Below are 122,415 nucleotides of genomic sequence, written 5' to 3'. Positions count from 1 at the left end.
ATTCTTAGATATTTTCATTTTATTTTAAAAATAAAATTCTTCTTCAAATCAAAAAGTTGAAGTTTTAGAAAATCTTATTATAACAAAAATTATAAAAATATAATCCAAAGAAATATTTAGATTAATGAAAATAATATTTCAAATATCTTTTATAAAATAAAAATGTATGGAAACTTGAATGAGAATATAGAAATAAGAAAATGAATTTGTATTTGCTGAATTAGTAATTGCTGAAAGCATTCGATTATGTATCATTGTGTTCGTAGTAATTTAATTTCAACTTAATATGTTTCAATAATATCTAATATTATCTAATATGATGGCTGTTGATATGAAATGTCTGCTTAAGATGCTTAATTGTTAGTTGATTCTATCCTTTCAGTATTCGTTCACTCATTTCGTCTCGTTGAAATATCATTAATTAGCTTTTATTTTTTGGAAAAACATAAAGAACATATTAATGATCATGTTCATTTCTTCCATATTTATTTGTAAATGTTGAAAAAAATAAGATTATGCTATCGTAAGATTTACGATATCAAAGCCTTCTTCCGTAAAAGCGTTATAATATAAATATTATATAAGCATTGTAATATAAATTTGAAAATAGAAAATTTATTAATTATTTTTACTAATTAATATACATGTAATAAATTATTAATTAATTATAATATAATATATATATAAAATATGTATATATATATATATATATATATATATATATATATTTATTGGCTTTGAAGGATAAATGATCAAATATAAAGAAACAAAATTATTTGAAGTAATAAATTGGTGTTGCTTTTAGTGATAATCTTGGTGATTTTGTTTTATATCTTTTTCGATTAATGAGTGAACGCTGTCATTTTAAGTTGTTTCTAATAAAAAATTTCTGGGCAATGGAATTAATATTCTAAATTTTTTTTATTGATGTTAATAGATTGTTTAATGTATTTATTATACTATTATTATTATATATTATTATATTATTTCTTTGTTGTTCCATGCAATATTAATATCAATATTATTGATCTTTATAAAATGGCCATAATTTGGCATGAATTTTATCTCAATAATTTCAATAGTTTTCGGTTTTTTAATTTTTTAATTAATAATTTAATTTTTTAATTTATTAACAATAATTTACAATCATGTGTCAGTTTTCTTGTGTTGTTTGAAAAAATACAATAGTAATGATTATTTTGTGATGATAATTTTAAAAATCACATTTGCGTGTCAAATGATTTGTGATAAATTACCGGAGAAACGATAAAGAACTCGACCTCCGCAATATTTTAATATAATCGCGAGAGTCTATCCTTGGAAATAGCGATCGTTTTCTTTTATCTTTTTTTATATTTTTATATTTTTTGTCAGGAATAATTAGAAAACATATGCAAAACATATATTATCAAAATTCATCGTCATTTAAATTTAGAATTTAGAAATCATCAAAGAAATCAGTATTTAAATTTCGAAATTCAGTTATTGTGTTAATAATTACGAGTTTTCACTGAATTCTTTTTTCGTTTTAAATTCTATGCACTTGTCCAAAATGAAAATAATATTGAAATATTTATATTAAGTACAATTTCATTTTTGGTACATAATAAATCAACAAATTTTTATACATTCAATGTAAATATTTTTATATAATCTAATATAAAATTGATTTTATAATATATTTTTAAAATATTATTATAATAAATAACAAAATAATAAACAACTAAAATAAAAAAAATTGTTGATTTATTATGTATCAAAAATAAAAAATCTGCAGATTTATTGTTTGAGTAATATAAACTGAAAGAAAAGGCATTTTTAATTGATATATAATCAAATGTTTTGCAAATTTAAATTATCAAATATAAATATAAATAATTGAATTAATGAATATATTTATTAGAGCATTCAATAAATAAAAAGAAAAATGCAATATTAAAGAAAATTAATAAAAACAAAGTATAGAGTATATTATCAAAATTATTATTAACAAAAAATAATTTTTAATATTTTAAACTACTTGAATCATTTTGATGAAATTAAATGTCATTTGATTATCTTAATCAATAACAGGAGTTGCAATGCTAAGTTTTTACGTAACTAAATTACGGATAAAAAATTTTTTTAACATAAAGAAAAATCTCACATATATATAATAATAATTATTATTATATCAGATATTACTACGATAACAAATATTAATATTGACGTTGAATAAACAATTGATGTTTACATTGCTTTTTTATTATATTTATAATATATATAATATATTATAATATGCAGGATATTCGTGATATTCGTGGGAAAATCATTGAAGAATCTATATGAAAAAAGAATAAGTGAGACGATAATTTGTAATTTCCGTTATTATAATTTTCGCATTGCACAAATTCGAAAAATTGCTTAAACATTTATTATAGCAGGATGCAATGATATGATTGTATTAATTCAATATATATATTTTGATCAGCTACGATATGTTTGTATGAATAATTGATAATTGGTATACATATTCAATATAATATCCAAATATCTAAATATTTTTATTAATATTTCGAAAATTAGTAATGAAAATTAGTAGAAATTATAATAATAAATATATCCGAAAAATTTTTTGATATTTGAATTTTATCTTTTTCTTTTGTCTTCAATTTTTCAAATTTTTGTTGCATTACTTCGTTACATGATTATGCAAATCATATATGTATAATCACAGAATAAAATACAGGTGAATCATCGATTCATTTATTTCATATTTAAGATTCTTAATTTGAAAAGATTTATTAGTTTATTTTCATGCTATTGCAAATATATTTTTTGCTACTTAACGTAATTGTTAACACAATAAATAGCGTAATAAAATTGTTTTTGTTCTTAGTTTTTGCTCTTTAATAAATTTCTACTTTAATGATACCGATCATTAACTAATTATGAAAATACGATCATATTATATATAATAATATATACGATTACGCAGCAATCATATTATCTTAGAAGAAAGAAAACTTCCTCTGAGTACACTCAACATTTACAATTCTTTACTCTAGTAGAAATATAAGTGGACAGACAATATTAACTATTATAAAGACGTTTTATTATTTTAGTTATTAATTTAGTTGCTCGCGAAACTAATGATGGACAAATTGTGGTTATTTTTGTTATTACAATTGTTATTTGTGTTATCTGCATCTCAAAAAACAAATTTAGATTCACCGATAAATTTAGAAACATATCGAATATTTCGTAATTGGATTCTCCGAAATTTCGGTAAATATTCAAATAATTCAATTATTTTATGTTCTAGTGTGTTTTATTTTTATTAAAAAAATAACATGTTAATTTAAATCGATTGAAAAAAGTGAAAGAAAACAAATGTTGTAAAAATAATAAATAATGTAAAGAATAGTGTAAAAATAATATTAGTATAAATAGTGTAAATAATGTAAAGAAGAAAGAAAAATGATAATTTCTCTTTGATATATTATTTTATAAATAATAAAAATTATAAATATAAATATAAATAATAAAAAATTATGTTGATATTTGGAACGTCTTGAGAATATAACATTTTATAAGAATGAGATGATTATTAAAATGGATAAATTTTATTAATAATAATATTTGATTATTTTAAATTATTATAGTATTTTATTTATATTTTTTAATTGAGTTTAGTTTTTAGTTTTCATTTCATTAAAAAACATTTCGATAATTCGGTATTTTGAAAATAATTTCTTTTTCTTTAAAAGCTAAAAATGAAAGAGTTCGGGCGCAGCATGAAGGAAAACTTCAACAAGAAATTTCGGAAGATATTCCATTTCCTTGCAACGTGACAAGTAGTTGAACAAATTTTCATTATTATTAATATTATTAATACTATAATATATATTATATAAAAATTTAATATTCTTTTAATATTAATAAATAGGAATATGCTGGAATTTATATATATAATTTATATATATTAATTAATAGGAATATAGGAATTTAATATTAATATTAAATTTAATATTAATTTTTTAAATATAATATTCTAAATATATAAAATCATATTCTTAAATACTATCTACTAATATAATAATACAATTAAAAATACTACATTCTCTATAAATATTATCATTATTATATTTTAATACTTTAAATTTAATCTCTGTAGATGGTAAATCTCCTATTGTCCCTGATTCAGTTCATCGTTTAAGACCAGGAGATATAGATGTTATTGCTGCGATGGGTGATTCCTTGACAGCTGGAATTGGAATTTTTGCGACTAACTTATTAGAATTATCTATTGAAAATAGAGGTGCATCGTTTACTATCGGTGGTGAAAAGTCTTGGCGAACGTATCTAACATTGCCAAATATTTTTAAAGTATGTTTGTTATTTATAGAAAATGATATAATAAAATATTATTTTAATAAAATATTTTTACCTGCAATTCGAAATTCAATCATTAAATAGATTGTAGTGTAGTATATATATGTAATTTTTGAAACTACATATATATACTCTTTAATTAATAATAAAACACATGAAAATATAAATTGAAATGATTAAATATTAAATTTTTATATTATTATTACATAAAATACAAAATATAAAACACATGAAAATATAAATTGAAATGATTAAATATTAAATTTTTATACATTTTGTATCATATCTCAAAATTTATTTTTAATGAATTTATATATTGAATTTAATGTAAAAACTTTATGTCAGGAAAAGATAAAAAATTATAGTTTTTTCATAGATAGATTTTTTTTTACATATAGGAATTCAATCCCAGATTAATAGGCTATGCACTTGGAGATGGTCAAACTTATGAGTCAACTTCGCAATTGAACGTCGGTGAAATTAACGCAATATCGAGAGATATGCCTTTCATGGCTAAATATTTAATCACTAGAATGAAACGTGATACAAGAATAGATATAAAGAAACATTGGAAGGTAATATTTTAAATGATAAAATATTATGAAAATCATTATCGCTAAAAATGAATTATAACATATATATATATATTTATAAAAACTTATGAATTTATTAAAACTATAATATTTAGTTTTTTATGATAATCAATATAATATAATAATAATATTCGTATTAGTAGATTATTATTTGCATGATTATGATGATTAATATTATTATTACTAATAAAATTATTAATACTATTAATTTTATTATTTATGAATACAGATATGGTTATTGAAATTTATTAATGAACGTTAACAAAATTGTATATGCATTTATTAACAAATTGTATATATACATTCTTAATTTAGATTATGATTTATGACAAAATATATTATACGAAACATTATACGAAAAACATTTCACTTAAAATGGTAGAAAGTCATTTAAATTCTAATATAATAATTTCAATTTAGTGCATTTTTTATTTATTAATTATATGATTAATTGAACTCCACTACATCAATTTAAACTATTTGAATAAATTTTTTAAATAAAATATCTATTATTATGTAACAAAAATATATGAATTATTAAAGTATTCATTAATATTTTGCAGTTCATTTCATTGTTCATAGGAGCCAATGACTTTTGTTCTCATATGTGTGTACCTTCTTCTCCGTGGTCTATTTTAGAAAAGCACAGAATTGATTTAATCAATACTTTTCGAATATTAAGAGATAATTTACCACGTACTTTGGTATCACTTATAATAGCGCCCAATTTAAAAGAATACGTTATTACAAGCAAAAAAAGAAATTTATTGAAGTGCTATATAGTCACTACTATCGGATGCTCGTGCTTATTTGGTTTACAATTCCAAGATCGGAGACAGGAATATTATGAAGTAATGAGCAGGTTTGTATAGTTTTAGTTTTAATTAATTAAATATAATTTAATTTAGAAATTGTATTTCTTTTTAATAGTTTTTAATTAAAAAATTTAATTTTTCATAAAAATTTATAACATAATAATATAATAAAATATTATGTTATCTTCATTTTTTCATGGAAATTTTAAAATTATTATATAAAATATATATAAAATTCTCTTTTCAAAATATATAAATTTCTTACACTTCTATTTTGTAGATGGCAAAAATTGCAAGAGGAAGTTGCTAATTATCCAGAATTTAATAGAAAAGACTTTACTATTATTGTTTCACCAGGCATTAGTAATATTAAAATTACGCTTCCCGAAGGCGAATCCAGTGATCTATCGTATTTTTCTGCTGATTGTTTTCATATAAGTCAGAAAACACATGCAATCTGTAAGTAAGAATATAGAGCTACATAAAATAATCTTTATTATTCGTATAAATATTATTATATTTATTTTTAGTATTATTTATTTAGTATTATTATAGTATTATTATATTTATTTTAGTTGCGAATGCTTTATGGAATAATTTATTACAACCAATTGGAAACAAAACTACTACTTTACTTCCAGTATTTGAAACATTTTTATGTCCTACTTCCAAAAGACCATATCTAGTGACACGTGAAAATTCTCAGATATAATAATAAAAATTAAAAATAAAGATAAATTGTGTAAATGTAAATTTTATATTAATATAAATTTATAGTATAATACAAAATATATTATGGCAGAGGAATATTTTATATTCTGCCAAATAAATAAAATTATATAATCTTGAATCATATATTCTATTCATTTTTGAAATTTTTATTCTTGAAATTTTATTTATGAATTAATTATTAATGTAATATATTGTTCGTTTCAATATGAATTAATATTTTTTTTTAAGAAACTTTAGTATTAAATATTGAAAATCCGGGCAATCGTATGTGATTTCTCTCCTCATTTTTGAGCTTTCTCAATATATATTCCTATAAATATGAAAAAAAAATGAGATAGAGATAGAAGTTTATATTATTATATATTTATATTCGCAATCACGCAAGACAAATTACGATAGAGTATATGAAATGATTAATAGTGGAATCAGTATATTGTTAGTAGAAGAAGAGAGAAGACAACAAAAGAAAAAAAAAATTGTTTAGATTTGAAAAATAAAGAAAATTTTATATAATTATATCAAATATTGTGATCGCACATTGAATTTTTATACTTTTTCAACTATTCAAATTCAAAAATTTTATCTAGCATTCATAATTATATAGCAAAATACAACACATTATGAAAAGTAAAATAAAAATAGTTTTTTAAATCGTCTTCTTTTAATAAACAATTCTTCTATTGATATTTCTACTTTTGATATTTTTATTTTTAATATTTTAAATTATGTTTTCTCCTATTAATATTTGTTAAAAATGTTCTAGAAAAAATATTATATACAAATGTCAAAAAATTTTTGTTTAAATTGAAAATTAAAAATAACGAATATGTTCAATAAGAATAAATTCAGTTATATTGAAGATATAATCATTTTTTATTTTATGTTAATAATCATAATTAATTTACTATTGATTTTTATATTGTATGCAATATTTTCCTTAGTATTTATTATATATTTATGAACTGCTTTTTAAATATCTCTGTTCAATTTTTATACATACTTCATAACAAAAATATAAATGATAAACTATTTAACAAAATCAAATCCATCTTATTTATCAAATAATTTCAAATGTATTATTATATAGTTTTCTTTTCTTTATACATATTAATTAACCAATGGTTTCATATTTGTTCAATCAATTGTCATTAATTTATTTTTTTTAATATCAATATTATCTATTAATGCAAGTATTTCTCAAGTTATAGTGATGATAAGAAATATAAAGAATTCATATAAAAAATCGGAATACCCGAAGAAAGGAAGAAATCATGTACAATCATTATTTTAATTTAATTAGAAGGAATAAAATATATATAGTAATGCGATATATTAAAATTGAATATGCAATTAAATAATGGAAAATTATGTTATATGCTATTATTTATATATAATTTTATCATATAATATTATTACATAATATAATATATTACATAAGGTATGTATCTTATATAGGATCCCAAAAATAGGAATATTTAACTGGAGATTTTTGAGCTAATTTCAAGATATATTTTTTTTTTACAAAAAGTTTCGTTATGCTTTTGTTAATAAATTATTAATAAAAAGTATTAATTAATCATATAGACTAATCAGTACAGTAGTATTAGCTATGTATCGTATTGGCCGATATCAGCTAATTCAACAAATGTAATGCAACATTTCTGATAGCGTTAGCACAAAGAATATTTACAGTAGAGCAACAGCACAAGTCCATAGATACTCTGCAAGAAAATGACCTGAATAATAATACAAGAAGAAAATCTTTCTCTTCTATAATGGTGTATGAGTAGGATATATACTTATGCAACTTCATCTCAAAACAGACGGTATTCCGCCGCCAATGTAGCCATTGTAAAAATCGTCAACGGTCAACGGCGAAGCTATGCATTCTACACACGAAGATAGCGGATTATCATCGGATCCAAACAACAACCAAGGAGAAGCAAATCAATCTTCGGTTCATCTGGAGGAAAGCGCAGACGTTATAGAGAATTTTATGGAATTGGGGTTCAATGTCAATGTGTTAATGAGGTATATTACAATGTTGAAGTCGCCAATGATTTCAAGACACGTTAAGAACAAAGCCACGACATATGAAGCGGTCAGATAGTTTGAATTTTATTTTCAATAATCTAGCAATGATTTACGAGCAAGTTCAATTTCTTAACGTTTTCCAGATCTTCAATCTAACGAAGATATAATAGCAACTTCCTATATAGGCCACTTCACATTTGCGCGCCTAATATAAGATTCATCTTTCGAAACCGCTTTTCAACGCGATTATTGTTCCGCTAATGTTCTCCTAGTTTACATTTTCACGAAAAATAATGATTGGAAAATCTAAGGCTTGCCATAGTCTTTTAGATCAGATCAATTAAAATAGAATTTAGATCAAATAGAATTTAGAAACGATACAATTCATATCAGATTACAGTAGAATTATTATATAATTAGTTGCAAAATAATTAAATAATTAACCACTATTCGTTCGCTCAAAGCTCATAATATAAAAGATTGTACATTTGTACGACAATAGATCCTTCGAGTAATATCCTCAATTCAGATATTCCCATTTGTGTAATATTCAAAGTCATTCAGTTTAGACTTTAATAGTAATATTGTAATTAAATAAATATATATATTCATGTATTAAAATGTATATATATTATATATATATATATATATTTTATAAACCTTCAATATTATAGTCATGATATTTACGAATAAAGTCTAAAATAAGTAAAAGAAGTATTAAAATGAAAGAATCATTTACAAAAGAATCCTTTTCATCGATTTCAAATGATGAAATATTATCAAAATATTGATTCTGAATAATTTTTTTTTATATATATTATCATCGCTTGACTTTAATTTTCGAGATATATAAAAAAAACGAGCAATAGAAATAGAAAGAAATCTATTGTGAAATTTTCATGAAAAGATTTTTGCTTCCCATTGATTTCGAATTTTCTAGAATCCGAGCGTACGATTTCTAAATAAGAAATTTATTTGACGAAATTTGCGAATGTAATAAGATCATTAATTATCATATGATCATAATGCATCATATTAGATACATATATGTTGTCGAAATATTTTACATAAATTGTATTATAAATTTAAAAGTACTTTTGTAGATGATTTTCCTTTTATATTTGATGGATATAAAAGCTTCAAGTATATTTTTGATTTAAATACATGTATATATATTTCAGTACATGTTATTTTAACTACACAAATATATGTATACTTTTGTAAATAATTACCTTTTATTTTGATACTTTTTTCAAAATCACTCATCTGATTTAAAATTTATTTATAAATATTACAATTGTAACATTGAACGATTATATATCCAAAAAATTTATATATATATATATATTTTTTATTTTTTGATATCTAAAGTTTATTCAATTACAACATCCAATCCAACAAATATAAATCTATAATCTTTGTTGCACGCGATTTATTTCAATCATTTTAATATTGTGAAGTCTATTACTAACATTTTTTTTGTCATTTTTTTCAACAACTAATGCAATTAACAAATGGATTTACTTGATTAATAATTTCATAATCTAACCGACTACATAGTCATGTTTCTCCAGCTCGTAACATATGTTATGTTAACCATTTTATTTTTAAAATATTTTATTATTATATTAATTATTATATAATAAAATTGTTAAAATAAATAATTAAAGATTTTTAAATGTAGAAATAGAATTATTTATAAAATATTTTGCAAAACATTTTTTATTGCCATCCTTCTTCAGATGATGGTGGTGGTGGTGGTCTGAAAATAAAATGTTTTGTTATTGTAAGGAGAATAAATTATTTTTTTTATATTATAATTTTTTTATATTATAAAAAATATTATAGAAAAATAATTCTAGAAATTCAAATAAATATAAATATTATATGAAACTTATTTATTAAACTACAAACTTAATATTAAGACAAAAAAAGAATTTATTTTGTCTCGTTTTATCTAACGTAAAATTCACTTGAGCATAACTTAATAAATAACTCCCAATTGATATAAATTTTTATGTTTGTTATGAGTTTTATAATAAATTCAAAGATATGCTATAAATATTTTTTTATATATTCTATATAATGGATATTTATTTACTTCTAATTTATTCATTTGTATTAATTCATTTGTAATTGTATAATTTTCTATTATTGTAGTAAATTGTATTATTTTATTTAAACAATTTAATTGATTATGGTAATTAAGAAAAATAAATTAATATTTTCTAAAAAAAAATTCTTAAATTATGAATATTATAAATACGAATATTTGAATCATTTTAAAGAAAGATCAATATATATTATATTTATATATAACAATATATTATAACAATATATTATATTGTTATATATATTTTTAAGATTTTTTAAAAATCTTTAATTATTTTTTTAATAAATGATTAAGTAAAGTAAATCTTTTATTTATTACGTTTATGTCTTTCTTAAATAATTAAATTTAAAAATAATATTTATATTAAAATAATTAGAAGATTTAAATATTTATTTTTATTTTATTTATAAACAATATTTTATTTATAAACAATTATTTTGGAATAAAATGTATGCTTACTCGGGTGTATTCCAATTTTCTTGTTGGTCAGGTTCAGTTGGCGGATCCTCTCTGAAAAAACACATAATAATTAATAATTATATAAAATTATAGTTTTATTCATTTATTTAAAAATAAAAAATTTCTAGAAAATTATATTATTCATATTATAATATATATATATAATAGTATTCATATTATAATATATTTGTATCAATAATTGTATCTTATTTAAATATATTTTTGCAAAATTGTTGCAATATTATTACATCGAAAACAATTCATTTGTTCGCAAGCATTTCTTCTCGCAAGATTTATTTATTTAACAACTTATTCGGAGAAATTCTTCATATGAAAATTCTTTATTATTATCTTCTTTTTCTATTATTATCAGTCGCCGATCTCCATTGAGTTTAAATAAAGAATGATGTTATCTGAGAAGATTACCGTTTTTGAAAAGAGTTTAATCAATACTTATAATTATATATTTTTGATATACTTCACTGGATGCAGTGAAACTTGATTTCAAGGATGATACACTCCAGATATGTTTCAATAATCAATATTATTCTAATTCGAGTTCAATTTTCCTCTAACTTAGAGGTGTTATGAGTCAAGCACTGACTACAATATTATTGGTTATTATCGTCTCACCGAGAATCTGTGATTCTTTCAATTGAACTAGGAAAAGATTTTTTAAGGATATGAGCTTCATTCATAAGAAAAACCTCATTGTGAGCAGGTTAAATAGATAGTTTTATTCTAATATCGTGATATGTCATCAGACAATTATCTGCTATGACATCGTGAGAGATAGCTCTAATATAATCCACTCATCATAAAGAAAGTATCATAAATCACAGTTACCAATTTTTTCACATATATACTTCAGTCGAAAAAATATTCGACACATGTATTCATGCACTTAACAATCCACTATAATATTACTGCGAGCACGAATGCTTATTTTAAAAATAAATATTATTTAATTTATTAATTAATTTCGTTGCATCTTGAAATATTATAATTCTTTTCTTTTTTTTGTAAATTGAAATCATAAATTTTATTTATATAATATCTTAAAAGTAGATATAATGATCTTAAAAGTAGTTAAAAAAATAAAAAATTATTCTTATAAGATGAGTTGATGAGATTTAAGTAGTGACTATTGGCTTGATTAATATTTTTAATTTTACATATTATAATATTAATATATTATTATTATATATTTTAATATATTATATATATTATTTTACGTGTATTATGTTCCGATTTTTTGTGTTCTTTTCTGATGATATCTGTGCTGGATCTTTTACAAAGTATATCTCTTCAATATTCATAATCATTCAGTTTCCTATTGTGTAATGCTATCCAGTTTTCTATTTTTTTTTCTTATTGAACGCATAGTCAGAATTGAATTGGAATATAATGTAGACTGGAATAGAAATTTATTTAAAAAATGTAGATTATTATTATATTTTTGAATGTGATTTTTATGATGAAACTTTTTTTTATACATTTACTATAGATATTGTACTATATTTAATTAACAAGAATCTGTCAAAATTTATATATTCTGAATAAGAGTCTAATAATTCAAAATATATTTTGAATTAACAATCTAAAGATCTACACCATATATAATACATTATAGACATATATTTATGTAGATTACACAACATATTAAGAAAATTAAAGATAAATCTTTTTCTATGATATTAAATATAAATAATAATTCTATTTGCGAGTAAATTGAAGTAATATTACTTTGATCAATTTTATTAATATACATATATAGAAAGATTTACAGAAAATAAAAACTTACAGAAAATAAATTACAAGTTAATTAGTTTAAATTAATCAAACAGTTATTAAATAATATAATTAAATATACTTACGATCTCGTGAGTACAAGATTAGCATCTTTTTCATTATTGGATAGTTTCTTATATACTAATGATAAAATATGTGCAGTTGGTGTACTTGCTATCATGATAACTACGCAAATAAATGTAGCAAACCAATATCCACTCTGAAAAATAAAAATAAAAAATAAAATTATATTTAAACAATATTTTTAAATATTTTTCTAAGATTTTATATTTATAATTTTATACGCACCAAATTACCTAAAAAATGATTACACAATAAAAGTTTAATTCCTTCTAAAACATCCCAAAGTGGCCGGCATTTGGCTATTCCATTACCCATTTCAGATAATACATGAAATCTCCATTGATCCAGATAATTAGCTAATCGATCTGTATAAGCTTTTGTTTTCTGTGCGTAAAATATATCAATTATCAGTACTATATTCATATGTTAATAATGTACAATCATGTTTTATATTTATTTTTCACATATTTTACACATGATACATAATTATTACTTATTATAAATTATGGATAGAAAAAATTTAATACAATAAAAAAAATAAAAAAAAATGACACGAAAAAAGATAGAAAAGTACTCAAAATAAGACCAAAATATAAAAACAATTGTTGATTTTAAAAAAATAATAAAAATTATTATTATATATTAATGATGAATTATAGCAAATGAAGCAAATTGCTGTCTTATATTTATTTATATACGGAAATGTGTTTATTTATAGATATCTTTGTTGATCTTTAATTAATTAACAATTGAATAACAAAGCCATAAACATATTTTTGTTATTTCTTTTCTTAGTTTAAAGATTGGTCTCTTAAATTTTTTGACATCTATAAACGTTCTAAATATGCTTTCTCGCACTATCTCTGACAAAAAATTTTTAATCAAACAATACATAAAATTCATTAAAAATTAAAAATTGATAATAAAACAAATGTAATGTGAATTATATAATAATGATAATATTAAACATCAAAATTCCGTTTAATCATTTCAGAGATAAAAAAAATTGATCTATGCGCAAACATGTGAAATTAATAATGAAGAATCATGTTACATATAATGACTCAATCAATTAGACCAACTTTTTAATATGAGTTAATAAATCCAATCGCGTATTCGAATATCGTCATTCATATTTATTGATTTGTCTATAAATTATTAATCTTGACGGACGTTGAAATAGAAGATTTTAAGTTATATTTATTTTTAACTTACTAACTTACTAACATTTATATAATAATGTGTTTTAGTATATTAATATTGTTTTAATGTTCAGTTTTTTATTATCATATTTACTATTATCATTAATTCTTAGAAATCTTGCAATTATCTTCAAGCATATCCAATTTAATATTAACGCTTGCGGCTTAAATCCGTGTTTATTGAATATAGGTATTCATTTATATTTATTTCTTCTCCTTTTTACTTATAAATTATAATATTTAATTATAAATTATAGAATAAAATTTAATAATATTATAATTATAATGAAAAATAAAACGTTTGATCATTTATTTTGCACATGTTGGCTATTAATATCTTACTCATATTTATTTTTTTGTGTCGCTCAATTAAATTTGCAGAATTCATTAATCTAATAATAAATATCTGTTTTCAGTCCTAATTGTAAACGCTGAACATTGTAATTATTATTTATTATATTCGAATAAATGGAATGTTGATGCGTTAATGTCTTTTAACTTAAAAACTAATAACAAAGCTAATATTGACATAGACTAATATTAAACATGTCCACATGATAACGTTAACACATATTTGAATATGATCCATTTATATTTTTATTTATATTTATCATGTTTGTTATAGTAAATGTTTTTGTTATAATAAAAGAAAATTTGACAATAAAAACAATTATAATTTTTAATATCAAATTTAATATCATTTGATATGAAATAAATGTAAAAAGTAATTTAAATCTTTTCTTTTTATATCTTTTCTTTTTAATTAAACTTTAATTAGATATTTAATAATAATATTTAACACACGTATTGGAAGCAGTTATTCGTGGATATGGAAATATCATAAAATATTAAGTAGAAAATAAAAAAATTAAATAGAAAAAAAAAGGTTTATTTCTTTACGAATTAACAATTTAATAATATTGAATATTTTTTCCGAAATTTCTACCAATTAAATACTTTTTTCCAACTACTATTTTTTTTCTGTTTTTCTGTTTATTCTGTTTTTCTTTATAACATAAATACCAATGTATAAATTATTTTTTTTATATTATATATGATATATATATATATGGCATTTATATCGCATTTAAATATAATATTTAAAATTATAAAACTTTTAATGAATTTCATATTAAGTTTGACCGAAAATTTTATTTTCCTAAGAGAGAAAAATATTTATAAAAAAAGTTATATGCTCTTTTTCATAATTCTTTTGAAATCTTTTTCGAATTCATATTAACTAAAATAAAAAGTCATTATATTCCATATTTAATAATTTTTTTCAAATTTAAAAATTTAAAATTTTTTTTGACAGTTGCTTCATAATATTCTTATCAATGAAAAAAAATTTTACATATAAATTGCTCATACAGGAATCTATAAAATATATCGGGTGTTCCAAAAATATCAAAATATTCATAAACTAGAGATTCCTGAGGTAATTTTAAGCAACATTTTCCTTTGCAAAAACTTTTGTTACGACTTTGTTAATGAGTTATTAATAAAAAAAATAGCTAATGGAGCGCGTAGTCGAGTTGCGACAGTAGCATTGACTACGTGCTGCTAACTGAGTACAAATAAGTCTAATATTATGTCGTAGGATATGTCATATGCCTAAGTCGATATATATATCCTATATATAAAAAATTTTATTGTATTAAAAATATCTACTACTAAATTTTTACTACTACTAATATATTACTAAAATTTTATTATTTTATTCTATTAAAATAATTTTTTTATTAGAAATAGAAAAAATTATTATAAATTGAAATTAAATAGAATTACATTCTGAATATAATTTTATATTTTTATGCACTAGTATATGAAAATTATACCTTTTTTTAAGTAAGTGCAATAAATTATTTCTGATAATCAGTCGATATAATTTTTTTATCTTTACAATAAAATGTTAATAAACTTTTGTTTTAAATCTATAATTCTTTATGATTCATTAAATTATATTTATTAAATTATTAAGTATATCTGCAAATATTTCTGTATTATAAAGCATTACAATATTTATAAATCAATTCTTTATATCAACCAGTATTTATATCAATCATTGTAACATTATATAAGTAATGTTAAAAAGAAAATAAAAAAATATTTAAATTGCAATAGCAGACTGTTCGATTCGTTACATAAATAATCCATAATATTTACAAATAAGTAGTAATTTGAACCAAATAATTTATATAAAATTTTTATTATAATAACTTCTGAATTAGTAAATTTAGACAAAAATTTAATATTTTTTTAATAGATTAAAAAATTGCAAGCCATTTGACTGTTAAAATTATAAAGTTTTTGAAAAAAATATAAATTATTTTATTTATATAATTAAATTTTTTAAATACATTATTATTAAATATATAAAGCTATAATTATATTTAAAAAAAGAAATTATATTTCCTTGAAAGTTTAGTGTTTAATTTTGATCTGTTTATTATTATAATTCTTATAATATTTTTCTTTATCTCTAATCAATTGAAAGATTTAACTTGTAGGAATGTATAATATATAATATTTTTTAAAAGTTTCAAAAAAAAATAAATTAGTCTGAAATAATTATTTATATTTAATACTATTTAATTTCTATTTTGCATATCAAAATAATATCTGAAATTTGTTAAAATAAAATTATGCAATTAAAATAAACTAATTTGAAATTTAATATCTAATCATTAGAAAAATCGACAATATTTTATAACATATTTTATAACATATTTTATAACGTTCAGATATTGATGTATTTCAATAATGAGAAAATATAAAAAGAAAATTGTATATATAGATTTATTTTAATATCAAATTATATTATTTATATCGAAAAATTAATTATTTTATTAATTAAAATTAAATTTTCTTAACCAATAAAATAAAAAAATCAAAATATACATACTAATTGAGCAATTTTATCTCCTTCATTATCAATATAATATTGAATGTTCTTCAAATGAGAAAGTGAATAATTAATATGTGTTTGTAGCGGCTGTATTTGCAATTCCAATGCAGCAAGGTTGTATAACAACTTATCTTGTAATTTCATCAAAGGTTTTAAACGCCTTGAATTTATATCTTGCATAATTATTACAATAGTTTCCAAGCTTCTTGCTGTTAATTTATCATTCATTCGTTGGGTTACCTTATCCAATTGTTCTGATAATATTTGTAAATCTTTATTTAAAATTTTTTCTTGGATCTAATAACAAATAATATTTCAAAAATTATAAAATGTTAATAAAATATTATTGTAAAAAATACAGAATATATTATATATTTTTAAATATTTTAGATTAAATTTAAACAAATCTAACAAGATTATTTTTAGTAAATCTAACAAATGAATTTGTGAGAATTGTGAGAATAAAAATTGAAACAATATATGCAATAAATAAAGTAGAGAAAAATATCATATAATTTGATTAATGATTAGAACTCACAGTTAATTATAACTATAATTATGTACTATATACTACATACTTACTATATTCACTAATTATTGAATATTTTTTATTGAATTTAGAAAAGAAATATAATAGTCAATTTAAGCTTATTTTAAAATTTCAAGCTTATTACTAATTTGATTACAGCAGCAAGATCGACAATTCATTTGTTAATATTGATCTTTTATAATAATGATTTTTTAATTTTTATTGATTTCAAAATGGAAAATAATTTAAAAGTACACAATCTTTTTTAATATTAACTCGAATAATGTTCAAGCATTTATATAATATATATAAGCATTTATGGATTTTTTTTGTAGTTTCTTTAACAATAGAATTAAAATTTAATATTAGAATTACAAGTCTACAAATTTTTTTTTGGTTTAAAATTCTTGAATTTTTATTATTAATTTTTTTATTTTGTTTATATTTATTAAAAAATTTTAATTTGCATTATCTAATTAATCAAAAATATTTATATATCATTTGTTTTTATAAATCTATTGCAAAAATAAATAAGTAAATAAAATGTACAAATATTTTTTTAATCTATTGTAATCTAGTTATTTATAAAAATATAATATATAAATTTTTACAGTAAACATAATTTTTTTCATAGTGGAATTGCTTTTTGTAATAAATCGAAACATTTTTACTTTTTACTATTTTTAAAAATATATGAAATGAATATTTTTACATAATCGAAATATGTTACATTTTATAAGATACATTTTCTATTAAAAACAATTTTTTAAATATTAAAAATGTTGATTAGAAATATTTAGAAATCTATCAAAAAAATACATTTACAACAAAAATACATTTTAAATTTAAGTAAATAAAAGTGAATAGCAACTGCATATAAACATTACTCATATTATATATATTCTGTTATTGTTATAATTAATAGTAAGAAGAAATTAATTATATATTCTACTAATTAAATTACTTAAATAATTATTTTTTTATACTCTTATTATATTATATAAAATTAAAAGACAATATTTAAAAAAAGTTTCTACGAAAGAAAACTAAATATAAAATAAATGAAAGATTTACAATACCATAACTCTATGTTCTGTTAAATTTAATCCACAAGCATATAATAAATCATGTAGTTGCCTTTCAAAATATCTTGGAAATATATTCAAAGTTCTCAATTCGACTTTAATTTTTAATATAATTCTAGAAAAGCTTGACCAAGTCCAATATGCAGCAAGTTGCTCTAATTTCATTGTATTTCCTAATCCAAATGCTGGATAAGCTGGTTCATTCATTCGACATTTCCTATAATCATATATTATATGTTTATTATTAATTAATTAATAATCAGAGATTATTTTATCTTGAAGTTTTTAATTATTTTGCAAATAAAATTGAAAGATTTAATAAAATATTATTATTTTATATTTTTTACTTTAATTTCAAGAAAGCTGAATAAATGCTATTTATTTGCTTTTTATTAATTTTTATATTGTAATGTTTATATTATATTAAATAATCAATTATCAAATCAACATTATCAATAGCTATTTATAATAAAAACTTTATAATAAAAATATATTATATAAATAATACTAATAATAATATTTATTTAAAAAAAATATAATTTATTTTATTAATGTTATAAATAAATAAATAAATAAATAATAAAATAATAAATAATAAAATAATATTTTTACATAATCGAAATATGTTACATTTCATAAGATACATTTTCTATTAAAAACAATTTTTTAAATATTAATAAATGCCATACTATAATAAATATATTTTTTCTATTTTTGAAAATTTCATCAAAATTATTCAATTTACAATTAGATATAAGAAGAAATAGTAAAAAGGATATTAAATAAATACGTACAATAGATGTTTATAATCACAATATTAAAAAAACAAAAGTAAATTAATATTAAAATTAAATTAGTATTATGTTTATATTAATAAATAATAATATTAGCAAATATCTGATTATTTATAAAAGAAAATAATATAATAAATAGAATAAGTAATATCTACAAAAAACTATCTATATAAATAATATAGATATAAATACATAAGGATATATATATATATATATAATACATGTGTAAATATACTACAAATAGTATTTATGCATAATATTAAAATTAATATTAAAATTAATTCAAATTTAATTGATATTCAATGAAGTTGAATAAATTTTAAGAATTCATTCTAAGAATTTTAATGAATCATCATTTATTCTTGCATCAGTAAGAATAATAATAAAGTATATAAAACTTTTAATATTTAAAACTATTAAGTATATATAAACCGATTATTGAAATAATAAACTTTATTAAGCTTGATTATATTTAAGAATTTTCATCAGAAATATTTGATCTAATTTTGCACAATTTAGATCCAAAATATCTGTTATATACCGTACGAGTTTTATGAAAATGGTTAGAAATTTGTAGATCTGATAAAATTCTAAACTGTAAAATGCTATAAATAATAAGGAAATCACTCATAAATAAGAGAAGAATTATTAAGATATAATTCACAAAATAATTCAGCAATGATCAAATCATTAAGAAGATTATAAAAATCGAAAAGAAAAAATCAAAAATGTTTCAAGACTTGATGCAAGAAATTATTATAATTAAGACTATAATATTTTTAAAAATAGTATCAAAAAGTATTAAAATAAATAATTCTTCAATTATAAGATATATATATTATAATATATTAAATATAATAATATATAACATATAACATGTAATAATAAATAAAAATTTTTAGCCTGATTAAAGCAATAAAATTCATAACAAAATTCAACAAATTATGTATAATATATAAGATTATTAATATATTTGTAAGTCAGTTTTATTAATATATTTGAAGAATCAATTCGAGGAATTAACATAAATATCAAAATAAAAAATTGTTATATATATAAAATATTGAGATTTGTTTAATTTATAAATATTTTAAAATTGTTTGTATGAAGCTAGATAAAAAAAAAACAAAAATAGCGATGCGACAGAATTTAATAATTTAATAAATAATTGATATTTCCGTCTATCAATTTTGTATTTGTTTTTGCTTCTAAAATTAATTCTTCGAAGATATAATGAATATATTAATATTTTATATAGAATAATAAATATTTGAAAAATATGTATATTATCTTTTATAGTGAATTCTTAATAGTTTTAAAGCAATGTAAAACAAATTAAATATTTTATTTTTTATTATACTGTGACAATATATTAATTATAAAATAAGTTTATTTGAAATATTTTTGTATTTTTTTTTTTACGATTTTCTTCTATCATTGACGCAGTTTCTTTTTTTCAAAGTTTCTTTATAAAAAACTATTCAAGATAAAAAAATTAAAATCATTACTGCATTAATTTGTATAAAAAAAATTACATTCTATCACATTTCAATATATGATTTAAACTATTTACAATTATTGATTAAAAACAAGTGATACAATTTTTGAATGATTACATAGAATATAATATAAATTAAATTATGTGCAGTTCTTCTCCATAATTAAGATCACGTAATTTTTAACTCTTTGCTCTCCAACGGTTATTCTCCGGCACCAGCACTGGAATTATTGCGACAACTTGAACGGCGACAATATTTATTTATGTTTGATTTTTTTAGAATATCGCTTCATAAATAGGTTCCTAAGCTTTTTACGTATAATCTTGAAGTATAATTTTATCTTATGAATAATTATTTTATGGTAATCTTATGAAACCACTGAACGCATCGAATGCGCGGGTCTGAATCTGGAGTTGCTGGTTCAACCGAGCAAAACAGGCCTGGAGTGCAAAGAGTTAATATTTTTCGTGCTTATTTAAATTTAAAAATCTGAAAAAATTTAATTGCAAATTTTATTAATTGTTAATGTATTTCATATATACATTAACTTGCTAGCTATTTAAATTTTTCATTTTTGGAATATAAATATTATATATTATAATCACAATAGGTAAACAATCGTCGGGGAGCGTATATGCACACTTTTTTTTTTATATGATGTATAAACTGTTTTGACACATATATATTAAAATAGATCAACACATCTAATAAGTTAATGTATAAAAAATTATATATAATTTTAATAAATGTATAAAAAATTATATATAAATAATGTATAAATAATTTATATATTATAATATATTTTATTATTTTGTAATCTTGTAATTCTTGTGATATGAAATTAATTGAAAATTTTAAGTTTATTTAAAATTTATATACACATCATCAGTCGTTATATTAGCTGATTAAAAAAAAATCTGAATATTTGTTAAATTTATACATCTAAAAATAAAGGATATGATAAAATAGCGCATAAGAAGCATACTGAAAAGAATATACTATAATCAAATACTATAATCAAAACAAAAGAAATTAAAACATTAAAAATGAAAGAATAATAAAAAATTAATAATTAATAAAAATTATTATTGAATGCCGCACTAAAAATATGAAATAGTTGAAAATTATATAATTGAATGATACTAATTTCTTTTTGTATGTTTTATTCATGTTTATTAAAATAATAAAAAAATTTTTTATTTGAAAATCTTACTTTGTCGAATAATCGAATTGTTTGATAAAATATCAAATGACATTTAAGTTTCTCTTTGTAAGATTTGAAAAATATAAATATATGTAAATAATTTGAAAAATAAAAATATAAAATACATTTCATTAATTTTCTTAAAATGATTTTTCATTAAAAAAAATTAGGTATCGAATTCATAATATTCCACATATCTTATAATTTAATTAAAAATTAAATTTTTAGATTATATAATTTTTCTTGGATATTAATTATATTATTTATCTTATAGGGACAATAAAATCTTACATATATATGATTATTATATATTTAAAAAGTGAACTTACTCAAATAAGTCCTTTAAAGGTACACTTAATCTCTTTCCTAAGAATATTCGAGTTTCCAAAATAGCTTGTAATGTATTATAATTCGGATCATGAAGTGGACGGCAGATTAACATTTCAGTATGACTTGATAATATCAAAGTCATAATAAAAACTATCCATAATATAATTGAGATAATACAAGCCATAAATACGCCACTGAAATATGAAAAAAATGCAATTAATCCATTTGAAAACTTTTGTCATATAGTCAATATTAAAAAGTTTGATAATAAATGTAATAATAAATCTTTTAAAAAATTAAATAATTAAACGATTTGTTTCTTTAAAAATTGAAAATCAAATAGAAACCATTAATAAATATTTTTATATATGTTTTATTGAAGTTTTGAAAAAATTATTTGTATATATTTGAATATAACTTTAATCAAATGATTCTATTATTAAGAAGAAAAATTTCAATTCTTTTTAAAACATCATCACAATATCTGAAAGAAATATATTATGTGTGTGTGTGTGTGTGTGTGTGTAATATATAATAGTATATAATAAATTATATAATATAAGTATATAATAATATAATAACATAATAATATATATTTAAGTATTTTGTCATTCTTACACAATGTTTGGTTTCATATAATTTCTAAATAAAATATTTGAAGTCTTTTTTTTGTTTTTTTATTTAAATATTTAAATATTAATTTTTTTTTATTTAAATATATTTTTTATAAAATTAATTATTTATTTTAGTTATTTCTATTGTAATATGATCTTCTAGATCTTGAATGTTTTAAATATACTTTATTTTTAAAAAAATTTGGAAGAAAAATATAATTGTTTAGGCTATGATTGTGATTGTAATATATTGATTCTATACATTATCTTAATCCAATGATTGAAATATTTTTAAATTTAATATTTTGATAAGTATTTTGATATTAAGTACATTTATAAAATAATTGATATAAATTATATTAATATGAACTTTGAATTATATGTTAGTTATAATTATCAATATGTATTTTCCCTTCGAGAATGTTGTATGATTAGAATTTGTTTAAATGCACGAAGACTATAGAGAAGAAAATATATGAAGTAAAATATCTATATATTATTAATAAAGTTGAAATACTTTATGAATTACTTATGATTGTGTTATAATTTTTTTTTTATACAAAGCCAAACAAAGTGATTTGTGCGAAAAAAATTATATTTCTCTTTAAAAAGAAAAATATATTGTTGCAAATATATAAACGTAAAAATGTATAAGAATAGTATAGAAATAATATATATAATATTATTTAATTTTGTCTTATGAAATTTTTTTCTTTATACGAAATTCATGTTTATAATGAATGAAATATTTATTGCAAAATATATTTATTTAATAAAAAAATATATATTTAAAGAAGAAAAGAATATATGTACATTGGATTAACACGATTATTAATTGATATTGCAAAAAATTTTTTTAGACTAATTATTTTATTACTAATAGATTGTGATTTCAATTAAATTCAAATAATTAATCGATTAATTAATATAATTATATCAAATATTATATCATGATAATCATATTATTTTTAATAATTTTAAAACAATATTTTCTATCTAGTTACATAGGATTTTGTATACATATAAGATATTAATATATTAATATACATATAAAGTATTATTAAATATATTCATGAAGAATTAATCCTAAATATCAAAATATAAAAATTGGTGATAATTATTTACAAGTATGATTTTCTCATTGATTTTATGATCCTTGAAATATGTTATCAATTCTGTCTAGTTATTTTTCAATAACAAAAAGGATTTTATGTATGAAAAATTCATAACAAATTTTTTTGTTATATTAAGATTGATATGTACTGATTTACAGTATTGTTAGAGATTTAAAAAATATTCAAGACAGAAATTCGTTGTGCTATACTATTTTCATTGTTAAGAGAATTTTAAAGAATTGCCTGTTAAAGAATTTTAGAAATTAGATATGAATATCATTGTTATCATTTCTGAATTATTTATATATCTAAATTAATTTATTACTAATTATTATTTTATTTCTTATTATTTTTAATAATAATAATAATTTGTAAAATACATTCATTGAACTTGTTATAATATAATATATATGTGCTCCGGAAAATATTCTAGACAAATATTTATATTTTTTTCTTAATAACATTTATAATTTTAATATTGAATGTAAACAAGCATTGAATCGAATTATATATATATATATATACATACCATAAAAGTGTAAATCGAATTTTAGTTTCATAAGCACCACAACGACAACACAGAGCTCCTAGCAATAATAACCAGATGAGTAAAATACATAGGACTGCACCTATAATATGTATATAAGAATTTGTTATCACGTTAATCTTTACATTCTTATATATAATACGATATATATTTATAATCTATCATATTTATTATCATATACTTTTTTAATAATTTCTTTTATTTTTTAATTATTAACAATTATTTCAAACTTTAATTTTAATTCAGATGATCCTAACAGTGATTCTAAATCCGAAAATATAGTTAAGATATGAAAGTTTGTCTTAAGTATATTAATATAAAAGAAAAGAAAACATAACTTTGCGGATTCCTAGTCTTTCATATGATAAGTTTTATGATTTTTATATTTCAAGATAAAATATTTTTAAATTAAAGATTTTCCAAATTATAAATAACTATTTTTTTTGTAAAAAGCATCAAGTTATTAATTTGTGTAATTAATTATTATTACACAAAATTATTATTAATGTCAATAAAAAATATTTCATAGATAAACGAAATAAAAACTATTTATGAAATACATATGTGCTTTTATTTTAATATTATTATATTATATTATTATTATTTTATTATTATTATATTATTATATTATTATTATATTATTATTATATTATTATTTTAATATAATAATAAGCAAATATTGATTTAAAAATAATATCTGCATTCAATATTACATGAATACTGAAAATTCGTATTTTATTTGCATCTACGAACTGATCTTTATTAATATTAATAATAATTTTGTGATGAGCTAAATTATTTTTTTAATATATTTTTTGAATTAATATCTTTAATTAATTATTCGGTTTACATTTAATGTTGCCAAGAAACTTACTCATAGAATATTCGTGATAAAAATCAATTATTTTAAAAAAATTAATTGTAAGATTTATATTACTTTTTGCTCTTTTTAGCGATTATTTTTTTAAGTTTTAATAAATTTTTATAGTCTTGGATTCTTTTTTTTTTATTGTTTTTATATATAATTTATACAACTATTATGTTAATGATAACAACTTTAATGCAATCAAAGATAATTATTTCATCGTTATTTTGCTTTTGAATTATTTATAATAAAAATTAAATTTTGATAGGTATTGAGCAAAGATGAATTTAATATAATCAAAACAATAACAAATAATAATTAGTAATTATAAGTTTTTTTAAAGTTTTTTAAGTTGATTGTTGTATGAGATTTTTATGAGAAATAAATAAATGACAATTGGAAATGATAATGATTAGATGTTACATTTACATATATATTTGTATACATTTGCAATGCATAATATAGTGATCTTTTATTAGAAGATTTCAAAATAAAAAAGAAGATATCTTATATTCAAGGAATTATATTGTATAATACTAAAAAAAAAACATATGAATCTTGATTTCTAAAATATAATTTCTTTTGTAATTATTAAGCGTTATTAGAAAAGTAGATTTTATATAACCAATAAAAGATATATAAAATATAAAAGGATATTATAATATAATTCTACATCTCTGAATCTGAATAGAGATATTTCAAAGATTGGCAATTATCTAGAAAATAAAACTTTTTCATCGATTTTGATAATTTTTAAATATGTTATAAAGAACAAATTTTTTCTATATACAATATAGATTGAGATATTTTAAATGCATCACAATTCATGAGCAAATATAGATTTTTGATTAATTTGTTTATTACATATCTTACTTGCCTCTTGCCATTATGGGCTTACATTAACAAAAGATAGCTACATGTTTACGCACATATTGCACAAATATATATGTATAAATAAAATTTTATATTTTAATTTTTCAAAAAAATCCAAAATTATATAAAAAAAATTATTTATATATAAAATATTTTTATATATAAAAAGTTATTGATTTCCATAAAATTTTTTTAAAAATGATCAAAATCTTATATCTAAAAAAGGAAATTCTTTTTTAAATAATTAATAAAATTAATAATTAAAAAAAAATTGCTATAAAATTGAATTTAATCTTAAAATTCAAAATCAAATTTTTTCAATTGCATCATATAGAATTTGTGAGAAATAAAAATTTTTAAAAATAATTTTAAAATTTCAAGAATTGCTATAATATTTTTATAATGCTTTCGTATTATAATGAAATATGGAAATAATCGATTCGTATTTCTAATAATGTCACACATAAATATTTCTGCAGTTATGAATCAGTTTATTGCTAATATTAATATTATCAATTGTGTGCGATAAACATTTAGATGACAAAAAGTTCATATGGCAAGAGGCAAGTAAGATATGTAATAAACAAATTAATCAAAAATCTATATTTGCTCATGAATTGTGATGCATTTAAAATATCTCAATCTATATTGTATATAGAAAAAATTTGTTCTTTATAACATATTTAAAAATTATCAAAATCGATGAAAAAGTTTTATTTTCTAGATAATTGCCAATCTTTGAAATATCTCTATTCAGATTCAGAGATGTAGAATTATATTATAATATCCTTTTATATTTTATATATCTTTTATTGGTTATATAAAATCTACTTTTCTAATAACGCTTAATAATTACAAAAGAAATTATATTTTAGAAATCAAGATTCATATGTTTTTTTTTTTAGTATTATACAATATAATTCCTTGAGTATAAGATATCTTCTTTTTTATTTTGAAATCTTCTAATAAAAAATCACTATATTATGCATTGCAAATGTATACAAATATATATGAATTTTTATGAATATATATATTTCAACGGATTTTTGCAACAATATTAAATAAAAACAATATTTTCTCTCAAAAAATTTCTTAAAGAAACAAATTCAATGAATTTGAATCTGAAAGAGGAATACAAATGATCTATGTCTAATCTGCATCATAATAATAATTTAATTATCTAATCTAATTTAATCTAATTTAATCTAATCTAATTTATTTAAATAAAAAAGATTAATAATATAAATAATTCTTAATGATGATTTCTATTCAAACATTGATAGATCATAAACATCAAGATTTTGTTAAATTTTCTAAATAATTGTATAAAAATTTTTATAAATCTAAATAGTGATATTCTTTCTTTTTTTTATTTTATTAATAATATATGTTTCAAAAGTGTACGCGTTTGCATTTTAATTTAATTTTCGTAATTCATCGGCAAAAATTCTCATCAAGTTGAATAATGATTTATTTGGATATTATCATTGTGATTTATTTTTACTTTTCGAACTCTGTACATTAAAAAATAATCATAAGTAAAAACAATAATGATTTTAATTTTTTTCATTGCAAAATTAATATGGATTAAGATAACATACTAATTTTTAATTGCTGAAATGTTAATTTAATTATTGGAAATTATGTTGATCTGATATTTCTTCTGAATATCATGTTGTTTTTTACACTAAATTTTCATATCTTTACAATATTTCTCTATAAGTGTAAACATTTGAATATTGAATGAAATAACTATTGAATAAAATAACTTACGAAACTTTAAAATTATTTTTCAATCTATGATTTTTTTAGATTTTTATTTCTCGTAAGTTTCATATAATAATAAAAACAAAAAAAAAAAATCGCCTTGATTATCAAGATCAAAAGTCAATTTTAATAAAATTTTTTTAATAAATCTCCACCAATTTAAAGATACAGAATATTCTATCTTTGATTTAATGGAAATATTTATTTTTTATACACTTTGTATATTAATATATATTTATGTTTTTATAACATTTATAAATTTATATATGTATATTTGCACAAATAAAATTTAATTTATTTTTTTCTTTTTTTGAATCTATAAAAATATATAAGATAATATTCACCTATACCTACGAACCATCTCACATGTTCAAAAATTATTATATATGGCGTCATATAGTCCATTAAACGTTTTGCAAATTCTAACTGCTTAACGAGCTCTGAATTGCTTGCTTCCATATTTCGTGCTTCATCGAAGATCCTGGCTCGCATTTTATTCACTTCACGTCGAATTTCTGAAAAGATTTTTTTTTTATCTTTATTATATTTTTTCTTATTTCTTTTTTTTTCGTATTTAATTTTTGTAATGTATTTTTGTAATTTTTTCAAAATTGTTAATATTTTAACAATATAAATATTATTATTTATTTTGTAAATTATATTGTAGAAGAATATTTGTATATTATTTAAAATTTTGTTCATAAACAATGTTTTAAGTTTTTCTTGAAATAAAAGTTTTTCTTGAAAATACTATACAAATATATTTTACATTCATTGTATATATATAAAAATCATAATAAAATACTTTTTTTAAATAATATTCTTTATATTATAGCAGGTTATAGTTGTTCATTTTTTTTCATATGTTTTTATATCGTACAATCATATTATTATTTATATTCTTTGTATCCTCCAAATTTTCTCACTTATTTTTTATAAATATAATTTTTATTTAATATTTTTCAATATACTATAATATTTTTACTTACGATTTCTGATTTCTAAACTATTTCGTGAAATATGTTGTGGAATATATAAATATTCTCCTCGAACTTGACGAATAGTTTTTGTCAGATTTTCTTGTTTAGTATTATGTAAACGTAATAAACGAGTATCTTTTATGAGCTGTAAAAATATAAATAATATTATTAAACTTTGATTATTCAATATATATTGTAAACATACATTTTGTAATTTTCATAATAAAAAAATGTATTTTATGAACGTTTCTTAAAATATTAAAATATTAAAATATTAAAATATAAATATTAAAATATTATGAATGAAGTTGAAAAAAAATTCGATGAAAAAAGTTTTTTAAATTTTTAAAATAAAATTCCTAAAACATGAGAAAGCATTTCTCATTATATAGATTTTATATTATATGAAATCATAAATAGAAAAAGTTACAATTAAATAAATAAATCTTTTTTATACATAATATAATTTTAAATTTATAATAATTAATTTTAAATAATATAATTTTATAGAAAATAATATATATTTTTTATTTTAAAATAAGAACATAAAATTTATCCATACTGTAAAATATTTGTTCACTTTGTTTCTATTTAAAAAAAAAATCAATAGAAATATATAGATAAATATATGTAGAGCTGTATAATAATCCTGTATAATAATGAGTAGTGATGAAAAGATGAAATTGATGTAATTTTAAAATTCGTTCACTGAACTATGACTAACATGCAATTCTGTCATTTTTTTTCACATTAAAGACGATATTAAAGACGAAATTAAGCTTCATATATATCAATATTTATAATTGAATGTCTTCAGTTTATTGCATATCAGTATTATTGCATAATTTTTTTTACTTTGCAGAAATGAATCATATTTTCTTAAATTTTTCTGTATTTTTCTAAAATGTATTCGCTGTGGGATTCTCAATGATATATTTCTGTTGCAGCAGAATTGAATTTTTATTGTATTTGATAAATCTAATGAATTTAAATTTGAGGAATAAAATGTTTACACAATATATGTTTACACAATAAGATCTCCATGTTATAAATTATATGTTCAATCTACTTATTTAAAAAAACAAGAATATATATTGTTGTGAAAATGTTCTGAATAAAATTTTAAAAGATAAATAAAACATATATTTATATATTATACACAATTGTAAAAATATATTATATATATGTATATATGTCCAAATTAAATTAGATATTCAAATCTTCAAAAATAATAAGTATTTTCATTTATATCATAAATATTAGAAGAATCTATTTTAAACATAAATCTTATAATTCTTTATTTTAATAATGTTTAATATTTAATGTTACAAAATTTAATCTTATATAATTAATAGTTACATACATAGTTTTAGATTGTTTTAGTTAAGATAAGATTGTTTTAGTTAAGCATAGTTAAGATTTGTTTCTCTTGAATAAGAACATATGAAAAATATAAATAAATGAAAATTATAAATATATGTATTGTTTAAAATAATATTATATTAAGATTAATTTGTAAAAATGTATTGAATTTACCTGATCAATACGTAAAGTTACTTGTAATCCAGAAGAATCGATAATAGTACAGAGAGATCGATCTTGACCAGTACAAGCTCTTAATGCACTTTCTAAATTTTGACGTAAATTATTAATTTCTATACTTAATTCTTTACCAAGATTACGAATATTTTCTCCATCACTTAACAAAGATTCGACATTGCTCGAAATCTTTTGGCTAACTGAAATAATATTATAATAAATGATAATGCATATAATTATACATATTGTAATTTATAATTTTAACTACAATCAAAATTTTTATATAATAAGACCATAAAAATATGAATTACAATAATTACATTAATATATATATAATTACATTTTCCCCCATTATAATAGATTTATTACTATTACATTATTTAAGATGAATTATATAATTCATATGTAAATATCGTCTTATTTATAAATTATATAAGCGACTAAATTTATCTTAAAATATCTACATGCAGATAAATTATAAAACACTAATAATACTACAACAATAATATTCCAATGTTATTTACATAGTAATGGATCTAATAATTCAATGTTACATTACAATGTTAAATGTTACAATTATATCAAAACTTATATATAATGTTATATGTGAAGAATCAAAGCATTGTTATGAAAAATAGCACTTTAATATTTTTTATTATATATATAATACTATCCATATATATAATTAAATTTTTGCATGTTCAAAATTCATATATTTTTTAGCAAAAAATGAATAATTTATTTATTTTATTTGCGTTTTTTTATTGCTTTCAAATTTTTCAAATTTTTTTTAGTTCTTTCGATATTGTAAAATATTTTTAAATATGATGTCTTTTATTAAATATTATTAAATATGATATAAACTTGTAGCTTCACATTCAATCTTTTTTATTTATTGAAAAAGCAATGTATTAATTTTTTATTGCTAAAATATGTTTTTTATGGATGATCACATTACGACAAATTAAGAAAAAATACAAAAATTGTTTTAATAACGGAAAAATTTGTTGTCCCTTAGATTTTTCATGAATATTTAAATTTAAAATTTAAAAAATATTTTTATAATATCTACAGATTTACACATCTCATTCATCTATTATATATCACATATTAAATTTACATTATTCATTTCACAAATCTAATTATATAGGATTGATAATTAATAATTGATAATTAATAATCGAGAAGAGAATGATTCTATAAAAAAAAAATAAATTGAAAATATATAATAAAATTTTTTCAGGATATAATCAAATATTACATATATACTCAGGATTTTCTTAAAAACAAAAATTTATACGAAAAAAATACTATATTTTTGACTTATTTTTTTATATAAAATGATTCACTTTTGTATTACAATTATCAAAAATGATTTTATATAATAATTAGTGTTTATAATGTGTATATGTTTAGATAATTCATTTTAGAATTTTAAGATTGCCGAGAACGTCCTTATAATAGCAATAAGGAGTCATCAATCAGTATAATTTTATTTTTAGCTGTTGAACATCGAATTCGATCGATGTTCTATCGTACTATAATCGAAGTACTCAATTTAAATAATAAATTGAAGCTAATAATTAAAAAATAAATATTTCTTCATTGCTGTTAATGGTTTTTAATTCTCAACTTCACAAGAGTACGAATCATTGTTTTTTCGAAAACGCGAAATGATTGACTATTGTCAAGAAAAGCTTATCAACGGCTTTTGGAAGTGTCGTAGCCATCTATTCTCTCATATATTCTTTTTTAACATTTTCTCTTGGGAAGAGGACAATACCTGAATCATCTTTGAATTTTTCGGAAAGATCATATTTTCTTCAGATTCGAAGCATCTAATATTATTACAAATTATTATTGAATAAAATCTTGGAAAATACTGAATTATACTATAATTATTATAGTATTATATTATACAGATTCTACTATAATACTAAGTTTTTTATGCTAAATATTAAAAAAAACTAAAAACTTTAAAACTTTGCCGAATATCGGCAAAAATGTAGCTAATATTTTTATTCGTGTATAAATAGATGTTCAAAATAAAATGTTCAAAAATAACTATCCCTCACGATCGTATTATAAATCTTACCGAAATCTTGACATATTCTATTATGATATGGAAACAAGATGCTTTGCTCGCGATGAAAAAAAACAATGAATTTTTAAAAAATTATAAAATATTTATTTTTAATAGTGAATAATTATCAAATATAGCAAATGAGAAATTATTATTTAAATTAATGATAATTCGAAAAATTTGATAATCTTTTGTCAATCGATTTTTATAAATATAGAATATAAAAAAATAAAAACATTGCACATATTATCTATATTTTTTCAAAATTTAATGTATTGTCATGCAATGCACGCTAGAACGAAGACATTCATTATTAAACAAATATTTTTTAAACTAATTAATCAATAATTAATCGCATTATTTTTGGGATTCATTCTAAATGATATATAGTGTTACGAACATTTATGGTATTTTTATTGTGGACATCATATTATCGACGGATTGGGATAACTGCACAATATAGACAATATCGCATCTATGAGTATTAGACTACCAGTGTTGCACGAATAGCCAGAAACTCTTTGCTATTAATATGATGATTGAAATGTAACTCATGATAATGATTGCTGCAACCGTTATTGAACCAATATCCATAATATCCATAATCCATGTTTTACTTCGAATAATTTTGATTTAAAATCACATAGTTGTGTGAAAAAAATGATGCCAAATCATTACTCATACATTCAATTAAAATTTTTTATTTAATAAAAAAAATTAAATTAATGGATTAGTTTAGAAATTATTAAATTTTGTTCTAAATATCTGTATACTCTCTATAAGTAGATTTACTTTAGCTATGCTTAAAATTTATGATCAAAAGATATCAATTTAAAATTTTTATATGCATTCTAGGCGCGCAATAAAATTATACAGCAAATTTATATATTATAGTATAACTGATTTATAATTACATTTTATAGATTCAATAAATAAGTTGAATCTAATGCAATAATGAACTCATAATTATTGTTAAGATTCTGATTTGTCGCTTTTTAATATGAAATTTGACAAGTTATATAAGATAAAATATTTTTCTTTCGTATATGATTCTTCACGTATTATATTACATTTATATTTTGATATAATGAATTTGGTGTATTTGAAATGATATGAATAAATTGCATTTTTTATTAAAAAATTCTATTAAACTAAAATAAATAATAAAATAATAAATAATATTAATAATAATAAAAATATTAATATAATAATAATAATAATAAATAAATGATGACGATCTTTAAAAAACCTCTGTCACATCATTAGTCTTTTCTTTTTAGTTTAAATTAATTAATTAATTATTTAATTAATTATAAATAACTAAATAACTTTATTTAAAAAATTAAATTGCTTATAATTTAAAAAATAAATTTTAACACTTTTACACGTATTTTATAACATTTATTAATGATTATTTTAATATAATGTTTAAAATCAATTCTCCAAAAATATTTTACAAATTTATACTGGATATATTTTCGCTTTTCAAAATTGTCCTATAAGTATAATTGATATAAAAAAGTATATAAGATTAAAAATTTACTATTACATAAATTACATTATTTTATAAACTATGAAAAATTTTTCATAAAAATTTCTGTAAACTAAAAATGCATAATTTTATCATTTTTTACGAAGTTATGCAAAAATTAAATATGATAATGCGTATTAATAATTTAATAACTTAAATATTAGTTGTAATAAGAAAATTAATTTCAATATTTAATGCTTAAAATAGATTATGAATAGTTTAATATTTTTTTTACCATTTAAAAGATCCATGAGCGTGTTTAATGCATCATTCAATCCTGTTTCACTGGATAATTCAGTCTGAACTGGTTTTCCTAATAATTCTTCTATGTCTAAAATATATAACATTTACATATTCACATTAGAGCTTTAACAAAACATATTTTATATTCTCCAAATCATAGATGCCAATTATGATTAAATTTTGATAGCAGGAAATGTAAATGTAATTAAATGTATGAAATAATATAAATTTCATAAATATAAATATACAAGACGTTCAGTTTTGATTTATAAATAAAAATTAATCATAAATAACAATATAAATATATGTAGACAATTAAATGATTGAAATGTAAATGGAATTAAATGATTTCAAGATAGCTATAATAAAATATTATAATGTAAATTATAATGTAAATAAAATATTTATATAATTTATATAATTAATAATTTATATTAATAATTTATATAATGTAAATAGTTTTTATACTAATTATAAAATGTTTGAAAATTTTTTTTGTAAAATTGTTGAATTTTTTATTTAAAAGTTTGAGTTTTTGTACAATATTTTAAACTGATTTTATCATTTGTTTTTTTTTTTTTCATTTTTAAAGTGACTGCAATTCTAGAATGTAGATCTATTTCTGTTTCCTCTTTTTCTGTGACAGAAAAAAAGAAGTACTAAATTAGATTAGGAAAAATGAGAGCAGATAATTATAAAATAGATTTTTTACTTTTTTTGTTTTTTTACTTTTATATTATTTAATTTTTTGAATAAAAAATTTTTACATTATATGCTTAAAAGCGAAGAATATATTTTTAATTACTTGACCCTTCATTTACGATGTTACAAAATATATCAAATTATGTACTAATTGTAAAATATTCTCTATCGTTGATAATAATATAATAAATAATATAGTATATTGATAATTATTTGAAATATAATTTTTATTGATCTCGATTTTAAAATTATTGGCGAGAATATCATTTTGAACAATTTTTTTTTCTTATTCTTATTTAATTGAATTCTTTTAGTTTTCAAGATATTAGTAAAAAAACTGTCATTATTATTATACTATGAATAATATGTCTATATTTATAAATTCATATCTATGATATAGAAATTGGAAAAAATTCGAAAAAAACAATCTTTGACAAGTTCATTACAATTTGAAATTGTAAAATATATGGACAAAAAATCATCTTGTTTGAATGAATCGCGATGGATATGAAACAATTTTGATAAATATTATTTTCAAGAAAGTTTAAAATATAATGCATGGCTTTTATTATTTTTTTATAATATCTATTTTTTATCTTTATTTATTCTTTATTTATAATCTATTATCTATTACATTACCTTTCTCCTTTAATATATGTAAAATCAGAAAAAAATCAAATAAAATGGGGAAAATAGTGATAAAATTTAATCAAAATCATATTATAATTAATTCTTATTTTTTATACATTTTTATAGTATATCGATAATTTAATTAACAATAATATTAAAATTAACATTTAAAAATGGATTAAATTTATAAGAAGAATTAATTAATTATAGATAGAAAAAAGTGAATATAAAAGTTTGATTAAATAATTTAAAATATATATATATATTATTATTTTAAATTATATATATTATTATTTTATGCTATAATTTTTTGCTATAATTATTAATTATTACTTCTATTAATTTATTATTATAAAATAATAATAATTTATAAATATAATAATAATAATATATTAAAAAATTTATTCTTTATTAAGTTGTCCATGTTAATGTTTTCAAATGCTCATTTTAAATTGCTAAAAAAATTCATTCTCTTTAGTTGGTAGATTATTAGGATCCCTTTACTTAATAAAAGATTAAAATTCAATAAGTTTCAGACGGATTCCAATTGGAATTTTTTGCCATCTATTCAATATAATTCAATATGTTAATCATTAGAAATTTCATAGTTTTTTGATAATATATGTTTATTAATATCATTATCATATTGAAAAATGAATTCGAATGAATTCATTTCTATTACAATCTTTTCAATAAATATATATTTCTCACATTGATTTACTTTATTTAATTAATTACCTTATTTAATTAATATTTTTAATTTCATTAATAATTCATGAAATGAATATAGAATGCAAAAAAGAATGGCGGATTTATTATCTAATTATCTAGATGCGATGACATCTACATCCGTGTAGCCGTTTTACGGAAAAGTGCATTACTGAAAAAATATAAAAAAACAAAAAACGATAACAACGACATTTTTTTTAGCAATTAACGCTTTCCAATTTTTCTGAAAAAAGGATTTTTCATTGTCTTATCACGCCATATACTTTGTACAAAGTCACACATAATAATAATAATGTTCAATTAACTATCGTTGATGGTTTAAATATTTATATATGTGTATCTTTATAATAAATTTTAATTTCTGTTAAACATATATATATGTTGACAATATATATTTAGAAATTAATGTAATAGTCAAAGTATGAAATAATTTCTGTAAAAACAATTAAAATAATTTGATTGCTTTAATCGATAAAATATAATCCATTGTAAAATTTTCCATATAAAATCACGGCATGACGCATCCCTAAGTAATGAATAAAATAAATCTTAAATACGTCAAAAAATATCAATGCGTGGAAGATTGGAGTGAAAAAATTCTCATAGATGAAATACTCTTAGGTTAACTTTCCGGTGAAATTGTCGAATTCGTCATGCATCGTAAATCTATAATTTTATTATCTTAGAAGTTTTCGGTATACGCATTTTCTAATTATCTACTCTTTTTTAATTTCTTACACTTTATATGGAAATTCTCTAGATTTAAAATTTAATTATAAATTAATTGATAGAAACTCTACTGAATCGCGAAATTGCATTATAGTTTACGAATTATAGTATCGTTGGTATCTGCACGAAGTAACAGAGTAAATCCATAATAAATATTGCACAAACATCATCCCACCTAGAATAAAAACGTATGAAAAAAAGAGATAGAGATATTATTGAATCATTTCATAAATTTGTGTTTTTAATTCCTAAAAGAGATAAGATCGTGATAATCAGTGAGACATCAAAGGACAAAAAATTTTTTATGCAATAGAAAAGGATAAAACGTATGTAATAACTACTGCAATCATTGTTTGATGAAATGATAGACAAGAGATGTCCATTAGTAGTAATGTCATGGAACAGGAATGGATGATGAATATTCTTCTTCCATTGTCTTCTTCCATTGGCAAACAATTTTGAGAATAATTTAATTAAGACTTAGAAGCAATATTTCCAGAATCTTGTATACAGAAATATAATAAAAATTACATGCATAAAAATTAGATAATATTAGAAAATATTTCTCAATACTGATGCATTAAAAATTTATATATTTTGATACGATATATCAGTAAAGTGATATACAAACATAATTAATTAAATTGATCAGGATTACTAAACTCTCGTATAAATCGGAATATAAATGAAGGAGCCATATTTATTTTCATTGATTATAAAGCCAATATATAAATGTTATATATACAGATCAATGCAAAAGGCGGTATTACAATAATGAGATTTAAAATAGTAGTCTTTAAAATATATTATTATATATTTTCATGTAAATACTACCAATTTGGATTGAGAAAATAATAAATTATATAAATTTTAGATTTAGACATTAATATAATCAGTATAATAGAATATTTAATTAATAATGATTTCTTCTCGAATCAATTGGAAAATAGATATAAAGAAATCAATAAAGAAATAATGAAGAATTGGAATTTCTAGTTCTTTTAATCTTTTAAATTATATGAAGAAATTAATCAGGAATATCATATTTATATCTATATAATTATAAGAGATTCTTATAAATTATATTATATATTATATTAATATTATATTACATATTCATATTGCTATTATCAACATATCGATAAAAATTACTAAACAATAATATTGAAGAAATAGTACAATCAAAATTATTAGGATTATGGAGTTCCTAATTCATTCAGACATGTTATTTCATTTTCTTAAATAAAATAAATTCAGAGTAAAATTAATTAGGAAGGCTATCATAATCGAACTTATGAGTCCATCGGATAGATAAAGAATCTTTATTCATGTTTTCATTGAATCGTAAAAACAAGAAGAGGGAGACAAAAAGAAGAATTGTAAATGGTAATATTAATGATAATAGTAATAATAAATAGTTGCTATGAATGATGATATAAACATCATATTTTAACTTTCTATTATAATGTTAATGTGTTTAAGAATAATAATCATTAAAAAAGATACGAAGAGAGATATTTTATTGGATATATCACTAACATCTAAATATAGCAAGTCCTACATTTTTCACGGCATTTCCTCTTGCTCATAAAATGTCAACGTTAATTAATCATAATTTATGAATTTAGTATAAAAAAAATATCTTTTTTGAAGAATATTTTCATTTTTTTTTCATTTTTTCCGATGAAAACTTGAGCAATATATCCAGGACTTTGCATATAGATATATAATATAAATTGAATAATTATTGACCAATTATTAAAAATTTAAAAAGTAGTATAATTAAAATTTCGTTACTTAAAATCTCGATACTTATCTATTTCAAATATGGCATAATTAATTAAAATTTCAACTTAATTATCATCTGTATAAATTTTATAAATAACCAATCTTAAATTCAAGAAATTTATTCCATAAAAAAATAAATATAATTACGATGAAGAAGTTTCAAAAAATGTATGCAAAATTTTAATAATTAAATTGTACTAATTAAAAATATAATCGAATTTTTAATAAATAAATTTGAATAATAAATTTGAATTATTCCAATAGTTTAATAATGAATGATTTGGTCTTCATATTAATTGTTCATAACTTGTTTTATCATTTTATTTATTTCTTCATTTATATATAATTCTGTTGACAGTGAATAATTTCATATTAAACAATTTCATATATAAAAACAAATAAATTGCAAAAATATGTTTTTATTTTTTAATTCGCAAAAATCTTGAAACTATATTTATGTTATTGCTTCATTTCGTATTCAGAATTGCACTCAGAATTGCTAATATAATATAATATCCCTTCTATCAAACAAATTCAAAAACAATGTTAAAACAAATTCTCAATTGTCCTGCAATAAATTTCTGCAAAAAAAAAGTATTTTTTCAACAAAGTATTCACTTTGGAAAATCTGGTTAAGTTTTTTAAGAATGAAATACTATAAGAAAATTTTACCATCTTTTTTAAACAGCTAATGTTATGGTACTGTACGAAATATAAAAATTTGTCCCTGGGACAATATAAATAAAATTTTTCATTTTATTCATCTATTTTCAGTTTTCAATGATTGAAATTACTCGTTGAATTATTGACCGTTTTATAAATTAGATCGGCATTTTTTTTAAAACTTGTATTGTATTAACAACTAATACTGCGCAACTGATAGTTTATATCTTTCTATCTTATTTAATTGGATAGATTTTATTCTTTTTTCTTTATCAGATTAATAGATATGATTTTTATCGCCAATAGAAAAAATCCGACATAATATCACTTTAAATTAAAGAAGAATGGCTGTCCGTTTCGATTAATCAGATCTACATTCCTTCCAGAAACAAATTTTTAAGTTTCACATAATATTAAATAATACTAGGCAATTAACGGCTCGCGAGGCATATATTCTCTCCTACATATTTTTACATATAAAGAAATCTCCTACATATAAAGAATGAAGGGATTAGAAGTTTATATTATTTTATATTTTACATTCGCATTCACGCAGATTAAAATACGAGAGCGAAATATGAATAGTTAATTATAAGGAATTGGTATCGATAGTAGGAGTACGATTCTTTTTCCCATTCCCGTTTTATATTTCTGGACTTTCCCACTATACTTCTATAGAACATGAGAAAGAAAATTATATATGAGGTTAGAAGTCATTACATTGTTGTATATGTATTCACCAAAGCATGGAATAATTATTAATGGGGAATTCTATTTTATATAACATATTAAGATTATGAAGTGATGATGGAGAATGATTAATTAAGAATACTATCCAGTGTACTGGAAATCATAAAATAATGATGGAGAAAAATTGTCCATTATAGAAGGAAGTGATGGAAGAGTATCAATTCATTTTTAACAGCAAGACTTTTCGCGAATGTATTTCATCGAAAGCCATTGAATGTAGTATTAATGATCACAGTTTAAGATAACATAATTTCACCATTGTTTGTGAAGGCAGAGACTATGCTCAGAGAAAATATATTGACAGAAAATATGAATCCATAAGAAAAAGATTTGATAACGTTATTGCTCACTACTATATAAAGATTAAAAGCATTATATAGTTAAAATAATTCGGGGAATTATTTTTAATTATACATAAGGAAAGAGTACAAGTTTGTAACAAGAGCAGGAAGAGAGAGACAACCACATATTCTTACTTGCTGCTGTAAAATTTCTCGATGTATACTGTAGAAGACTATTTTGAAATTTTTATAATTAAGAATCTAGTATAAAAACTACATTCTTTGAGATAGGAATATAGTATTTTATAGAATGAACAGAAATAGGATGTCTTTAGAAAATTTTCTCTAGATGAAAAAAAGAAAAAAAAAGCTGCTTAACTTTTCGCATTTTGAACTTTCTTGAAAATAATATTTAATAAAAATTTTTTAATTTGGCATTTTTTTAAATAAATGATAAAAAGAATACATTTTTCGAATTTACATTAATTCCTTGTTTTAATTATAATAGTTATAATAGTTCAATGAAACTGTTTTAGTGATGATATAATTTAATGACATGAATTATTACATTCAATTGTTACTAATAAATGAATAGAAAAATATATTTTACTTACTATCTAAATCTGCAAAAATTGCTTCGCTTGCGACATCTAAACTTCTTAAAAGATATTTACGTAATTGAATAGTTGTACTACTGTGATAATCATTTAAATCTTGCAAAGCAGCTTCAACCACAACTGGAAATTTTTCTACGCTTGTAGATATTGTTTCATTACATATAATCATTATAATCATTCCCAATCTAAAAGTAAATTAAAAAATAAAGATAAAATAAATTTAATGATAAAATAAATTTATTAACAAATATTAAAATCATAATTCGGTAAGATTGCTATTTTTAAGAAATGATAAATTATTTACATAATTATAACATTTTTAATATTCCATATTGAAATATCCATATTCTAATATTCAGTTAATATGAGATTCCTTATAATAAATAAAGTTTTAATAAAAAAAATTTTAACTAAAATTAAGCAAAATATTTTCAGATCTTTTAATTGTTATCGTTTTTATATCTCAATAACAAATATGTCGTAAATTTTAGAATTTCTAAAAGTTGTCAATCTGTTGAAAAAGTAACTAGTTAAAAATTTCGAATAAAGTTACTTTAAGTAATTATTTATTAAAATATTTGAATAAAATAGTTATTATAATTAATATAATAAGTAAAAATTTTATAATATTATAATAATATAATAATATAATAACTACAATTTTAACCTTGGTCGTTTGACATTATTGTTATTTGTGTTTTATATTTTGAATAATAAATTATTGAAGTAATTTATTAAAGTAATTTTATCGTTAATTTCAACTATTAAATTTTGCCAATTATTGGTCTTCCTCCTCATAGTAATTTAGTTCCATTTTCACATCATGTTGAAGATGCATTGGAGTGCAACCAAAGTTATTAAAAATTTTTTTACAGAAAAAAAAATGAAAAAATTTAAAATATAAATTATTCAAAATACAATCAAATAATTTAGTGTTTCAATTTTGAAATTTACTTTAATTAACGCTTAGATGGTATATAATCTTTTTTAATTTTAAAATTAAATATTTTTTTGTATACATAGTTTTAAATTTCTTCTTTAATAGAATTTATCTTATAAATTTCAGAATTTGCAATCTCATAAAGATTCAAAGATCTCTGTAATGAAAATCGATGAAGATAATGAGGACTAATCTTTCAGAAATTTTTACAAAGTTTTTTCGAGTCGTCACTTGTATTCTTTTTCTAAAAAAATACTATTAAAAATAATGTTAAAAATAAAAAGAATGATATGAAATCTTAAAAAAATAAAAATATTAAAAAATAAAAACTAGAAATAAATCAAATTTTCTATATCTGAGATATAGATTCTAGATCTGCTAAAATCAGACATTTGACAAAAGCATTAATAATTTTCTATACGCTGTATTTTGCGATTGTGTTATCATTTATATTCCACACAGAGATCAGATTTTTTCTTCTTCAAAAGCGTCAAAAATTTGAGTTTAAATATTTCATGTTATTGTTTGTTGTAAATCTATGTTTGTAGTAAAATGTAATTATTTAATATATTATTCAAATAGAAAGATAGATTTTCGAAAAGTTGAAATATTAGCCATAAATATTTCGGTATTACTAAAAGTATTTATATTCTAATAACATTTAATATTGTTGGATATATTTATATCATACATATTTTTAAAAATCATTTTTTTAGTGTTTAATTTAAATTTAATTTTTTTCATAAAAATGTAAATATTTCTATCATTTAATCTTTGTTAAATTATATATGAGATATTTTATGATATATATTTTATAGTCTGCATGCTGAAATAATAAATATATTATTTATCCTAATAATAACTATAAATAGCAATATTAAATATATTATATTATATTATTATATATTAAAATATAATATAAAGATATTGTCAAAATTATATCAATTACATCAAATTAATGCAGCACAGTATCATGAACAATACTTTGCCTATAATATTATTCTATAAATATATTATTTATAAAACATTATTTATAAACATATTATTTATAAAACAATACAATATTTTCAATATTGATTAATTTTTTTGTTTAGCATAAATATATTTTCTTCTTTTATTCATAAAATATAGAAATAAAAAATGATTATTGCAATATTCTATTGGGATAAAAATAATTCATTATAAAACATTAGTTATATCATAACATATATTTTAATTGTGAAAAAAAAAGAAAAAAATATTTATATAAAAAATAAAAAAATTTAACTAATATCGAATGGAATGTAGATATTATATTTTAGTAGTTATTATATTTTAGTAATCAACCAAAATCTTTTATAAAAAATGAATTTTTAAACTGCCATAATCTTATTAAGTTACATAAAAAACAATTTTCTCTTTGTCTTTTTCATTCAACATTTGCGATAGAAAATTAAATGAAAAAGAAAATTAAATTAAATTATTTTTAGAAATAGAAGTCTTTTTTAATTATAGAATTTTTTATTTATTTCATTCAAGAGGTAATAATGGATACAAAATTCTGTCCTGCTATTTTTCTTTTTTATAAGTATAATCAGAAAGGACTTCTCTATCTTTCTTTTATCATTCCTTATTTCAACATTTTCTTTAATTCGTTCACTTTGTGAGAATCAAAAGACAACTGTCACTTTAATAAAATAGTATACTCCGATTTCAACTTTTGTTAAATAATATCTCATTAATTTCTTCTAAATCTTTATAAATTATTAAATCGTTCTTAATATTTTTGCAGAAATATTTTGGAATTTATGCAGTAATTTTAAAATATCAATCTTTTGCCATTATGCTATTTTTTTTGTTAGTCTTAAGAAGTCAGTCTGATAATTTATTGTTTATTTAATTTTTATTTTTTATTTTTTATTTATATTGCTTAATTTATTGTTCAATAAATTTACGAGATGCAAAACGAATTAGCTAGAGATAATAATAACTAGTCATATATCATCTTGCGAGAATTATCGAGAAATAAAAGTAAAAGTAAAATTAAATATTTTAATAGTAATTTAAACATTAATAATTGTAACATAATAAACATAATAAATTGTATAATTTATTTAATTATTTTTTGCTATCTTTTGTATTTTTTGTCTTTTATTTTTTTTTTTAGAAACTGTAAAAATAGCAAACTATATGTCTGCACAACTTTTTTTCATTAATTAAGCTTCGAATAATATTTATAAAATATTATATATTCTTTAATATATATATTATATATTCTTGTAAATAATCAAGAATTTTTTTTCTTCTCGTGTTTTTTCTTCTTATCCTCTTTCTTTAGTTCTTCATTTTTGAATTTTTTTTCTCTTTAAAAATAATTTCTTTTTTTATCAATGAAAAGATTTTTCTGATCGAAAAATCTAATCAACATTTATGTTTCTCAAGGAAATTAATTCTTAAAAGCGATTTAAGTAATTACTATTCGCTGTTGAAAAGAAATTTCGCGAATGGTATAAGAGCAAGAAGAGTCCTTCAAAAGAACCATTTATCTCCTTCATTTTTTGAATATTTAAAATCTCATAATATTAAAATAATATTAAAAATTATTTTCATTTATGAAGTTATATTAGAATAATTATCTAAGATTGGAAACTGAAATATTTTCAAAATTATTAATTATTTTAATATAATATTAATATTTATAATATGTCCAGCTTATTCGTATATATACTATTATCTTAACTATTTGAATTAAAATTATATTTATATTATTACAAATCATAATTAGCAAATATGAGAAATAAAAAAATTTTTTATATTATATTGATACATCAAAATATTCAAATTCTATATTTACGCTAATGCATTAAGATTTAGATATAGATAGTTTTGATAGACATGTGAAAATAAACATTTCCTTTCACAATTTATTAATTAATCAGACTCGCATTCCTTCTGCGAGATTTCTTTCCAATAGTAAATTATATATCTGTATATTTCTTACAATTTTCATTCATATCGATAAGAAAGAAACCTTTATTCTTAAAATTTTCTTTATGAAAAGTTATATTGATCATAATTACGTAGCTTTTTTTCAGAAACTGAGAAAACATTTTCAATTTCTGATTTCATCGTGCCAAGATTTTCGATTATTTATAATTACTCTTAATAGATTTAATGAATATGTCAATAATTATTTTAGATTTCTTCTTATTGATCATTTTCTCTGATAAATAATAAGCTTGAAAATGAATTCATCTTTAACATAACAGGGACAAGTAGAAAATGAAATCGGAAATTTTCTTTCTAAACTGACTTCTTTCATTTACTTCTTCTTTACAGAAAGAATCTTTACAGAATCCCTTCTCTCTTTTTTTGTAGATTCTGAATTCTACTTTTAACATCAATATTGTATGAGTACAAAAATTGTCTTTTCATTTTATTTTATTTTTCAATTTTATTTTATTTTACAATTATTTATAATATTTATGATACATAATATTTATAATTATACAGAACGAAGGAATATATTCGTTGGGTTTTATATTTCAGCAATGATTCTTATTAAATTGATATTTTGAACATCATTAATATCTGATCATCTTGTCACTTTTTTTGTAGCAATATTTATATCAATAGCAAGAATTTTATATTGTAATCTTCAATATTCATAACATTATTTCTTTTCCTAAAAAAAAAACGACTTTAGCTTCTTCAATATTCAATTTTAATTTATAAACAAAGCAAATCGTTTTCGCAATAATTTGAACGCCAATTTCAATTTCAAAATAGTATAGAATAAAAATATATAGAATAGTATAGAATAGAAATAGTATAGAAATTTCGAAATTTCATTCGCTATTTCATCGAAATATCAATACTCATATTTGAAAAAAAGATTTATCAATATATTTTTTTTTCCCACTCACTATCATCATAGTATTCGTTCTGTATCTCAAAAAAAAAAAAAAACTATGTCTAAAATTCTGAACAAGGTATTATTATTTTATAATAATATTCGAATATTGTTTCCTTTGTTAAAGCTATCGAGTTTGTATTTTCGCTCTTCACTTGATTTTTCTATAATGCTTTTTTTCTTTTTGATTTCAAAATTTTAAAATTCAAAAAAAATCTTTTAAAGTGCAAAGATGAATCTCTTCAATTCACTAGAGGAATTTCTTTTATATCAGAGAAATATTATCATTCCTCTTAAAATGAGCAACTTTCCTAAGTGAAACGAGTTCCATATTTTTTTTTATCATTGGATTTGATTCATATCTAATTTATAATTTTGATCTTTGGCGAACATTGAATTCGATAAATTGTTTTATCGTGTATATATTTATATATATAATTATATATGGATCTTCTCAATTTAATTATGATTTACCATTTTCTTTTTATTTTCTTTCTTTTTTTTATATAATTGATGGAGCTATATTTTCTCTCTCGGATTAAATTCATTGATATGAATATGACTCTTATACCATTCATTTTTATTGAAAAAATCTATCTTTTTTAGTTTTTCTCTTATTTTAGTATGCTTTGTAACATTTTTTAGTAAGAAAGAATCTATTTCATAATTTTATGGGTAAATGCAATTCAAATCCTATTTATGCAAGATTATTATTGCTAATGCTATGTTGATTGTATCGTAAAGTATGTTATATCACAAGAAATAGAAATTACTCATCTCAATTATGTTGACTTTCTTAACAAATATTGTTAAATTAATATAAATATTATATATATAATAAAATATTAGAACAATATTCTGTTTAAGTATTCTGTTAGTCTAATTAGGATTGTTTTTATTTACTCTATTTCAAACAATCTTATTAATTTTTAAACTTTCTTAAAATTTTATCCTTGATCGGAATAACTTTCCAGAGATATTCTATGATAATTTATTAGATTTTCAAGAAGAATTTGGACGATTATGATTCTTATTGTTTTATTATGTGAAATAATCAATCAGAACTAGCCTATACCGATTTCAGGAGTTGATCCATTAATCAAACAATATTCTTTCTCTTTTGATATTATAAATTTTCAAACTTCCTGCTCTTTTTTTGTATGATCGTTTTTTTGCAGAAAGATATCACCGATACCAGTCTTCTACATTTTATCGACGAAATGCAATTACGATAATCTTGATAAAGTTTTGATTTTAAAATGTCCGAATGTTATCATTGCATTTTTTCAAAACTTCTTTTTTCGAAATACAACTAATATCCATGTGAAATATTATTTTACCAGTTTTCGATTTTCATTTTCAGAATAATTCATTCCGTTCGTATTTTGAGGAAAGCTAATAATATTTTGTGATAGATGAAAATATAGAAATTTCTTGAATATATTTTTTAATATTTAATTCATAACAGCATTTTAATAAGATGTTTTAGAATAAAATAATTGTAATGTATTATCAGACAATAAGAAATTAAAGAAATTAAAAAAAAGTAGTAGAAAATATTATTGCATTGTCGAATCTATATATAAATATACTTAAGTATAAATAATTGACTAACGATCATACATAAAAACAATACTTTCATGTCCCACATTTTGTTCATTACAAGGATATTATTTTGTTTTAATTTAATGAATTCGCGAATCCAATTCTTGGATCATAGATACAATTCTTGAATATTGGAAAAACTGACGGCGCGTTGGATTAAAGATTATAGTTTGAAAAACTTATGTTTTTCAGATTGAAGTATAGACAAATAAGCGAAATATTTATTTTGATTAATTTTCATAGTGGATGATCGCTCGGATATAGATTGATCAATCTTAATTTAAAAACTTACTATAAAAAGGTATTTTTTTTTCGAGAAAATTATTATTAATTATTTCTTATTTTTTTTCAAGAAGAGCAACATTCCAGAATCTTGCATATAGAAATACAATAAAAGTTAATTGTACAAAAATTCAAATTGAACAATTTTTGGCTAATTATTCGACACTTAAATGCTAATCAAAATTTGTGAAAGAATCTTATATATTTGCCGTAATAAATAAAATAATCAATAAAATGTTTACAAATTTAATATAAAAAGATTAATATAAAAGATTTGATGAAAAAAATTAGAAATTTTTTTTTCAATTTTTCTTGAGTTCAACAATATTTTCAGGATCATGCATATAAAAATTTCAAAAAAATTGGATGCATAATTGAACTTGAGGACTTGGGAAAGAAAACCGAAAGTCAAAATAAACATAATCATGAGTTTTACAATATATTAAGAGGAATTTTAGTAGTGAGAATATTTATTGACATATTACATATGTTATAAATCGTTTTATATATTTATTCAATTTTTATTGTACTCTCATTTTTAATCATCATCTTGACATCTGCATTCAGAATCACGTCTTTAAATTCTTTGATCGATAATTCTCTCAAAATACTCATTTTTAGATTTTTCGTTATTTTCTTCTACTAACTATAGCTTTTTGCTCTTTCACTCATAAATGATCTCATAATGATTCATCTCATAAATGATAATTTTTATTTTATTATATTATTTTATAACAAAGACATTGTTATGACATATTGTTTAATCAGCTTTATAGAAATTTCTTACTTTTGAGAATCAATTTTTATTATTTTTAGCACAATATCTCCATCTGAGAAAGCAATCAGATAGTATGGAACTTTATTTTATTTTAATATATATTTTATGTATATTGAATGTATATTTTCTTTCATTTTTTTTAAATGGCAAATTATTTTAATATAAAATTCTACTTATGAAAAATTCTAAAATGCAATTAATGATTCTCGCAACTAGATCAAGCCCATTGATTTTTCCATAACATTGACCAATGAAGAATAAAATTTTCGTAATAAATTTTAATTGTAAGATAAAGTTCAATGATCCTTAATTTTGAGTATCAATTTCAATCGATTTTGAGTTTATTGAACAATAAACAAAAAAATTTGAATAATTGTCATGATGAAGACACAAACATATTTAAGTATTTTTCTCGAATTCCTTTCATTTCAATCTTATGTTTCATATCTATAAAATGCAGATTCTTTCAATAGAAAATTGATTTGCTCAAAGCTTCTTAGCATTATCGAATCATTATTATCAAATAATTTAATTAATTAACTTTGTCAATATAGTTATAGTATAATGATCCTATTATCTAAAAAATAAATTCCAAGGAATTTGGTGAAGGAAGGAGAATCATAAATATAAAATTTTAATTTTGAATACTTATTAGTTTAATAAAAAAAAATATTAATAAAAATTATTCAAAATTATCCATGAAATATATTAAATACCATCTATATGCATGTATGATAGTATATTAGATAGTATGTGATTGTTACTTATTTACTATTTTTATAAACATATGGCATTCAAAATAAATAATTAAATAACTCAACTAATACCATCGAACTTATAATATCTATCCATAGCGAGTTGAGATATTCATCCGGAATGAGAAAATAAAATATAAAAGCTTTAAATTGAAATTATAATGACCGAAATTATAATAATAAATGACTTGGTTATATCGTTGGTTATATCGTTGTCATCAATATTGTAATGTATATCTAACTCGTCCATACAAAATAATGACAATGCAATGATAATTGTAGCCAATTTACAATAATTGCAAGAAGAAAAAAAAATAATAAATTTTGAATGTGTCCAATTTACAAAAAAAATCTATAATGCAAATGATTTTATAAAAAATTTGATTTTTGATGATGTCAATGTATTAATCTCTTATAGATGCAACAACAAGATTCAGAAAGTTTTATAGAATATTAAACATTAAATTTAAGCATTTATTAAATTTGATTAAACCAACAATTGTTAAAACTGATATAAATTTTAAGAAAACAATTCGTAAAAAGCATCTTTTAAGTTAATTGCATTCAATGAATTAAGGACAATTGAAATCTCATTATTGCGATTACGCATTTCCCGTAACCATTTATGTATTTATCAACATTAGTTGGAAAATGAATATGTCATTTAATTTTTTCAAATATTTTGTTATATTATTTATATTATAATACTTATTGTTAGAAAAATATATTTAAACCATCATATAATATCAAATAAAATTGTGAGCTTATTATTTTTTTATAATTATTTTAATAAATAATTACTTAAAAGATACAAATTTGCAAATATTTATTATATTTATAATATTTATAATATAAATATATATAATTATATCATATATATTTTTATTGTTTACAATTTTAAATTATAATAGAATTATTTTTATAATAACAAAAATAAATATTAAATATTTAAAAATAATATTCCTCCAAATTTGATATATCTGATATAATTTTATATATTTAACGCTTTTTTTATATTGTCAAGAGAATCTTATTATAATCTAAGAATAATATATAATATATGTATTTTATATATGCATGTATTGTATTTCATATTACATATAATGTAATATGAAATACAATATGTATAACATAGTTACATATGTATAACATATGTATAACATAGTTAGTTATATAATAAATATTTGCAATTTTTTATTTTCAATAGTTATTTATTAATCAAAATAATTAAAAACGATAATCATATTACAAGTTGAGAATTCTGTCGGGTTATATATTTAATTCTTCAAAGTATATGGATCTAAAAGATTTATAATGTTTTATGTTGTAAAATATGAATTATTTATAAGATAAAGAAAATATATCTTTAAATATTGATGATTATTTTTTACATAACTGTGAAATAATTAAATTAAAAAAAAAAAAATAATAGGTTTGTCAAGATATGATTTTATTTCGCGTGTACTTTAAATTAATTTTCAAAGTATTGTTTGAATATTAGTAATTTTCATTAGTATACAGAAAAATGTTTTGGAGTAATTAAGATATGTTATATACAATTATTAACTTAATAAATCATTATTTAAATATTCAAAAATAAATAAAAAAGAAAAAAATAATAAATAAAAATATTCAAAAATAAATTTTTATATTGCAAATATATTCGAAGTATTTATGAATCTAAAATAAAAAACTATATTTACAAACTATATTTACAAAGATATTCACATTTTTATAAAAAGTTCATTATTTTAAATTGATAACATAAATTTAAATTTAAATTTAAATGATAACATACATTTAAATAAAATGTTTCAATATAATTGCAAATTATATTTCTTCAATTTATTTTGTAAATTATACCGATTATTTTTAAAAATAACTATATTTTAATTCTTTGTGATTTTTATTATTATTATGATTTAACATAAAATAATATTATTTAATTTTTTTTCAATTTCTCATATTCATCATCAAATCAATTCAAATTATAAAATTTAATAATTAAGAAGATATTTATAAGAGTTCATACCCAAGTATGCAGATGAAAAATGCAAGACAAAATGTAAGTATACCAGGATGTTGAGATGGTTTGTAATCTTCTTTTAATGGACGACATGCAAGCCATAATTCTATTCCAGGTATTATACAACATAAAATAAAACATATACCAAACACTATTAATGGACCTGCTTCCAGATGTATGGACTGTAACAATTAAAAAATATTTAATAATAAATATAATAAATATATTATAATATATATATATTAATATAATAAATATTATTTTATTTTTTTACTATTATTTTACAGTTACTTTTTAATTTCGAACTTCTAAAATAGAAAAATATAAATAATTAATTATTTAATGCACAATATTAGGAAGAATATATATTTTTTTATGAAAACAGATGGACTGATTTAAAAATATGAATTATTTATAACGTTAAAGTTATAGTAAAATTATAATAGTATAATATATTATAATATATTATAATATAATAGTATTATATATTATATTTTCAATTATGAATAAAACATCTCATTATCACGATATGTTATGAATAAGAATCATGATGTCATAATTCGTTATGATGTCATATATCAGAAATATTCTTCACTCATATGTAAATAATATGGAGATCGTAAATTGTCAAATCAAATCAATATATTGCTAAAGTCACGTATATTTTCATTATTGTCTGAATCTATCAAACTTATAAAAACATAAAAACTCTCGCGCAACAAAAATCGCGAAGAAAAGTATCTAAATAAAATGAAATAAAGAGCGAATTAATATAAACATAGATTCAGAATGTTAACTATTAGTAGAATATTTGTTTTTTCCAGAGTTTGCTCTTATTCTATCATCAAATTTTTAAAATAAGAATTTGAATGAGAAAATTCTCTTATTTATAAACTATAAAAAGAGTTGCTTAAACTTTTAAACTTTTTTAAGTATTCAATAGTTCTGAATCATTCTAACGATTGACGTAATAGAAATTTTTTTCCTTATATGAATATAATGTAATATATATTTAATAAATATTATAATTATATAATATATTATAATTATATAATAATTATATTCATTATTATTATAATTCATATAATGACATATTTAACAAAACATAATAATATATTTAATCAAAGAATCGCAATCTGAAAATTTCTACACAAAAATTTAATTTACACTGCAGTTTCAGCAAGTTTTCAAAGTTTTTAGCAAACATAAAAATTTTATTCTTAAACAGATGGATTTTTTTTAGAGAGAATTAGATGGAACTAGAATTCTTTTGCTGTTGTCCTATTCAATTTATGGTTACTTGACAACTTATGATCTCAATATATGATACACAAGAAGCAATTGCTTGATATATAAATTTTGTAAAAAATAAAATTTCTTATTCTCTATTATTATTTTTTATTATTTAAAAATAACGTTTCTTTATTTAAAAATTTATTTTCAATATTATTGTATGCCTAATTCTGAGTAACCACAGCATAATCCAAATAAAGTATTACAAACTGCTCTCTTAGAATCTAACAAAAATAATATTTCATTTTTTTTTAATATTATAAAATATATATTTTTAGTATAGTTTTTAGTAATATATTTTGCAAAAACAATTTTTACAATAAAAAAATCAGCTTATTGCATTAGATATTAGATGAACAAGGTAAAAAATAGAGCAAGTACAATGGTTTTTGCATAAATAATTTAATTGCTTAATGTAAGTAAATAAATAAATAAATAATGTAAATAAATAAAGATGAGTATATTAATTTTTATATTTGCTTTAATTCTGTATGTTTGCTTCGATTCTAAGAATAGAATCGACCATTTTAAAAATATACAACGAATATTTTAATATATAATATTGGCAATTATCTATTAATTAAAAAGTATATACAATAGAGTGATCTTTATTTTTTAATTTTTAATTTTTTGTCATACATTTCAAAATTATGACAATTTCAAAAAATTAGGAATTTGGTTATTAATAAATTAAAATTTATATTAAATATAATTATGTACATGGAAAGAAATATTCAAGAGAAATTAGATTATACAATAAGAAACGGAAATTAAAAAAAAAAAAATTTCTAAATATAATTTTTCTTGTTATATCTTTTTTAAAAAATTTTTTATATAAATGTTCTGGAATCTTTTATCATGTCAAATGAATAATTATAATAATTTATATATTTCAAATATATTCATTTCGTCAAAAATTTTTATTATACAGTATATTTTATTATACAGTAACAAAATAATAATAATTACAGATATATATATATATATATTTATATCTATATCTATTTATATCTATAGAGATATATGTATTTTTTATTAATATGAACCTAAAAATTATGATTAGATATAAAAAATATGATTTACTTATGGTCTTTAAAAATTTTTTAATACTTACGAAAAATGTAAAAAATTATATAAAAATTAGTATTAATGATTTCATTTACAAATTAAAAAAAATTTTAATAGATAAAATGTAATCATAAATTTTTTAGAAGAAAATTATTTCTTATAAAACGACATGTTATATCAAAAATGTTTATAAATTACAATATATTTGAAAGTTAAGATATCAACTTATATAATAGTAATAATATCAAAATATAATCTACTAATAATCTACTATCAAAACTATCAATAATATTTTTATTTGTTTCTAATAATGTAAAAATTTCATTTATAAATACATTTTACAATAAGAAAAAAAATATATAATTAATTAAACAAAAAAAATATTTTAGATAACAAAAGAAAATAAATATAAAAGAAAATAAAATTAAAATCAAAAAAAGAAACAAAATGTATATTATTAAATGAGAAAAAAAAAGAAAAGTATATAATAAATTGAACAAAATAAATATATAATGAATTAAAGAACTATAAAGATAAGAAATAGATAAAGAAATCACAATAAATAAATTTTAATGAAAACTAAAAAACATAATATAAATTTCAATTAAATACAATGTAAATATAAGAAATAAAAAATATTACCAGAATAAATTAAAAAAAATCGTGGATAATTGTTTATTCAATTTTATCACAGTTCATTTAAGATGATTCATATAAAACGAAAACTGTTCTATATAAGATCAAAAGAAAAACTGCTATCTCAAAATCTAGAATAAACATCTTTCTCAGCGCTTTCAAATTGTGTGGTATTATGTTTAGTCGAAGTTAATGGCTTCTTTCTTTTGTAGTTGATTACTCGAATTACACCGCTGCGCAAACAAATATATTTTCTCAAAGTCATTTCCAAATTGTTTACTCTCAATTAAATATCTGGTCTAGAGAAAATTATATATCTCAAATGAAATTTTTGAAAAGCACGAGTTTCTTATTTTAATAAAAAATATGTGAACAAGAAATTAATTTTCTTAATTTTTATTAAAAATATTGGAGAATTGTCTTTTGATTCTTTAGAAATATTTATATCTTAACAACAAAATAATGTATTATTTTAAAATTATAATGTATCATTAAAAAATTAGTAATATTTAATAAAAAAAAAAATAATATACAATGTATTTTCTCCTTCAATATTTCAAATTTTTAATTTCTTTTATTTTCTATTCCTGTCGAATAATGAATTAAAGAACTATACATATAATATTAAATTTCTTATATTTACATTGTAACTATACAGCATAAAAAAAAAATATTTTAAATAAATGTTATTCGATTTATAAACATAAAATCTATTTCAATAACAAAAAATTAATATTATTTTCTACTTAAAAAAATATTGACGATATTCCTTTTTTCTCTTATAATACAATAATCTCAAAAAATTAAAAAAAATTTATTTTTTTAATAATTAAAAGAAATTCTGAGAAAGCAACTTATAACACTTTATTTTGAACACTTTATTTTATTAAAGTTTTATTTCATAAACATATAATAAATCCATCATTTATCCATATAAACTTTTTTCTTTTTTTATTAATATTTTGAGTATATTTTAAAAAAATAAAAAAAATATATCTTACCTCTGATATCAAAGCTGATATATCTAATCGGTTTTCTATTGCATCTATTAATAAATCTAAAACAATGTAAAATAATTTTAGAAAATGTTTATATTATTTAAAATTAAAATGCACATTTTTATAAATTTATGGGAAAGCAAATTAATAGAAATTTTATATTCATAGAAAATGTATAATATGTGCACACATAAATTAAACATGCATATATTTAATATTTAAAAAACTTATATTTAATATTTAAAATTAAATGTTTAAAATAATTAACTAATAAGTAATAAATAACTAAAAATTAATAAAAAAATAAGAAATTAATAAAGTTTTAAATCTTAAAAAAGATAACTACTTAATAAAAAACGTATACGACTTAAAAATAATAATTAAGTTTTTAATTTTCTTTATAATAATAAACTTAAAAATATTCTCTTTTCAATATGAAACTTAAGATATTTTAAATAAAATTAATATTATGCGAAATACATCGAATAATTTATTTCCTTTTTCAAGAAAACATACGTTAATTAGATATTTAAATCATAATTTTAATTTGCGTAATGACTAATTAGTTATTGATTAGAAGAAGTAATCATTGTAATTATTCAATAATCAATAATCTTGAATCTAATCTAATCTAGTTATTTTTAATTATAATTGAACTAGTAATTTATTTATAATAAAAATATTGTAAATTTCTTAAAATATATATATATATATATATTTATTATTTACATGAATTTGGAATATAGAACGAATTGCTTATTTATTTTAATATAATTTATGAAATATATTGATTGATATTGGTCAATAATAAAAATCGATTTATATTGTAATTGATTACTTAGATTACTTAGATTGATTAGATTAAAGAGAACTTTTATTGATTAGATATTTTTTGCTTTTCTTGATGAGTACTATAAGCTTTTAAAATCTTATAATTCTTTTTTTTTAACATTCTATATCATTTAATGTTTAACGTTTAAATTAAAATTAATCTCTAGCTAAAATTTTTGATTAAATACAATAATATATAAAATTTATCAAAGATAACTATATTTTTTTGAAATGTAAAATCCTAATACAAATATCAAATACATAAAGATATTAAATCGTTCTGATATAAAGAAAATAAAAGAAGATAATAATTTAAACATTTGTTTATCAAAGAGAAAACAGTAAAAAAACAAAATTTTAGTTAGATATTGAATTAATAATTTCAATGCTAAAGTAAATAATAAAAACAGTTAAATAGCTCTATAATTTAATCCATATAATTTGACCACGAATAATTATTTGAAAACGATTATTTGAAAATACGTATTTGAAAACTAAAATAAATAGAATTGATATTTCTTCAATAAAACATAATCTATTTCTTAATTAAGAAACAGCATTATATATTCCATGCTTTATTGAATTTTTTATTTAATATTTTTTTTTATCGGAAGTAAATATTAAATATTAAAAACTTTAGTTTTTTAAAGTTCTCCACAAATAATGGAATTTAAATAGGTTCGAAAGATATATTTTATAACATATGTGCTTTTTTATGAAACACTTTGAAAATTTTATAATCTTTGATCTTTTTGTATCATAAATCGATAGAGTATCAAATTCTGAATTAAAATATATTGATTTTCATATATTTTAATTCTAATAGTTAACGAAATTATTTTTAATACTATATACATATTTGAAAACTAAAGTAAATAGAATTGATATTTCTTCAATAAAACAACATAATCTATTTCTTAATTAAGAAACAGGATTATATATTCCATGCTTTATTGAATTCTTTATTTAATATTTTTTTTATCGTAAGTAAGGATTAAATATTAAAAATTTTAGATTTTTAAAGTTTTCCACAAAAAATCTAGCAGAGATCTGATCAACATTATATTCATAGAAATTTTCTACTTCGACGAAATATTAATTTGAAAATTGCCTCTGCAATTATTGTCATGACTTTTGTACAGAATAATCGTTATATTATAATTGTATTGTTGCGTTCACTTGTCATTCGTTTTTCTATAGTAACTTTTTTTTTTATATTTATTATATGCTATTTATAATTTAATATCAATATGGATTTATTTTCATAATGGTAACTCATCCATTATAAAATACAATAGTCTCAAAGAAAACAGACATATCTGCGACTGATATCAAACTTTTGTTTTATCAATATATCTAATTTCAATGACAACTAAAATTATCATCTCCTGTACTGGGATTCATATTAGCTATGATGTTGTTTCGTATTATAGCTATTATGCTTATTATCCCCTCTCCAAAAAAAAATACGTCTGGATCGCGATAATTTCATTTATTTTTTGTTCTATTTACTAGTGGATATTCTATTTGAAAAAAAATTTATAAATTTTTATTATACGTTTATATATTTTATTATCGCGTAGCTTTCTTTAAACATCAAAAACCTCAATATTTATCTTCCATCTCAAAGAAAAACCATGCGAAAATCCTGAATAAGATTAATATCTTTAATATTACTTTCTTTTTTGGATTTACTGAATCTGCATTCTCGTCTTCTACTTAAATTTTCTGCCTTCAATTTTTTTTTCTTGAACTTTTCTTGGACAAGTTCTAAATTTCAGCAATTAAATTCCTCCTCAAAATGCATCTCCGATTCGTCAGAGGGATTTTTCTTATATCAGAATTTCACCATTCATCCTCTTAAAATGAATCAGATTTTAGCCCATTTATTTGTCATAAAACAACACTAATTGTTTTTAATCCGCTATTAGATCGTCACATGTTATGAAGGAAATGCAACTTTCCCGAACATATTCAAAAGAAGCCTTTCTTCCACGAAACGAAATCATTCAACGAAATCAGTTTGAAAAGAAATCATCATCGATAATGAGAAACCTACTTTAATATACGCCCTAATTCTTTGCTAAGAAGCATTTTCTTCTTAGATGAGAACTGTTTCATAAATCCAATTTTTTTTCTCATTTTTAAATTTCATATTTTGTTAATCGATTAATGTCCAAATAATTTTACATCTTATCCTCGGCGAACATAGAATACAATAAATTATATCGTTTATATTATTTGTGATTATATATAGTCATTTCCAATGTGATTGTAACTTCATTTTTCTTGGTTCAACCATTCATCATAGTTGATGCAGCCATACTTTCTCTCCTGAACATAACTAAACTCAATGGCATAAACATAGCTATTATATCACGTTTTCATTTTCACCGAAAGGATTTTTAATTCTTTCCTTATTGGTGAATCTTTTTCATTCTTATTTCTTTTTCTTATTTCTTTTTCTTATTTCTTTTTCGTGTATATTATGTATATTGTTCTCTTTTTCATTAGGAGAAATTTTTCTGTATGGGCAAATTTAACTTTTGACCATATAAAATTATATCTGGAAACATTTATATTGATTAATACCTTGAAGTGCTATAGGCTAAAAGAAATAATGAAATCAATTCATTCCAATAATGTTAATTTTCTTCAACAAACATCGTCAAGTATTGTAATAAAATATTCTAAATTAAACGTTCTCTCAGTTCATCTGACTGAGAATTTCAAGTAATTTTATTAATTCTTAATTCTTAATTCGAAATTGCGTTCTTGATCGGAGTGAATCTCTAAAGTACTCGATATCGGCTTATAACATGTTTAAGTAGAATCTTAGCAATTATAGATGCTTATTGATTTGGCATTGGTATTATTTCTGGCTATTTTGAAAAATAATCGATCATGAACACAAATCCAATTGGAAGTGGATCCAATATGTTCAATGTTATTTTATTATAAATCTTCAATGTTCCCGCTCTTTTCTTGAGATCTTTTCTTCACTCGATAAATATTATAATGTCGACACTCTTCTACATCTTATCGACCTTTGCTAATTTTATTTACTCTAAAATATTTAACTATCGGCGAATCATGAATCATTCTTTTAATCCTTTAAAAATTTTGAGATCTTGTTTCGAGGTATCAGCAATCAAGTCACCTTTTTTGAGATTTTTTGATTCCTATTTTCGAAATAACAATTTTTTTTATAATTCCAAAGAATCCCACATTTTTCAATAGTATTTTGCAATAAATGAATATTGTGCTATATAATTTGTCCTGCCAATTGGTTTTTTCGTTTTCTTTTTAAAAATAAATCTTATTTCTTCATCTTTTAATTGAGCCAATCTTCTAAATTTTTAACTTTACAACTTATCCGAAATACAGGGAAAAGATTTTCTACTTTCATAATGAATCTGTCTTTGATTTCCTGGTATAAACATTTCTTGCAGTTTATTTCAGTCCAAGATCTTGTTGATATTACATCGACATTCTTATGAGTTTTTCTTTCTTGATGTTTTCTTGATATTCAAAATCATATTCTTATAAATATTCTGTCCAATTTATAGCAACACAATTTATAGCTTTTTCTAATATATTTAAGAAAGCAATGACTTTTTCTTCTTCTTCTTCTTCTGGAGTAAAATTGCTTCGATCGCAAAACTTGATGCATCCATATTCAGAATAAATTTTTTTATCTTTTGAAGAATAAAAGAGATTGTATCAATTTTATCTTTAATTCTTGAAATGCTTTGACAATTGACAATCATTGATCTAATTATATTAAATTTTATTTTCAATTAAATATATAAAGATTTTGTAATCAATAAAAAATTTTTAACAAATTTCTTGTAATATGTACAAAATTCCAGAAAACTTCTTAATTAAGACATATTTTTTAAAGTTTCCCATTTTTGAATGACTAATTTTGTCCGTATCTATTTTTACTCCAATTTCTGCAATTAATAGAATAAAATAGAATAAAATATGCTCCAAATATCTTATTTCTTTTATAAAGAAGAGGCATTTCTTCAGATTCACAAGTGGATTTGCTTGACGCAGATAGAAAAATATCTTTTTTAAGTTTATTATTTTTTCGTTAAATATTTTTCCATAAATAATTACATTATTCAAACATATCAGACAGATTTTCCAAATGAGATCTATATCTATTAAACGTTCAAATGCCAAGGCGTTGCAAAGCCTGAATGGCATTATTTTAAATTGTCATAATCCAATTCCTCCTTATCTTTCTCATCCATCGAAATTTGCAAATAATTATTTTGTGGATTAACTGTGGAAAAGTAGAATCAGATAAAGCATCAAAAAATTTTTTTTATCTTGGCAATGGATAGGATACTTTTTTAGTAATTTCATTTAATCTATAATCGATACAAAATTTTGTGATATTATCCTTCTTTTTAGAGAGAGAAAAATAATCGGAGAAGACCAAAGACTATTTAATTTTTCTATTATTTTCTATTATCCTTGTTTTAACATTTTTCTTTAATAATTCATCCAGTTTTTGGCGATGATTAGAAGACAATCCTCATGATACTTCAATAAGCTTATATTAATTTTATGCTGAACAATACACATTTTCCAACTTCTTCTGAATTCTTTGCGAATATATTACAAAACTTAATAAATAATTTTGAAAATTCAATTTTTTATTGTTTCATCAATCTCTCTGTATATCGGTTATAAGTTCTTGTATGCTCAGAAATTTTTCTTTTATTTTTGTTTTCTTTTCATTTAAAATTCTTTTTTCTTTTCTTTGTTTTTGATTACTTTTTTTTTCTTTTTCTCTTTTTAGAAAATAATTTCTTTTCCATCGATAAATATATTTCCAACTAATATAGAATATCTAATCGATATTTATATTTCTTGAAATTAGTATCTAATAAACAATTTTCTTTTATGTCAATTAGTAAAAATTCTTCTTAAAGTTTATTTTTAAATTACAAAATTATGTCTTCCATAATTTCCATAATTTTTCTCTAGAGACCGAGAAAATATTTTTGCCCTGATTCTGCGACACCAAAATCCTTTTTTGAAACATGATTTTTAATAGATTTAAATTTAACTCCGTGTTAATAATTATTTTCTTATTCTTCAAGAATTAATAGATTTAAAGATAAGTTCATTTTCAATACAATGAAGACAATAGGAATAAAAACCGGAGATTCTTCCTCTTCTTTTGGTTTTCCTTCTTTTTTTTTTTTTTTTTATAATAATTTTTTTTAAAATGTCTTTATTTGTATATCCATCACATAGCTTTATTTCCTTCTTAATTTTTTCTTTTTATCTTGTTTATAGAAATAAAAATGGATTTTGATTCTGATTGGTTTTTCTCAAAACATAGTTTTCCATCTCTAATAAGCAAACTCTAATAAGCAACATCCCTTAAAGATATGAAACTTTCAACACGAGGAAATTTTTTAATCTATTGATCTAATTATATATATAATCTAATTATTTTATCATTAAATATATTATATAATTCATTTCATTATCATTGGTAATCAACTTATCTAACGAGGATTATCTTATAATAATACATTTTTTTTAAATTTTTTAGATTATTATGTTTTTGGTTAGTAAAAGTTCCTTATGTGTAAAATAGAATCATTTCTGTCTATTTATTGTAAAACGATTTTGACAAAATAAATTGTATTAAAGTTGAGGGACATCAATTTACTTTAGTTTTAAATAGTAAGTATATTAAAAATTATTTTTTAATATTTTATTAAGTAAGATTAACTAATAAGCTTAAGTTTAGAACATATAAAAATCAAGGACATTTGTATTTAGAATTTGGTACTCTTTTGATTTATGATATAAAAAATAAATTATTCCTTTTAAAAAAATTAAAGTATTTTTCTTCGAAAATCTTTCATCTACAAAAAAATATTCTATATATCTCTTGAAACTATTTTAATAAATTCCACATTTTAAAATTTTCATAAAATGTTTTAATAATTCATTAATAATTAGTTGATGATCAAGATGAATCAAAACAATTGAGAAAATATTACACAATATTAGATAGAAAACATTTTAAAGAATAATGTTTTTGTTTTTTTGTGAAATTATAATCATAAATTTTTCTGAGTTAAATTTTTTATTTTTTTTCTAATTATCATTTTGTTTTTTCATAATATATAAAACTTTAAGTCATTGTTATTATTATTTTCTGTATTGTATTTCATCTTATAATTCATTCACATTATTTAATATTGCATAATTTATATATAATTTATATTTATATTAAAATATTTTACATTCTAAAAATTACAATAATTTTAACAAATTATGCATATGGCCAAAAATTCTTGTATAATATTTTATAAAACTAATATTTCAAACGATTAGAGATAAAAGATAATGTTATAAATCAAAATTAAAACGCTATTCGGTGAAATATAATGTGAATATAATTTTATAGTTTTAGTATGCTAATGCTTCTTTGTAAAAATTGAAAAGTTGTATCAATTAATTCTATCAAAATTATTATTTAAAATTTAGAATTTCATTAAAAAAAAATGCAATATTTCAAATTGCATTTTTCAAAACCATCAGTGCAGAAAAATGCATAAAATTATATCCAGATTATGCTTCGTTGAATTTCATTTAATTATGATTTATAATATTTTTTTCTATTTTTAATCGTTTAAAAGCTATAGATTTTTCGAGTTCTGGGATACCGTATATTAGATTGTTTCGGAAAGTTCACGCCGATTTACAATAGATTATATTATAACTTTTTATTAAACAACTAATCGATGGATTTAGATAGATTTAAATAATTTATAATTTAAATATTGCTCTCAACTATTAAAAACAGAACAAATTGAAGGTAGAGATTCAGAAAAAATTATTTAATGGGAAGAGTGTTTTGTTTCAAAATACCAAATATGTCATTTATCCTTGAAATTTGATTGGAATATATTATCTCATCCGCCATATTCATCAAATATTACACTATCTGATTTTCATATATTTAGAACTTTGGAAAAATCTTTTAATGATAATATATCTCATCAAATGATGTATTAAACAACCTCGAGAAAAATCCAAAATTCACAATAATATTAATGAGCTATGATGATATTTCTTGTCTTTCTTCATTTGCAAACAATGAAGCTTCGAAGAAAAAGCTTCATTGAAAATTAAAAATATTCATAGAAACATTAATTGATAGCATAGAGCATTTTCAATAAATACTTTCATTTATAAGAAAGAAAATAATATTTTTGCTATTTTATTTCATTATTCATATTATTCATTATTATATTATACATATCATATTATACATTATTCATACTTTTTACAAACATCTTATAATAAGAATTTCAACTTCTTTGATCGATATAAAATATTAGTTTGAAAAATTTCATCGAAGAATTTCATGAGAATTTCTGAAAATGGAAAGTTTAAATTGTATTAAAGATAGAAGATGATTAGAACAAAAAAATATACACATTATTAAATAAATATATATTAATATGTAAAAATATTTCGTTTGAATTTTCTTTAAAAATATGAACTTTTCGAACAATCCAATATTATAATTGTCTAATTGAATATGCACATACATTCATAAATCGATATGAAAATGAAAATTCATAATTTTTATAAATCACGCAATATTCATCAATGAATTCATTGTGAAATTAATGAAACCAATTTTATGATTATATGAAATAATCAATATATAAATAATAATTATAGAAATATCAAAACATTAAAATAATTAATATTTCAAAAATAAAAAATTATTTATTATTAATATAATTATTAATACAATTAAAATTTTTTATACAATTAAATCAACTTTATAACAGTATTCAGCAAAATCATACGAAATCGTATTGTTTTGAAAAATTATCTATTAAATTAATTTTTAAATCATTGAGTAAAATAATTAAAAATTTTCTTATGAATGATTAATTTCTTTATAATTACTTAACGAATTTATTAGTACATTATATCTTTTTAAATCATAATATAAACAAATACTTTATAAAAGAAAATAAAGATAAAAGATAGATTTTATATTTTATACTATAGATTTAACATAAAAGAACAAAATGTTAAATCTATAGTATAAAATATAAAAATACCTACCAATAGGTATATCATAAGGTTGAATAAATGATAGAAATTTCCGTAGAAAATCAAAAACAAATATTCCCTTTTCCAGATGTAAATTTGCCATTTTATATTGTTTGTCTAAATTTGTGCTAGGAAATTTAAGATTTGGCCAATTATTCCAATCTGTAGATGTCTTGAAATGTGAAACATTTGTATCATTTGTAGTTTCATTAATAAGAATATCGAGAACCATTTTATTTTCATCGTGTTGTCTTTCACTTGATGCATGAAAAATAATAATGTTATCCGTAGATGAGCAATTGTTATTATTGTAATACGGTTCCGCTTTACCAATTCCTTTAAAATGATCCAAAGTCGAGATAAATAATACAAACATTAGAAATATTCCTGAAAAATTTTAAAAAGTTGATTTATTGATAATCAAAAAAAACATATAATTTAATTGTGGATATTTATGTACAATATAAAAAACATATGTATAATATATATTAAAGTATTTACAAAAAATATATAATCATATCTATATATAAAAAATTTATATAAGATATAAAATATAAATGAAACATGAAAATATAACATATTAATATATTAATACATAATACTAAGTATTAAGAAAAATTATTAAATATTACTTATTGGATATAAAAAATACTACAATCGAATAGGTTGATAATGATTTTACATATAAAAAATAAGAAAATCAAAAATACAGAATAATATTTTTCATTTTATTATACTCTTAAGCATGATTTATGAGATTCAAAGGAAATTCAAAAACGTTTATTAAGATCGAGTGATTTTGATAAGGATATTGTGTTTTATTTTAAACTCTTTTTACAAATAATATAACTTTTTTTATATAATTTTTGTCTATATATATTCTTTAACTTTCTCTTTTGAAAAATTGTTGCAAATTTTAATCTTTTATTTATTAAGCAACTTATAGAAACGTATTGCAATATACTACCTATGCAATATATTATATATTATATATTAATATTATAATATTAATATATTATAGATTATATATATTAATTCGGTATTAGAACATCGCTATATTTTTAGCATTAGCTACTTTCAGGTTAATATGATAACAATAAAAATATTGTTGATATTGTAACGATAATTAAATGACATAAAAATATCCATAATAGTATTAAATCGTTTTTTTTAAATTTGCGTTTAAAAATAATGCGTTTAAAAATTGAATTTTTACTAATGGTAGATTATCTTTGCATTTTTTATACTTTTCCGTAATTTCGTAAAATGCTCTGTGTTTTAATATTAATTGTAACTTAAATTTTTAAATAAGTTTAATATTGTACAAATAAATTAATAATATTAATTTATATACAGATAAGTAAATCTAATTTTTGTTCCATTTTGTATTATCTTATAATTTTATAATAATTATATATATATATTATAAATATTCACTGTTAATATATATATATATATATATATAATTCTAGTTTATTTCTAGAAATTAAATCATTAATTAATATAATAAATGTTTTCTAAAGGAAATATTATTCCTAAAATTTATACCTAATGGAACTGCTAAGTAATTTCTAATTTAAATATATTAATCTTGAATATAAAATATGTTTTTTTCAAATCAATAACAAAATTTAAAAAAATTGTTTTAAAAAAATTTTATCATAAATCTAATACTAAATCATTGCATTTGTTATAATTATAAATATTGCATTTGTTATTATTATAATAATTTTCTGCTATTATTGTTTGATAATTTCTGTTCATTAATTTCTAAGAAAATAAATTTCGGATTTCGTTAGTTTAATAGTTTGTGGATTATGATTTATTATTGTTAATAGATTCATTATTTTATCATTAATATAACATTTATTATTTATGTTTGTTCCATAAATACAAAAGTTTTCTTTTTATTTCTTTTATTCAAAAATTTAGTTTGTATTTATTTTTTATCTATTTATATAAAATTCAATATTAAATAATGTTTTTATCAAATAACTTATTCTATCTATTATTCCTCTGTATTCATGAATTCTAATATCTATATTGGAATATAGATTTTCATCTAATTGTATCAAGAATTCTTAATAAAATTTTTGAATTTTTATAATAATTTTATTTGTTATATAATATCTAATTGATTATAAAATTTTATAGTTAGATTAATATTTTCGACAAGATTATATTATTTATTTATTTGATTATAATTATGTGATTATAATATTAATGATTATAATATTTTGTATTCTTGAAAATCATACGATATTAATATATATGTATATATAACTAATTTTCATTTGAATTATTTTAAATTTATAAATTAACTAATTCTTAAATATATACTTTACTAATACGGAAATTTTTCAAATGAAAAGTTTGTTGACGCTTTTTGCGTTATCATGACTATAATTTTCTGAAATTTAAAATATTTATTTTTTTGGAATGTTATCTCGCAATATTAATATTTTCACTTAAACTTATATGATATGAACAGGAATAAAGTGATTTTTCTACTGAATTACAAGTTATAATTGGTTGAAAGAAAGTTTCTCTGTAAAAAAAATTTATTTGCCAAGTAAATAAATAATTATTTTTATTATTTATTATATTTATATTATAAGGAAGTCTCTTTTCTCTCTCTCTTTTTTTTTTTTTAGGGATTGAAAATACATTCACCGAAAGCGAAAATCTTTTTCATCAATATCTACAAAAAATACAGCAATACCGCTAATTCAAAAAATGAATACTCAAAGACTGGAAGAATCGGAGAAATCGAAAGAAAAATATTCTTGATTGATATGATTTTTTTGATAAATATTTTATAATATAAATATTACCGTTATTGTTATTGTATACTGTTATTTATATAAAAATATAACATGTATATATTTTTTGCTATATTATTATTTTTTTTTAACTCAAATTAAAACAGCAATAGTATAAAGATTTTCATTAAGACAACTCATCATATTGTGTAATTGTTCTGTATATATTTTTTTTGTTTTTTGTTACCAAAAAATTTAAACTTGTAATTAAATGAAACATAATTAAAATATGTTTTTAAATATATTTAAAATATATTTTCAGTTATATTGAAGAATTTTATTTTTAGACAAAGTATTTTAAATAAAATTTAAAAAAAAATGCATTAATGGATATTGTGTAATATTCTTTGTTATATGTTTATGTTATTGTATAGGATGCTGTTATATATTATGATCGCATATGAGTAATTTTTTCGATATTTTGCAATTTAGAATTTCATTCTATTTCAAATGTTTGGTTCGTATTTAGCTATTTACTTTTTTATCGTATTTAGCTATTTCTTTGCCATCTTAATATTTCTTGAATTATGATATTCGTTAATTATTCGTTAATTATTCATCATTAATCATCTTTTATGTAATTCAGTGCTACAACAGCATGATACGTAGTTACAAATAAAATTATTTATTGATCACATCGATTAGAACTACGAAATAATTAATTAGATAAATAAATAGATCACTTTTTTTTCTTATTTTTTGGTAATTATTGGTAAGAATTCATGCTTTTAAAAATTTCTTTCAAGGAATTTAATTGAAAGGATTCCGATAAGGATCGATAATAGTCAAAATGATAACAATATATCTAAATTAAAAAATATTCCTTGAACTAGTAGAATAATGTTGAGTCAATCGTGTCTGGAATATATAATCTTTGAGATCATGTTGTGTTCTAGCTAAATTGAAGTATCTTAAAAAATATAAAAGTTCAAATATCACTTAAGTATTTCTTCAAAAATACCGTCCTCCTCGAGTATTATTATCCTAAATTCTTTAGTTTACACTTAATGAAAAATCGGTTTACACTTAATGAAAATCCAATGATAATAGGGAAAGGTTACCACGCAAAAAATTTTTTCCGAATAAGCAGATCATAAGTTAAAAAATAAATTTTGTAATAATACTTGCGAACAATTATTTATTTTTTTATATATTAAAAAGATTTAATGATTGTTTATCGATTGATGGTTTATACTTTATTTATTTCATAATGACTGTTTTCGGACCACATCATTAATTATAATAATTCTATCGTTAAATTTTTTAATCTCGACGCGTATAATTAAATATCTTTTTTCTTCTTTTTTGTAAAAATTAAATTCCATTTGTATTGTGCTCAATAATAGTTTTTCATTAAACAAAGATAAAAATTAAAAAATTTTAAATTAATTTTAATATATAAAAATCTTCAATATTTCTATTTTTCAATTTTGTTTTAAGAACAGCGCTTAACGAACACAGCTGTTCTGTTAAAAATATATTAATATATGAATAATGCTAATCCTAACACTAGTTTAAAAAATCCTAAAGATTCTGTCAATTTCATTACTAATTTTCTTTTAAATTTATCCACAATAATGCAGTTATCAAAAAAACTCCATTATTTTCTTTAATCTTTTTGTATTTCTTACAATATATTAAAATTAATTTGTCGTGGTTCGATAAATTTTTCTCTATGCAACATACTATAATCAAAAGAAAATGTTTGTTCATCTAATTTTACAAGATTATAATTTAATCAAAAATAAATTTCAAAGATATGAAAATTAATTTATGTTTAGATAAAAAGTAGCGATATGTATATTTTCATCTTTTCAATATGCAAGATTGCACAATTTCGATAGATTTCTTTTTTTTACATCTTTTTTTGTAATATCTCTGAAGATTGGAAGACGAAAAATAATAGAATATATAAAAAAATATAAAATAAAGAATATAACGATAATTTAGGAATAATTATAATTAGAAAATAATATGAATAGAGAATGAAAGTCATATGTATATGTATATATATATATATATATATATATAATATTTTAAATTTTGTTAAATATAGAAATTTTTCTTCTATGAGAAAAATTATTTTAATTAAATAAAAAAAAGTTTATTCTAATTATTAACTTACAAACTTATTTATTCTGAATAATATTATTTTCTTGTTTCCAATTCAAATTAAATATAGCAAAAATCATCATGTATTAAATCATTATTAAATTTTTGCATTTCCTTCTTTCTTGAACTTATAGTTTAAAATGAAGATTTCAATTTATAATTTATTTATAATTATAAAATATTTAACTTATTTCACTTGTCTCTTCAATTTCAAATTTTCTTTAACGCAAATAATTTACAAACACTTTTTGACCTGTACAGAATTAAGAACTAGATAAATAATTTTCAAAATTTTATTATAAATGTATGTATTTGTTATTACCGTGCATGAGATTGACTTATTCTGACAATATCAATCAAAATGACTTGTTTGAAATATATATGTGTTTTTCTTAAAATTAATGTATATAACTTTGTCAAGTAAAGTATATCACTTCGTATTACAGCAATTCAGTTTGACCATTGATTTCAATTTTAATTTAGTTCAATAATAGTTTCATTATGTTTATATTTCTGTCCAAAAAAGAGATTTGTATACTTTTGTTCAGACAATAAATATTTCGACATTCGTTTGTTCTAGAAAAAAAGTATGCTAATATTCTGAGCAAGGCGTTATTGAATATGAATATTTTGTTCTTTTCTAGTATTCATTAAATCTGTATTCTTGTCTTTCATTCGAATCTTACGTCTTTCTTTTTTAACATTTTCTGAAATAGATTTTTTTCAAATATCAGCGATTAAAATCCATTTCTAGGATTGTATACCTCCAATTCATCAAAGAAATGTCACTGTTCCTTCTAAAATGAATCCAGTTCCAATAAATTATCTTCAACATGGAATGGCATTTATTGCTTTTGATCCGCTATTAAACCACGTGTTATATGGACGAATTCTATTGCGAAAATGCAATTTCTTCAAATCCAAGTTTGAGAATACGCAAAAAAATCTGACTTTCTCATCGAAATTGTTTTTTCCACGATCGAAAAGAAACTATCGCTAAAATAAGAAATTTATTTTCATTTACGTCCTGTTTTTCTGTGATGAAACATCCTCTTCTTGGAACTATTTAATGAATCCAACTTCTTTTTATTTTATTTCTATATATTTCATCAATCGATTTATATGCAAAACTTTATATTTTGTCTTTAAGGAATATTAGATAAATTAGACCATTTATCTTATTCATAATTATATATGATTTTTCCTAATTTTTCTTTCTTGATTGTAATTTCGAATATTTTTCTTTCGTCTGATATGATTGACATAGCCATATTTTTTTCTCCTAAATTCATTACCGTAGATATAATTAGTATTAATTTTCATTTTTGTTGAAAAAATATTTAATCTTTGTCTTTTAATTGATAAATCTTTTTTAATCTTTTTTTTATATTTCTTTAATATGTATCTTGTGCTATCTTTTTTTTTTAATAGGGGAGGAAGATACCACAATTATATGAACAGCTTATATAATCATAGAAAATTACTAATGATATTTATATCGATTCATGCTGTGAAGTATGATAAGCCAAAAGAAATCTATTCATCGTTTATTTTTTGTCAATAAACATTGACAAATATTGAAATAATGTTTTGATCAGACATTCTATTAATTTATCCAATTAAGAATGTCATTCTCATTTTTAATTCCAAATAATTTTATTAATTCTTGATGAAAATATTTGACTCGAAAATTCATCCTTGATCGGAATCAATTTTTAGAAGCTTTATGATGCCTTATATGTTAAAAAAATATGTTAAGAATATATTAAAGAAAAACTTTCGCGATTGTGATTAGTTTAGCATCAACAATATTAATTGCAAGTCATTTTGTAATCGATATTTTATAAAATAATAACAGATACCTATTTTTTCATTCAAGATTTCAGTATATTATTCTTTTAAATGATATTTTAACATTATATTATAAATCTTTAAAATCTCTTTTTTAAGAGATCTTTTCTTTATCCAAGTATTGCAACTTCGACACCAATCTTCTACATTTCAACAAAAAGATCCAATAAAATTAATATGTTTTCAACATTTTCCGATAATATTTTATAAATAAGTTATCTTACTAGATTAGTTTCTTGTTTTCTTCTTTCTTTTAAAAGATGTATCCAATTTTTTTATCTTGCAACTAAACCAGCTTTCAATCTTCTAAATTTGAAATTTTTTATTGCTTTGTCTACAAGAAAATTTCATTTTTCTTTCTCTCTTGTATTCATTTTTTTTCTTTCCAATGTAAACAATTATTGCAACTTATTTTACAAGATCTTTCTTCTTTTTGAACATCAGTATTAATACATCAGTATTTTTCTTTGTCGATATCGAATTTCAAAATCATATTATTGTAGGTGCTTTATCCATTTATTTGTCCCATCCGATTCTTGAACGATATCATTGTAACGCGACATAAATCATCTTTAACAGGAATTTCTGCTCATAAAGATAAGATGATGAAAATATTGTATCGATGTAATCATTGCTAACAATTCTTTACGAATTACGCAGTAATTAATCTCTACTTCCCAATATTTTTGAGAAGATAATCTTTTTTTGTTCTTCTTATTCTTAAAATAACTAAATAATAAAACTTTTGCTTTGATTACAAAATTTGGACGCATTGGCATCCAGAAATTTATTATCTTCTGAAGAATACGCTAAAATAAGAGATTGCAGCAATTTTGTTTTTAAATTTTGAAATGTCTTTTGATATTTATTAATTCAGCTATATTGTATCTTATTTTCAGTCAGACAATACAAAGGTTTTATAATTAATGAAAAATTCTTGTAAAAACTTTTAATAAGTACAAATTTTTATATAAATACAAAATCCTATTTCAGAAAACTTCTTGATTGAGAGACATTTTTCGGAATTGATTATTTCTAAATAGCTTTAATTTTATTTAAATCTGTCTTCATTTTTATGATAATGTCTCAAATATTATTTCTTTTGCAAAAATACATTTCTTTGGGCTTATGATTAAATTAGCTTGATTCAAAATCAGGAAAATATTTTTTTATAATATATTATTTTTTTTCAAATGTTTCTTTTTAAATTACTGTTTTAAATTATTGTTTAAATATACCAGACAGATTTTTCAAATAAAATCTGCGAACACGGTATCTATTTAAATCTGAGAACAATGTTACAGAATCCGAATAGTATTATTTAAATTAATCCATAATCCACAAAAATCCACAAAAATTTTCTCTTTATCTTTTTGATAACTTTATTGAGATTTTTGTAATAACTACTTTGAGGATTAACAGTAAAAAAAAAAAATAAGCAAAATTGGATAAAGCATCAAGAGTCTTTTCTCAGGATAATGGGTCCTTTTTGATAATTTCATTTAGTCGCTTGTAGTCAACATAAAATATTATATTACTGTTCTTCTTTTTAACAAGCACAAAATGGGAAAAGGGTTTTCTATTATTCTTTCAATTTTTTTTATTTTTAAGTTCATTTATTTTTTTTTTTTTTTTTTACGACAAATAAACAGTAGTTTTGTTTAATCAATTGGTCTCTTAAGTTATAATTTTATGTCGCATGACATTACATTTTCCAATTATTTCTAGATACTTTGTGGATATATATTAGAACTCAATAAATAAAATTCAAAATTCAAAATCTTTTTATCGATTTTTCTGCACAATAGTTACAAAATTCCTATAAATGTTCAAGAATTTTCCCTTTATTTTTTTCTTTTGTTTTTTATTTTTTTTTCTTCTTTCTTGAAAGTAATTTTTTCTCCACTGATAAACAATTTTTTAATTAAGAAATTTAGTCGACATTTATGCTTCTCAAAGAAATTAGTATCTGAAAAATAATCTTCATTCATATCAGATTAATAAAAAATTTTTATTTTTGAAGTTTGTTTTCTTTAACGAAAATTTACGTCAATTATTATTACGTAATTTTTTTCCAGAGATCGAGAAGACATTTTAAACCGCCAAAATCTATCTTAAAAGCATGATCTGTTCACAAAAGTTGAAATTATATCAATAATTTTAATTTTCCTATCGTTGACAGTTCCCTTGAAAATTAATAATAATAATTGATTGCCTCGTTCCAAGCCCGCACAACCATCCACTCTAAGCAAAATTTTTTATAGAAAGAAAGTTCATCAAAATGTGAAGATTTCATTATATATCCAAGTAATATACATTTAATACTAGAAAACGCGAACAAAGGAAGAATCGGAAATGAAATATTAACAGTTACACAATTTATCTGGAATCATCGGCTGCATAAATTTCATTATTTAGATTTGAATGATTATTTAAAAAGCTAGCCATCTGTTTTTTTACTTTCTTTACTTTGTTTTATAATTCTAAAATTACTATTAATTGAAGATAGTGAGTAAGTTTTTGAAGTTGTTCTTCAAGATAATTCGTTTATCAATCAATCGCTCGTTCTTCGATTAATAACAATTTTTTTATAGGATTCATTATTGTTTCTTTTCTTATTTTGTAATCACAAATTTGTAATTTTGGAAATACCATTGCTTCGCAAATTGATCCTCGATGGAGCTTTGGAAATTCATAATTAATCCAAAAGAAAAGGAGCCTTCTTTCCATGAAAACTCATGTTTGAAATCGTTTCTTTTTTTTTTTTTTAGAAAGAGTCTTTCAGAATTTTACTTCTGACGCAAATGTTGTGCTCGCCAAATGTTTGTTTTTCGGTTTATTCATTTTATTTTATTTCTATGCACTATAATAAAGTTATACATACACTTTATTTATATTTCTTAATTTAATGCTAATATTATATAAAATTGCGTTATATATAGAGTACATCTGCATTATTACGTGTTCCAATTTTTGATCGATATTGTCATTTTCTGTGCTACAGTGCACATTTTAGATAGACATCAACATTGTTTGTAACAATATGTTAAAAAATGTATTAATTATTTTAAAATGAGAAATAAGAAAAATATTTTATTAAGAATAATAAAATTAATAATTTTTTTGAAATTTTATTTTTTTATGTGAAGTATCTAGTTTCTGAATAACAATTTAACAATAAAATAATAATACAAAATTTCATAGCAATAAAATTAAATGATTTCGAATGATGCATCATTTAATCTTTATTTACTTAATTTTTAAATTGAAATGTTTCAAAAATTTCAAAATCATCTCGTTCTTTTTTTTTAAATAGTTATACATTCTTTTATATGCCAATTAAAGCGACTTTTATTCTCTATTTTACTAAACTATTGTAAGATACTTATCCCTAAATATCTCAAATGATAAAACCAAGAATTCATATTTGGACAAGCATTTAAGCTGAACGAAAAGGAAAAAGCATTATTCTTAACATATACTACATGACTTTGTATAATTTATCATAAAATATATGAAACTATATCATATAAATAAAACTAATCATTTTACGCGTCAATTTTATCAAAATGAAAAATGAATAATGCATTCAGCTTTCAAAATCTATTATCAATCTTCTAATTTTCTAAGTCTTCTACATTCAAATTTTATTTCGAATTCTATTCCAAGAGTTAAGAGAACAATAACATTCATCAACTAATTAAACAATGCAATTATTCTAATACAATAACAGCAAACTCAAACTTCAAATTAATACTGGTTTCGTTATAATATTAACATAATTATAACATAACGAAATATGAATTTTCAAGAATAAACTATCCAATTCACTAATTACAAACGGATAAGTTTTGTATTCATTTTTTCATAATATTCAAAATTCCAAAAGTCATTTAGATACCTCCTCATATAACAATTTTAAATTCTTGGAATAATCATGAATTTTATTATGTCTGAATCAAAATATTTAAATATTTTAATATTTAAAAAATATTGAAATTTCTATTAATTTAAATGTTATAATATCGCTAATAAACAATTATGATGCAATTGATTTATATCTTATAATAAGAAATGATGATACTAAATTTTCTGATGATAAGCTTATGTAAAATTAATATTAAATTAGAAATTTAATAAAATAAAACAATTGATATATCATTTCATGTAATTAACGCCAACACAAATATTCCTTTTAATGGTTTATTAAGCAGTAATTTTTTCATTCATAAAACAGATTTTGAACATTTAATTATTTCTAATTTATTCATTTCCTTTTTGATCTCATTAAACTTTATCATAAAAATCTGTTGTAATTTTAAATCCACAAATAAAAAATGGGAGATAAATAATTTGCGAATAAAAATAAATTCAATCAATTTTCATAAAAATAAGCAATCGGTTTAGCAAAAATATAAACTACTAATCTTTTTTCAGATTCGATATAATTTAAGAATAGCCTTCTGTGATATGACTGTTTGAGTAGACTTATATCATATATTATTTTCAAATGATCCTTAAACTTTCTTCTAAACATAATTTATATAATTAATTTATATAATTAATTTATATAATTTATATAATATAAAAACTTAAACATGCTCAAGAAAAATCCGTAATTAAGAACGAAATATATAGATTTCATGAATGAATCGTGAAAAATTCCATTTCGATTAGGACGAAGGCTATATACCGATCAATTTAATTAAGATTAAAATGTAGCTGCAACGAATAGATATTAAAAATGGATACTAAAAAGAATGGAAACATGTTCAAGAAAAATTCGCAATTAAAAACAGAAATATATGAATTTCATGAACGAACATCGCAAATTAAAAAAATTACATTTACGGTTCTCATTCCCGTTCGAAGCTACAGAATCAACATAATAAATCTACAGAAATAATTTCAATTCCATATATTCCTGTTCCTATTTATTACTTTTCATTTTTACAAGAACAATTGCTTCTTCATATATGAAACAGATTCATTTAAGATCTATGCGTACGATATCTGTGTAACGAAAAATGTAATAATATGTATATAATAAATGTAATATAATGTAATAAAATATAATTGTGGCATTTGAATTGAATAGAAATTTTAATATTTTTCAAGATTATTCCAAGAATTTAAAATTGTTATATGAGAAGATAATTGTTCAAATACTGAAAGGTGGTGTCCAGATATGAATAGATGGCTTAAAATGATACTGCCGTTTTTAAGAGAAAAATTTGATAATCATTTGCTTTGCAGATTTAGAAACAATTCAACATGGCTAGAATATGAATATGATTTTGATATCTGAGAGGACATTTATAGCCATGCTAGTCTCAACAGCAATCATTCTACCTGAAAGGAATTACTGCAAACATGTGAGAAATAGCTTTTTGGGAAAATAACGGATTTTTCAGTGGCATAGCCCTCAGACTCATTCTAGAGAGCTTTCTTTGGTCCGAGATGTCGCTCGATCAGGGAGTTGATTCTAAGTGTTATTGGATATTTGTGCATCCTCCTGAAGATCCGCAAGCTCACAAATGGAATATGGTGGGGACTTCAAAGGATATTAGTTTGGAAGAGAACCCTTAAAAGTTTATAAAATCTACAAAAACAGAAAAATTACAAAAATAGCAAGAATATCAAGAACTTTCAAAACTCTTTGAACTTCGAACTCTAGAATGACAATGAAATCTCATTCGCATATAGATTTTGCCTTTGATCGTCTAATGAATCGAACTTGTCATCCATCATTGACATATGGACTTTGCCTTTGATTGTTTAATGAATCAAATTTGTTATCTATCATTGGCATATGGACTTTGTCTTTGATCGTCTGGCGAATCGAACTTGTCAACAGGGAATTCCGTAATAATTATTTTTATTACTATATTCTATAGCTCCAAAGGATGGATTGAAATTACCAATAATTATTGAATCGATCTCTATTGGTAAGCTCCAGTGATGCTTAATAGTTTTGTCAGTGAGAGCCGCGAGATCGTTGTTAACATAGAAGTCCGTGTCAATATCATAAATGGCGATCCGAGAAGATAATGATGGCCCCGGCATAAACGAACTTTTCGAGGGGAAAATAACATCCGCCCCCTCCGGAAGTGAGTCTCAATGAGGTAAGGTGTGAGGAATAGCGGAGTTGTATTCGTCAAGAATTCTCGCTGCTTCCTGGAGGCGCCAATGGAAGGTCATCCATCCAAGGTTTTTTTAGTTGGTAAAAGTCACACTATCTCGGCCTTTCCCTAAGTGGCTAGGATGTCCTATGAGGATTTTTCCCATGTTAAAAAAAAAAGTCTTTGCAATAAGAATATAAAAGTCATTCTGATGATCGGTAAATCATCAGTATTAATGAGATGAGAATTGTTAACAAATTAGGATTAAACATTATCCTGATTCATAAATTAATTAAATAGAGTTTCAAATTTGTTTATTATAAAAATTGATTTAAAATTGAATTATTATTAATATTATTAACCCCTTGTCCTACGATTTAAGTTTCAATAGAGCGTATCATAAGAATATCATATGTCAAATCATTTCACGCTTTGACTGAATATTCGAAGTTATTTAAATCACATCATGTCTTTTAATATATAAATCCATGTATATTATAACTAATTTTATTTTTCAAGATGTTTAATAAATAATTATTATCAAATGATCATTGAACAAGAAAAATTTATCTTGAAATGAATAATAAATCATAAAATAACATTTTTATTATAATTTCTAAATAAACACATATTTTAAATTATTATTAGTGTCTTAAATAATATAATAAAATTTACAAAAATTTAATAATCTTCGATCGTGTGGTATTTTTCAAAGCATATTACTCTTTTAGACCACTTCATCTGAATTGTTGGTTTTTTAACTTCAGCTATTATTATACATAATGTAAAATATATTTTGATTTCACAATCAGAAAATAGACAGAAAACCAAGTCTCTGTGATAATATTTTCTCAAAATATATTTATCAAATATTATATTTAAAAAATCTAATTCTTTTTTGTTTTCATCTAGTTGACTTAAAATTACCACTTTTATGCCAAGAATTTCCGTATAATTTCAGATTTTCACTTCATTAACTTCCTCTTTCCAAATCCATAGCTCTGATTGTTGATGATTACTGTGATATCATCTTCTATACCAGTCTCTTACAATATTTTCGTAAAGGAAGTAAAATATCACTGCTATTATATCACTATCACTATTTAAAATATTTATAAAATCATTTTTTACGATATTAGCAAAACTTTCACTATCATACAATATTTAATATTCAAAAATATTTTTTTAATATTTTTCAAGAAAATATATTTTTACGTCCGAATGCCAAGAGAATTAGTAAGTGTTTGTCGCCCGATCATATCTTTCACGATATTGTAAATTAAGGAGTTAAAAAATTTTATTGTCTATTCCTTTGTATCACTTATTGTTCGCGCCTAGAATAATGGATTGTTAAGTGCATAGATGCATATATCGAATGCTCTTTCAAGTAAAATGTATATATGAAGATATTGTATGTAAAATAGCTGGTGTATATGAAAAAACTGGTGCTCGTGACTATTGATTGATATTTTTTTCACGATGAGTGGAAACTATATTAGTGCCATTACAAATGCGGTATTCGTATCTATAAGAGAGCTAAGTCTTTCACAATATCACAGTAAGTGATCATGACTGACAGTCAAATTACGATGTAATTACAAAAAAACTATCTATTATCGCATCCGAGAATCGACGTGTTCACAATGAGACTTTCTTTACCAGGTCACAATAGGTAATCATGTCAGACAATCATGTAGTGTTAGAACAAAACTATCTATTTGTCGTATCCGGCGATCAGAATATAATTTGTTCAATGAGACTCTATTTCAAATAATATCCTTAAAAAATCTTTTCCTAGTTCAATTGGAAGGATCTCAGTTTCTCAGTCAGACATGATAATAACCAATAACATCGTTAATAGAGTCAGGCAGACAAGTGCTTAACTTTATAAGTGTTGACCAAATTCTCAAAAACGACAATCTTCTCAGATAACATCATCCTTTATTTAGGCTTAAGAGAGGTTTGCAAGTGATAATAAAAAGATTTCTATATGAAGAATTTTTTCATATAGAATAAGCTGTTTATAAATTTCGCGAACAATAATATTCGCAAATAGTTATTATGGTCTAATATAACTTATGTTTTATATTATTTATTTTATATTGTTTATTTTCTAGTTATTCTTATATTTGATTTCTCTCTTATCTTTTTATATACATTATTTTCTTTATAATTTAAATTGTATAATATATACTTTGCTGATGTCCTTGGATTATTACGTTATTATATAATTAATAAAATAATTTCTTGCACATTTTATGCAATCGTATATTTTTATATAGATATATATCTATATCTTTGATAGTGATGGCATTAGGATTATATTCTTTTTATGTGACTTATATTTTAGACAGTGATTGACATTGCAAATTTTAAACTTATTCCAATTCTTCATCTATATTCATTTCTGATAATAAAAATTTGAAAATTTATAATGATTTTTTTTTATCGAAGTAGAAACCGATCGAATAGAACTGTGAAATGCAATTTTATTTTATTTCAGAAAATAATCTATTTTGTTTTTATGAGAATTTTTAACATAGTTGTGTTTATTATCATAAAATTTACTGATATTAAATTCACTGATAAATAAATTCTTCTTTAAATAATATTGAAATGATTTTAATCATAAGACATTAATCTGCTATGTCGTTTATAAGTATGGAAGCCTTTAAATTTTTTTTCTTTTTTATTTTTCTTTTTATATTTTTAGTTGATTCTTGTTGGCTTAACATAAAAAATTTAATTTTGTATTCGATTTGATATATAGACTTACTTTTTTTAGAAAATTAATGTCTTTTTGTACTGCTTTTCTATTTATTTTAATATTTTTATTTATTTTATTTAATGATTATTTTTATAAGTAATTTATGTTATTGAAATTAATAAAAATAGATGTTTGGAATATGTGTCTCTAATTGTAGTAGTTATTTTAAATTTCTAATAATTATAATAGTGATACATATATATTTTATATTATAGTGATATATAATATAGTTTGTAGCATGTTGTTCATATAACTTTAGAATGATAATTCTATATGACGAAATGATGACAAATATAATGAATGTTAGTGAAAATATTATTTGTTCTCCATCTTCTTGTTATATTTTAATAATAGATTCTTGATTATATTTATATATTTGTGTATTATAATTCGATTTTATATTAATTTTTACTCAAGTTCGTTATTCATTCATTTATTTATATTTAGCATCATTATATATAGTTTATCTCTTTGAAATCATACACAACTATGAACTATTTTCAAATTGACATATATTTCGTTTACTCTTATTTGCTGTGATTCCGTGTCATTCTTTTCCATTAAATGTTGGTTATTTCCAATCGTAGTATTGTAAGCATAATCCATATCTCGAATATTATCCTGATAATAGAAAATCAAAGACACTAGCAAAAGAAAATATGTATACTTATATATATAAGTAATATGATATCAGATGCGTTAAAAAATCATGTATAAAACTTTTCATAGAAAAAAAGGAAAAAATTTCTATAGAGATCACTGACAATACAACAATAATTCTATTTGAAAAATATCTATAGACAGGACTTTTTTCCAAAACGAATTCATAAAATAAACATTTATTAACAAAACGAAGGCAGATAATTACGCTTTTATATTCATAATGAAAGATAAATAAAAAAAAATAACATTACCATTTTGAATAACATTACCATTTTATTAGCTCTGAAATTTCATCATTGCTTGTTTTGTAGAACTGAAATAAGAGATAAGAAATAAAGATGTCTAAATTCACTGATAACTAAGATAATCATAACTTATACGAAACTATTTTAACAAATCAAAACAGACGTAAAGGGAGATATATGAAATAATGATAAAATTTATATATACATATTATATACATACATATTGTACATACATATTATATCAATAACGTGATAATATATTAATATTATTAAGCCATATAAATATTACCATAGAAATAAAAAAATATAAAAAAGGTTCAATTATTATATTTATAAATTATTATATATATAAATTATGAAACATTATAGAAGTCTTTTCCGATCTAATACTACATAATACACATACTCTAGAAATAAGTTTATCAATAGCTATATATATATCAATAGATATAAATAACATATTTTTTAGGGTTGTTTATTTGATAAGCCTTAAAATTTAATTAAAATATAACAAAAATAAATGCATAATGTATGTAATATATAATAAATAATATCAAAAAAATGTTTAAATCATATTTGTCATTATAACTATATTGTTAAAATTACAAATATGATTTATAATAAGTGAAAAGATTTTGCCATATCAAATCTTAAAAAGCACATTTATATATGTATATTTATATTTTTTTTATATTTAAGAAATTACAGAATTTCATTATTGTTCGTTAATCGAACCGATTAAAGTAATGAAAATAAAAAGAAATAACTGAATAGATGGATCACAATACATATCAATTCTGTTTTATCAATCTAAATAAATATTGTAAAACAGAATGAAATCTAACATTTGAATTTGTATATGCAATACATATGTTAATAATATGATGAGAGATGTGTTAGAATGACATGTACAATATTTCCAGAAAGACAATAAAAAAAATTAAATAATTTTTTATTATTAATATTTCGCTTGTTGTGTTTATTTAGAACATAATGGCGCTTTTCTTGAAACTAAACTAATTTCAATAAGCGTGTATTAATGAAAACGTTTACAGACAATTGCATTATATTCGAAACGAAAGAATTGAAAAACAGTAGTAAAATTATTCAAAAAAATCATGTATGATAATAAAAAAATTGTACATATTAATATGATATAATACGTATATAGAATAATATATATTATACGCAACATATTGTCATTTTAAAAATGTGCAATAATTAATCTTAATTATTATCAGATTTAATTCATTCAGTGTGTATTGTATTATCAAGTGAACATTAAGTTATCGGAAATTTCAATGCTCCTTCATTAATCAATACGAGAAATAAAAGGAAATAATGAATACATGAGAAAATCACAATCTGTATATCTGTATATCTGTATATCTGTTTTATCAATTTAAACAATATTAAATATTACAAGACAGAATTTTGGAGTAATACTTGAATTTATATATATCAGTAAGATTATTACAAATTATTACAAATTTTGTAAATCATACAAATTTAAGTAAAAATAAAAATAGCAACAAAGGTTCGATGCCCTGATTCTCCAATTATTCTATTCAAAAAGTTAAATATTGTAGTCGCTTTAAACATTCTTTCGAAACTATATAACTCTAGAAATAAATGTTTATTAATAAAAAGTTAAGTATATTTAATATATAACATATTTTATACGACATAATTTTTAACAACATTTTTTTAAGATAGTTTATTTGATGAACCTTAGAATTTAATTAAAATATAAAAATAAATGTGAATAATATATACAATATATATAATATCAAGAAAATCACTATATATTGTTATAATTACAAAAACAATATAATATGAATATCAATAACTATTTTATCATACCAAATCTTAAAAAACACATTCATATATAAATATATATGTTTTCTTTTTATTTAATAAATTACAAAATTATTAATGTTTATTATGCGATAAAAGTAAAAAAAAAAAAAATGAATAAATGGATGAATCATAATTCATCAATAATATATATCATCTGTTATATCAATCCAAATATGATTGAATATTGCAAAGAATATAGAATAAAGAAGAATAGAATATATAGAGTATAATAGAATATAAAGAGTAACGCTAAATTTGTATCTATGTACAATATACATCAAAAATATGATAGATGTATTTGTACCATACAAGCAAAAATAGAAATAACAAAAAGTTCGATGGAGATTATTAATTCTTTAATTATGCAAAAAATTCGTTTTAAACAAAACAAAGTAGAGACATTTCAAATAAAAAAACTAAATTAACTTCATTTCATTATTAAATGATGATCATTATTTAATTATAAAAGGTTGGATAATTAGATAATTATGCTTTTTTAACATTCAAAAAATTAATTCACTATTGAAATTTCACTATTGGTTAATCTTACTAGTAAAAAAAACGAAAAAAATCGATGGATGATGAAGCATTTTATATCAAATCGATTTTATCAAGATCAACAATTAAAGATGTGGAATAAGATTTGAATTTATAAATATATAATACATAACATGATAACGGATATGCTGGCTGACAATTACAATATTACAATATTACAAATTTCCAGAAACATAAAAAAAGATGAAGTTATTCCATTCGAAAATTCCATTTTAAACATTGTCAAAAAATCCTTTCTCAAAACTAAACTAATTCCAGAAATGAGCTTATTAATGAAAAAGTTTCATAATTATGCCTTCATTACATTTGAGATAAAAGAGACAATAAATTATTAAATATATAATAAAGTTATTAAAAAAAAGTCATTCATACTATTAGAAAAAGAAATTATTTAATATCTGTGATGCATACTTCACGTAACAAAAAACTTATTATTTTGAACATGCAATAATTAATTTCAATACTAAATAAATAGATGTACAATACATGTACACATAATTGATTTATATCAATGCTGATTCTATCGACAAGTAAATATTAATTTTTTTTTATCAATTCGAACCGGTACGAAGAATATAGAAATAAAAATAATTAATGAATACAATGGGAAAATTATAATCTACATTAAATCATAAATATTTAAAAAAAAATAATAAAAATTTCGATGGAAAATAATTCTTTAACTATTCTATTAAAAAAATGAACTTTAAATATTATAGAGATTTCTGAAATGACATTATTCTAAAAATGTGCATTTACTAATAAAAAATTAGATATAAATAACATATTTTTTAGAGTTGTTTATTTGATGATCTTAGGATTTCATTAAAACTTAAAAACAAAAATGCAATATATATAATATATATTGTTATAATACTATTACATTGCTATAATTACAAACAAATTAACAAATTAATTTGAACAATTGTTTTGCCATACCAAATCTTACTATACCAAAAACATATATATATATTTATATTTATGTTTTCTTTAAATTCAAGAAATTACGGAATTTCATTATTCATTAATCAAATCGATAAGCGATGAAAATAAAAAGAAATGACTAAACAGATAGATTACAATATATATTAATTCTGTTTTATCAACCTAAACGAATATTGTAAAACAGGATGAGATCTAACGTTTAAATTTGTACGTGTAATGCATATGTTAATAATATGATAAGAAATGTATTAACATGACGTGTACAATATTTCCAGAAAGACAGTAAAAGAAAAAAAAATTAAATAATTTTTTATTGATATTTCGATTGTTTTGTTGATTGCGTTTTGAACATTATAGAGCTTTTCTCGAAACTAAACTAAATTCAAAAAGCACGTATTAATGAAAAGGTTTACAGATAATTGTCTATATTATATTCGAGACGAAAGAATTAAAAAATAATACTAAATTTATTAGAAAAAATCATTTATGATAAAAAAATTATATATATTATATTATCTATATTAATAATGACATATTGCAATAGCAAACTTCATTCTAAAGACATGCAATAAGTAATCTCAATACATCATGTACAATTCATTCAAATTCTAATGCTAATGAAATAAACAATCCTGAAAAATATATATTTATGTATATATTTTTATGTATATATGTATATTTATGTATATATGTATTTAGTTCTTCTCATTCAACCGGTAAGAAAAATAAATGTGAATGATGAGTAAAGAAAGAGAAATCAAAATCTATATTATTGACTCAAACAACATTATGTGGCAGAACAGTATGTGTGGATTAACACTTGAATTCATATTTTCATTACATGCATATGTCAAAAATGCGATAAAAAATATGCTTATATGACAAATACAATCCCGAATAAAAAAATAAAAATTTTAATATTCATCATTAACAATCCGATTTATTTATTCGAAATATACTTTTAAACATTATAATCTCTTTCTGAAATTAAACTAACTCCAGAAATAAGTTTGTTAATGAAGACTTTGGTAGATAATTATGTTTTCTTCACATTTATTATTGCTTATTAATTTTATTAATAGAAAGAAATAAAAAAAATCCATGAACAATAAGAAAATCACATCCTATATCAAATCTATCAACACAAATGGTTGAACATTGCAAGGAAAAATGGATTAACGCTTAAATTCATATATATATATCAACAACATGATAATTAATGAATTAATAAAGAAATAATTCTAAAGAGAAAATAATAAAAGCTTAAATAAAAGCTGTGAAACTTTAACTATTTTAAATATCAAAAAAATGCACTACTATGCATTAGGTATAGTAGAATTTTTTTTCAATGCTAATTCTTTATGAAGTAAATATTTATTAATGAAATGAAGATAATTTCGATTTCATTTTCAAGATAAAAAAAATAATAAGTAACAATCTTTAAAATTATAGGAAAAAAGAATTAGTAAAAATATAATACAAGCATTATACACATAATACTTATAATAGTTCATTAATTGTACGATTTCCTAGAACGATTGTTTATTAAAATATTGTATATATTAACGATATATACAACAGTCGATTGAGATGAATCAATATCATGATATTTGGATGTAATATAATTTCTGGAAAAAAGCATTTTTTTAAATTTATTTTTCGACGTCTGTTGCTTATTTGTGCATAATCGATAAATTTTCGGCATATATGTAATTGATGTAAATTTATACATCATATTGTTTAATTTTTCATTGCAAACTCAGATGAAAGAATTATAAAAAAACAGCACATTGTTTTTCTTATGATTTCGAGTATTTGCAATTTTATATTTGCAAATATTTTTTATATTTCATTTTGTACATCAATCCTGGATAACTTCTTCCCCGCCGTCGCTTCATGACTTCCATTATCAGTGTGCCGATTATCTCATTATTAAACATTTCATATTTAACTACCATTTGTCTCGTGTGATATACAATAATATAGATTCCTCGCCCCATCCTATTCTCTACAAGAATATATTTCAGAAATATTTGGAAGAATTCAGGAATCACGTTTATAATCCGTCAGTTACTTATTTGTTGGAAATAATTCTTTTAACTTTTCAAAAAACTTAAATTGTTTGATTTAACTTTAGAAAAACTATTTTATTTTAGATAATAATTTATTATTTTTTGATCAGTTACAGAACATACATAACATTTACATAACATATGAAATAATAATGAATAATGGATAACGAACAAAATTAACGCCAACAATTATCAATGAATTCGATATATAATTAACTTATTAAAAATTATTAATCTTTCGCGCTCGAAAGACAATTCTTTGTAGTCACAATGTTTCATACGGCAATTCATTATTTATGATAGATTTCGTTATCTCCAATTAATAAAAGCACAGTATTGATTTGTGAATAGAATTCCTTAACTATTTATTTCTTTATTAGAAAATATTATAGACTTATATTTTAAAATGGAGATAAGATATTAATCTTAAATTAATCGATCTTAAATTTCTCCAAAACTATATCCTAACAATGTCTCCAACGTTAGTTCAGATTTGACAATCTTGGCAAGTATTATAATTTCGTAAAGTTTAGAAGCCCTAAAAAAAAAGGATTTTGAAAATAAACTTAGCCCAAGTGAAGATAAAATTAATTTTTAACTATTGAGAAACAAGATTGATTGAAGTACTCATTAAGAAATTAGTGATAGAAAAAATGAGATTAGTGATAGAAAAAGCAGTGATAGAGATAATGACATACTATTAAAAAGAGTAAGAAATCGAGAAATTAGAATAATAGATAGTGAATCCGAAAATGATAATAATGCTCACAAGATTCTAATAATTTAGAATGAACTTGTGAAGAAATCTAATGATTTTATGTTATATAAGACACTCGTCACATATGCGCAAAATCATCTTAAATTACTACTTTGTCCGATTGAAAAAGTTGTCGAACGCAAAGAGTTTTAAATTATGTATTTAATTATGTTAATGTACAATATTATATAACATATATAATATATGTTATAACATATATGAATATACGAATATGAATATATATGAATATATGAATATAACAAATACTTTTTTTATCGATAAAAAATTATATTGAATTATATCATGAATAACAATGAATAAATAAATAAATATAATATTCAATATATTTTTTTTTTCGAGATATGTTGCTTGAATTTGTTCGTGTTCGATGGATGACATGTAGTAGTATTGTCATGGCTCGTCTAGACAATGTTTAATTGGCCAGTATTTTTTCTTAATAATTTGTTAACAAAGCCATAACGAAAGTTTTTGCAAAGAAAAATATTGCTTAAAATTATGTTAGGAATCTCCAGTTTACGGATGTTCCAATATTTTTGGACATTCTGTATATACGAAACAGTGCAAAGAGAAAGATCAAAAAAATTAGAAGAGAAAGGATTAGGATCGTGCATCATACATTATCAAAAAAAATTTTTAAATGATTTAAAATATAAAACAGATAAACATAGACATAATAATTAAAATATTTTTCAAGTAAACAGTCACACAAAAATAAAAAAAAAATAAAAAAAGAAAAATTATAAAATTATTACTATCATTTTATATTTGATCTCGAATTTGTATACATATAATTAGAATATAACAAATATAACAAAATAGGGAAAAAAGCAAAAAAATAAAAAAAATTCTACGTTCTTTATTTTTCTTCAGCTTTTTTAGTTTTCTCTTCTTACTCATCATAAAAATCTAAATAAAAGGATCTTCTAAATAAGAGAAATTGAAATATATATAATCAGCGGTGTATTTCTATCAAGACTAATTGATCCTGCAAATTTCCTATATTATTCTTGGATTGAATAGAACTGTCTATAAACTTTGCAAATCGATACTCGAACTAAGAAAATGCAGCTCATTCGAACTAAGATGCGAATTATTTTTATTCTACAATATTGAGTCCGACAATTGACAATAGAAAAAAAACCCTTCCGTAAATTTTATATATCAATCTCTGCAGTATTAATGATTGGAGATATAAAGAAAGAATATAACTAAGCTACATATTAAGTATACTTAAAAAATAAAAACACATTTTACCTATATCATTAACCATAATTCAGGGAAATAGTGATGCACTTAAATATTGAATTAATAATACTTAGAAATAATCAGATATGTTATTATATTCAGATATATTATAATCAGATATATTATTATATAAGAGCTAAGATTAAATATAAATATAAAGATTAAAAATAAATATATCCATAAAAAAGCATCAAACGAACGTAACAGCAACGTAACGTAACTTTCTTTCTTTATCGTATAAAATTGTTGGCAAAATTTGAAAGTAAACGCTCGAGCTTACCGAAGCTGAGTGAAATTGTAAAAAATGAAATGAATTAACTTCATTATGAATTGTATATCTTGATATAGATTGATTTCGAAATACTATTATTTATGGATAAATTTCTGTAGATCATTGTTTACATATATATATATGCAATATATTCGTGAACATCATTACAAAATCAATTCTAAAACCAAAAACTAAAATATAAAAAAATTTTTATACAAAAATATCAATTCAAGCTTATTTATTAACTTACAACTAAAGTGTTAGATGAAATAAATCCAGAATAAAGTAAATAATAATAATATTGTAATAGAGTAGGAAACAGAGTAATCTTATTTTGTTTCATCACAAACATTATAACAAGAGTTATTGAACAAATACGGTATATTATTGAAAGTGATTCAATTTTCCTGCAGCGAATTTCCGCATTAAAAAAACATGTAATGTCAGATTATTTCCATTGCTATTATTAGATAATGTAGATATATACTACTATTACTATATATGATAGAATGCAACAGACGATGTTTTGGCTTATGATTTAGCGTAATGTTATGATATCTCGTTCCAATCGCGAATACGAAATGAAAAACATTTTAAATATGTCTTTTGTTAATGAATGAAATGAATCAAAATATGCAATATTGAACAAATATAAGGGAAAAAACGAAATAATAATAAAGAAATTAATTAATATTTAAATAATACAAAAATATTTAAAATAAAAATATGATATAATGTAAAATAATATATAATAGATAAAAAATTTATTACAAAAATACATAAATGATATCATATAATATGACAGATAAAAAATTATAAAAATACATAACAATAATTTAAATATGAGTTTACACAATAAAACATGAATATATAAACGGATATATAAAAATATATAAAAATTTATATATAAACTTATTTTTTTAATATACAAAGTTATTTTGCTTGTTATCATTTATATAGCTTTTATCGCATAGTAAAATGTTAGTTAATTATAAAATTATTTGTTTTTTTATAGTATATTAATTAAATAATTCTAAGAAATTTTGATATATTTCATACATGTAAAAATTTTTATTTTAAATTCTAATTGCACTTATTGTTTATATTTTTAATCTATTTCTTAAAATTTGTTTGCATTAAAAAATATCTTTCTACATTTGCATTGAAATACGGTAATGTTAAATGTAAAATTATTATATCAACAATATCTTTAAAAATCAATTCTTTGTTAAAATTCTTAATTCTATTAATTTTATTTTAAAACTTATCTATATTTAATCATAATGATTTTTCTTTTTTAATTGTGAAAAAATAAAATTTCATTCATTATTTCAATCATTCATTAAAAATTAAAATTTTATAAAATTTTATTTTATATTTATTTAATAGTCTATATGTTTATTCATTTTTGGTGTTTTATTTTTAAAAACTATAATAAATATGAAAATTTTTCAATTATTAAACAGCAATTTCTTAATGTTTTTCTTAAAAGTATCTTAATTATTGTACAAATTTATATAAATTATATTGTACAGAATTCTTTTAAAAATTTATTAATCAATTAAGAATCTAAATCATTCAAAAAACTGACGATATATTAAATTTTATTATTTTAAAAATATATATTAAAATTTGCAAATATCTATAATGCAAATTTTAAAAATTTTAAATATATTTTAATAAATAACAATTGAAAATAGTAAATGTTATAGATTTATTTTCAATGCTTTATTTCAACAAAAATATTATATAAAATATACATTGCTATTGCTACAGCACTTTTTTCATACACACTGAAATTTGTCAGATGTATTATAAATAATTAAATATATTATTTTGCACAAATTTTTGATAACTTTTTAAAATTCCTTGTGTTTTTAGACTTTATGAAATATGTATAAATTAAGTATAAAATATATAAATCTTCAACATCGTTAGAGAAATTATTGCTAACAATTATGTTATACAATTAAATGCATAAAATAACAAATGCAATAACAATTTCCACATTGCTTAAATGAGAAATTAATAAATTCTGTTTTTTCGATTTCATGTATTATCACATATTCCAATTATATATTTTAATGATAAATTACATTTTTGTGTAAATTTTGCACTAACATAAATTTTCTACAGTGTTATTTTGAATTTTGATCAAATTAAATAAATATGCTTGTATTTTATTTTCATTAATTTGCATTATTGCACCAAACATATATACATAATATTAGTTTACATTACATAATATTTTAATATTTAATATAATGATTTTATTAATAATGACGAAATTTTTGAATATTTTTATCTAATATAATAGATACAATAGATTTATTGATAAAATTTTTTATGATGCCTACATTTTGCTTTTTTTTAAATGACATATTTTTCATTATATTAAATATATTAAAGTTAAACTATGCTTCTTTATACATTACAAACTTTATATTTTGTTTTGGATTATCATTGTATTTTTCAAAATATGGCTTTAAAATTGAATCCTTTAATTATTGCAAAATAATTATTTCCTCTTTTTTTTTTTGAAAAAGAAAGAGAAAGAGAAAACATACTGCTACTGTTGCTAATATCTATATAAAATATTTCATTATTATTATATTTGTTATTTTATATAATATTATAATATTATATTTATTATTTTATATTATATTATATTATAATATTATACATTTATTATTATGTATTATAAATTTTAAATCATTATTTTTATTTTTAATTAATTTTATAAATTATATTAATGCAAAAATAAATAATATTTTTCGTATTTAATTATTTTTATTATTCTTATTATTCATGAAATTACAAATTAATAAAAATTGCAAACATTAAAAAAAAATTCAATACAATTATTACAAAATTATAAATTATTTATATATATTATTTTTTATATATATTATTATTTATATATTTAAAAATTAAATATATAATTAAAAATAGTAAATGCATCAAATTTTCGTCAAAATCAAGCTTTATATTATCGTACTTCTCTTAAATTAATGATATATGTATTTCCATTACGGTTAATTAAACAGAAGTATGTGACATTATCAGGCTTCTACCAAAGTCGCATTGTCAATAAATGAGAAAGAATTTTATAAAAATTTTATAAAAACTGTAAAATAAATAAAATATTTATATATAAATAATTAATGAATAATTATTTATGAAATATTTATTTATTCATTATATGAATAATTATATAAATAATTATATTTTTATATGAATAATTATTTTTGTATTTATATTCTATTTTTTTTCTAATATAAAATAAATATATATATATATTTGTATAAAAATATATATTTATTTGTGAATTAATTCATTATTTTGATTCTAACAAAGACATAATTTGAATCTTTTTTGCTGTTTCATTCATATTCGATATTTTTTATTCTCTGATGTATTTAAAATATGATTAAACAGAATAAATATAGATATAGACTATAAATATAGTATATTTATTATTTTACATTTTATTATTATTTGATTTTTATAAAAATTAATTCAATATATATTATACAAATATTTTATATAAAAATTTTATATATTATATAAAATTTTTATATAAAATATAGTAATAATAAATAATTTATATTTATTTTTTTTATATTTTATATCAAATATTTGATTTATAAATATAGTATTTTGGAAGAATATTTCATGCAATATCAAATACCTCATTAATTTTATAATAATAAATTTGAATATATAATTAAATTATAATAAATATAGAATAAAAATTATATGAAAAGGAAGAAACATTGTTACCATATATAAAAGTTAAAATAAAGTTTTTTTTTTAATTTCAATTCATATTTCTATCTTTTTAAATATATATATATAAGATATTAATATACTTAGGAGAAATCTTAAAAAGATTGATTTTAGAAGTTAAAATAAAAAGTGATGTATAAAAATGTAAAAATGTAAAATGTATTAAATTATTATTAAGTTATAAACAATTTAAATTTGTGTTAGATGAACTAAGTAAGATGGCTTAGTGATAATAAAACAAAACTATATTTTTATCTGTATTTGTTTTACCTAACATAAATTTAAATTGCATATAACGTAATAAATAAATCTTATCCAATATTTTTGTATATTAACTTCTGAATTTGTTTTGATTTCTAAAAACAATCTTTCAAATTATTTCTGCAAATATTATTATTAACATCCTATATATATATATATGTATGTATATATATATATATATATATATATACATTTGCATAAAATATAGATCTATTTCCATAAATTAAGTATCATTAGAATTACACAAGAAATTAAAGAACTCGTCGAAATTATTGTATATGATATAAATTAAAATATAAATATTCTAATATAATATATAAATTTTAATAAAAAATAATATAAATTTTAAATAAATAAATTTTTAAATAAATTTTCTATATAAATTTTAGAAGTAATAGAAGTATAATATTTAATATCGAAAATATATATATCTCTGAAACTGAATCGAAGTAATAATAAAAAATGTAAGTTAAAATTTTATTTATAAGTTGCTTAATATAATATAATAGTATAATATAACTCCATCTTAAATTTCTTGCATTTTATTAATCTTATTAAAATATATATATATTTGATATACTTTCGAGAATTGCATCAATGTAAAATTAAGAAATATATTGCTTACAAAAATAATATTATAATTAATAACAATAATAAAGTATTTTAAAATTATACACAAAATTTTTATTGTAAAAGTTCGTTTATCCAAATGCTTTTGTTTCTAGTTAGATCACATATTAAAGGTTCTATTATATTATATTTATTATTGTGTTACATTGATATATTAATTGACGCTTTTTTTAAATATAGAAGAATAATATTTATATATATTCTAAAAATAATTATTACATTTACTTTAAATTTAATAAGACATTTTTTAACTTAATATCAATTTCATAAAATTTAGAATATTAAAAATAAAAAAAAAATGCTAAATACTATTAATGTTTAAGCTTTAATTAATCTATTATGAAGAAAATATGAATGTTTAAACTTTACTTATCTGCTCTTGAAAATGAAGAATAAAAAAAATTCTTTAGTTTGACAATGAAAAAATATCACAAAGAAAATTTTTATTTCTTATACTTACTTCTCATACTTATTTCTTATATTTACTTATAAATAATAATAATAAAATAAATTTTTTGTTTTGAATGAATGCAATAATTTGTTTTGCTTTTTTACATTATTGGATATTGTATTTTGAGTTATATTTTATGATTTATATTTATATTTTATATTTTATATTTTATATTTATATTTACACTTGATTTATATTTTATCTTTTTAGCAAAAAATGAAAATCAAAATAGAAAATGTCACTTACCTTTTAATTGAATCATTTTTTTTCACTATAATGTCAAATTTTATCAATATTCTCATTGAAATACGCAACATAAAAGAAATACAACTCTGTTGAATCGTGGCTATATGTAAACTGACACATAAAAGATTTATGAAGGCTTCTTTAAAACCTTATAAGTGCAGATGTTGTTGAACCGTAATGGAAAAGATAAAAATATACACACATATATGTATATAACATTAAAAGATTGAAAATATTAATTGAAAATAAAAATATATAATATCTTTTGAAAATTTAGTATCTTATTTTTATAAAATTGAATCAATTTTATGAAAAAAGTTATAAATATAATTTTTCTAAATAAATACATATAGTATTATTATTATAAATTATCATATCTTTTATAATTATTTCTTTTTTGTTAAGAATTTTTTATTAATAAAACTTTTCTATTTTTAATAAAATTTTGATTATTTGAGAGATTTAAAATAAAACTTGAATAAAATTTGAATAATTTTAATATTTATTATAGAATATGTAAAATATATTCAGCTAATTCATTTACTGTAAAATATTTATATGTATATAAATGAAAATATATATATATATAATAAGGATAGATTTATAAAAAAATATTATTTGATTAAAAGAAGAAAAAATATAAGCAAATAATTTTTACAAAATATTTAATCCAGATTTTAATGTTGATAATTTTGTAAATGGAACAATATTATTATCTAAGGAATTATCTTAGATATAATTAGAATTAATTCAATAATATCTTTATAATCTATAATTCGAAAAATTCAGAACAATTTAAAAATTATGTACGCATGTATTCAATTTTATCATATATATTAGAATCAAAAATAAAAAATTATCAATGTGTTATAAAAACTAATCTAATACATTGTTTTTCATTATCAAAAATTTATCTCAAAAATAGGATAAAAGCATTTTATGATTATAATTATATTTATATATTTTTTCTCATTTCATAAAAACATCAATATTTATTAAAATAAATAAAATAAGTAAAAAAATGCCATATACTTTATGTATTTTAATTTTATGTATTTTTTATGTACATAAAAAACAATATATAGATGATTGTATATTATTATATATATTGTATTTAAAGTTATTTTAGGATTAGAATATTTTTAATATGTATCTTTATCAAAAAATAAAATGGTTTATATGTATATTAAAAAATTATTTAATTAATTAAAATAAAATACTTAAAATATTTAATTTCTTCTATCAATTATAATTTTTCATTCGAAATTCTTATTCATAAAAAAAATCATATTAAATCATAAAACATTTTTTTAAAATGCATAATATATTATTATATATATTATAAATATAATAATATGATTATGTACATACATATATTTTATATTTATAAACGAATTTATATATAATTGTTTAATATAATTGTTTAATATTCAATAAATAAATGTTCTACATATTTTGCATAATGTACTCATGTACATGATTTTTTATGACATAATTTAAGAAATCAAGTTTAAAAGGAATTAAAAAACTGAATTCATCTAAATTAGAATAAATTCCACAAAGAATATAAAAAAACGAGGACAAAAATAACGGAATCATAAAACTAATATATCTTTTTTTCTTCAAATATTTATTATTTTTAAATATTATAGAACTTTTTCTTTATATAATTATATGTTTACTAGTATTTTTTTTTTGTTTTTTCATAGCAAAATTAAAATCTAAAAAAAAAATTATTTTTTAATTACATATAAATTTAATTACATATAGTTTTATATTTTATTCAATAATTTAAATAAATTTATAAATATTTAATAAATTAAATTGAATAAATTTTTTTCTATTTATAATAATTTTGCTATTATTCAAATTGATTATTAATATTTATATTTAATTTGTTATAAAATTGTTTTTATTGCAAACTAAACATAAATAATATAAATATGTATAATAAAGAAATACATATAAATATAAATTATAATTGATTACAGAAACAAAAAGTTAAAACATTTTGAAACAAATTATTGAAACATAAATAAAGTATAAATTATTGAAATATAGATGAAATATAAATTATTAAAACATAAATATTTTTATATATTAAAATTTAAAAATTATTTATATCATACGAACCATTATTATTATTATTATTTGAGAATTATTTTATTAATTATAAAGTTTTAGTTTTATTAATAATTCCATATATATTATCTATTTCACAATTATTGAATTCACAGCTATTGAATTATAATTTGCTATAATTTAATGCTGATCTATTTTTTTGATATTTATGATTTGATATAGAAATATGCAATAAATTCAATAAAAAAATAATCTTCTTCAATTGATCTTTCATTTATCTTTTTGTTGAATTTAATTCTAATAGATTTCGTATGAGAATTTTTTTTTAAATTTCATCTTTTTTATCGATTTGTGATTTTTTTTTTTATTATATAATTCTATTATATTTTATTCTATTATATATATGTATATACATATATATATATATATATAAAATATTTTTGTTATTTGCTGTTTTAATATCTGTTTCATTTATAATAAAATTCAAAAGAATCATGAGATTATTTGTATTGTCTTTCTATGGTTTATAGAATATTTTCAATAAAATACTTTAATAAATACATAATTTTAAAAAAAATTCATGTCGAAATATCTGTATTTCAAGATTATTATTATTAAAATTTATTATTATAATATTATTAAAATTATTATTATTAAAATTAATAAGAAGAAATCTAAGCAACAGGTTCACCGTTATTCGATTTTTTGTAGTTCTGAAAGAAATACAAGAAATACAAGCAAGTTATAAAATTTCAATCAAATATCAATATTATTTCTTTAGAAAAGAATCGAATGTCATGAAACAATTTCATTAAATTTGTTACTAAATATTAGGAGTGGAAATATAAAGATTTCTGGCTTCTCACTTTCACAAATCTACTTATTTTCAAATCTCTCACTTTGCAGACTTCACTAGAAAAATGGGGATAATGTTTTTATGTCGAATTAATTATTTATTATTAGTTACTTTTTTCGCCTGTTGCTTTTCTCAGAACAATATGTTATTTATTTTTCGGCAAATATTAAATATTGAAATCAAAAAAATTTGATATTTTTAAATGGAAGATATCATTTTGCCTGATCGGTAATATCAGATAAGTAACAATATAAGCTATATATTTGTAAATAGCTCGATAAACATTAATATAATTGAATTCAGAGCATGATTTTATTCCATAATTTTAGAATAAATTTTATGTTATTTCTATAATACTATAAATATTTTCACCTTTTGTCATAATATAATTCTTTTTTCAATACTTTTAATATATTTCTTTTATTTATGATTTTCAAAATGAATGTGACAAAAGCATAATTATCTGTCTTCATTTCGTTAATATTGCAATATGTGTAGTATTATACAATATTTTACATTTTTCGAAAAAATCGAAAAAATCTATAATAACTTTTTATGACAATAAATGACACACAAACACATATCGATAATTTGTTGTTAAATTATCATTTTCGATCATAACTAATAATAATATATATAAATAAATTAATTCTAGCATTATACAATATTATACATTTTTCGAAAAAATCGAAAAAATCTATAATAATTTTTTTATGACAATAAATGACACAAACACATATCGATAATTTGTTGTTAAATTATCATTTTCGATCATAATTAATAATAATATATATAAATAAATTTATTCTACATCGAAGAATAAATGAAAAAATTATTTCAAAGATTATTCATATATTCATATTTATATTTATATATCAAACAGAAATGATAATATTATTTAAAAATATCTATTAACAATAAAATTCTTATCTATAATTCTTATTTAAATATATCTCATAAAAGAAAGAAACTAAGAGAAAAAGTGAAAATAGAATAGAAAATTTTACTTTTTTGACATCGAGAAAATTAATGATAGTTAAAATACTATAAGAGATCATATAAATTGATAAAGAAAGTCACAGAGAAAAATCGTCAGTAAAAAAGATATTCTTAAAAATTTGAAGAATCCTTGGAAGATAATCACATTATTCTATAAATTAGACAATAGATTGGTTTATATGATAATCTGGAAAATAGTTACATAGAATAGTGAAAAAGTAAAGAGTACGCACTCGGAGAACATAATATATCTTCAATGAATACTTGAAAAAAGAGTCCATTAAGAATGGTACATATATGTAAGATAACAAAATTAAACTAATAGCAATAAATTATATGTTTAAAAAAAAAACAAATAGAATTCGTGATTTAATGAGCGTCCAGACAAAATTATAAAAAGGATAGGAGAAATTTAGTATTTTTAGCTATTAAGAAAGAAAAGCAAATTAAGATTCTGAATTTGGAGATGAATAATAAATATTCAAAAGTTTCATTCAATGTAACTCAAATCAGATGAATGAAAAAATTATTTCACATAAAATTACTCAAAACCTATCTTTGATGAAATTTCAGCATTGTTTATTTACTGAACCGAAAAAAACGTAAAATGAATTACAAATATCCAAAAATTTTCTCATCGATTCAAGTATCATGAATGGGACAAATATTATAGGAAAAATCTATTAAATCTTCATACCTGAAGTAAGATACGACAAATCAAAAAGTACTATATTCATGAATAAAACATTTAAAATCTGTATCGTAAATTAATGTCATAATATGCAGACACTATAATACGGCAAATAAAAGATGAATTACAAATATTCAAAAGTTTCACTCAATGTGACTCAAATTTGGTGAACGAAAAAATTATTTCATATAAAATTATTCAAAACCAATCTTTAATGAAATTTCATTCATTGTTTATTTTTTGTACCGAAAAAAGCGTAAAATGAATTGCAAATATTAAAAAATTTTGTTCTCATTGACGTAAGTATTGTGTGTGGTAATGTTATTAAATAAAATAATTAGAGAAACTATTTATGCTGTGATTTTAACACTGTTATTAGTTGAATTAGAAAATAGCAGATGAATTAAATATAACATAAATAATTGCATTTAGTAAAAAAATCTTCCAAATATAATTTTTAACATCGGAAATCTGAACCAGTTGACGAAAAATTCTTTTAGAATCAAAGGCTTGCGCTATTTCAGAGCGGATGGGACAAATATTATAGGAAAAATCTTTTAAATCTTCGTATCTGAAGTAGGATACGAATAATCAAAAAGTGTTACTTTCATGAATCAACATTTCACATCTGTCTCGTAACTTAATGTGATAATATGCAGACACTATAATACAAAGTGGCAAGTAGAAGATGAATTAAAAATATACAAAAGTTTCATTCAATGTGAATCAAATTTGGTGAATAAAAAAATTATTTCATACAAAATTATTCAAAACCTATCTTTGATGAAATTTCACCTTTGCTTATTTATTGAACCGAAAAAAACGAAAAATGAATTACAAACATTCAAAAATTTTGTTCTCATCGACTTAAATATCGTATGTGGTAATGTTATTCCATAAAATAATTAGTGGAACTATTTATGCTGTGATTTTACCACTGTTATTCGTTGAATTAGAAAATAGCAGATGAATTTTATATAATTTAAATAATTGCATTTAGTAAAAAAATCTCCAAATATAATTTTTAATACCGGAAATCTGAACCAGTTAACGAAAAATTCTTTTAGAATCAATGGCTTGCGCTATTTCAGAGCGGATGGGACAAATATTATAGGAAAAATCCTTTAAATCTTCATATCTGAAGTAGGATACGAATAATCAAAAAGTGTTACTTTCATGAATCAACATTTCACATCTGTCTCGTAACTTAATGTGATAATATGCAGACACTATAGTACGGCAAGTAGAAGATGAATTAAAAATATACAAAAGTTTTATTCAATGTGACTCAAATTTGGTGAATGAAAAAATTATTTCATATAAAATTATTCAAAATCTATCTGTGATGAAATTTTACCATTGTTTATTTTTAGAACCAAATGTGTCTCAAATTGTGTGAAAGAAACATGAAATATAAAATTATTTAAATAACTATCTGCTTAGAAATTTTTCGATTGTTTGAATTAGAAATACAGGATGAATTTCAAATATTCCTTTCTAATACAACTCAATGTTTTATATATATAAACATTTTTCTTCTAAATGTTATTATAAGGAAATATCTTTGAAAAATTATATATTAGCAGAAAAATTCTTATCACATTTATTTATGTCATTTTATGAATGATGTTAATAATAGCTTTAGTTAGATAAATCGTAATAAATTGTAAGTAATGTTTTTTTTATATCAATGATAATATTTTAATAATATCAGAAAAATGTAAGCATTATTAATGCTAAATTTGGAATAAATGAGATATATATGTAATATTAGATTAATCTAAATAGTTAAATTAAATAAATAACTTGTATCAATTATTATTTTATTATGTATTATACTGTATTATTTTTAAGCTTATTTTATTAAAATCATATAATCAAGTTCATAGCAATAAATTTAAAAGAAAATTGAACATGATTGGAAACATTTAATCATAAATATTTAATTATAATAATTCATATTCATTTTTTTAATGTTTTTTTATATAATATATATTATATGTTATTATCAAATAATATTATATATTATCAAATAATATTATAATATTTTATATGTATTTTTTCATCATATATTATATATCTTTTTTTCCTTTGTCTAATATATTTGCTTAATTCTGCTTTAATAATTTCATTATGTTTATTGAATTCTGATTTATTATTATAATGATGAATCTTATTCGTACCTACATAATAATAGTAGTATTGAAATAGTTGGAAGCTAATAGCTAGATTGTAAAATGCCTTTCGAGATATTGTAACATGTGATATATTTCTTAAAGATGAGTAGATTGTATTATTAATTACGCGTGCGCTACGCATATTTATAAGAGAATTAATTCTCTCACAATTTTACAGCAAGTAATCATGTCCGACGGTCAGAGCACGATGTGGTGTTACACATATGTGGTGTAATGTGATGTTAGTACAAACTATCTATGATTGTCTGATCGTAAGATGAGTTCACAATGAGACTTTCTTCACAAATAATGCGTTTGACGATCACATGTTTACAAATTATTTAATTGTTGTATCCGGCAATGAGAGTATGACATGATTATTTTATTTTTATCATTAGACTCCATTTGTAAGTGAAGTTTGTGCACTTAAAAATCTCTTCCCAGTTAAGTTGGGAGGATCAGTTTCCGGATGGAGCACTATCACAATTAATAATATTGTGGTCAATTCGCGACATTCAAGTTAAATGAAAATTCCTCGCTTGGATGGTGATCTGTATACAAAAATCTCAAGACAAACAGGAACAAAACAGCATATTTCTCTTATAAATTTCCTTGAATAAAGAATGATGCTAATTGTCGCCGAGTCTGAAATATGTTATCCTTAGAGTCCAGCCAGACTCTATGTTATGTTAAAATATACAATTGCAAGAGTCGATTAAATTCTCAAAAACGACAGATCTTTCAGCCAACACTATCCTCTATTCAAGTGCAAGAAAGATCTGCAAAGAATGATAACAGAAAAAGCCTTTTTTTTTTTTATGAAGAATCTTCTTCGTGCTCTTCACTAATTTCGCAAGCAATAAGTGTTTGTGAACAAATACTTTGTCTATATTCATAACATCTCTCGAATATATGAAACTTTTGATTAAGTCTTTAAGCGATGTAGATTATGATTGCAATGATTAATTATTTGACTAAGAAAATAAATCAATTATAATAAATGCGACAATACATAGAATAATTTCTTATTATGTAATAGCTTATATAATTCAATTGATTAAATAATTATTTAATTGATTAATTGATTAAATAATTATTTATAATTATAAATAATTCATCAGTCTGATAATTCGGTGATTTATTGTAGAGATAAACATTTAAGAATGAAAAAACAAATGTCTATTTATTATATGGAATGCGTAATATTTAAGCAGATATTAGATTTACTACAAAAATCTTATGCTACATATTATAATTCCTGATCGAATGCAATATGTTACTACCTTCTATTACTAAAAGTGACTCAATTCCAGCAAATTTCCATAGGAAAAGAATACATGACATCATATTATCATTATCACTGGTAGATTGGACAGAATAGACAGAATAGACAGATTAGACAGAAGTATATCTATCATATAACATGATGCGAAAGCTAACCTTGAAATCTAATTATGTATTTATAATGTAATAAAATTTGTATTATATATTTTATAACATAACAATATATAATAGTTAACTTAAATATAAATTTATATAATAAAATATAAATATAAACGAATAAAAATACATACAATACATAATATATAATATATAAAAATTTATAATATATATAATGTAATGTAAATTTTTTAATAATCATATAATAACATAATTATTAAATAATAATCATTAATCAATTAAATAATTTTAATATGTTTTTATATATTTCATATGTGTAGCAATTTTGATTTGTATTTTGAAAATTATATTTTAGTAATCGCATTTATTGTTTTTGTTTTTAATTTATTTTTAAATTTTGTTTTCATTTGAAAAATATCTTTCTACATCTGCATTGAAATATAGTAATTACATAAAATTGCTATATCAACAATATTTTTGAAAATCAATTTTTCTTTAAGAACTTATCATGATATATTAATTTTATTCCAAAATTTACCCACATTTAATTGTAATGATTCTTCTTTTTTAATTTGAAAAGATAAATGAATATAAAAAATGCCAACATCTCCCATTCATTTAAGAATAAAGTTTTATGAAATTTTGTTTCATATTTATCTAATAATCTATTTAATATTTTATAATTTATATTATTTTTATTAAAAATTAATTAAAATAATAATGAATATAATAATTTCTTATTAAATAGTATCTCTTAATACTTTTCTTAAAAACAGTTTTTTAATTATTGTTTGTACAGTTTTATGTAAATCATCTGTCAGAATTTCTTTTGAAAATTTGTTGCCCAATTTTAAAAACCTAAAACATCAAAAAGCAGATGATATTAAAATTTTATTAACTTAAAATTATATATTAAAATTTTCAAACATTGCATATTTGCAATAATATGAATTTAAAATTTTCAAATATTTAGCAAATAATAATTACAAATAATAAATATTGTATAGTCTTAGATTTTTATCTTCAATATTTTAAAATAGTGTATAATACTGTATTATTATATCAATGTTTAAAAATACTATATAAAAATATCTATTACTATAGCAGTTAGTTTTATAATCTTTTCAGACTCTGATAGGTTCAGCCATCATATTCTAAATGGTTAAGCATTTTATTTTATCTTTTTTTTGTATAAATTTTTTATTATTTAAAATTCCTTGTTTTTTGAACTTTTTTTATAGAAAGACAAGTATTATATATATATATATATATAAATATGTATAAATTAAATAAATCCTTAAACAAAGTATTATCATATTCATGTATAATTAATTTGTATAAAATGACAAATAAATGAGCAGATAACATTGGATAGTTTCCTTATTAGCTTACATTAAGCATTACAGAAATCAATGATTTTTTATTTTTTTAAAATTGCATTATCCACATATATTTTGATTATATTTTACAATAATAAGTTATAAATATATATAAAGCATTTTTATAAATTTTCTTTAATACCATCTTGTGATTAAATTAAATGTGTTTGTATTTCATTTTCATTGCACCAAAATATAACATTTTAATATCTAATATATCAATACTTTCATTTATTAGTAAAATATTTTATAGTATTTTTATTTTTTTTATCATAATAAATTTATTAATAACATTTTTTTATGATGCCTACTATTTTTATTTTTTTCAATATATAAATTTTCATATATTTTTTATTAAATTTGAATCAGACTATGTTGTTTCATACATTTCAATAAAATATTGAAATGAAAATTTCTATTATGTTCAATAATGTCCAGATAAATCTTTAGTTTTGGTTTTTTTACATTAATATTAATGAATTTTCTCTTTCTTCTGAATTGTTATTATTAGATTAAAAAAAAGTATGTCATATGACATGAACAGTGTGATGTCACATATACTTTTTACGTGAAAATTGATCAATAATTTGCGCCACTTTTAATGATAGAAGTCATATCTTAGGCCCTGCATTTATGATGCAATTTTGATTATCATTAGCTAAATTCTTATATTTCAATATATGTTATACTTGTTTTATGTAATATAATACTTTTAGTGTAAACTTTATATTTTGTCTTGTATGATTCATCATTGCATTTTTTAATCCAGAATTTTAAATCTAAATTTTTTAATTGTTTAATGCATCGCGAAATGATTATTTCTTCCTTTTTTTCGGAAAAGAAAAAAAAAAACATTCAAGACATGGAAATAGATAATTATTATTATAATAATATAATTTTATATATATAATATATTGTTGTCACATATAAAATATTATAATATATATATTATAAATTTTTTAAATTATATTAATGCAAAACTATTAAATATTTATCTTATTTAAATCTTTATTATTTATTTTGAAATTGCAAATATTATAATTAAAAAATTACAAAATTAAAAAAAAATTAATATATTACATTATAAATAGTCTAAAAATTTCGACAAAAATGATTTGGCTTAGTAAATTGCTAAACAACTTTTTGCCAAAGTTATACATCATATCGTGATAATTAGAATAATATAACATCATATATTCTACTTTGCAAAAATTCGCCGAAATTGAATCACTTTTAATTGTAGAAAGCATAGCATAGGATCCGCATCTAACAATTTTGGTAAATATTTAATAGATAGATAATATATTATAGATAAAATATATATTTATAGATAAAAAGATATAAAAACAGATCGCAAGTTAATTAGTTAATTAGATATATATGTTGCATATTGTTTCTTCAATCAACTAATAAATTAACTATTCGATCTTATGATCGCAATCTTCTTGTTATATTCTAAACATCTAAACATAGAACATTCTAGATATCAAATTGAATTATTAATTTATTAATCATTTTTATTTAAAAAATTCAATCTATGAGTATCTTTTTTTATTTAGTTATATCAAGGCAAAAAATAAAGCTTCATTAATAACAAAGGAAGTCTTACAAAACAGAATCAATCATAATGAGTGAGGTAAAAATCTATACGATACTGCAAATATCAATCGCAACTAATTATTAATTTCAGATAGGACGGTAAAAAGCAATTCATTTAAACAACAGAAATCGATATCGAAAGAGGTAATAAGAGTATAGTATTTTATAATTATGCCAAATAGAGAATCTGTATGGAAATACACATTAACCATATATAACCAATAATCAATAACAATTCCTGGCAAAATATGTAATTAGGGAAAAACATAATTCTAAATATAGAAAAAAAAATATATCAATACTGCAAATATCGACTAATCAATAAACATTTTATANATATATATATATATATATATATATATATTATATATATCTTTAAAAAAAACGATCGAAATCACTAAGCATTTCACAGTATATCTCATCAAAATATCACAATAAATATATTAATCTTTGAGATAAAGGAACTTCATTTACTTATTAATCACAACAGACTGAATTTGATATTAAAGATAATTAAATATCAGAAAAACATATTAATAGGGAAAACCACTAAGCGTCGAATTTTATAATGACTCAGTATTTCAGACGAAGAAACTATTTGGAGTAATGTAATTTCACGTAAAAAGTAATATGTAAGAATGATTTTACTTAATATAATTTGTATTTTTATTTTACACAAAATAAATTAAATGAATTTTTTAATTTATCAAAATTTGTGCAATGTATATTAAACTATTAAAAAATTAAGATTTTTTTTTAATATTGTTTTAATTGTTATATTTTATATAATTATATAAATATAATTTTTTATAAAAATTATTTTATTTTAAATTTTAAACCAAATAAAAATTTTATATATATATTTCATGTATAATATAATTATATATATATTACATATTTGATTAAATAAAAAAAATATAACTGAATCAAATCTAGACTCGCGGAAACTCATTCCAATTTCATTCAATTTTTATCGATTTAAGATATAATAAGATATAATTGATTTGATAATATGATCAAATATATTATATAAATATAGATTATCCGATACAATTGTCTGAAAAGTTCAAGTTATCGAAAGAAACCTGAATATATTGAATTACTCAATATTAATACATTTCTAATAAATATCTTTTATAAATATCATTTCAAGCAATAAGCAATCTACAAACAGAATATTTTTTTAAGCGTTAAAAATAATGAGCGTCGCGTTTTATAATAACTTTAATATCAAATATAAAAATATATAAGAATATACTTTTATGATTTATATATTATATAATGCTATTGCTAAAATAATTTTTAAGATTCTCACTTCAAGATATTTTATGTTTCAATAACATAATATTATTTCGACAGCAAATATCAACATTAATTTTTCTGTTCAATTATAAATTCGTAATTAATAAATAGGATAATAAATAGGAATTGATAAATAGGATAATAGGATAATAGTATATTGATAAATAATATGTTTATAGAGAGAAGGAAACAATTGAAGTAAATGAAATCAAAATTATTAAAATAATAAATTATACATATTATCCAAGAAAACTAGCAGAAACTTCATATCGGGCTTTTTATATCTATAGATGAATAGAACATTTGTTTTAAAAATTCAAAAAGAAATAAAAAAATCATTAGAAAAAATAAATAGTACATTATAACATGAAAATGAGAAAGAAAGAAAAAGATAAATATATCTTTTAAAAGGGAGTTATAAATAAGATTCTGTCAAAAGTCTATATACTGATTTGAAGATTTTATTCGTACATTATATTCACACGATGCAATCATATATGAATATATGAATATTTTGTGACTTCGTCATATCGTCCAATCTTACCTAAATGATAATTTCATATTTTATATAAATATTCAGTTATATATAGTACACCTATAATTCCAAAATATATATATAATATTAAAGATGACACAAATCAAACATCTAGTTTATTGTGAATTAGTTAAATTGAAAGAAGAATAAAATTACAAATAATAATTTTAGTTTCCTGTCGTTTTGAGATTTATTTTTTTAAAGTTTATAAGTACAATAATACAATAATAATCAGAATGAGAAAAGCAATGTATATGCTTTGTATTTCATAATGATTCAATATTTCGAATAAAGAGATGCTATAGTATATAGCTGAAGATTAATCACAACTTACTTATATGATTTCTGAAACACAAAATCAAAAAGACAGCAATTCATCTAAGTACAAAGTAAATTTCAACTTCGATTTCTAAAAACATTTGCAAATATTATTTATATATTAACGAAATTTTATAAATATTATTTACTCATATCAATGAAATTTTTATTCTATATTCATTTTAAGTTAGATATCGATATTATTATCTTCATATCATAATAATGAGTAAAAAAAATAATTTAATTCGCATTTATATTTTTTTAAAAAGCGCTAATACAAATAAAAAACGAAAATCTCATCAAGTCCAAAATTCTTTGAATATTTTGTAAAGTTAAAGATAGAATATGCAATGCTTTTCGGAAAGATACAAATAATTCGAGATATTTAAGCACTCAATGAGAATTTAAAAAATAAATGTTATACAGAAAAATCCTACATGATCAATGAAAGAAATGAAACGAATTATTTAATAAACTGTCATTCGATGATATGATTATATCTAATATCACATTGTTTGAAATATTATAGCTCAGTTTAGCAATCCACCAAACAAACAGAATCGACCAACAACGAATTTACATATCATTACATTTATCATAATATAAGTCCAGAATTTATCGAAGATAGATTTTTTCAAAATTCAAGGATGATTTTGAAAAATGCATTATATAATTATATAGACATATTCTGACTGAATATGATTCGTAAATATCCCTTGCGATATATAAAAGCTGAATTACTTATTATTATTATCACTTTGCGCAAAAAGAATAGAATCATTCCCTATAAATGGAAATATAAATAATATAAAATGACATCAATCAATTAATCGAAACATATAAGCAAATGTTCTTTCTCTTTCATACTGTATTTCTTTTCAAAATACTTGCAATGCTTGATGATTAGCGCATTCTATTCATGATTTCATCAATTACACATAAAATTACATTCAATACATTTAAAAGATTCGAAAAAATGATAACTTTCTAAATATAGTAAATATAGAAGATTGACACAGCTTCAAAAATATTCATCATACATCAATTTAGTTGAACACAAGACGAAAGATCAAAATAAGCTTGTAGAAAAGCCGATGAAAGATATTTGAAACACGATCTAATCCAAATATAATTAAATTGATGAAGAGGACCAAGAAAATTCAAAAACGATGGAATCAAATTAAATAATAAGGAATGAGCAATTATAAAAATTATTTTCAATAAAATGGAATCTCTTGTTGTACTTCGATAATCTGAAAGATTAGCTATTTCGATAAACGAATAATTTTAAATAATTTTTATATTCTTAACTCATCTCTCTTTATCATCGTTATTAATTAATTTGTCAAAATTACTACATTAACTAAAATCATATATGATATAAAAATGTATTTTTTAATACATTTTTTACCATCTGTTATATTAGTCATATATATATATATATATATAAATAAATAATATTATTATATATTATATATTTTATAATATTATTATACTTAATATAATTGATAATATTTTTTTATTTCTGTAATAATAATCTCATATCGAAAAATATATTATTGAAATTAAATATCTTTTGAAATATGAAATAGAATACTGTGAAATAGAACACAAAGAATTAAGCAATATAATGAGTCACCATCCTTGAAATATTTCTGAACAAAAAATAATGATTTATGAGAAAAAAATAATAGGAAAGATTTTTGATAATAGGAAAATAGATATTGTTACTTAGATATTGTTATCCATTTTAAGCAATCTTAAGTTCCGCATTAATTTAACTTAATATCTTAACAATTAAAATAATAATATAAGTTATTGGATATGAGCAAATTTTTATCGAAAAAAAAAAGATTTCTTCTACATGAAAAATTGATAAAATATTATCAACTAATTAGTCAAAATTACTATTGTACCGAAATAATAATATAAAAATATATATTTTAATATATTACTTATAGTTCCCAATTACGTTTAAAAAATCAATGAAGTATTACCAATTAATCAAAACTAATGTCAAATTAACGAAATGGTAAAAATATATTTCTTAATATCGTTAATTAATCCTGTGCATCGTTAAAGCATTTATAACTTGCAATTAAACTAATTGCTAATAAAAAGATTTTCTTTATTATAATTTTTTCTTGTGATATAATTATTATTATTTACACAAGTAAACATCTGTGTTCTTGATATAAGTGTTTTTGATATAATATAAATATATTATTATTTTATTTTTATAGATATATTTTTATCGTTATTATATTTTTTATTCTCAATATTTTGAAAGCAAATGAAATTGATGAATAATTATATTTATGTATATTATATCTTATATGATAAATTCTTAGTATATGTACAAAAAATAAATGATATGAATATATTATTATATATGAATATAGAGTAAATTTGAATTGTCTAATATGTATAAAAAATAAATATGAAAATAATAAATAAATTAATTAATTAAATAATTACTATATTTTAATTTAATTAATAATTACTATATTTTAAATTATTATATTATTTAAATTGTGTTTACTGTTATTTAAAAAGAACAATAAATTAAATCATTTAAATCATTATCAATTAAATAAAATTATTATTATAGAAAAAATTGTAAAAAATAATCTTTAATTCTTTAATTATAATATTCATTTTATTTAAGTCTATTTTATCTAATGCAAATTTTAATTTTAATAGTAGATAGAATAAATTCTGTAAATTTATAATTTTGTGAATTTAAAAATATAGACTAATAATAAATATAAACAAAAAAATGAAAATAATAAAAATTAAAAAAAGAAATTAAACTGAATAAACTAACGAATAAACTAAGTTTTAATTTTGTGTTTTTAGTTTTGAAATTGAATCTTTTTATTATTTCATCATAATTATTTATTATAACATTTAACAAAAGATAAAATTCTATTTTAACTAGCGTTATTAGATCGAAGAATTTAAGCAATTTAAGAGATTTAAGAAAAAAATAATAAGAGAAAAGAAATGCCTTATGACTCGATAATACATTATTATTTAATTGCTAGACGTAATATAAGTAGCATAAGTACAATAATTATGGATTGTGAAAATGAAAGAAAGAAGAAAACTGCCTCATTGAGAGATTTATCCTGATAATTTTGATCTCAATAAATCTTCATGAATCACGATTATATATGAAGAGCGTCATAATTTCGCGTTCTGAAAGAAAAACAAAATTTTGAAATTATTTACATTGTATTATTAGATTTAAAAAATTAATTTTATTGCAATTTTGATACATAACAAATTACAATTCGTTAATGGAGATATAAATTTATGTTTTATGTGAATTTTCTTTTATCTAATTTTATTTTTCTTATCGATATTACTTCTTCTTCTTACAGACCCGGTATAATTTTATTACCAGACTACGGATTTTTATTATTTTTTTATTTTAATATATATTTTAATATATATTTTAATATATTTTTAAAATTGGATAAGTATTTAAATTTTTAACATGTTAAACTATCAATTTATGCACAAAAATGAGGAAGAAAATCGGTATATATTAGAAAAAGAAGCAAAAAAATAACATTTTCTGTTATATTTAACATTTTATCCCAATTTTTCTTATATATATATTGTCAATTATTAATAAAGAGAGAATATACAGAATTATTAGAATACTTAAACTTAAAATCAAATATTTGAAATTTCCATAATATGAAAAAAAAATATAATATTCAATTATTTGATTTCATTAATACCAATTATTGTGCAAAAAATATTCAAATTTCTTTAATAATATATATCTTTTAATAATAGCATTCAATCTTTATGTATTCAATTATTTTACTTTAATAAATCATTCTATAGAAAATATTTAAATTTCTCTAATAATAAATATTTTAGAAGTTCATGATACAGACGAAAAATATTTGCTAATTTTTCTAGCTTAAATATTTACTTCATTTTGAATATTCATATTTTTCATAGACAAAATTCGGTATTTTCTACTTATTTGCAATAAACCTATTATAATTTTTTTTTTAGAAACTAAGAATTATATATATGCGAGAAAAAAAAGAATTATATATACATTATAATAAATGAATTACAAAATTTTATTTAATAATATTATATAGATTTTTTTATATATTATAATAGATTCACGTATACACTGATGATCGGTACTTAATTTCATAAAACATGATTTATTAAATTTATAATAATTGAAAATGGATAGTAGTAAAATAAAACACATACGCAGAAAATTTGCTCTTGAAAACAAAAAACAGAAATTTTTAAAAAATTTACTAAAAAACTAAAAATTTTAAATATACATTGAATATAATTTTGAAAATTTTATTTGATTTTATTTAAATATTAATATCTATAAATAAATAATTAATTAAAATAATTAAATCAAAACTAATTTAATTAAAATAAAATTAAAATTTGTTCTATTTTAATATTTGTAAATCTCCTTATAATCTTGATACACTCATACTAATATGTGCCGAAAAATTAAGTTCATTCAGATCAATTAATTATTTACTGCGATATTTGCTTTTATTTGTTTTTTATTTGTTTTTAGTCAGAAATAAGAAACAAAATCATGAATAATTACTAGCTTATTTAATTTTGCCATTATAAATTTATTTATTAATATAAAATTTATTAATATAATATAAAATTTATTAATATAAAATTTATTTATTAATATAAAAAAATAAAAACGATTAAGCAAATTTTATTATCAAAATTATTTAAAGATCACTCAATATACAATGTTTCGAAATTATTTAAAAAAAATTTAAGAATATAAAATCAAAATGATATTAAAAACTTTTCTTTAATTTCAACCATCAAATTTGAAAATCTTTTAGCATTGATATATATGTAATTATATATATTATATATCTTATATTTAAATATAATGATATAAATATTTATGATATTAATATGACAAATTATTGTGAATTTTGAAATCAGTAAAGTATTTTGCAATTACTTAGTTATCATTGAAAATTGTAAGGCAATAGCTGAAAATATCAAAGTTATTAAATGATTTATTATTCAGTAGTTAATATTTAATGTAATAATTACAAATTATATCACAAAGTAAAATACTGTGAAATACCAAATTGAATTTAAAAATTCTATTAATTGATCTATTATTTATCAGAATTTATATTATTTATTTATTGAATTTAATATTTTTTTTGATAAATAAATACGAGTTCAGAATCAAATTACGAAATAAAATTGTCCCCTTTTTAGTTGAAATAAATTAATTTTTTTATATTTTTATCTGTTGAAATTATCTTTGAAACAGTGTGGACAAGAGATGCTATAAATATTGCTATTAACGTTTTCATTGCAATTATTCTATAATCAGTATATATTAAAAATTACATTAAAAATTATTTTATAATATAGAATGTTAGACTATAGAATATTAGATTTTTCTCAAGTCATATATGTGCATTATATACATTAAAAAGTCCAGCATCCGTGAATGTTACTTTAGTGACGAATAAAAATGCATTTACTAAAATTTCTATCTTTTCGACATCTTTCATTTTAGTAAAAAAAAGAAAAAAGTACTTGAAAAAATTGTTCTGCTAGTTCTTGAATGCATTGCCAATAAAAATTTTATGATATTAAATTTAAAATAATCAAAACAACTATTAATTATCATTATTATACTAATTATGATAAAGTTTATTTTATTTATATTTTAAAAAAGGAATATAATATCAGTATTTGATTTTTTATAAAAATCAAGACAACAAATGCACTAGGATCAATTCATCTCAGATGATCGAAGAAAAAACAAAAATATAAATGCTGTTTACGTTGCGTTATTAGTACTTAAATATTATGTATAGATTATGCATTATAAAAATATGAATAAAAATTAATGTAGTTTAAATAGATTTTGAAATATTTGGATTATTTTATACTGAATATAGTTTTCTTAATTGTTTTTCTTGTTCATGACTTTTTGAACTTTCACCATGTTTGTAAAAATTATTTTTAAAATATCATTTAAATATTAATTACAATAATTATTCATCTAACATAATTATTACTTTAATTACTAAATATTACACAACGCGTTAAAAGGATTTTTTATTCAATATCCTTCATGTCGAAAGAAGCACTGCGTATATCTTTCTGGATTCTTATACATCTCTTCTATGTATATCTACTTTATTATTATATATCTAGAATGATTGAATATTATAAAAAATAAAAATATTAAGAAAAAATTAACTTATTTAAATTTAAAAATATTAAAAAAGAAATTAACTAATAAATGATTTGCTCTTTTTATTTAATTTACTATTGTGGAAAATGAAATAAAACATGAAATAAAACATAATTATAAATTATAAAAAAAATAAATATAAATTATAATTAAAAAGACTAAAAAAAATTGGAAAAGTTATTTTTTGAATTTACTTGTTAAAAATAGACAAATATTTATTATATAATTAACAACGGCTTATTGCACAAAGGATATGCATATTTTTTTCATATTTAACTTAAGATTATTTTTTCTTCTCAAAAAACATATCGTGCATTTATATTTTTCATTTATATTTTCTATTTATTTATATTTTTATTTTTTATTTGTATACATATTATATGCGAATATATATTTAAAAATATATCTTTTGGTATTTATTTAATAATAAATTTTAATAATATTCTTTAAATAATTTTCGATTAAATGCAGTGTAAAATTAAAAATATTATAATTTTTTATATAAATACTATAATATAAATTTAAATTAAATAGAAATTGATATCAGTGAACTATACAAAAAAAATTTTTAAGTTTTCTTTATTATATGAAGAATGAAAGAAAATATTTAATCAACAAAATACATGCAATAGAAAAAAATATTCATTATTATAAATTGACATTATTTTTTTAAATATTATTTTTGTTACATTTAATATTTGTTACATTTATACTGCTTGTACTATATTTGAAATTATTATATATCTAATTACAATTTTATTTCCTCAATGCTTTTTTTTTAATAAAATAAATTTTTTTAATTATTATTTTTATTATTATATACTATTATGTATTATATATTATATATTATTTTATATATACTATTATTATTTATTTTATATCAGACTGACTTAATATGTATTTAACATGCATTTAATATTTATAATTATTTATAGTTACATATATTCATAATTATTTACTAATTTAATAATTAAAACTATATATATTATTTTTAATAAATTTTATATATTGTTGTATTTGACAACAGCATTCTGTTATATAATTGAACATGTTTTCTATTTCGTTTTACTTTTCCATTTAATATTTTGTACTAATTTATATATTTAAAATTTTTAAATATTTTCATGCTAAAATAGGTGCAGATCAGATGACAAATTTGTTACCTAATTTTAAATATCAGTATAAAAATGTGCCAGTGCTCCGTCGTGCATAAACCACATATTTCCTTATAACTCATACTTAATATTTCCTTTAAACTTTTCATCGTAGCACAAATAGTTTATTAAAAAATTTATATAAATTTGATCATTATTTCTATTAAACCTGAAAATATATATATATATATATATATAAACAAATATAATTAATTGGCTATTTACACATGCAAAATTGTATTAAAAATTATTTTCAATTATATGAATTTTCTCTGTTCATGTATATCTTATTTTAATTATTATAAAAAATTATTTATTTATTTAAAATTTTATTTATTTTATAAAAATAAATTTATATTAAATTTTTATATAAAATTTATATTAAAATAAAAAATGATTAAGAAATATAAATTTTTTTAATTTAATTTTATTTAATAACATTTTTATTGCAAAAGCAAGCCGATATATATAAATTTATTTTTCATGTAATTCAGTTAATTAAGATAAGAAACATCATAGAATTGTTCAATGAAAAAAAAGCATTAATTAAAAACAGATAATTATTAAAGATATACGTATTTATTTATTTGTAACAAAATTTAACTTTTATTATTATTAAAAATTATTATCAAATGCTATAAGACATTCTGAAAAAATTAAAAACTATATGGAATCACTTTTAATAATAATTTCTACTAATTTAATAAATATAATAATATAAAATTTTTAAAATCGAATATTTATAAATACAAAATTAATTAGCAATTGTAAATTTAAATATAATATCAAAAATTAATAAAAATGTTAAAGAATCACAAAAAATTCATGAAGCAGCATAAAGTATATATTTAATTATAAGATTCCCTTAATATAAATTATATAATATATTTCCTTTTATAAAATCATGTGATTATATTATATAAATTAATTTTATCAAAAAAAAAATATAAATTTATAACAACAAAACAATTATAATTTAATGAATAAAATTATAAAATGATTAATATATTGTAGATATATATTTTACATTATGCATATATTTTGTATATTTCGACATAATAGCATATATGCATTTCGCAATTTGTATAATTTGTTTTGGTAATTTTTGTATCTTATCAATGATAAATTTTTTTCAAATGTTACATATTTAATTTTGTATTTCGTATTAATATGCTTGGATTATTTTCAACCCCATCTGGCACAATTTTTTCTATAATTGTAGTTTTTACAAATCTCGATTTATCTGCATTTTTGTATTGTCTATTAAAACTCTATTAATCTTTCAGTATAAATATTTTCGATCAGAACATTCCATGTCAGAATAAGTTTCATTTTTTAGTTATACAAGTATATAATTAAAATTTATGAATTTATAAAAATTTATTTAAAATGAAAAAAGGGAACATTAAATAAAACAAATTTTAATTTTATTTTTTAATTTTGTTTAATATTAATATTTAAATAAAATAAAAAGAAATCTGAATCAAAATTAATTGTTCCAAGTGATTTTGAATAAATATATAAATTCATTATTATCTTATTTTATATGTTTAATTTAAAAACGATTCAATGAAAAGGATACACATGTGAATATCATACATTATGTACCATTATAAATTATAAATGCGACATCATATAATACATCTTTCGTTCATCAAAACATATAATGTTTAAGAAAGAATCTGAGAAGTTAATAATAACAAAGAGAAATAAAAAAGAAAAATAATATTCAAAAACAAATTGAATATATTTTATTAACATAAATTAGAAAAAGAGAGAATGTATTAAATATTATTATATTTTTTTTTATTAATGGTAAGCAATAAAATTACTTGATGAAAAATTCATTATTCATTTGTTATATATCTCTTATGTATTTATGGAACAAACTCATTAGAAATAAATTATTTAGATATTTAAAAAGGAATATGAAGAAACATAAATTTTTATACGGATTTTCAAATTTGTATATATAGATTAAAATATGAAATGCAAATATATACAATATCAAATAATGACAAATGAATGAAAATAGACAAGCCTTTGAAAGTCGAAAAAAAAAAAAAATTCAGAAAGAATTCCGCATAAAATTAGGATTATTGATAAATATATCTAAATTAAGATTTGATACCATTAAAAACAAGAATATAATTTGAAAAATTTTTCAAATCTAAAAAATTGATGTAAAAAATAGCAAAAATAAATGAAGATCTTGCACAAGATTTTATCATTAAGGAATAGCATCTGGATAAATGCAAAAAAATTAATAATAATAATATAAATACATAAAGTGTTAATTTATAAATCCATATTATTAAATATTATTAATCATACAATAATTTAAATATTATTAATCATACAATAATTTCAATGGTTTAATTATTATAATTATTAGAAATATTTTGATGAAAATAATATAAAAAATTTTTGAAAAAATAAACTATATAAAAGACAAAATAAAATTACATATATTTCGAATGTTATCAAACTTTTAATTAATAACATAAAAAGAAAAAATATCATAAATGAATAAAAAATTTTCTATATGTAATAAAATTAATCTAATATTGGAATAACATTACATACAGATTTAAAGATAAGCAATTACAATAATAATAATGGTAATCATAATGAAACATCACACAAAAGCTGAATACTTAAGTTAAATTATTTAATTAATTAATAATTATTTAATTAATAACCAAAAAATAAACAATCTTGTTTATAATCTATATAATAATAAGATAAATGAAGAATTTTTAAATATTAATTTTTTTTATTTTATTTGAAATTTTTTTTTTAATTTTTTTTATTTTTATTTTAAATAAAAAATTAAATTTTGTCATAAAATCAGTATTCTCAAAAATAATTAAGGAATAATTCAGTATTGTCAATGTAAATGAGATGTTTACTTGAAAGAAAACTATGACTTTTCTAAGATTAGATTTTTCGTTTAAAATAAAGAAATTATAATTAAAGAATCCGTATATTGTATATATAGGAAAACTTATTTAGAATAACCTTAAAATTATTGGGATTCATTGAAGATGATTCTATTATTCTATTTGTCAAAATAAAAATAATAATTATTATTATTATTTCAAATAAAATAAAAATAAATTTATTTAAGTTAAAATAAAGATATTTTCAAATAAATTCCAAAACTTACTTGAGAAATAAATTTGTAACAGTTAGCTTACATACATAAAATACATCGATAATGCAAACACATTAAAAGAACAAAACTTATCTTTGAAGAAACTCTTAACAATAAACAATTTTGCTTAATATATATTTTTTAAGAACTTTTCGATAATTAATTGGTGATGTTATAAATCCTAATCTTTTCCAAGGACTATAACTATAAGATTTCGCTATACTTGATTATATATTCGGATTATATATCCGAATGAAGTTATTGTTATTGTATAAATAATTTTAATATTATATTATATAATTATATTATATTGTATAAATAATTCAAATTTTCAAAAATCAAAAAGTCTTAACTTCGTGAGAACTAATGTTGATTGATTAACATGATTTTTTTTTGTCATAAATAATTGATGAATCACTAATCACATACTTTTCTCACTTCTAGATGTTTAAGAAGGAAATGAAGCTAAGAGACTATATAAGTTTATATTCTTTGTATTATTTTCGCAATCACGTGAGATAAAGCATAGTAAAAGAACATGGTTAATAATAGCCAAATCTGCATAGTAGTAAAGATCGTGAAATGACGGTGAATTGTTCAAAGGTGCTGTAATCAATACTTAGTTGCGTTTTCAAAAACATAAAAAAAAAAAAAAACAAAAAGACGCAATTCATCCATTTAAATAAAGTAAAAATAAAAAATAAATACCAAGAGCTCTGAAGAGTAAAATTCGCAAATAAAGTAATATTGAAGTGGATACTATATTTCCCATTATTTAAAGATTCTAAACTTCAATTTTATTTTTCTTTCATATTTCCGAATGATTTGCTGAAGTAATTTAATAACAATAATTTTTCAGAATTTGTATCGTAAATTGGTATCATTTGTTTGGAAAATTTAATTTATTAAATTATAAAACAGTTATAAAACATCATTACAAATTTGGAATATATTTAAATTTTTTTTGTTATATTCTATTATATTTTGAATTTTTATATTATTTTTTTATCATAAATTGCAATATTAACATGTGAATTAACTTTTTTTTATAGAAAATCTTTCTTACTATATTTAGCAATATCTAATTTAACAAATATATGTATTTATATTATTTACATAAAACATGTGAAATATGTTATATGAAAAATACACATTTGCATAAAAATTTGTACTATAATAATGAACTATATAAATGACAAAAAAATTAAAATAAAATTTTGTAATACTTTATAAATAAAATTGGTTTTTGATACAATTTCTATTAGATTTAATATTTTTAAAATAAAAGAAAAAAAAGATCTTATAAGATTTTAAAAATTCTATTGGACAAGAATATTGTTCATTTCATTTTATTAAAATTAAGATTGTACACTATGAAATAGACAAATTTGTAAATTGTAAAAAATGGAAATCAAAATGAAAAAGATGAAAACGAAAAAAATTGATTACAATTCATATTGCTATAGTCGTTGCTGTTTTATATGAAATCTTTAATTCGTTACTTGATTCGTTAATATAATCTACATTTTCGGATGTATTATATAAATTTTTTAACGTATTATTTTTTTTTAAATATTAAAAATGAATTATTTCTATTTTTTTCGATAATGGAATAGATTTTCGAAAATGTTATGCAAAATTTTTATGATTTAATGGGCTTTAAATAATCGATAATTAAATATTTATTTTAAAAACATGATAAATGATAAATTTAAAAACATATGATAAATTTATTAAACAATGGTGTCATAGACAATAAATGAGTTGGTATTTTTTTATTCATTGATTAGTATTTTATTATTATATAACAATAATATCTTCTTTAATTTTTAAACTTTTGTCGAAAGCTATTGAAATATTATCTTGATGATAATTTTATCTTTTCTACATCTTTTCTACATACAATTTTATTAAAACTCGAAAAATCTCCTATCTATAATCTTTTCTTGATATTCTATATCGATATACAAGAATTTTGATACTCGTATATGCTAAATTTTTTAATTAAAAAATTCTTGGAATGAAAAACTGCTCATGCTACATATATATGCTGTTTATGATTCCAAATTATTGTAGAGAATTCTACAATTTATGCGAATTTATATTATCTTCTAATATTATTAGTATTTACATAATATATAGATACAATATTATTAATTCAAATATATTAAGAATAAATGCAGAAATTATAGATATTGAAAGAAAGAATGTTTTTACTACAAAAGAAAATAAGCAGATGCTAGAGAAAACGAACATTTTTTTTTATTATTTCAAAAAATATCTTCAAAGAATTCCAAGAAAAAGAAACATTAAAATATATTATAAAAAATATAAAATATTTTTAAAATATATTTTATATACCAGTCTTTATTAAAGTCCTTATTATGATTAACACTTATTATTATTATCTTTACTATTAATATTCATTAACGCAAATATAAATATAATTCTTTTCTATGGACATGTATTAGAATATTTTTCTATATTTTATACAGATTGGATGAAAAGCCAATATGGCGTCTAGGAACTAGCATAAATCCCTAAAAATTCGTAACGGAAATAATGCGTGCATAAATCACATGCATATATTCTATGTCTCATTTTTTTCAATGGTTATATATATATATTCTTGGCGACGCAAAAAAATATATTTTATATTTATTCTATGGCTATGTTATATCTAAAACTTAACGTGTTGAAGAATGTAAGTATTTATGATTTTAATCATCATCTAATAAAATATAAATTAATAGAATTGAAAGAAAATGTATTTGTATATTCTATGCATTTATTAGTATTTATTTTTATAAATTATAAAATACATATGTTATTTTATATTTGAAATTTTATAAACATTACATATTTTTTTCGCATTAATAACATATATTTATTTTAATAAAATAAAACATTAATCATTAGTATTAATGATTAATACATAATAAAAATAAATGAAATTAATATTTATAAAAATTACATGCAGACATTATTTTTATATATAATAAAATATAATTATAAAATTTCTAATCAGTTTTTTATTCTATATTCCAGAAATATGTAAAAAAATTTTAATTATTGTTACATAAGAATAGAAAATAATATAACTTTTTATTATTTTCTATTTATTCATAAAATTATTATACTTTTGTATTGAAAGATTTTTATTTATTTTATTTTATAATATATTCTTGTAGTTTACATTATATTATAAAAAATTTATAAATCTGTAATACTAGTTTATATAATAATAGGTTATATTTTATGTACTTAATATTATATATGTTATATGTTTTCCATTATTAAAACATGCATTTAATTAATTTCAATTTAAAATTTAAATAATTTCTATTTTTCTTATGTAACAAAATATTTTTCTAGTATTTAAAAAGATATATAATATTTCAGGTTTTTTCAGTTTGTTTTCTTGGTTCAATTGGCTTATTAGCTTATAAAAAAGATTTTTTAAATTTCAATCTCTTTGAAAATGTTTGAAGATAATTTGAGTTATCTACTTAAAATAATAATATAAGGTAAGCAAACTTTAATAATAAAAAAAAATGTAAAGAAAATTTTATTGTTTAAAAAATCTTTTATTATTAAAAATTAATAATTATAATAATATGAATCAAAAATATTAATCAAAAAAATTATATAAAAAATATAAATATAAATTATATAAAAAATTAAATACTTTATATATATATATATTGAATGTTATATAAAAAACAATAAAATTTTCAATTCTTTTATGTTGCCAGTAAGTTTATATGGAATAAAATATCAAATATCAAAAATATAAAATATCAAATATATGAATATCAAAATTGAATGATAATCATTTGAAAATTTTGTATCATTATTCAATGTTTTATGAATATTTTTTTATGAATATTTTATAAATGAATTATATTAATGAAAAGTTAAAAATATCTTCTAAAAAAATAATTAATTCTTATTTGTGAAAAAAAATTATGATAATAATATTTTTTAATAATAATGATAAT

At 19.7% G+C, this 122,415-nt stretch overlaps 2 protein-coding genes across 3 annotated transcripts; one reads left to right on the top strand and one right to left on the bottom strand.

Moving 5' to 3' along the window:
* The first annotated feature begins 3,004 nt into the window (after positions 1 to 3,004).
* On the top strand, positions 3,005 to 6,598 carry LOC122717563 (phospholipase B1, membrane-associated-like). Of its 2 annotated transcripts, XM_043941781.1 has the most exons (7): positions 3,005 to 3,267; positions 3,750 to 3,836; positions 4,157 to 4,368; positions 4,773 to 4,949; positions 5,531 to 5,829; positions 6,063 to 6,241; positions 6,358 to 6,598. In XM_043941781.1, exons 1-7 carry the CDS (start codon positions 3,132 to 3,134, stop codon positions 6,492 to 6,494), a joined length of 1,227 nt encoding a protein of 408 aa, XP_043797716.1. In that variant the 5' UTR covers positions 3,005 to 3,131; the 3' UTR covers positions 6,495 to 6,598. The 2 variants fall into 2 exon arrangements, with proteins under 2 accessions (XP_043797716.1, XP_043797717.1); XM_043941782.1 differs by lacking the exon at positions 3,750 to 3,836.
* Positions 6,599 to 10,270: 3,672 nt separating this feature from the next.
* Positions 10,271 to 65,196, bottom strand: LOC122717597 (prominin-1-A; the record flags this gene model as incomplete). Its single annotated transcript, XM_043941820.1, has 16 exons — positions 10,271 to 10,310; positions 11,121 to 11,171; positions 12,998 to 13,131; positions 13,221 to 13,379; positions 17,103 to 17,402; positions 18,714 to 18,936; positions 22,546 to 22,740; positions 24,805 to 24,904; positions 28,672 to 28,842; positions 29,317 to 29,452; positions 30,844 to 31,046; positions 34,696 to 34,791; positions 41,590 to 41,777; positions 51,877 to 52,052; positions 55,869 to 55,924; positions 64,827 to 65,196. Coding segments are annotated over 16 exons (2,598 nt in total), but the record flags the coding sequence as incomplete, so codon positions are not given.
* Positions 65,197 to 122,415: the final 57,219 nt, after the last annotated feature.

Source organism: Apis laboriosa, unplaced genomic scaffold (genome assembly GCF_014066325.1).
Source record: "Apis laboriosa isolate Shangri-la unplaced genomic scaffold, ASM1406632v1 scaffold53_cov140, whole genome shotgun sequence".
NCBI lineage: Eukaryota > Metazoa > Arthropoda > Insecta > Hymenoptera > Apidae > Apis > Apis laboriosa.
Note: the sequence above shows the minus strand (reverse complement) of the source record. Positions and strands in the feature narration are given on the sequence as shown.

Coding starts and splice junctions, on each gene's coding strand:
- LOC122717563 (XM_043941781.1), top strand. CDS start 3,132: ATGATGGACAAATTGTGGTTATTTTTGTTATTACAATTGTTATTTGTG. Junction 3,268..3,749: donor TTGGATTCTCCGAAATTTCG/GTAAATATTCAA, acceptor TTTCTTTAAAAG/CTAAAAATGAAAGAGTTCGG. Junction 4,950..5,530: donor ATATAAAGAAACATTGGAAG/GTAATATTTTAA, acceptor AATATTTTGCAG/TTCATTTCATTGTTCATAGG.